This window comes from Squalius cephalus (genome assembly GCF_949319135.1).
Source record: "Squalius cephalus genome assembly, chromosome: 4".
Classification (NCBI taxonomy): Eukaryota; Metazoa; Chordata; class Actinopteri; order Cypriniformes; family Leuciscidae; genus Squalius; species Squalius cephalus.
Window position 1 is genome coordinate 21,843,308 of NC_137125.1, and position 144,179 is coordinate 21,987,486.

The 144,179-nt window shown below is 39.0% G+C and overlaps 2 protein-coding genes and 1 long non-coding RNA gene across 5 annotated transcripts; all 3 read right to left on the reverse strand.

Annotated features, from left to right (window-relative positions):
- Nucleotides 1-16,866: 16,866 nt before the first annotated feature.
- On the reverse strand, nt 16,867-54,853 carry LOC307157326 (stonustoxin subunit beta-like). Of its 3 annotated transcripts, XM_079869197.1 has the most exons (6): nt 54,755-54,853; nt 52,839-52,982; nt 35,394-35,486; nt 33,148-34,869; nt 29,203-29,238; nt 16,867-18,435 (listed from the first exon to the last, which is right to left on the reverse strand). In XM_079869197.1, exons 3-6 carry the CDS (start codon nt 35,482-35,484, stop codon nt 17,918-17,920), a joined length of 2,367 nt encoding a protein of 788 aa, XP_079725323.1. In that variant the 5' UTR covers nt 35,485-35,486; nt 52,839-52,982; nt 54,755-54,853; the 3' UTR covers nt 16,867-17,917. The 3 variants fall into 3 exon arrangements, with proteins under 3 accessions (XP_079725323.1, XP_079725324.1, XP_079725325.1); XM_079869198.1 differs by lacking the exon at nt 52,839-52,982; XM_079869199.1 differs by lacking the exons at nt 52,839-52,982; nt 54,755-54,853 and adding an exon at nt 35,758-35,819.
- Nucleotides 54,854-66,575: 11,722 nt separating this feature from the next.
- Nucleotides 66,576-68,392, reverse strand: LOC307157213 (uncharacterized protein). Its single transcript, XM_079869060.1, has 4 exons — nt 67,786-68,392; nt 67,550-67,600; nt 67,323-67,454; nt 66,576-67,120 (listed from the first exon to the last, which is right to left on the reverse strand). Exons 1-4 carry the CDS (start codon nt 68,354-68,356, stop codon nt 66,840-66,842), a joined length of 1,035 nt encoding a protein of 344 aa, XP_079725186.1. The 5' UTR covers nt 68,357-68,392; the 3' UTR covers nt 66,576-66,839.
- Nucleotides 68,393-103,073: 34,681 nt separating this feature from the next.
- Nucleotides 103,074-103,740, reverse strand: LOC307157496. The gene is made up of 3 exons (XR_013821008.1): nt 103,602-103,740; nt 103,193-103,420; nt 103,074-103,107 (listed from the first exon to the last, which is right to left on the reverse strand). It is a non-coding gene; the product is annotated as an uncharacterized lncRNA (long non-coding RNA).
- Nucleotides 103,741-144,179: the final 40,439 nt, after the last annotated feature.

Here is a 144,179-nt window from a genome sequence, read left to right on the forward strand (position 1 = left end):
TGATGCACTAATCTTATGACATCATAAAACAGATTAATTGTGCTCTTGAGTGAGGATGGTGTGGGTGTGTAATCTTTGTTTTGTGTGGATCTACGACTGAAGCCTTCCATCAAATCTTTCTGTTTCTCGGGGGAAGTAGCGAGGATTTCTGTGTCTGTGCTCCTCTGTCTATAGAGATGTACATATCATGGAATCTCCCTCCATGATTCACAAAGGAAACTCTTATAGTTCTCAGATTAGAGAAGGCACGTGAGGGAAAAATTATAAGTAGAACTCCTTGGCACTGAATAATGATCAGTGAAATTCTCTTGTTGAGGACGATTATCCTCAGTGAGAGCATTATGCTCTTCTTCAAATAAATCACACTCTGCGTGGTCATCGTAATTTGGATCAAAATAAGTTTTACTGGGTCATCTCCCTCTTGATATTTTTCTGGACAGAGGAGGTGACTGTATTTTACAATAGAATCAATGGTCACCTATACCATGTTTGGTCTCTATAAATTGGTACTTTGAAGATCGAAATGATCGTGTACATGATATGCCGATAGCTGCGCAACATATTAGTATTACAAGAATCTTTCATAGTTTCTTAATTAGCAACCAATCCAGCTGCAAATCCAAAGGAGCACGCTTAACCCTCTGGGGTCTGAGGTGTTTTTGGGGTCCTTGAGATGTTCTGACATGCCCTGACATTTGTGCTTTTTTCAGTTGCTTATAACCATATTAATGGCAAAGGTGTAATTACACTCTATTTAGCACAAACATGGCTACCATAATATGTGAGCAACATGTATGTACATGTTTTCATTTTTGAGAGAATAATGTTTATGCATGGTTATTGAAAAAACTAAAAATGAAAGTTTCTGAAATAAGGCCACAAAACACATACTAAATATGTGTCAACAATACTTTTGACTAATGCATTTTGTTGCCTAGTGTTTTTTCTGCAAAATGATGTGAAAATCATACTGCCTAATCATTCACATAAAACAATACATTGATTTAAATTTTGTGAAACACTTTTAGTTTGGAAAGGCAATATGCGGATGGGCGTAAACGATCCACGATCTAATATTTAGTGGTTCACACCTGAGAAGTTAACACCCATAATGAGCCTTTCATTCAGGTTTGTCACTGAGCCACAGGAAAGAATGCAAGGACTATACATATATATATATATATATATATATATATATATATACACACACACACACACACACACACACACACACACACATACATACATACATACATACATATCACAGTTGGAAAGACAGTTGTTGTTGTTTTTTTCACAAATTGTGCTTGCAAATTGTATAATATCCGAGGTAAACATTTCTAGTAATTGTGCAGTTAATTTTCATGCTGTATTTTCAGAAAGTTTTGGAATACATTCTCTACCCAAATGTGTCACTAATAAAACACAATAAAAAAATTATTTCAAGAGAAGGCTTATATTGACCTTTTAAGTTTGTGTTTACATCTATCCTTGTATATATTTTAGCTATTTTATTAATAAGGTTATACAATTACAACAATTACAATTTTAACAATATTTCCAGTGTAATCTTTCTTTGTAAAAATACATTTTATCATACGTATTTCAAAGTTAAGGATTCATTAGTTTGAATATCGCCTACATTGGAACAAACACTATAATAACATCTTAGTTGATTATTTTTGACAAAACATATATATATATCTAACACATGAACAGAAATTGCCAACATTATAAGCTTATTTGATGTGGCAGTATTTTACAGTAAAAACTTTATAATCTATCCGATTCTTGTAGTCGATTTTTACTCATCTTAGCATAGCAATAGAGTTTGCTAAAAGCTGTTCATTCATTCACACACAGAAACGCGATTCATTTTGAAACAGTATTTGTGCCAGCTGTTGTAGCTACACAACAGCGCACATCTGTGCATTCATTCATTCACGCACAGAAACGCAATTCATATTTAAACAGTCTTTTTGCGTGTACAGACACTTGCGATTAGAACAAAGCATAGAACTGACCTATTCCTCAGCCGGATCCGTTGCTCCTCGAAATGAAACTTCCAGCACTTCTGAGGTAAATTTTCCAGGGTTATTATCAAGATAGTATTATTCCTCACAGCGTCGTAAAGTACATGAGTCTGATTACTTGCGGTGTGTGTTATCCAGCTGATGTGGGCGTTTCACAGGATCGCCTCACATTTGCGTTTGAATAGCGTGCGCTCTCCGTGGGCGGAGTCAAATTAAAACATAATGAGCTGAGATGAGAACGACTGACATCTCTCTCTTTTCATACAAATTACATAAACTGAGAATATTTGTTTTTTATAAAAATTACTTCATTCAAAAGAAGAGAATTCAAGCTTGTGCCTGTGTGACTGTTTGACTGAGTATTCGCTGAGTTACAGTTCATTTTCGGATGCGTTTCAGAATGGACTTCACTGACAGAGAGAAGGCAGAACTTGCATCATGTTTATTTTTCTTTATTTGGCAAAAAGCACAACACTTTGTTTTTATTGTGAGTATACACAAAAAAATACACACTTAACAGGATTGATTAATGTAGAACACAAGTATGTCAAAATCAAAATCAAAATAGTATTTTGACTCTCTCTTGCACTGATAAGGAAAAAAGCAAGCAGATCACACCGGCGTGATTGCCGACCTCAGGGGGTTAAAACAGAGTCATAAATCCTCCCCACAGAGGAAACTCCCGCTTAGAAATTCCCCCTTTCTTATTGGTTGAGCCAACCCTGCAAGGTGGGACCTTTGTCAAGCTTTAAAGGGCCTCTTCGCTAGCCCTTCCCTCTCTTGGCGTTCTCGGTACGTTCAGGGTGCTGTGCTGTCAACATCCTTTTCAACCACTTCAAGAATTGTGTCCACTGCTCAGACCATGCAAGTATCAATTTAATGAGGTGCTCAGAAAATGATAAGCTGATGGTTCTTTTCATAGTTAAATGGATCTTTTCCACAGTTCCATTTCCTGCTTCCGGTTCCATTCTGTCACTCACCATTTTTCCTATTCATGTATGTATGTGTTTAGATTAGTTATGTTTGTGATTTAGTTAATAAAACTTGTGCACAATACGTATTTGGTTCTGATTCTCTGCTTGCAACAAAGTTTACTTTACCATTTAGATTTTGACTAAAGGCTCTTAGTACTGTACAGTAAGAAACGACATTTCCGTTCCCCGGAATTGAATATTTCTTGTTGTAAATAAACAATTAACGCTGAGTGTTCACAAGACGAACAGGTGGGTTGATTGTAATATTAATTTTACTACATTAAGTTAATTATATTAACTGATCCAAATATTCATAATCAATTATAACCAGTTATTGATTATTAATATTTCATAGAGCTAATTTGTTACAACCTCTTTGGGACAAGACATAGTAAATAGTTGAAAAATCACTAAAGATGTAACTAGAAACACTGAAAAAGATTAGAGTACAATCATTTCAAAACTAAACACTAGACACACCTCTTTACACACGGGTTGAATGAGATCTGCGATTATTTGCAAATCCCACCCCATTTCTCTGCAGTCACCTTTCTGCCCTGTCTGAATAAAGGCAAAAGCCCCCAGCCCCCAGCCCCCTTAAGTCAGTAACATTACATTGACATCAATAAAATCTTAACAATCACGTCATTTCTGATATTTGGGATTTATAAGTTGAACGATGTAAACATTGCTAACATTGTTTATTAGATGCAAAGCTTATTATATTCAAATAGTGTATGTATGTATGTATGTAAGAACAGTGCAAAACATTCTGACACTTTTTTGAAGTGTAAAATAACAGTCTGAATAAAAACATCAATATTTCCAATGCCCACCAATATCATAACGTGCTATGTGCAACTGGTATAAAAAAGCTTATCTGATTCAGATAGTTTACAAGTTAATATAATATACTCTTTTGTTTTAAATTTCATATGCCTAGCAATTAAAATGATTGCTAGGCATACGAAAATGTAATGCCCTAAATTAAATAGCCTATATAGAATATCCTGCTTTATCTACAGTCAGGATGTTAAAAAGTGATGTAACATTTGAAAGCTTTTATGCCTATAGCCTAGCCTAAAACACTGAACACACCACACTATTTAAGGTAAAAACAAATTCATTTTATTAGCCTCTTATTTAATTATTTGTCCTCTTTAGCCTATTTACAGTTCATGGTCCTCTCTGACGTCTGAATGGTTTGTCCAGTCCCTCCCTGGGCAAATCGTCCAGTCCCTCCCTGGGCAAAAGTAAATTGGGTGACAGCAGCTGTCCCGATCTGCTGTGTAAGAGCATCTAAAACAGAAAATACAAGCACAATGCAAAAAATTTGCATATAAGTTAAACAGAACACCCACATATTTGGAACACTTGGAAACAAATTCAGTAGCTTAGGCCTAGGATTTTTCAATGATCGGATAAGGCAATTTGTCCAGTGTTGTAGGCTAGCCTATCATGTTTTCCCTACATTCAAAGCACTTGTCAAAATTGCCCAATATGTGCATGGGTTTATTCCAATTAAAGGGAGGCAAAATGATTAGCTTGCAATGACACCTTTCATAAGGAAAATTTCCAAGGCCAAGTGACTCAAAAAAACTCATATATTGTTTTTTGTTCTGGCCGAGGGGTGGGGGTATAATGTCACAGTGACGGCAATGTAGACTAACAGCCTGGACTACTGACACTCGTAACAGCAACACACACGTGAGTTGCATGCTGCCTCCGGCTGTCTAACGAGTCACTTTGCCACCCAGTCAGTAGGCTAGGCTAAACTACGAACTTTGTTTCGGACGGCCTAGCAAGATAGCAACACAGAACGCCGTTGCCATGATACTGACAGCTGACGTGACAGTTGATCCCGGTCAACAGCTGACTTCACGGTTGACACACATCTGGCTACCAACCAAAAACCCTGAGGTAAGTTACCGTTAATATATACCGTTAATATTGCTAACGTTACTTAGGCTGTAGGATAGACCAGTTAGCTGTGGTCTAGTTCCCAGAGTTTCTAAAAATTAATAATAATGATAAAAACCCAGATGGTCAGGTAGATCACGATGCCAAGTGGCAGCTGTTAACATAATGCTGACCTAGCGATGGGTGGTATATGGTATTATGAGAACTCATAACTTTGTTATATACATAACTTTATACCGATATATTTTAGAAAGATATGTATTTTGAGACAATCACAGCCATTCACGCCATTCTAAAGTGAATGTGGGCTAGGATAAAGTAGGCTAGCCTTTCGTGTGCATGCGGAGATAGCTTTTCCAGCTAGTGATGTGAGCCAACCAGGAGAGATGTCGGTCACAGGTGGGCTAGTTGAAACTTTCAGAATTCAATATTCAAATTCTTTTAAGAAAAAACATTGAGTAAATTAGCGTAGCAACATGTTTTCTTCGAATGTTGTAAATGTTAACAATTATAGATCGCTGTTACAAGTCAATGAATGCTGAGGTTTCTGTTGGATTATCGTGTTAACTTCGTGCTAAGATTTCTGGTGGTGTGTGGGGTGAGATGAGGTGGGATGTGCATTAAGGCCCTCTGGCTTACACCCTAGAATTGATCATATAATGGTGATTGAAAATGTAGCAGGACTTACCAAACATAGATCGGCAAAGTGCCAACTCTTTAAAGGGCCGTTTTTGTTTGGATGGCTCCCTGTGCTTCTTTCCGGCCCAGTTCAGTCCTGAAGCCAGTTCATTTGATACGATGTGTGCCATCATATGGCGGACCCTCACCTCTAGGGTAGTCCCTCCAATAATGGCAAGACGGGCAGTCTGGCAAAGTATAACACATTTGCAGGGTTAACACACGCAGACTGGAATCACATTTGATCATGCCAACATATTCATAGATTCCAGCGACATTACTTTCAGGAGAGCGCCGCCATATTCCTCACCAATCTCGTATATTTTTAGCAGTGAACACAATGTATTTGAGATTTGACCCTTAATGTCTGCCCCTCCCCTGCCACAGCATACTCTCCCATCATCTACAGGCAGTAGCTAGATGGGTAAAGCACGCAAAAATCTGCTATCTGCACGTGTGACTTTCCCTTTTCTTCATGTCATGTAGTACAGCCATAGGAAATGAATGGTGTGGGCGCCGACAGTGGACAGTGACACTGACATCCACCTCCCCTTCCCCCTCCCAACCAAACCAACTTTTTTTTAAAAGCTCTGGCTTTAAAATTAAAATTAAAATAACATTGAAAATGTTGGGGATGCACTACTGTACCTCATTCAGCCCCAAAAATGCGTTTGAGCTCTTGGTGATGCTAAGATAAATGCGCTTGAAGCATTGTAAATAACATGTATTAAGGTTCTTCAGTTAAGAATAGTGAGTGATTTTTTTCTTTTGTTGTTTTATTAACATTAAAGCTGCAGTCCATAACTTTTTTTGTGTTAAAAATTATCCAAAAAAATAATAATAAAAAAAACATAACCAGCCAGTGTTCAAAACTATCTGCTTGCTTTAGCTCAATTCAAATCGGTTAGCTTTTAATAATGATTTTAATTCCAGTGGTACTGGTGGATTTCCGTGGGAAATTCGAGCATGTCTTTGCGTCATTACGTCACATCTGTACACATAAAGCAGGAGTCCCGGAAAGTAGGCTATATTGCATGTGAGGATGTTCGAGGTGGAGATTTATAGCCTTTTCTCACAGCACTTGAAATAATTAAACTTATAGCGGATCCAGAATGTTTCAAAAGACAATCACCAGTGACAACTGGAGATTCACCAGTTGTAAAACCCAAAGGACTTCGGAGTGGCTAGAGAAAAAAAGAGACTGCAATCGGCCCATGCGAAAACAAGGATAAACATCGGCAGGGTTTTTGAAAGATGGCGTGAACTCTGTGTTTTAAAGGGGTTCAAAACGGATGCAGAGACGGCTTTATTTTGCTAGACAGGTAAGACATTTCAATAGTTTAATTACGTAACAGTAGCGCACTTGTTCAATAATTTATACAGTTATGGAATTTTCGTTTGTTGTGCCTTTCTCATTTTGCTATTATGGTAAATATGAATTATTGTGTGCTAGCTATGAGAGGGAGCAATTGATCTCCAAGAAAATCAAACCCGCCTCCTCCGTTGTCAAGTATTGGACCTGAATCAGATCGGTAAAGTGAAAATTTTCCTGTCGTAAGATGTTTATATTATGTTATATTATAACACGTTTATGCATAACAGGGATTCCGTTCATACACCGTTTATTTCATAGCACTATGATTGTTATTTGTTTACAAAATAACTGCTCTTCTATGATTTGCACGGTTTTACATGATATGATAAGTGATCATTAGATTTAATCAGCGCGATTTACTGCAATGCTTTTCCCCCCTTACTTGATCAGAACAAAAGTGGATGTTACTTGTTCAGATGTCATTTTCCATTGAAAATTCCGATGTACAACCCACGTAAAGTTGATAATTCCGTAAATAACTGCAATTGCAGATTTCGAACAGAGATGGCGACAAAGAGGAAAAGCTACGGACTGCAGCTTTAAAGGGATAGTTCACCTAAATGAAAATTCTGTCATCATTTACTCACTCTCAAGTTGTTTTAAACCGGATGTTTATGTTGAACATAAAAGTAATTTTTTAACCAAAGAGGTGCTGGTCTCCATTGACTTCCATATTATTATTTTTCCTACTATGGAAGTCATTGGGGACCAGCAACTGTTTGGTTACCCACATTCTTCAAAATGTCTTCTTTTGAGTTCAGCAAAATAAAGAAATTAATACAGGTATGGAACAACATGAGAGTGAGTAAATCATGATGCATTTTTTGGAGGGTGAACTATCCATTTAAAGGATTATTTCACTTTCAAATCAATTTCCTGATACTTTACTCATCCCCATGTCATCCAAGATGTCCATGTCTTTCTTTCTTCAGTCAAAAAGAAACTAAGGTTTTTGAGGAAAACATTCCAGGATTTTTCTCCATATAAATTGACTTCGATTTAAGATAAGATATAGAGATATCTTATCCTGTGCGAATTGGCCATTAATATTACAGACGTCCTGTGGTAATTAGTTTAGTTTAGTTTAGTTTAGTTTATTGGTTTATAATAATGTGGACAACCTCTTTTAATGAAAAGAGCAGCTTTAGCCTCTACGGCTAATTTCCAGCTGTAGTCCCCAGCCAGTTGTTAATTGGCATACATCAATAAATACATTACAATTAAAACAGGGCTTAAGCAAGAGCTTAGACAGACAAACAAGGTGGCACAAAATTGAAACAGACAAGCAAGCACAAATTGCAAAGACATAAAAGCAGGTCAAGCAAGAACTAGAGAAAATTGACACAAAAAATAATCATGCAGAGGCCACATTGAAGCACATACAGGACATAGCATTAAAGCAGCCAGCAGAGATCAGGTGGCAGAAGCATGATCATGTCACATCTAGTGCGCACATCACATCTAGCATATTAATGTGTGCAGGTGTAATTGTCGATTAGCCAATTTTTAAGGTGTGCAATAAAAGTCGAATACATATGTATGTTTTTAATTGTAATGGGCAATGAGTTCCAATTATGTATTGCAGTAAATGAAAATGATAATTGACCAAATGTACTTTTTCTGAGTGGGATTACTAGGTCGCCACGTGTGGTGCTTCTGGTATTATGACTGCTATTATTACGTTGGATTATGAATGAATTGAAAGGAGGCGGAGCGGTACTATGTAAAATTTTGTAAACCAGACAAATATTTTTATATTTGATTATATTTTCCCAGCTCAGCAGTTTATAGTTTTTAAGGATTATACAATGGTGTAAACTGTTAGGCTTTTGGACCAAAATTTTAAGAGTTTTTTTATAAATAGTTGCTAGTGGCTTAAGTGATGAGCTGTTAGTTTGTCCCCAGCTTGTCAGACAATATGTTAGATGTGACATAATCATTGCATCCATAAATAATTTAGCAGCATTAAAAGTAAGGGCATTTCTAATATATCTAAAATTAGCTAAACTAAACTTGACCCTATTGCAGACTTTCTTAATATGTGTTTTAAAAGAGAGATTAGAATCAATAATAACGCCCAAATATTTAAATTGTGGCACAATAGTAATGTTTTGACCCGAAATTGATATGTTTGACACACTATTACATTGTCTTTTTGTAAAAAACATTCCCACAGTTTTATCTACATTTAATTGAAGACATGAACGATTTAGCCAATTGGTGATCTGGTCCATGGCTTTGGTCAATTTTGTGGCAGCCAGATTTTTTGTCTTGGCATGCACATAAATTACAGTATCGTCCGCATACATTATTGTATTGATATCAGGGCAAACTGATGGCAAATCATTAATATAAAGACTAAACAAAAGCGGGCCAAGTATTGATCCTTGTGGCACCCCTGTGCATAAATTAAGAGATAGTGAACGATGGGTGTTCACAGAAACAAATTGAGTTCTACCAGTTAAATATGACTCAAACCATTTAATTGCAGAAGGGGAAAAATTAAAAGTAGAGAATTTGGCAATAAGGACCTGATGGTTGACTGTGTCAAATGCTTTACGGAGGTCTAAAAATACAGCGCCAACAACACCTCCCTTGTCCACCATTGCTCTAACAGTCTCTAAAAAGTAACAGTTAGCCGTTTCTGCGGAGTGATGGGCCCGGAAGCCAAACTGCATCGGATGAAGTGTGAAGGGACTATTATTAAGAAAAGAGACAAGCTGCTCTGACACACATTTTTCAGCAACCTTAGAGACCACTGGTAGAATACTAATTGGGCGGTAGTTAGATATGTTCCGTGGGTCATTTGACTTAAATATGGGAGTTACAATTGCAGTCTTCCAGGTGGTTGGAAATATCCCCTCTAGTACTGACTGATTAAAAATTTGTGTGATAGGGTAGGATAGATGTTCTTTCAGGCATTTAAGCATTTTCGAGTCCATTCCATAAATATCTTTTGTTGATGAGACTTTAAGAGAATTAATAATTGCCTGAGTTTTTACTTCACAGATAGGTTGAATGCTAAAAGAAGGCATGCTTTCATCTATTGTGACAACATTTCCAGTTATTAGGGAAAAATTCTGTGCGATTTCATTCACAGAATTAATAAAATATTCATTAAAAGCTACAGCTATTTGAGCTGGGTCTTGAATTAGTTTACCATTCAGGTTCAATTCTAACTGCTTTCTATGCTTATGGCTAATTCCCATCACATTCTTAATCTGTTCCCAGATCAGTTTTGTGTTACCTTTTCCCTCATTAATAATTGTCATAAAAAAATTGGCTTTAGCCTTTCTTATCTCTTTAATCACTTGATTACGTAATGAAGTGAACCTATGCCTATCACTATTTAATTTTGTTTTTAATGATCTTTTTAAAGCGGAGTCTCTTTCTTTCATCAAATTAAATATTTCAGTATTGAGCCAGGGGAGTGCATTTGCTTTTTTCTTTCCTTTTACCTTTCTAGTAAACTCCTTAACTAGATTTTGTAGCTTGGTAGAAAACATTTTGCTAACTTCTTCTATATTGATCCCAGTAAATATATCTATCCAATTAGTCTGCTGTACTGCCTTTTGAAAATTATCCATTTCATTCTTAGGAATTCTAAGTTGCTCCACGGGTTTATTAGAATGATGAAATCGCTTTTTTGTAAGTTTTCTCGACAGTAGAGTCAGATTATGATCAGACAGTCCAGTAATAAAATTAAATGTTTTTACAACTCTTTCAGGCTTGTTACTGAATATTAAATCTATCTGTGTCTGAGACGATGTGGTTATTCTAGTAGGACCTTCCAACAATTGAGTAAAATCCAGACTATCTGTGATCTGTTTAAGGGATTTCCTATTAGTCTTATTAAGCCAGTTACAGTTAAAATCACCAAGCAGTATTACCTCAGTTTTAAAATCACATGTTTGAAGTAACTTTTTAAAAGTGATATAGAAATCATTAATAGAGGAGGGTGGACGATATACAACAATTAACACAAAAGACATTTCAGGTGAGAGCAGTATATTCACCCCAATACACTCCAAATCATGGTCAAAAGGCCAACATATCTGCTGACAGTTAATGTGATCTTTTATGTAAATCATTACCCCTCCCCCTCTTCCCTCACATCTGTCCCGTCTAAAAATATTATACCCTGGTACATGTAATGCAGCAGATGGAGAGTTTTTATGTAACCAAGATTCTGTCAGACCTAAAAAATCTAAGTTGGAGTTAATAAGAAGATGATGTACTTCTTCAGACTTTGGGCTGAGGCTACGGATGTTCATATGCCCTCCAAATAGACCCCTTGGTTTGAGTTGTTGATCCCAGATCAGTCGAGAATGATTGACAGTTTTAAAAAAGTTCAGTTTGCGGTGTTTTTTCAAAGCAGGGTTTATAAAGTTTTTGAAACGACTGTGGGTTGTATCGTGCAGATTTTCACGCTTACCTTGAGCGCAATGACCAGTTACCTTAACATCCGCACGATATGATCGAGTCGGGTCAGAAACGCAGGGCCAGGAATTTGTAGTTGTTTGCTCCTCAACGGCGACAGCCCCGCCGCCGTCGGTCCACGCGCTGAAAGATGGCCAGTCAAGGCCCTCAGCACTCACCAAGCCCGGCGTCACAGCCCGCTTCGTCCGAGATCTTCGCTCCCCGTCATTGATAGATCCACCTGCCGGTCGAAGCCGAATGAGCCCCAGCCCCTCAGTGGCGACTAGTGCGCTCGCTGGTGCCTTACAGCTGGCGTCCCGGAAAATCGGACCTGGACACGGATGCACATCTCCGGACAGCAACAGGTAGAGTATGATAATAATCCCACTGTCACTTTGATGTTTGCCCCGGACTGCATTATTTCGCTTGTGTTGATCCCGGCCGACCGCAGTGTTTACAAACGTCTGCATTAAAATGTGCTTTCCATATCCGAAATGCTTTACTGACGTTGTTTCTCGATATACTGATATATTATGGGAAACTTGCTGTGTGTTTACAAACTGTCCCGATTCTGTGAGGTTTAAAATAATTCCAAAAACTAAAAGTGCCAGGAGAGCTCCTGACGCACCTGTCCCGTTGACTGCCGCCATGTTTGAAGGATGTTTTTTTTTCCGTTTTTTCCGTAAAATTACATTATTACTCCATCTACCCTTGTAAAGTTAATCTCGTCCGAATAGGGCTTTAGATTACAATTGACACAATAATACTATGTAGAAATAAAACAATCATTATTGGTATAACATTGGCCAGTGAATCTTACACAAGTGTCATAGACTGTATTATCAGTGTTGGGCAGTCACTACTTGTAGCTTAGCTAGGAACGTAGTATTTTGTTGTTAGCTTCAGTATTTACTGAATCAAGTAACTTTTCAGTAGCTTAACTCCTTTATTTCAAAATAGGAGTTTTGTTGAAGAAAGGTTCTAAGAAATGTGAAGGAAGAAAATAAGCTTGACCTCCTTTGTGAAATATTTTTGTGTAGACTCTCCCAAATCTTCCATTTTCATTTTGAAGGTTTCCCAAGGACAAAGATGTGAGGAAGAAGTGGGAAGTGGCTTTGAGGAGAGAAGGATTCCATGCAAGTGATTCATCAGTGCTTTGCTCTCAACATTTTAAGCAGGGTGATTTTGATAGGACGGGTCAGATTGTCCGATTCCTAGATGGTGTTATTCCATCCGTCTTCAGCTTCCCGGTTCACCTCCAAAGAGTAGGTGTATCCTCATAAGGCTATTAGCATTCATAAATGTAAATATTATATTATCAATCACAGGGCAGGGTAAGATACTTATCCCTTTATATATATTTCATTATGTATAATGCTTCTTCATTTTAGTTGGTAAAGGGCAGGGCTACGTCTACCTCCAGAAGAGCTGAAGAAAGCCTGTCCGTGGCCTCTCAGGATTCCCAATGCACGGGGCATTAGGGTGGTATGTGTAACAATGGATGGTCATGCCTCTAATGTCAGCATGTGCAACCAACTTGGGTGTGAGCTGAAGGGAGACCCACGAGAGCCGCTTCAAACCAGTTTATCTCATCCGGTGACTGGCGAGAAAGTATTTGTAATGATGGACGCTTGCCACATGTTCAAGTTGGCACGTAATAGGTTGCAGGTAAATAATGATCGTTGTAGACCTATTTGTACAAGTTATGGCTCTGCTGCTAAAAGTTATATCTAAATATTGTTGTCTGTCCATTTGCACAGTTATGGCTGGACGTGATGATCAACATTTTGCTGTTTGTACTTGTTTGAGCAGTGACTGATTCTTAATCTGCAGGCATACAGTCCAATTGCAACGGCCAACGGACAGATCAATTGGAGGTACATCAATCATCTCAATGATGGGCAAAAAAAAGATGGACTGCATGCTGCCAATAAAATTACAGACAAACATGTCTACTTTGAAAACCACAAGATGAGGGTCTCCCTGGCTGCACAGACACTGAGTTGCTCCGTGTCAGTGGCTCTCCGCACAATGAGGCATCTTGGGAACTCTCAGTTTAAGGACTGTGAGGCAACAGCACAATTCATTGAGGTAATAAAATTAGTGATTATAGAACCAAGTACATGTTTTTATTTAATTTTTTTTTTATAATTCATCAGAGTGGTAAAGCTCTGTGAAATTTGCTGTAGTACAAAGCATACCTATGGAAAGGAAGTCAAGTAAATATTAATACTTGCATGTTTACTCATTGAGCATAAAGTTTAGAACAGTGGTCTCAAACTCAATTCCTGGAGGGCCACAGCTCTGCACAGTTTAGCTCCAACTCACACCTGCAAGGAGGTTTCTAGTAATCCTGAAGACCTTGATTAGCTGGATCAGGTGAGTTTGATTAGGGTTGGAGCAAAACTGTGCAGAGCTGTGGCCCTCCAGGAATTGAGTTTGAGATCACTGGTTTAGAAATATGTACTGTGTTCTCTGTATATTTTGAATAGGTAAGTATTGATTTCTGATGAGATATTTTATCTGCTACCTAATGAAGCCCTGTAATGATATTGATTTTAGATACCGATATTTCTGTATAGATTATTGACAGGCTGTTTGATACAATGAATGGACGCAATCCTCATGGCAAAGGATTCAAAGCTCCTTGGGTGCTTTGAATTGGATGGAGAGGAAAGCATTTTTGTCAAGAGCCAGGGAGTACTTGCTCACTTTGGTAACAAGAGATGGAACACCGCTTCACTGATCTAAGAGGTCTATTAAAATGGTGCTTGTTAAGTTCATGACATGAGTTCAATGACACTCTGTTCCCATAAACATCGCGTTCCTAAGATGCTCCGTTGTTCCCTTATACATCGCGTTCCTAAGATGCTCCTAACTGCTTCAGTTTTGTTTGTGCCTGAATTGTCTTGTTTTTTTATTGGTGTGTTTTTCAGGTCCTAGATGCTTCTAAATGGTATGCATTACACAACATCAACTTTATGCAGGTGTCAGAAAGATGGTTTGTATGTTGATATGATGTTCTTTTGTTTAAATGTTTTTTTTTTAATGCAGTTTGTTTCTGTTGGAATTATCTTGTATTCAGTGTGTTTCAGGTACTAGATGTTTCTAAATGCTATGTATTACACAACATCAAGTACATGTAGGGTAGGGCAAAATGGTAGGTATTGGTAGGTATTGCATGTGTTGTTCTTAAGTTCTCCCAGTTCTGCAATTACATTGTTCCAAGATATTGTTCCATTGTCTACAAGTATACTATATAGTTAAACAAGAAACTGATCCCATTCCTAATATATCCGCCCTGTTTCACATAGTGCTTTCTTGGGGTATCTTCTTTCTCCATGATCAGAGTAATACAACTTTTTTCTTTTGCAGGTACTTGTCGATCATTGGATTTGTCATCAGTATCGACACGTTGATGCTGATGATTCCTGAACTGTTCAGCGGTATGTGCTCACCTACAGGTTCAGCCAGGATCACTTGGAGCTCCTATTTAATTCAATCAGAGCGTCAGGTAGGGTTGGTGTTCTTTTAATTACAGTAAATTCTGAAAATATACCTAATGAATATCTTTGTCTTGTGAGTAATGTATGTATTGTGTGCCTGTTTTCCATACAAGGCGGCTGGAATAACAATCCATCAGCATGCCAGTTCCAGGCAATCTTCCACCGTCTGATGGTTCAGTGTGGTGTCTCACCTGGTGTCCCTGTCTGCTGTGGAGATGTCCTCTGCTGAAACTGCTTAAGAGCACCCATCTCCATTCGCCAACATTTCGGCCCTTGTGTGTGACCAGTTATCTCCCCACTCAGTTTGGTGGTCTGGTGGAATGTGCTCTGGTCTACATAGCAGGGTTTGTAGTCCGGCAGATTCTTCGAAAGCTGTCCTGTGATGTGTGCCGTGCAAGCTTGGTCAGAGATGCTAGACCAGCTTCATTTGACAAGAGCTACCACCTTCTAGCCCTGAAAAACAACGGCGGCCTAGTGATTCCATCACAGGGCACGGTGAAGGTTTGATTCTGTTATCTTGTTTTTTTTTTATCTTTTAATCTTTGTATATTAAGGTTACTTTGTTCTTATTTTCTCTGTTCTGTAAAGTGTATTTGAGTACTGTGTAAAGCGCTATATAAATATGTATTATTTTTATTATTATTATAAGGTGCTGAGAGCTGCAGAGAGGGTGATCCGCCAAGCTTCAACAATACAAGCTCCTAAGGTGTCAACAGTCACGCACGTTGTGAGGGAGGAGATTGGAACAGAGGATGTTTTCCTTCTTGGGGAGCACATTGAGGAGACCCAGTTTGGCATCGACAACCATCAGTCTGACATGTTGTCATTGGTCTTGTCTGTGTTTTTAAAGATAAGGCTCCACCATGCTGCCAAACTCGCTTCACTTGAACTACAGAAAGGGGGCACGAGAAAGAAGCTCTGCAAAAATGTCCTCTTTCAGGGGTTTTAGTGTGTTTGTGTGTGTTCGTGTGTGTGTGTGTGTGTGTGTGTGTGTGTGTCTGTGTGTCTGAGGTCTTGCCAGTAGAAGTTCCAGTCGTCGCTGTCCGTCACCATCCTCTCTTCTCAAAGTTATTGATCAGCACCGATTTCTCAATGTCCATCACCCACTTCACCTTCCCAGCCATCGCACACACACTCCTGAGAAACACACGTCACTTCCGTCTCAGAGACACCGAACCACGGCAACTCAAAACACTCATGAAAGATGAGCAGCTCAATCACTGTGAGATTATTAATGGTGTTCGGCTGAAAAAAAATAAATAATAATAATACTTTGCTTTACAATAAGATCCCATTAGATAACATCACTTTTAGTAGCTAAAAAATACAACTGTTAGGTTGTGTCAGCTCAGGTCCAATAATGAATAAATAATATTAACAGATGCAACTGTTGATTTAAAATTTATTAGTAAATGTTAAAGCTACACTGTGTAATATTTTAAGTTGATTTTTAGTAAAAAACACTTAAGTTTATGTTACAAATTACTAACCCTAACATTTGCACTTGTTAAGAAAAGAAGAAAAGCATTCGTTATAAATGTATTTACATATATTTATGTGTTTACTCGTTGCTGAAAGGAAACAGTGTTTGAATTTAGTGTGTGTCTGTCTAAATAATAGCGTTTATATGAAATGAAAGAAATATATATTAAAACAGAGTAATAATTAATAAGAAATCAGAAATAAATACTTATGCCACTATTACTACTAATAACAATAATACATAAAATATTAATAATAGTAGTTGTAATAATAATATCAAAAGTAAACAACGTAAAAGAAAAGCTAATGGTGAATCCTGAATATAAGCACGATAAGACTTTTATTCACAATAATGTTTTCCTCACTGTTGTATTTTCAGATACAGATATTGAACACATATTGTTGAAATGATTACACCTTAAAAATGTGGTTTATGATTGAAGATATGTGAAACTGTATGTGGAAGAAGTAACAGATTTAGAAGATAAAATTCTTTTAATTCAATTCACTTTTATTTGTATAGTGCTTTTCACAATACACATTGTTTCAAAGCAGCTTTACAGAAAATACATCTACAGTGATCTGTTATCAGAGGAAACTGTCTAAGTTATGTATTTCAGAAATGTACATATACAAAACAACACATTTCACAAGATTAAGATCAAGAGGAAACTCAAATATGAACAAAAACACAGCAAAACTAAACACAACCCTGACAACAACTATAATAATAACATGAATAATTCTGTAAATCAAATAATAACTACATACATTACTTAAATACACACACACACACACACACACACACACACACACGCAGGTTTCTATAGAGAATCATGAGATCCTTCATTTACACGGGAATTGATCAACAAACAGATATTGATTCATTCTCTTGAATATGTGTCTTAATTCCCTTGACTTTAACTTTTTGTTCCTGTATTTCTTTCTTTTATTGTTTCTAACTTTAACATCTTTGTCTTCTGACATCATCTTTAAATGTCTCTGTTTTATGATTTATTTATTGAATTTTCACAGCAACAGAGAGACAAACAATCAGAAAAGTAAAATTAATAAACAATCACACATCAAATATAAAACAAAGATAATAATAAAAAGATAAACATCAATCCAGAAACCCCCACTAACAGGTTTAGTACAGTATACAATATATTACAACAGAAGCGTCTTTAATAATACAGACATAACCCAAAGCAAAGGAATCATGTTTTGAACAGATCCGAGAAGTTCAAATAAAACATCTCTGAATATCTTAAACTGAGTTTAGAGTTGAAAGTCTAGTTTTGCTCGTATCATCCAGACATGTTTCAGTGAGTCTCATTGTGTCTCATATTTCCTCTCTCTTCTCTGTGTATCATTGTCTGTTTCTCTTTATTTCACTGACAGAAGTTCAGCTGTAGTATTAATGTAATGAAGAGACAATAAGAGACTCCATAACATCTCACTGTTACTGATTTATCATGCAGCTCAAAGCATTATGGGTAGAATCTATCTACAGTCTATTCTGATTCATCAACACAGTTTCACTGATGATCCATCATAAACCCCAAACCCAGGATAGAGCGGTTGAGTGAATGTGGTCTGGACTGTGTGGATGAGGCTCATTGTGTCAGAGACGCTGTAGAAGGACAGAGTTCCTGCACTGTGATCCACATACACTCCTGTTCTCCTGCTGATGGACTTTACAGGGAGTTCAGTCACTATGCTATTGTGTCTGAATGAGTAACTGGAGGAAGAGCAGGACAAACTCCAGGACTGATCATTACATCCAAACTCATACTCTTTACCCCATTCCTTCCTGCTGATGCTCTTATATGACACTGATATTAACACATCACCACTCCACTCAATCTCCCAGTAACAGCGTCCACACACACTCTCTCTACACGACACCTGAGGATACACATCAAATCTGTCTGGATGATCAGGATACGGGTGAACTGTGTCAGTGACAGTAATCTCTCTGTTCCTCTTAGACAGACGGAGGTGTTTATTCACTGTGTTCAGATCCAGAGTGAGCTGATGGGAATCTGATGGAGAGAAAACACATCAGTGAATTACAGAAACTTTCTATCTTGAGTCTTCATTTCAGATCTGACTAGTTAATTTAGGATTGTAAGCAACCAATGATAAACTGAAATCGCCATGGTTACCAAACAGAAAAGATAGGATTCTTATATTCAAATATTTCGGTAATCAGGAATTATGAAACTGTCTGATCTGTTACAGTTTTTTTTTTTTTTAATTGCTTTGTCACAATTTTCATAAGCAAGGATTACATTTTCAAAACTCATACTTTCATACTAATATCACAACAGATCATCTGGAGTTTCCCCAAATATTCCAGCATGTGTTCAACACACTAGTGATCGACCGATATATCGGTCGGCCGATAAATCGGGCCGATATTTGCGGGTTTGACGTGTATCGGCATTGGCTGCTGCGTTCGCCGATAGTTTTTTCCCGCCATTATTTACAGACAGGCGTCCGCAGGCAGCTCTGTGTTGCTGCAGTTCATGTGCAGCCCATGCACTTCCCCTCCCACACAGTGCTGGAAGCCTCTTCAAGACAATGGCAAGTTTTAAACTTTAAAAGCATCTTTTAACTGTTTGTCTTAGCTGAAATATTGCCATACACTTTGAAAGTGGAAACACGTTGCTCTATATGTGCGTGCAACTAAGCAAGTTTGTGGGTCCAAATGGAAAACGCGAATGCCAAATGCCTCATAAAACTGCTTGTCATTGTATTTAGGGAGCTGCTAATAGCTAAGTTTTGAGGCTATCCATATGCATACGGCAGCTGTTACGAACATTGGTCATAGGATTAAATAATGCTGACATTGTTCCGTGATTCCGTGATATTTGTGGGAGTTTTATTCAGCGACCACCTGGCTGAGGTTTGGACGTGTGCTCATAAAAGAAGCGACGCGGTTGCGACACGCATGCGATGCAGCGCGCTCGTTTGTCCAGGCGCTCCTATGCCGTGGTGAGATGAAAACATCTAAACTTTTCAGAATGCCGCAAGCGCACGCAGGTCATGTGACAAAAAACAACTGACCTTTCCATGACAACATCGAAAGCTTGGTCGCACAGCTGATCATAGCTGGACAGGGCGGGTTTTTATTTCTCATCTCCATAAATACATGTAGTTGTAAAGGGCTAGAAATAAATTAATCCTTACTTTCTTGTCATCATGGAGAGCGCAGTTCATGGTTGCTTAGCAACGACAGATTATGCTGCTTGCTTGTTGCTACTGTGTGCAATAGTGTAATTATTATATTTATGCTTAAAGTCCCTGTAAAGGCAATTCTAAAAAAAAATTCTAAACACATTATAAATGTTAGAAATGTATTGCTAAAACATATTACAAAGACTGTGAACTGTGAAGTACTGAATTGTGGAGTTAGACCGTTAAACAGTTTTTCACCATTGCTGTGTTACGGATTTTTTGGGCGGGGCTAAAACGGGGGCTCGATGACGCACTGGAGCCCCTGAGCTCCTGGACACGCCCCTACTTGACGCACTGGAGCCCCTGAGCTCCTGGACACGCCCCTACTTGATGACGCATTGGAGCCCATTCGCATCAGTTTGCAACTCAATCGCGAGTTACAGTCAGTATTATTTACTACATCCTACAGTTTGCTAGCTAGCTATGCCTTCGTCACGGAAATGCGTATTACCTGGATGCGATCATGTATAAAACAGATCGGTGTCCTTATTTAAATTTCCGAAAAACTATCATATCAACAAGAGGTGGATTAATTTTGTGAAGAGCCACCTTGATGGAGAGCTGAGGATCACCTCCAACACCCGCCTCTGTAGTGATCATTTTACACGGGATAATTTTATAAACTTTCGTCGGAGACAACTGGGATTCATTCACTGATAATCCGCAGTTACTGGTGAATGAATGAATGAATGAATGAATGAGGCATTTATATAGCGCTTTCATATGTAGTACTGTACACCCAAAGCGCTTTACAATCATATCAGGGGTCTCTCCTCAACCACCACAAGTGTGCAGCATCCACTTGGATGATGCGACGGCAGCCACAGTACAACGGCGCCAGTGCGCTCACCACACACCAGCTATAGGTGGAGAGAGGAGAGAGAGTGATAGAGCCAATTCAATGTAAGGGGATTATTAGGAGCCCATGATTGGTAAGGGCCAATGTGTGGAATGTGGCCAGGACACCGGGGTTACACCCCTACTCTTTACGAGAAATGCCATGGGATTTTTAATGACCACAGAGAGTCAGGACCTCGGTTTTACGTCTCATCCGAAGGACGGTGCTCTTTGACAGTATAGTGTCCCCGTCACTACACTGGGGCATTAGGACCCACACAGACCACAGGGTGAGCACCCCCTGCTGGCCTCACTGGTGAATGTGGCCGAACCGACAATCTCCCGCCTCGGCCTTCATCCTCCCGTCTCGCCGACAACTGGTGCCATCATCGGCAGTGCGTGCCCACCAATGAGTGTAAGTTGCCTTGTGTGCTTATGTTATATTTATAGTAGGTAGTCCAGGCTCGAACATGTATGGCTTTGTAAAACAAATTAAGATGCTAGGAGCATCCATTCCGGCTGTAGCTGTGACAGTTGAGTGTGGCGACGGCAGCAAGCTTTCCCGCGAGTGGGCGTGGTTTCAGCGCAGCCAGCGGACACGCCCCCAGCGTTTGAGAGCAGAGACTACTGCTCATTTTTTCAAGATTTTGATCGCTTATTTTATGTACTTGCCGGCTTTTTTTATCATTCAAATTTGGCTGGGTGGCTAATAACACATTTTTCTGTGGTGTGACAAACTCAGAACACATACTTAATTTTGACTTTACAGGGACTTTAAATATTTATTTTCAGAATTTATTTTCAGAATTTGAATTATGCTTAAATATTTATTTTCAGTATTTTCAGCACAGAACTTTTTTTTTACTTGTTCTACCTCACATGTTTTTAATATTTGTCAAATATTGTTTTTTTTTAGTTCAATAAATGTTCCTTTTTTAAATTGAGACTTGTAACATTTGTTATCATCATTGTGTCATTTTTATGATGTAAATTGAGTGAGCAAAAGCAGTATCGGCTCCAAATATCGGCCCAAGAAAATCGGCAGCCCGTATTGGTCATCGGCTAAGGCTGATGAAAAAAAAATCGGTATCGGCATCGGCACTAAAAAATCCATATCGGTCGATCCCTACAACACACACACAATCACACAGTAATCCTGTTCACTAGCTGCGTTTACATGGACACTTATAATCGGATTAACGGCTCAACGCGTCTCAAGCCTAGTGATCCAACGCTGGATACTCTTATAGGTTACGTCCGTGGATCACGGCTGAACGCGTCTTCTCCGCATTCATTTACAAACAAACATCTTTTTTTCGCCTATCGTGCATCTACTCTACACCCGTACCACTAAAAAGACGGATTATTTCCAAGACTTAAGCCATAAATTAGTATTAACCCCCTGAGGTCGGCGGTATCGCCGGCGATACCAGCTCGCTTTTTTTTTTATCAGTGTAAAAGAAACTCATGAATACTCTGTTGACTTTGATTTTCCATAGGAGTTTCATACATCAATCGATTCTGTTAAATGTGTATTATTTTTGTGTATACTCACAATAAAAACAAAGTGTTGTGCTTTTCGCCAAATAAAGAAAAATAAACACGAAGCGAGTTCTGCCTTCTCTCTCTCCGTGTAGTCCATTCTGAAACGCGTCCGAAAATGAATCATAACTCAGCGAATACTTCTCACACAGGCACGTGAGATATGTCTTTATGAAGCTTGAAATCTCTTCTTTTGAATGAAGTAATTTATATAAAAAACAAATGTTTTAAACTCATGTAATCCGTTTGAAAGCAAGGAGAGGTACCGTTTTTCCTTCTGCCTCATTATCTTTATAATCAGCTGCGTCCGCCCCGCCCCCGGCGCGATTCACATGTAAATAGTTTAGGTGATCATCGCATACGCCCCCCGATCAATGCCATAAAAACACAGTTTCTATCAGACTTACTGATAGTTCATCGCGTTTTGAGTATGGCACGCTTCTCCGGTAATAAAGACGTCCTTCAGATGATTCTGGACAGCGAGGAAGAATGCACGATACCAGGTTGTTTCCTCAGAGGAAGATTATAACAGACGACGAACGGCAGCATTTTGAAGAGCAAATTCCGCCGAGGACACAATTTCGGAGTAAGTTTTACTTAAAAGTCTTTTGTCTTTTATTTTTCGTGTTCGCATTTATGAGGAAAAAAACAATATTACGTGACAGTTCTCCATGATGGACGCGAGCGCTCTAAGCACTAAAAGACTTTCAAACATTCACAGAGACCTCAAAACAGAAAGTACAAATCCTTTCTTTAAAACGAATTTCGTTTTGTATCAATTGTATCTTAATTTTAATAATTTTTTCATTAACAAATTTCCTGGATTTTAAATATATATATGCTAGCAATCACAACATAAGGTCTGAACTGGAGATCATCATGAACCCGTAGCCTACTCGCCTCACATGTCTAAAAAAAATTGAAATATATTTACAGAAAGCTGGTTCTAAACAAAACCATCCAAAACAAAAAAACTATGTAGCCTAGTAAATGTGCATTTCTCTGGTGCGTTCACTAGCCTACTGCGAAGATCGCGAGTCAAAAGCCTATCATCAACTTCCTTTTTACCAGAAGTTAAATTTAAATCGCGTGTGTGAATGATGTTTTAGCAAACTGTATTGCTAGACTGAGAGTAAAAATTTGACTGAAATATGAATACATAGATAAAATGTAGGCCTATAATCTTTTTTTTTACAAAGAAAGAGTACACTTGAAATATTGTTAAAATTGTAATTATTGTTGTAATTGTAACCTTTTTAATAAAATAGCAAAACATATTTACAAGATGTAAGGAAAATCTTAAATGGTGAATATAAGTCTTCTTCTAAATATATCTTTTGTCCTTGCATTGTGGCTCAGTCAGTTTCACACCTGAATGAATGGCTAATTATGCAGAGTCATTATGCAGAGTGGGTGGGACAATGTAATCTAAGGTGAAAACCACTCCTCGTTCACGCCCCCCTCGCATATTGGCTTTCCAAGCAAAACCTGTTTTACATCAATTTAAATCAATGTATGGTTTTATGTGAACGATAAAGCAAGACTATTTTCACATAATTTTGAAGAAAAAACTATAGGCGACCACATCCATTAGTCAAAAGTCTTATTGCCACATATTTACTATGTGTTTTGTGGCCTTATTTCTGCAACTTTCATTTTAATTTTTTCCAATAACCACGCATAAACATTATTCTCTTAAAAATTCAAACATATACATGCATGTTGATCAGATATTTTGGTAGCCCTGTTTGTGCTATATAGAGTGAATTTACACCTTTGCCATTAACATGTTTATAAATAACTGAAAAAAGCACAAATGTCAGAGCATGTCAGAACACCTCCAGGGCCCAGAAAACAGCTCAGACTCCAGAGGGTTAATATTGATAGCATCACTGGTAGCGTCGTTGCTAACTTAACGTACTGTCCATCTGTTAAAATGGCAAATATATCAGATGTAAGTAGCCTACCTTTTGGTGCAGGTGAGGACACATTTGAGCTGCACGCTGTGCAGTCTGAGCTGGAAGCTGTTGAGAAACAGATCCACGACCTTTTAGTGAGACAAGCCGAGCTGATAGACCGGCGTTTGGCTCTTGAAACATCACGCGCCGATGCACACAAATCAGAGATTAACGTTACTAACCCGCTGACTCCGACCTCGTCTACTTGTGTTTCTCAACATCGGTCCCGAGCGTCGAGGTCGCGATCAGCCATGGTCTCGTTCACTCCGGCTCCAACATGCCACCACGAAGCCTGGATAGTTCCGCAGCGGAAAACGCGAGTCAGGTCTAGACCAAGAAAACTCTCTCCGACCCTCCCGGTTTTCGAGATATCCACACAAAACCGCTTCTCCCCTCTTCGCGAAACAGAACGCGATGCTGTGATCATCGGCGATTCCATCGTTCGACACGTACACGCTACGTTAAATAAAAGTAAGGTGCATAGTCACTGCTTTCCTGGTGCTCGTGTCTCTGAAATCGCCGCTCGCGTTCCCGAGATTCTGAACGAGCGCGTCGGAACTGTTGTCCTGCACGCGGGGGTGAACGACATCAGGCTGCGCCAGACGGAAGTTCTGAAGAAAGACTTCAGGAATCTGATCGATACGGTACGCAGCACATCGCCTGATATAACGATCATTGTGTCAGGACCGCTTCCCACGTACCGACTAGGTCATGAAAAGTTTAGTAGATTATTCGCGCTAAATGAATGGTTAATGTCATGGTGCACTGAGCAGAAACTGCTCTTTGTAAATAATTGGAATCTGTTTTGGGAGCGTCCTAGGCTTTTCCGTGCTGATGGCTTACACCCAAGCAGATTCGGATCGGATCTTCTGTCAGATAACATCTCCAAAACATTAAATACCTTTTGACTAGTAACCAAAAGTCCAAATCATAGTCTCTGCTGCACCAATTTAACTGATATAAATAGTGTTGAACATTGCATAAAATCTGTGTCTATTCCTCGTTTAGTGAGATCAAATAATAAATCTACTGCAGGATCTAGAAAAAATCGAATTGTTATTAAAACAGAAAATGTTGCTATTAGTAATCAAAAACAATTTCTAAAGCTAGGTCTTCTAAACATTAGATCACTCACACCTAAGGCAGTTATTGTAAATGAAATAGTCACAGATAATAGCTTCGATGTACTTTGCCTTACTGAAACCTGGCTTAAACCAAATGATTATTTCGGTCTAAATGAGTCTACTCCATCAGGATACTCCTATAAGCACGAACCCCGTCTGATTGGTCGTGGCGGCGGTGTTGCAACAATCTATAGAGATATTCTCAATGTTACTCAGAAAACGGGCTATAAGTTTATTTCGTTTGAAGTACTTGTACTAAATCTTACGCTCTTAGATGTTAGAAAAACATCCCTATTATCTCTAGCCTTGGCTACCGTATATAGACCGCCTGGGCCTTACGCTGATTTCCTAAAAGAGTTTGCAGATTTTCTCTCAGACCTATTAGTTAATTTCGATAAAGCATTAATTGTTGGAGACTTTAATATCCACGTAGATAATTCAAATGATGCGCTAGGGACTGCGTTTACAGATTTATTAAATTCCTTTGGTATTAAGCAAAACGTTACCGGACCAACTCATCGTTTTAATCATACACTCGATTTAATTATATCACATGGAACCGATCCAACCGATATAGATATCATTCCACAAAGTGAAGATGTCACTGACCATTACATGGTAACTTGCATATTACGTACCCCTGTAATATATCATGCTGCGCCGCGTTATCGATTAGGCAGAACAATCCTTCCATCCACCATAGATCATTTTTCAAATAGCTTATCTGATTTGTCTCAGCTGCTCAGTGAACCCAAACAAACAGATGAACTTGAGGAATTAACTAGCACTATGAGCACCATTCTCTCTGGTACATTGGATATTGTTGCACCCATTAGACTAAAAAAGGTCAGAGAGAAAAGTAAAGCACCATGGTACAACAATACTAAGCGTGTTCTAAAGAGAGAAACCCGTAATTTAGAGCGTAAATGGAAAAAAACTAACTTAGAGGTCTTTAGAATCGCATGGAAAGACAGTATGTCACGTTATAAAAAGGCCCTAAAAGAGGCCAGGGTTGAGCATCTCCGCAATCTAATAGAAAACAACCATAACAATCCTAGGTTCTTATTTAACACCGTGGCTAGACTAACAAATAAACAGATGTCTCCTGAACAAAATATTCTGTTACAGTTTAGTAGTAATGATTTCATGAAGTTCTTCACTGAGAAAATAGAAAACATCAGAACCACAATTGTAAACGTTCAATCCTCAGTCGCGCCTTATAATTCGGCCTCAATTATCACCCCGCAAGAACAATTACAGTGCTTTACAACTATAGAACAAAAAGAGTTAAATAAACTTATCATTTCATCTAAAACAACAACATGTTTATTAGATCCTATACCAACTAAACTATTGAAAGAAGTGTTACATGTAGTGGAAGAGCCTCTCCTCAATATTATTAACTCATCTTTATCATTAGGTTATGTTCCAAGAACATTTAAACTGGCAGTTATAAAACCTCTCAATAAGAAACCACAATTAGATCCACATAATCTAGCAAATTATAGACCCATTTCAAATCTACCTTTTATGTCTAAAATACTAGAAAAAGTTGTGTCCTCTCAACTGGGCTCTTTCTTGCAAGAAAATTACATCTATGAAAAGTTTCAGTCTGGGTTCAGGCCGCATCATAGCACTGAAACTGCGCTCGTTAAAATCACAAATGATTTACTTTTAGCTTCTGACCAAGGCTGTATCTCAATACTAGTTTTACTTGATCTTAGTGCTGCGTTCGATACTATAGATCATACAATACTCTTAGATCGACTACAAAATTATACTGGTGTTCAAGGACAAGCATTAAGCTGGTTTAGATCATATTTATCTGACCGCTACCATTTTGTTTATTTAAATGGAGAAAAATCGATCATAACTCCAGTAAACTATGGAGTGCCGCAGGGATCTGTCTTAGGCCCTCTATTATTCTCAATATATATGCTGCCACTTGGAAATATTATAAGGAAACATGGAATTAGTTTCCATTGTTATGCTGATGACACTCAAATATATATTTCATCACGGCCGGATGAAAACGCTAAATTATCCAAATTGACAGAGTGTGTTAAAGATATAAAACATTGGATGACGCGCAATTTCCTTTTATTGAATCCAGACAAGACAGAGGTAATACTTATCGGTTCAAAAAACCACCCACAAAACCTCTCACAATACAACTTTAACATAGTAGGATGTCCTGTTACTTCATCCTCTACAGTAAAAGACCTGGGTGTTATACTAGACTGCAACCTGTCTTTTGAAAATCATATTTCATATGTTACAAAAACAGCCTTTTTCCACCTTAGAAACATTGCTAAGCTACGTAATATGCTATCTGTTTCTGATGCAGAAAAGTTAGTTCATGCATTCATGACCTCGAGACTAGATTACTGTAATGCTTTATTAGCTGGCTGTCCTGCATCCTCAATAAACAAGCTACAGTTAGTCCAAAATGCCGCCGCTAGAGTTCTTACTAGATCAAGAAAATATGATCATATAACACCAATTTTATCATCTCTACATTGGTTACCTATAAAGTCACGTATTAATTACAAGGTATTGCTACTGACTTATAAAGCCCTAAACGGCTTAGCTCCAGTCTATTTAACCGATCTTCTATCGCCCTATAATCCATCGCGCTCTTTAAGATCACTAAATTCGAGGCTTTTGGTCATACCTAGGATATCCAGATCCACCAAAGGAGGGAGAGCATTTTCACATTTAGCTCCAAAACTCTGGAATAGTCTTCCGGATACTGTTCGTTGCTCAGACTCGCTCTCCCAGTTTAAAACTAGATTAAAGACGCATCTCTTCAGCCAGGCATTTATATAATACTTTTAATCTTACAGTTAAATCCGGTCTCTAGTTCATAAACGCCAGAGGAGAACTGGCCCCCGACTGAGCCCGGGTTCTCCCAAGGTTTTTTTTTTCTCCATTAGGTCACCTGATGGAGTTTTTCGGTTCCTTGCCACTGTTGCCTTTGGCTTGCTCAGTTGGGGATATTTGGGGATATTTAATTGAATTAATCAATCAACGATACCATTGATCAGCATTACCAAACGTGGACGTTCCACTAGAAACAAACATTGATGTATTGTTTTAATTTATTACTGTGAAGCTGCTTTGATACAACCTATGTTGTGAAAAGCGCTATATAAATAAACTTGACTTGACTTGACTTGACTTAAAAAACCTTAATGTAAACACCTTAATCAATCCGATTGAGCTCGATCCGAATGAAATTTCGATCGGATTGAAACGGGTGGTTTATCCCTTTTGTAATCCGATCGAGAGAACATGTAAACACTTGATCGGATTGAAAACCGAAACTGAAAGGACTGCGCATGTGCAATGACGTTAAATAGCGTAATGACGTGCGGAACGAGCTGTTCTTCCTGTTGAATAAAGTGTCATATTAAGAAGTTTCCCGTCATTCTAAAATTCTCTTTTCACTCGCGCGTCTGTGAAGTAAAGCAGGACATCCCACCAGTCCTTGTTTTGGATTATCATCCACAGACGACTGGTTTTGCCCACGGGGAGGGGCATTTTTACTGCGTGATCAATAAGCAGCACGGCAAAACGCTTAATATGCTCTAAATTATGACCAGAGACGAATTAATATTACGTCTGCTGTTTAAAACAAATAAAGAACCAATAGAGGAGAATATTTATGTGCGAAAAGCGGGAAACTCTGTATATTCGTGCAGTGTGCGCATGTCAGAACATCAGATCCGATTTGAAACTTGTGACATATAAACGCGCACATCAACCCGATTACTTTATTTATCATTCATGTAAACACCTTGTTCGGATTCATCAATCGTATTGATTTCATTCCGATTGTGTCCATGTAAACGTAGCTACTGTTTATATAGAGAGTGTGTGTGTGTGTGTGTGTGTGTGTGTGTGTGTGAGAGAGAGAGAGAGAGAGTGTAATGTAGCTGAACTCTTCATGTTCAATAAATCATCAGTGTCAGTTAAACTTAGTACAGTTTAATCATCAATTAGATGATCAACTCTAGAACTCCTCTGTCATGTTTTCTTTCAGCTTCTACAGGAAGATCATGAAGACACTCAGTGAGTTTCTCTGCTTGTTTTCTTAGTGACTTACATTGTAGGAAGTCGTTCCTGGTCTTGGGAACAGTGACTGTGGAAATCAACAGACATGAAGAGTGTGATTATCATCAGGGTGGGTTCACCATTTTGGGCCCAAGCAAAGTCAGGATCCACACACACACACACCAACATTGCATAACATTTTACTCTGAATTGCACTACAGTAATATTGAATAGAATTAAGTGAGACGTTTAAAAATATATATTTATTTTACTTTAAACTGCATAACAAAAATTGCCTACACTTTGGTAGACCCTACTTGCTTTTTAGCTTGAACAATTGTCTTCTTATTGTGAAATCTGATATTCCAATTCTCAAATATGTCTTAGTGATTGTATTTAGTCTTTTAAACACTTTTATAATGATTATGTTAGATGATAATGGGTAATCGGTAATTGTTTGCTTCATCCACTTCTCCTGAAAGACAGGAAAGTAAGTGGCCGGTGAACTGGGAGAAGAATAAAAACAAGTATTTGATAGACTGCCGATTTTGCAGGTTTTCCTACTTACAAAGCATGTAGAAGTCTGTAATTTTTATCATAGGTACTCTTCAACTGTGAGTGACGGAATCTAAAACAAAAATCCAGAAAATCACATTGTATGATTTTTAAGTAATTTGCATTTTATTGCATGACATAAGTATTTGATCACCTACCAACCAGTAAGAATTCCTGCTCTCATAGACCTGTTAGTTTTTCTTTAAGAAGCCCTCCTGTTCTCCACTCATTACCTGTATTAACTGCACCTGTTTGAACTCGTTACCTGTATAAAAGACACCTGTCCACACACTCAATCAAACAGACTCCAACCTCTCCACAATGGCCAAGACCAGAGAGCTGTGTAAGGACATCAGGGATAAAATTGTAGACCTGCACAAGGCTGGGATGGGCTACAGGACAATAGGCAAGCAGCTTGGTGAGAAGGCAACAACTGTTGGCGCAATTATTAGAAAATGGAAGAAGCTCAAGATGACGGTCAATCTCCCTCGGTCTGGGGCACCATACAAGATCTCACCTCGTGGGGCATCAATGATCATGAGGAAGGTGAGGGATCAGCCCAGAACTACACGGCAGGACCTGGTCAATGACCTGAAGAGAGCTGGGACCACAGTCTCAAAGAAAACCATTAATAACACGACGTCATGGATTAAAATCCTGCAGCGCACGCAAGGTCCCCCTGCTCAAGCCAGCGCATGTCCAGGCCCGTCTGAAGTTTGCCAATGACCATCAGGATGATCCAGAGGAGGAATGGGAGAAGGTCATGTGGTCTAATGAGACAAAAATAGATTTTTTTTTGTCTAAACTCCACTCGCCGTGTTTGGAGGTAGAAGAAGGATGAGTACAACCCCAAGAACACCATCCCAACCATGAAGCATGGAGGTGGAAACATCATTCTTTGGGGATGCTTTTCTGCAAAGGGGACAGAACGACTGCACCGTATTGAGGGGAGGATGGATGGGCCATGTATCGCAAGATCTTGTATGTATGTACTATGTATCAATAGTGTAACAAAAATCTTTGAAAAATTAATCTTTAATCAACTTTCTAAATATCTTAATGACCAAAATGTATTATCTCCACATCAATCTGGTTTTCGTTCAAATTTTTCAACCACCACTGCTCTTTTAAAATTCACAAACGACATACTGTCAGCATCAGACAGTAATATGCTGACAGGTGCTATATTTATTGATCTTACCAAAGCATTTGATATGGTTGATCATTATCTTCTCTTAGACAAATTATATGCTATTGGTCTTTCTTCTGACTCTTTATTATTTTTTAATTCTTTTCTTCATCACAGAAGTCAATGCGTTACTTTTCAAGGCAGCCAGTCTGGCTTCAAAATTATTGATAAAGGAGTTCCACAAGGTTCATCCTTAGGTCCTCTCTTATTTTCCATTTTTATTAATGATCTACCGCAAATCTGTCCAGATAGTTTAATTCACTTATATGCAGATGACACTGTAATATATTCATCCAGTGCTGAAGTCTCACAAATTCAATACTCTCTTCAATCTGATTTTAACTTAGTTCAAAAATGGTTTTCTTCTAATAAACTCCTTTTGAACAAAAACAAATCTTACACAATGTTGTTTTGCTCTCGACCTAATTCCTTGCCTATATCTAAAAGCTGGTCTATTAGTTTTCTCGATGGAACAGCTTTAACAAAAGTTGAAGAGTTTAAATATCTTGGTCTCTGGCTTGATACTCAGCTTTCCTTCAAACCTCATATTAATTCAATCTGCAAGAAAATATATGGTCAATTGAAGTCACTTTATCGCTCTGTTGATTGCTTTTCACAACAGGTTCGAAAAAGAATAATTACGCAATTGATACTTCCAATAATTGATTATGCTGATACTATATACGGGAATACTACTGATTCAAATCTTCGTCCTATCTCTGTACTTTATAATAGTCTTTGTAGATTTGTGCTCAGATGTCCTTATAGAACTCACCATTGCCAAATGTATGAGTCTTTGTGCTGGCTGGCTCCCAAGTCAAGAAGGCAATTTCACTGGTTACTACTTATTTTTAAGTGTATTCACTTGCATTTCCCTCCATATTTGAAATGTTACCTAATTTCTTTTAATACACAGTACAATTTAAGGCATACGGATCAGCTCTTCTTTTATGTACCCAGAATTTGCAAAGAAGTAGGTCGTCGTGCGTTCAAATTTAAAGCTCCATCAGACTGGAACAATCTTCCCTGCTCGCTCAGATCTATAACTACTTTATATGTTTTCAAATCATCTCTTCTTACTTATTTTCAAACACCGTGTTCCTGTTTCTGATCTCTCTTTCTTTTAATTTTATTTATTATTTTTGTTTATATTGTACATGTTTGCATTTATGTACCTGTATGCGTATAGTGAAGTGTGTAAGCATATTTATACCTTGTTTTTGTATTTGCATGTTCGCAGATGGCTCATTGATTTCTTCGATTATGGTATGGGCTAAAAATGGGGGGATTAGGTTTGTGGGAGCATTGTTAGTGTGTGTGTGTGTGTGTGTGTGTGTACGAATGTTACTGTATTTAAATGTTTCTTATAGTCTTGTGTAGTATTTACTTTAATTATGATTTTCCATTTTGTTGCTGGTTTCTTTGTAATGTAAAGGACCCCCTCGAAAATGAGATGGTGCATCTCAAGGGGTTATCCTTGAAAAATAAAGAAATAAAAGAAATCTTGGCCAACAACCTCCTTCCCTCAGTAAGAGCATTGAAGATGGGTCGTGGCTGGATCTTCCAGCATGACAACGACCCGAAACACACAGCCAGGGCAACTAAGGAGTGGCTCTGTAAGAAGCATCTCAAGGTCCTGGAGTGGCTTAGCCAGTCTCCAGACCTGAACCCAATAGAAAATCTTTGGAGGAAGCTGAAAGTCCGTATTGCCCAGCGACAGCCCCGAAACCTGAGGGTTCTGGAGAAGTTCTGTATGGAGGAGTGGGCCAAAATCCCTACTGCAGTGTGTGCAAACTTGATCAACAACTACAGGAAACGTATGATCTCTGTAATTGCAAACAAAGGTTTCTGTACCAAATATTAAGTTCTGCTTTTCTGATGTATCAAATACTTATGTCATGCAATAAAATGCAAATTAATTACTTTAAAATCATACAATGTGATTTTCTGGATTTTTGTTTTAGATTCCATCACTCACAGTTGAAGAGTACCAATGATAAAAGTTGCAGACTTCTACATGCTTTGTAAGTGGGAAAACCTGCAAAATCGGCAGTGTATCAAATACTTGTTCTCCCCACTGTATATACACACACACACACATACATATATATATATATATATATATATATATATATATATATATATATATACACACACACACACACACACACACACACACACACATATATATATATATATATTTTTTTTTTTAAGATAAAGATTAATGCAAAGAAATGTGCATATGACACTTACCTGGAGACTGTATGGGGCCGATAGTGTCACTGGCTTCACTCACTCCCACTTTACCCACTATCCTGTAGCGGATCAAGTACTGCTTTCCAAACTCCAATACAGTCAGATTAAAGACTTCATCAGCTGTGTTTATGATAATCCACTGTTCATCAGCACCAGAATCTGCTTTAACCTGCTGGTACTCCACTCTGAACTGCACAGTTTCTCCAGTTGGGGACTTCTGCAGTTTCAGGGACACACTGTCCTCCAGGACCTGCTTCACTTCTGGTGGGGGAGGCTTCGACACAGGCTGGAACTGTGTGTCTGTCAGATTCCCTGTTTCATACAGATAGACAGAAGAGCCTGGACTGGAGGGATCGGAGATGGCAGAAATAATGAATCGATATCTCTTTTCATCTTTATTAGCCTCTGAAAAACTTATGAAAAGAGTTAAGTTCTCTCTCATCTTTGACATGACACCAGGATTGTTGAGCCACTCTTCTGATACTAATGTGCTAGAATTGTGTTTCATTCCCACATCTAGCTCTTTAAACTCGTCAGATTCCAGAAACTCCTTCAGGGTTGAAAGATACGGGTCTTCATACTTCAGAGATGTGAAGATCAAGCACACCACAACATCAATATTAGGATTAAGGAGGATGGCGTTGAGACAGTTTGAGTCTTCAGTTTTGATTCCCTTCAGTATCTCGGTGTGAGAACTCAAGATTTTAAGTTCAGCCGTTGCATGATCTAACCACTGGTTAAGCATGTCAGCATTAAAGGGGGAGCTGTAGTGGATTTTCAGGATGTCTTCCAATGAATTTTGCTCCATCTCTCCTCCTCGTATAGCAGGCAAGACCTTGGCCACTGCTTTTAGGAATACCATTTTGTAAATGTTAAGAGAGCCCTGAAATAAACAGAGCCTCTCTTTGATGTCTTTGAAAACATTTACCAGAGTTTTTCTGGAAAAGTCGTTGCATGTCCTCTCTACTTCTCCCAGCCCCTCTATTATTTCTTCAGTGTTGGAAACCAGACGTGTGGTGATTTCTCTTTCCAACTGAGCAGCTTTTGTATCCAGTAGAGAAAGAGGATAGAGCCAGACTTTTATTGGAACTGCATTCTGTGGATTCTCCTTCAGTATAGTGGGGAGCTTCTTGTACACATCTAGGGCCTCCATGTAAGTGGTGGGGTTCTGATCAAGGCGGACGTCACCATAAAATGTGCAGGCAATGCTCTCAGCCCTATTCTTCTGACCATCTGTCATTTGTAAAGCTCCTTGCCCCTCAATAGAAAATCTAGGTATGTTCTTGACCATGATGTTCAGTTCTCCTTCAATCTCCTGCTTTTCTTCGTCTTCTGAAAATGTCTGTTCAAACACCATGACGGCCTGAGCTCCGTACAGTACAGCCGTGACCACATGAGTTGCAGTTTTCTGGTCAAAGACCTGAGGGTAAGTGATCTGTCCCAGATGGCTCATAGTGAGCTGGTCGAATCTTGTGGCTTCACTGTAATTCATTGTAACTCTGGACTGTTGGTTTGAGGATTTGGTGTCACGCAGGAACTTGGCAGATCCTCCCACTTCCACCAGCCCTCCCAAGAAGCTGGCCTTCAGGGAAGTACTCACATCCAGGAGACTGGACTTACTAGAGAGAGAGTCGGAGCTACTGAACTTCAAATCTGTCATGGGCTTTGGACGGGTGTCCAAATCTTCATTCAGTGACTTCTTATCCCACAGAGTGACACCTGAAATGAGAAATGGCTTTTACCAGTACCTTTATCACCTTTATTTATATAGCACTTTTTACAATACAGATTGTTTCAAAGCAGCTTTACAGTAATAACAGGAAAATAATGCAACAAAGTTTGTTTCAAGAAGAAAATAGCGCCAACGTCCAGCTTAAGTAAGTTCAGTGATGGTTCATTTTTGTTTTAAAAAAATGGTATTCATTTAATTCATTTATATATATATATATATATATATATATATATATATATATATATATATATATATAGCCGCTCTGAAAAAAACGTGACGTTATCATCCAGCTCAGTTCAGTTCTCATATAATAATGTCAATGCAAGCAGATCAATAATATTGTTGAATATTAACGTGTGATGACGCAATGTCAACATGCTGATTTTGTATCTATAAGACTACTAATTTAATAGTTGTGTCCTTTCTCTTAAATCTCTAAATTACCACATTGTTGCTTCACATTTGGATGAAAAAGAGAGTAAAAAGCATTTTAGTAGGTACTGTACACCACCTGGAATGAAGGTATCCTTGCGGCAGTCATAAAGCATACCAGGATACAGAGGTCTTCCTAGAGCTGCCACTTCAATGGTCTGTGATCCCATGGCTGCAGGAAATATCAATGAACAATGGGGATATTTATACATTTGAAGATTAATAATGACTACTTTATCATTCTAAAATTATTTTTACTTTTACTAATTTCATTAGTTTACTAATTGTTTTAACGTTCCTTAAAATGCAATCTAATTCCGTCTTTCAAAATTTAAAAACACATTAAGGCATAAATCCTTCCGGCTACATTTACATGCAACCAAATAATCCGTTAGTAATGGGATTGACGGCTCAATCTGACTGAAAAGCCTTCATATACACACCTTAATCGATCCGACTGAGCTCGGTCCAAATGAAATTTCGATCGGATTGAAAGGGGAGGTTTATTCCTTTTCTAATCGATCGAGAGAAACAACGCACTTCAACCCGATCGCTTTATTTATTGTTCATAAACAGTAAAACATTAAATAATTTTTAACCAAAACCAATTTTGTGGTGAAATGACATATGCTTCTGACTAGTTTGAAGACATATTTTTCTTCTTAATGCATTTTGAGTCTTCCTGCAATACTGTTGAGATCCAAACACCTCATGATCCGTAGTTGGCTGTTACGTCCCATGTGATAAGTGTGACTTGTGTTTTGGAGTTTGTTCTCTCTCCCTCTGTCTCTCGCTCTTTACTTTCGTTTTCAGCAGGTTGATGCAGGTATATAGAGCTTGTTCATCTGTCAATCTTGGAGACACATACTGACAACATCGCGTGTTTATTATTGGTACACACTAAATCGAGTCAAACTTACACTTTAAGTAGTGTCACTTTTGGGGGGCGTAGCTGAGCAGCGACATGTGAAGACGTGTTTTTTGCGAGCTCTGCTTGAATTGAACATTTATTTAATTTTCCCACTCTCTTCTTCGTTCTTTCTGGCGCGAACCTGTCTCTAGTGTGCCTAATTCTTCGAATCAGTAGTATTTTTTTATTTATTTTTTAGTCCAAAGCTGCTCAAAATGCCTAAATCACACAAGTCGAGGCCAGGGCCTGATGCCCCAGACTTGCCTGATGTTGAACCGCCCGCGGAGGTGGGCTCAGGGTCGGATCTCGGCGCAATTATGGCTGCCATAAAGCAAACGGAGCAGAATGTGCTAGTCAAGATCGACTCGTCTGTGATGGCAGCTGCAGGTGAATTACACAAGAAAATAGACAACTTAGCGAGTGATTTAAGGACAGAAATCCTGAATGTGCGCGCTGAGTTTGCGAAGGTTACTGAAGAAATACGGAAAGAAAGCGCCACATTATCAACCCGCATTGATGATCTTGAGGAGGAAGCTAATGGCCAGGCTAACCGTGTTGTAGCACTTGAAACTCAAGTTGATACGTTATCTACTCAAGTTGCCCGGTTGGTAGATAAGACCGATGATCTGGAGTCACGGCAGCGGCGAGATAACTGCAGACTAATCGGAATTGACGAGGGATTCGGAAATATACGACCGGAGAGAGCCGTGGCTGAATTGTTGAAGGAAGCGCTAACCCTCGACTATACGCCGACGCTTGATCAGGGGCATAGGAGCCTGCAGCCGAGGCCAAAGGATGGGGATGCTCCGAGGCCAATAATCGTCAAGTTCCACTACTTTCAGGAGAAAGTGGATGTTCTTCGGAAGGCCATGGGAGCAGGGCCCATCACCCACAATGGGAAGCGTTTTTACATCTACCCAGATTACTCGGCCGCCGTCAGGAAAAAGAGAGCAGCCTTTACCGAGGTGAGAGGATTGCTTCGCCGGTGTACGGGCGTGAAATATGGTCTCCTGTTTCCTGCTACATTAAAGATCACAGCCCCAGCTGGTGAGCAGATGTCTTTCGAAGACCCGGTCAAGGCAAAGCACTACATTGAGACCAATCTGCGCGCACGGGAGACGGAGGGAGAGTGACAGTTAATTCACGGACCATAACAGGTATCACGCTGCATGTTAGCATTGTTGTTGTCTGTGCAGGCTTCGACTGGTAACGCCGGCGCCGCCACGCTACAGTTGGATGCATTTTATGTTTGGACAATGCATAGCTTACTACAATATGTTGAGGGGTTATGTGGACATCATGTGGCCTGGAGATTATTATATTCAAGAATATCTTTAGTATCTTCATTTTTTTCCCTTTTTCTCTGCCACGTCAGTGTGGATAGCGCTGAGTTTCAACTTGACACTATAACCCCAATTGTACTTTTATTTTGTTTTCTAATGTATTCTGTTTAATTAATCCCATTATTACCACCAGTGTCATTCATTTTATTTGTTTTTACTCTTTTCTTGTGGGATTATTTTCCAACTGTGAGTATTTGAAGCCGTATCAGACTGTAAACAGATGGGTAACTTACAGGCATGCATGTAGCAATAATAGTGTTGAGACAAGGGTCCTATTACATTTTGTTCTACCTTTGCAGAGTTCGTGTAAGAGTTGAAGTTAGTGTAAACGTGTTATATGCTTAGGAGAGAGAGGAGAGTTTTCAGGGCGGTCTCAGGTTTAAGGAAGACCAGCCCAGGGGCCCAGGATGGTAAGAGATTTTTTTGTGTTTATCTGTTCATTTTTGTTAGTTTTGTTTTGGGTTTATTTGTGGTTTATGATTTGACTCAAACAGGCATTGAGGTAATGAGGTATAGTCAACGTGTAAGACCGGTTCATTATCAGCTGTGGCACTATGATTCTGGATAATGTAAATAGTCAGCAAGGAGCGGTTTCATTTATTAGTTGGAACGTCAAAGGGTTGAATAATATGGTTAAAAGGAGCAAAGTATTTAGCCATTTGAAATCATTCAAACCTGATGTAATTTTCCTACAAGAGACGCACTTAAATATTACCTCCCATAAAAGACTAAGCTGTAAGTGGATTGGACAAATATACCATTCTCATTTTAACTATAAAGCCAGGGGAACAGCAATCCTAATTAGGAAGGGGATTCCGTTTGAACACTCTGAAGTAATATCAGATGCTAATGGCAGATATATTGTTGTAGTGGGCAAGCTATTTAACACACCATTAATACTGGCTAATATCTATGGACCTAACTGGGACAATGCACAATTCTTTCTTAAGTTTTTTTCTACTCTCCCAGATCTTAACTCCTACAAACTAATTCTAGGTGGAGACTTTAATTGTGTCCTTCATCCTCAGCTGGACAGGTCAAGTGTAAGGTCGAACAATGCTCTTTCGTCAGCTGCAGTGGCTATCAATTCTCTCCTTCGTTCTTACGGTTTATCAGACCCTTGGCGTATAAAAAATCCAACTACGAAGCAATTTTCTTTTTTCTCCCCTGTTCATCATAGTTACTCCAGGATTGATTACTTCATTGTCGATAACCAACTATTACCCTTAATTTCTAGCACCAAATATCACAGTATAGTGATATCAGATCACAGCCCAGTACAGATAGATTTAGCTTTCCCAGGCAATGTAGCGCCCCAGCGTACATGGCGGCTAGATCCCCAATTACTTTTATGTAAACACTTTAGAATATTTCTTAATAATCAGATCGACTTCTTTTTGGAAATTAATGACACTCAGGATGTGTCAAGGGGAGTTTTGTGGGAATCTATGAAAGCCTATATTAGGGGCCAAGTTATTTCTTATGTGGCACATAGAGATAAGGAGCGTTTTAAACAACTTAAAGGGCTGGCTGACAAAATTGCAGATATTGACAAGCGCTATGCTCTTTTACCTACGCCAGATCTTTTTAAGGAGAAATTACTATTGCAAACAGAATTTAACACGCTTATGTCATGGAAAGCCGAAAAAAATATTTTTAAATCCAGACAGGTATATTATGAGCATGGAGATAAGGCGGGGAGGCTCCTTGCACTGCAGCTCAAACAGCAGTCGTCTGAACAAACGATTTCAGGAATTGAAATAGGTGCTGACTCGATATCCCGCAACCCCCGAGTCATTAATGACCAGTTTAAACAATTTTATTCTACCCTATATCAATCAGAGGTGGGTAGTAACTTGTTTGAGATCCACTCATTTCTTGATTCGCTGGATCTCCCCAAGCTTTCTCCAGATGCTCAGTCATCTCTAGAACAGCCGTTGTCGCTTGAGGAGATAGCGAGTGCCATCAAGTTGTCTCAGACAGGAAGGGCGCCAGGTCCGGACGGTTTCCCCATGGAGTTTTATAAGGAATTCTCTGCTAAACTCACGCCCATCCTGAAATCAGTCTATGATGAAGCTTTGCCTACTGGAAATTTGCCGCAGACGCTTACCCAGGCTACAATTTCAGTTTTACTAAAGAAAGATAAGGATCCTGTACAATGTAGTTCATACAGGCCAATAAGCCTTCTGTGCTGTGATTATAAGATTTTAACCAAAACTCTTGCACAAAGGTTAAACCCTATTATTTCCACTATCATTGATGAGGACCAAACAGGTTTCATTCCTGGGCGGCAATCATTTTTTAATGTGAGAAGATTATTTAATTTGATATTTTCCCCCCATTCAACGATACATCCAGAAGCTATTCTGAGCCTTGACGCTGAAAAGGCGTTTGACAGAATTGAATGGACCTATCTTTTCGCAGTGCTAGAAAAATTCGGCATGGGGCCTACTTTTTGTAGGTGGATCAAAGTTTTATATTCAACACCAATGGCGGCAGTCAGGACAAATGGTCTGATCTCAGAATATTTTCCGCTCTACAGAGGAACAAGGCAGGGTTGCTGCCTGTCGCCCTTCCTGTTTGACATTGCGATCGAACCATTGGCAACTGCTATCAGATCTGATGGGAGGATTAAGAGTATATCCAGGGGTGAAACTAAACATAAAATTTTGCTTTATGCTGATGATCTCCTTTTGCAGATATCAGACCCAATTGAGAGTATGCCCCATCTTCTTTACTGGCTACAAAAGTTTAGTAACATATCGGGGTATAAAGTTAATATGTCAAAATCTTTATTGTTTCCATTAAATAATCTGGCAAAACAGATCACTTATGAAAATTTGCCTTTTAAAATTGAAAATGAAAAATTTACTTATTTGGGAATAGAAATAGCTGGCTCAATTAAGGCTATTTTCCAGTATAATTACAGGTCTCTTTTAGATCGTACCAAAAATGATCTGGGTAGGTGGTCAAAAACTCCACTATCCCTGGCAGGACGGATAAATGCGGTGAAGATGACTGTAATGCCAAGGTTTCTTTATTTATTTCAAATGATTCCCATTTTTCTCCCCAAATCTTATTTTGCTCAGCTAGACCGCTGTATCTCTTTGTTCATATGGAACAAAAAACCTGCACGTATAAAGAAAGCAAGCCTGGAGAGAGCTAAATCTGATGGGGGTTTGGGTTTACCTAATTTCTTGTTTTATTATTGGGCAGCCAATATTGTTAAGCTGACATACTGGATAACCATGTTCGCAGATAAGGAGGGTCCAGTCTGGACTGACATGGAACTGAGATCTACACTCCCAGTTTCTCCGATTTCGATCTTAACTGCCCGTCTCCCACTAATTATTAAATTAACGGAGCTGAACTCAAACTTGGTGGTTCAGAATTCGATTAAGATCTGGGGTCAATTCAGGAAACATTTTAATTTGACAAATGCTTGTAGCTTCTCTCCAATAATGTTTAATCATCTCTTTGTACCATCTCAAATAGACCATTCATTTGCAGCTTGGCACAGAAGTGGCTTGGTCTTCTTTCGAGATCTCTTCACTGAGGATGGCTTTGTTTCATTTAAATCTTTATGTGAAAACCATAATTTACCTAAGTCTCACTACTTTAGATACCTTCAGGTTCGGAGTTTTGCCTCTAAATTTTTCTCAGGGTACCCATCTCCACCTTCTAAAGACCTACTGTATTTAGTTCTCAATGTGAGTCAACCAACTAAAAGAGCAATATCAAAGATTTATACATTAATTCTTGATGGCTGCCCTCATACATGGGACAAAATCAGGGCAGCGTGGGAAGGAGAGTTCGGAGAAATGATACCGGAAGACATATGGAAAAATACCATACAGCGTATACACACATCTTCTCTCTGTATTAGACATGGCTTGATTCAATTTAAGGTTGTCCACAGGTTGCATTACTCAAATGACAGACTGTCTAAATTATACCCCAATGTTGCACCAAATTGTCCTAGATGTCATTATTCTCCTGTTTCTTTGGGGCACATGTTTTGGTCTTGTCCATCTTTGTATGATTTTTGGTCATCAATTTTTCAATCACTATCAGCTATATCTGGTGAAACACTGCAGCCTGACCCTATGATAGCTATCTTCGGTGTAGCACGTGATGAGCTAAAGCTCTCCCACCTCCATAAAAATGCAATAGCCTATGCTTCATTGCATGCCCGCCGTCTGATACTGTTGAACTGGAAGGCGAAAAACCCTCCTTCCTATGTCCATTGGATTAGAGAGGTGATGTTGGGATTAGCTCTGGAAAAGATTAGATATACAGTGCACGGCTCGGAGGGTAAATATGACAGAACCTGGTCACAGTTCATAATGCATATCAAGAGCTTGCCTTTTGCTTGACTCATCATTTTTCTTATTTGTTGGTAGTTTAGTTTCTTGCTCTGTTTTCTGTCTCTAGTCTCCTCAATGGCCGTATTCTGAATGTTAAGATTTTTTTTTTTTTTTTTTTTTTTTTTTTTTAATAGTTATTTATTTTTTGTATGCTTGTTTTCCTTTCTGTGGGGATACCACCTGGATGGGGATGGGGGATGGGGGGTGGGGGGTGGAGTTCACACAACTTTTGTAATAAATGCTGAACTTATGTCAATGTTTTGTTGAAAATCATAAATAAAGTTGTAAAAAAAAAAAAAAAAAAAAAAAAATTAATAATAAATCTCATAATGATGGCAAAAAAAAAAAAAAAAAAAAAAAAAAAAAAGTAGTGTCACTTTTTTTTACACTTGATAAAGATAAAAAAAAACACTTTTAGGCCCTGATCACACCTTACGCGTATTTTGCAGTGATAGGTGCCATTTTTGAATTGTTTTCCTATGGCAGTGAGTGTTCTGCGTGCTGTTTATGCGACCCAGGCATCTCGCGTTTTACCGCCAACTGCGCCTTGTGTTTTTGCAGTTGAAGAAAAAGCAGCTCCGAGCGTAAAAAGCGCCCGACGTCATCGCGTTTTTTTTCCACTGTCCAATCGAATGAATGGAGAGGTGGGCCTTCCGTTCTAGTGATGAAAGCTACAGTTGCTTTGAACGCCCGGAGAGTGCGATGATGGAGGATAAAGCTTACCGACTTCACGAACAGTAACTACCACAATGTTAACAGAAAGTAAATAACGATAATAAAAGGCTGATTTGATGTTTACTTGACTGACAGGACAGCTGTTTCGGTGGTTGCCAAGCAACACACTGCTTTGTGCTGTGCGCCTTGGGTTTTGGACCATTAACAGCAAAAGTGTGTTTTTTCCCCCTCACAAGCTCCATTTACACCAGGTGTGTTGAAACTACACTAGGTGTGTCAATAGATTAACCCCCTGAGGTCGGCTATCGCGCCGGCGCGATAGGCTCGTTTTTTTCCTTATCAGTGAAAAAAAAAAAAAATAAAAAAAAAATAAATAAATACTTTTTATCTTATATGCTTGTGTTGTACATCAATCGATCCTGTTAAGTGTGTATTATTTTTGTGTATACTCACAATAAAAACAAAGTGTTGTGCTTTTCGCCAAATAAAGAAAAATAAACATGATGCGAGTTCTGCTTTCTCTCTGTCAGTGTAGTCAATTCTGAAACGCGTCCGAAAATGAACCATAACTCAGCGAATACTCAGTCAAACAGGCATACAGACACACAGGCATGAAGCTTGAATTCTCCTCTTTTAAATGAAGTAATTTATATAAAAAACAAATATTCTCAGCTTGTGAAATCTGTATTAAAAGAGAGCGATTCCAGTCGAGCTAATTAGAGCTCATTCAGATGTAATGTGACCCCGCCCACGGAGAGCGCGCGCTATTCAAACGCAAATGTCTGAGGCAATCCACGCAAACTGTGATATCAGCTCGAGAAAACACATCAGATCATTGTACTTGTTTACACAGTCTCGCAGCGCTGTGAGGAATAATACTATAATGGAAAATTTACCTCAGAAGTACGAGGAGCAACAGATCCGAGGCTATGGAATAATGTAGTAAGTTTTTTTTTCATTCTCAAGTGCGGCGCGTTTCTGTGCATGAATGAATGAATGAACGGCAGAGATGCCGCTGTTTACCACAACTGGCAAAAGACGGTTTAAATTTGAATTGTTTCTGTCTGTGAATGTTTCGCTTTTAGCAAACTGTATTGCTATAGGCTACTGAGTAAAAATCGAGTGAAATATTTTGAAATAAAATTTATTTGTATAAGCAACGTATTAAACTGCAAATTAACATTTATATTTCTTATAATAAAAACGAAAGTTACTATGTTACAGACATATGAAAGACAACATTTCATTGATTAGTTTTGGATAGATTATACATTTTTACTGTAAAATATCTGCCACCTCAAATAAGCTTTTGTTTGCCAATTTTTGCTCATATGTTAAATATAGTATGTTTTGTCAAAAATAATCAAATAATAAGTTATAGTGTTTATTCCAATGTAGCCTAGGCTATATTCAAGTAATGAATCCTTAACTTTTAAATATGTATGATAAAATGTATACTTTAGTTTTTACAAAGAAAGATTACACTTGAATTGTTGTTGTAATTGTAACCTTTTTAATAAAAAAAAAAAATACAAGGTAGATGTAAACAAACTAATAAAAGGCAAATATAAGCCTTTTCTTTAAAATAATTTTTTATTGTGTTTTATTAGTGACAAATTTGGGGAGAGGATAAATATTCCAAAACTGAAAATACAGTATGAGAATTAACTGCACAATTACTAGACATGTTTTCCTTTTGATATTATAGGCCAATTTGCAAGCACAATTTGTGGAAAAAAATATATATATATTGAGATGCTTCCAACTGTTGCTCTTGCATTCTTTCTTGTGACACACCTGAATGAATGGCTCATTAAGTATGCGGGCCCCATTGTCTCCAGGTGCGAACCAAATATGCATGATCGTTGACGCCCACTCCGCATATTGCCTTTCCAGACAGAAAGTGTTTTGCAAAATTTAAATCAATGCATTGTGTTATGTGAATGATTAGGCAGGATAATATTCACATCATTTTGAAGAAAAAACACTAGGCGATGACATCCATTAGTCACAAGTCTTATTGACATATATTTAGAATGTGTTTTATGGCCTTATTTCAGAAACTTTAGTTTTTAGTTTTTTCAATAACCATGCATAAACATTATTCTCTCAAAAATGAAAACATGTACATGCATGGTGCTCACATATGATGGTAGTCCTGTTTGTGCTATATAGAGTGAATTTACACCTTTGCCATTAATATGTTTATAAGCAACAGAAAAAAGCAAAAATGTCAGGGCATGTCAGAACATCTCAAGGACCCCAAAAACACCTTAGACCCCAGAGGGTTAACACCAAGAGAGTTATTTTCAACACTAAGATAGTGTTCATACAAACCCTGATTGAGGTAAATAAATGTAATATGCATTCGGTTGCATTCTGACTAAAAATACAATGTGTCCAATTAGTTAAACAAGCCATTTAAAAGGGCATTCCACCCATTTGAACATTGTTTTTTATTTAAAGTGGGTCATATATGTAGTCGAAATGTAAAATAAATTTTGAATTTGGTGCCTTCGTGACCGAGGAAAGACAAAAAATAACTTCAGGAAGCATTTGTATGAAAGACAACAACTCCCACAATGCACCACATTGCACAGCTCCGCAAGCCACTCCCACTAATCCAGAAAGCGCATATCTGCCTATAAGAGAAATCACTCTTCCGTCTACAAGGCTAGCTACCACCAGAGCTTGAAATTCATTTCACATTCACACAAAATGTCTAGTTAGTTGGCGAACTCATTAGTGCATTACTCCTCGTTTGTATTTCTTTCGAAAAGGTGAATTATTGCATGGTACCTGGATGTTCAGTCAGAACATATGCGGTGCGAAACTAGGATAGTTCTCAACACAAACGTCCGTGTCCTCGTCTGATTCAGAGATTTCGTCCAGGAGAAATTGTCATCGTTGAAATTCTTTGCCGCAGACGGACTCTATCTCCGTGTTCGTAGTTGCATCTTACAGTCTATGAGTTGCATAGTGAGATCATCGGCGCCACCAGTCCGCCCTAACTCGAGCCAGTCCGGGCTCCTCGTCCGCGGCAGGCAGGTCTTCTGCCTCGGCTGCTCTTCGCTATAATGCGGCTTGTAAAGGTAGCCACAAACACCTGATTCAAGCATCAGACTTCCGAAATCCTCTTCTTCTATATCATATTGAGCACTCTCCTCCGCTATTGTCATTACTTTACATCTGTCTCCACAGCGCCTGTTAGCTTAGCTTCAAACAAGATGGAGGATATTGCTTTCAGTTTCAGAGAGTAAAGTCCCACCCACTGATCTGTAATAGGTCTGTAGCGTGAGCGGGTCGCTCCCCCTGGGAAAGATGAGGAACTAGTGCTTGTAGTCTCAACAGAAATCCCCCCCTCTTACACTTCCTCCTACAATGACGCAAAATGACGATTTTTGCGTCATTGTAGGAGGAAGTGTAAAAGGTAAATAACGGATTTCTCCCGTCTCAGGGGAAAATGAGAGAGTGTTGCACGACCATTCAATAGTATGACTGGGTTTCTAACAATGCAAAGCTTAATGCAAATGGGTGGAGTGTCCCTTTAAATTTAGTTGTTTCCAGTACTGACCTTAGGACTTGAGTAGTACAGTGGCGAGAAGCTATGTGTTTTGTCACTACTATTGTGTTTCATTGTGAATATTATGTCTCTTTGAATTTTGTTTGTTTTTCAAAGTTGTTTTTGTGTGTTTTGAATGTTCTTTTGTAATCTAATCTGGGGCTAAACTTTATAGGATGGCTCTGGGCTGACAACAGTTAACGAGTATCAGCCAGTGAGCGGTTGCCATCATTGTGCGACAAACTGATTCCTTCTGGCAGCATGTGATAAGTGTTTAATCGACAGACCATTACGTGGAATGTGTGTGTTTGCTTGTGTCTCATATTGTTTTCCTTTCCATTCAGAATTGGGGTCACAGTACTAGCCAGAGTCCTCTGTGTGTGGTGGTGGTTCGGCTATCGGTCTGGAGTGTTCTCAGCGGGTGGTTTGGTGGTTTATGTGGTGAGAGAGCATGAGTAGTTGCAGTGTTTATTGGATAGGCAAGACAAATCCCCCAATTCTGAAATGGTGAAACTGTGTGTGAAACATGTTCTATGGTTGATGTATTCATTTTAATGTTTATATATTAAAAGATACTAGTTTTGTATTTTATTGTATGTGGTTAGGAATAAAATTGTGAAACGTTTTATCATTGTCTGATATCTGTCTCTGCCACTGCGTATCTGTGTGCTTTGCACTTGATGTACCTGTGCGTCCCCGGCCAATTTCCGGGGTGGCGTAGCCGGTTTAGTGCCATAATTGACATTGTATTAAGCTTTTGGTGTCATACTGCCTGTAGACTGAATACTCTTTGTTTATGTTTGTGGAATATATGCATGTATACATTAATACGTTTATTTCTGTTGTATAATTTGTTACAGAACCAAGTTCTTCAGTAAATAAGTAATATACTATATTACTACTATAATTATGTCACGGGGTGACGAAAATTCTAGGACGAGTCAAGGTGGAACTAATGTCCGCCGGGTTTTGCTTCCCGCCGGACCCAAAATAAGAGAGCACCGGCTTAGTTCCGGGCGGGTGCGGGATCCCTGTGAACGGGATGGTTAGCCGAGATTGCCGCCAGCTGTGCACTGTGAAGCGCGTTGCCATTGGGGGAGGATAAAAGGCAGGGAGCACGAGGCACGAGGGGGGAGCACAGTTCGAGATGTGAGGCACGCAGCACGTGAGCGGCCGCGGATGCGGAGGGAGGCCGCGAGAGAGAGAGAACGAGAGAGACAGACGAGAGAGACAGATGAGAGAGACAGAGAAAACTTCGGCTGGATTGCGGGCGGAAGCCTTGGTTACACTGTGAGTCTGTTGAATTGCAGTTTTATTGTGGAAATGAGCACGAGTGAAACCTTACAGTGTGTGGTGGAAATGTGAGTGTGGGAATTATTTCTGCTGTTCACTCGCAATCACAGCTGTTCATTCCTCTCTCTGCTCTAAGTCCAGCGAAGAACCTGCTAACGCTGTGAGTTACACGTATCCATTCCTCTCTCTGCCTGGGTCCAGCGAAGAACCTGCTAACGCTGTGAGTTACACGTATCCATTCCTCTCTCTGCCTGGGTCCAGCGAAGAACCTGCTAACGCTGTGAGTTACACGTATCCATTCCTCTCTCTGCTCTAAGTCCAGCGAAGAACCTGCTAACGCTGTGAGTTACACGTATCCATTCCTCTCTCTGCCTGGGTCCAGCGAAGAACCTGCTAACGCTGTGAGTTACACGTATCCATTCCTCTCTCTGCCTGAGTCCAGTGAAGAGCCGGCTAATGCTGTGAGTTATACATATTCTCCTCTCTCTGCCTGAGTCCAGTGAAGAACCTGTTAATGCTGTGAGTTACCCTTATCCATTCCTCTCTCTGCCTGAGTCCAAGGAAGAGCCTGCTAATGCTGGAAGGGCCTGCTAATGCTAGTGAAGAGCCTGCTAATGCTGGAAGAGCCTGTTAATGCTAGTGAAGAGCCTGCTAATGCTGGAAGAGCCTGTTAATGCTAGTGAAGAGCCTGCTAATGCTGGAAGAGCCTGTTAATGCTGGAAGGGCCTGCTAATGCTAGTGAAGAGCCTGCTAATGCTGTGAGTTATACGTATTCTCCACTTTCTGCCTGAGGCTAGTGAAGAGCCTGCTAATGCTGTGAGTTATACGTATTCTCCACTTTCTGCCTGAGGCTAGTGAAGAGCCTGCTAATGCTGTGAGTTATACGTATTCTCCACTTTCTGCCTGAGGCTAGTGAAGAGCCTGCTAATGCTGGAAGAGCCTGTTAATGCTGGAAGAGCCTGCTAATGCTGGAAGGGCCTGCTAATGCTAGTGAAGAGCCTGCTAATGCTGTGAGTGATACGTTTCCTCCACTCTCTGAGTCCAGTGAAGAACCTGCTCTCCAAAAGAAGAGAATGCTGAAGAGACTTTTAAGAAACTTATTTATTTAATAAAGAACATTTATTTTTAATTCTGTGTCCGTCTCCTTCGTGTCCACGGCCAGCTTCTCAGGGGCGGCACGCAAGCGAAGGGGTGGGCAGCCCGCTGGCGCTCCACCCCGACCTGTGACAATTACTATAGTGTTATATATATAATACTACTATAATTACTATAGTAATCTACATCCTGGTTGATGACCCAGATCTATGGCCAGACAAATGAACGGACATTGAAAGGGAGATGATTGTCAGAAAGTTAGCAACAAAGGTTACACACATGTTGAAGGAGATGTAGACTCCCAAGGGAAACACTTTCCAGAATATTTGGTTTGGGTTCCCAGAGTGCTCAAGGCCATAGAGATGATACAAGATGTCTAAGGTATCATGGCTCAGGATCTATGATAAGCAACAGAGTCCACAGAACTTGCTATGTTAAATAGAGAAACCCACAGCACTCAGTGATTACAGGACGCGGTATCAGAAAAGCAGAGATCTTCTGGAACTAATTCTAGAAACTAATTCCAAAATAGGACCAAATTAACAGCCACAGTTCCAAGAAAAAATAAGGAATGAAAAAAATCCCTTAAATGATCAAATAAATTGTTTTGATTGTATGAAATGCATTAATTTTGAAATTATATTAAATGGAATATAAGGCATCCCATATGGAAAAGGTTTGCTAAAAACACCTGTGATTCTTATATGTTCCAACAAAATATTGTAAGGGACATATATGCTGCAAAAACCACATATATAAATTGCATAATATTCATGTATTTTTAATCATATTATGTCATATATGTCCTACATACAACTAAAGCCATATAGATTTTCATGATGTAAAAACGTAGGAAAATAATGCTAATTTAATATGAATGTCCTGCATAGACGTGTATAAAATACAGTGCAGTTTACCAATCAGTATAAGGCTGTACTTCACTCATGCTTGTTCTTATCTTGTCCTAAGTCGAGCCCTATGCCTGTAGTCAATCATGGTTACATACTGTATAATCAGCCTTAGATGAAACACATTTAAACTATACACAAAAGCACACATTTTAATTACAAAATTATTTATTAGAATGTATTCTACAAGATACAGTTGCATATTTCACATATCAATAGTTTTCATTTTAAATCCTGCATCACCAGATTTCATTTTCATGTGTGACAATTTCTCTAAACTTTATCACAGTACTACTATGGTATACAACAGTTCTATTCTTAACCTACAAACATAAAACTTTACTAAATGTCAAAGTGATTCTTATCCTTATCACTCTAAAAAATAATTAAGTGGCTTAGTAAATATCACAGTAATAATGAACTTTATTAACTTAATAAAATCTCTGAATATCATTTACTTGATTGAGTTGAACATACCGGAATAATTGACTAAAACTCCAACAATTAATTTTGTCTGAAATTTACAGTTGTATCTAAGTTTTAAGTTTTTCACTAAAATAATTTAGTATTTGACTAACCAATTATTTATTTCAAATACACTTAGCTAATATATTTGTGAAATTTCCATCACAATATTTGAGAATGGATAATTAAACTAATCTCTTTCAAGAACCACAATTATAACTTAAATAAAATCATTATTATTAATATTTAACACTCATAAGAAATTGATTAAGTTTACTCAATTAAAACAATGCACCCCTCCCCCACCCTCTGACACTCAGCAGTTGAGTGAGTTCTTGTTTGAATTCTCTTCAGGCTCCAGAACAGTTCTCTTCTCAGCGTCGCAGAATTGGTGCATTTCCTCTGTGAAATTCAGGTGTGTGTATGTTTGATTTTATTTGTATAATCATTAATGTGCTTTAAATCATTTTATTTAATGCGAAAGAACATACAGAGACGTAATGTTACTCACCTTAAAGGATAATTCCGGTATTTAACACTTTGAGTCTATTTTGTAGTTTATTTTGGATGAACTAGAGTGGTGGACACAGAAATTTTGACAATGGTTCCTGTCTCGACTTTTTGACTATTTTAGAATCGCCTTTGACCGCTTCAAAATGGAAGTCTATGGGCATGCACAAACATGTCCTTAAAACAACCCTTAACGTTCGTTTTCAAAACTGTACAACTCACCGAGTGGTTAGTGGTGTTCGTTGATGATTAAAAACAAATATATCGGCGCAATGTATGATTCCAATCCGTTTATTTTGCTATAGTGGAACTATTTTTTCAGATACCTCACAACCGCATATAAACTTCCGCTCGATATTTGAGTCTGAAGCGTTAGCACACTCCCGACCACTTGATGGCGACAACCACTTTGCCGTACAAGAACGCTGTACGGAACTCGGTGTCTAGCGCATAGACAGTAAAAAAAGACGGAGAACCTAGCAAAAAGACTACAACCAAATGTAAACAGCCCCCTTTCCGTTTCCGGTAGCACAGTAATATCAACGAGCAATAAGTCCTCCAACAGAAAACAATGGAATTTTACAAAAAATAAAATAAAAATAAAACACGACAGAAACTGTATTTCGCTACGCTACTTGTTTTGGAACATCAACGAACACCACTAACCACTCGGTGAGTTGTACAGTTTTGAAAACGAATGTTTAGGGTTGTTTAAAGGACATATTTGTGCATGCCCATAGACTTCCATTCTGAAGCGGTCAAAGGCGATTCTAAAATAGTCAAAAAGTCGAGACAGGAACCATTGTCAAAATTTCTGTGTTCACCACTCTAGTTTATCCAAAACAAACTACAAAATAGACTCAAAGTGTTAAATACCGGAATTATCCTTTAAACGAGTTAAAAGAGTGTCGACTCGCGCCTGTCTTTTCGCATGATTGTAACGCCTTGCATAAAAAACACATGACTATGTTCCTAAAGATAATGAATATAACTAATTTGGATGATAAAATGTCCTCAGAACTGTGCACTGTTTGTTTATTGGCAGGTTATGGAGTCAGTCGCGTCGCAGCATCCAGGGCGGCGGTGTAAAGTTAGAGGTTCACCCGCAGAGGCGAGTCCATCTCCGACACGGGAACCAGTGCTGATCCGGTGGATATTGGATAACAGACCATTACATTTGAATTACTTGAATGTTTAGGCCTAAATGTTTAATTTTTACTTCGAAAATGTTTGTTACATGAGTTTAAATGTAGGCAATATTGTATACGTGTTAAAAATAGTATAAAATATGCTGTATTGCTGTAGGCTACTCATCGACAATAAAGGCCAATGTCAGGTAGTTATACTGGTGGTTGTATGGAATATTTTTACAAAGGTTTAGAGGAAATAAAATAGTTAATATTACTCGCATATAAACACAGTTAATATTACTCATAAATATTTGTTTTTAAATGTCCCCCACCCCCACCCCCACTCCCACTCCCACTCAAGTTTATTTGTTAATGTACCAAATGCAGTTACTCAGATCTATTTAATTAGTTTTACTAACATTTACTCAGTTAATACAGTGTATGTAATTGATTTCACTGCTTAAAAATGTAATCAATATTCTAAGTGTAAAAATGTTTCACCAAAAAAAACTGAGTAAATCATATTAAAAGTGTTTAGAGTGCATCACCACCAGAGTTCATGTCACATATACAAAAATATATTCCAGCCAATTTTCAACATTTTAATCACTGTTCTAGAAACATATTTGACTCAACTTTGTTCATTTGCAATATGTTATGATTTGTTCATAAACAACAGGCCCAGACAGTTCACAATTAATGTAAATACACAGTCTTACAATGTCATTGCTTTTCAACTGCTCTTTCAAATCCTGTAGGAAAATGAACAGTCCTCATAAAGGTCAGTGATATTCTGACAGTAATCCTTGAACCGGCTTCTGCACTGTACAATTTAAAAATTTGCCAACTGCATATAAGTGAATCAGATGTTGGTCATCAAAATATGAAATCTGTATGAAACACAAACAAATGACACAAAATGTGTATAAATTCTATATGACTTTAATTTGACTAGCATATGATTCAATATAAGAACTTGTATATGAATATCAGTTATTTTCTACTAATACCATACACATTTGCATACTTTTGTCATGTAAAACTTTTTACAGTATTCATATATATAACGCAAAAATCCCCTACAAGTTGTATGTGTGCTATTTAGTATGAAATGGGCCATAATCGGTCTGATTTTGTATAGGACATGTATTGGCCTTACATGAAACACAGAAGGTAATTCTGGCCGATTTAAGGAAGATATATGGTTGCTGTATATGAAGCATGCAGGTTTTTTTCATATGGGATACTACAGAAAAAAAAACGTACCCAATGGAAATGATGAAATCGCACTGTAGAGGTAGATATACCAATTAGGTTGATTCAGTGAGGGGAACTCCACCCACAAGTTAGACTGAGAAGACGGAGACGATTTGGTTGAACTTGAAAAATGATTTGTTCTGCAGAGAAACCCTGAAAAGAGAAGAATATTAGAGAAGTTATTAGTTAACCTAGATCTGAATTGTTTAGGAATATACAATGAGATTTGCTGATTTGAGTGAGTTTTGTAACGAGTTATAGACTGAGATCGACTCAATCAACTTTATATCAGCTGCGTCACATGGAGGAAACAACATTAACTGAGTTGTTTACAAGGGAATTGGTGAGTTCAATATTCATATAATAATGAATAATGTTTGTTTGTTTGAAGATAGACTAATAAATGTATTTTGTTTTGTGCATGATATATGTTCGTTATATCACATGTATGACGTTAACAACTGATTTTGTGATCTGTTGAGTTGTTAAGTGAACGATATTGAATCAAAAATAATTTCAAGGTTGTCATGATTTAATGTGAGTGAATTAAGTGTGTTGTCTGGTTATGTGCAGGCCGGGTTTTTTTGTGCTTTTCGGACTGTGTTCGAGTCATTAGCTGTGTCCCAATGTGAAGGCAGCATCCTTCAAAGGACGCACCATGTAGCCTTCGTAGGATTTCCTAATTGCGCAACCAGATGTTTTTGATCACTGCTCCTGGCGCCAAGCAACAGTGAGAGAGGACAGCTGCCATCCTGATAATTAATTTGATATAATTGAGTAAACAGCTATGGAGCCAGAATTGGCAATTGGCATTTTTATGTTTTATATTTTACTGGAGGACATGGAGAGGATGTTTCAGCCCCTGCCAGGCGCTGCCAGGTCATGTATTTTCGGTTTAGCCCTGTTTGAGAAATAAAACCCAATTGAATATAAAAAAGTCCCGTATTTCTCCCGCTCATCATCGGCAGCAGTCACAGTTGCCAGGCGACAAGAACAATCCTCAGTCCATAGGCTAGACCGGTCCGAGCGCTTCAGATGCGCCCTTTGATATGGGACGCAGTTCTAGTTAGCAACAATTTGTTAATATAATGACAATAGATCTACATTTTGTTACTTTAATTTTCGGAACTGCATATTTTGTTAAGTATTCACGTACAAATGTGAAGTAACCTACTGAAGTACTTTTTTTCCCCTCACATATGATTTTACATTTAACTACACAAAAGTATATAGTTTAAATGTAACAACCTTGAAAATATTCAGAAGTAAAATGCAACATACGCACTTACACAGTAATGCAGTAGTAGCATAATATAAATGCAAAACTATCATAAAAAACCCTGACAAGGAGTTTTTTTCTCCTGCAGAATACATACCTCTAGTTTTACTCTTGATACTTTAAGTACATTAGAGTATGCAAGATAATTTTGCTTAACTAAGGTTTTAGTAGTTTTTCCCCAATGCAGTAGTAGTTATTAAAAGTTCTTCAAACTTTCTGGTTCAAACTTTCTCAAGCCAACTTAAAGTTTGTCTCCAAGAACTTTTTAATCTAGTGTATTAGTATTAGTATTATTATTGAGCATTTTCACATAGGTGAAATAAAAACATTAAATAATTTATCAGATTATTTACTCTGGCTTCTTCCTGTAAATATCACAATCCAGACACTTTAATTGTAGAGTATAGATTTTCTGTAGCCATCAAAAATACATCTGTTTGTCGTAATCGATCTTCTCACTAAAGCTGATCGTCTGTGAATTAACGCCTGGCCTACAGAAGAGCGAAAGTGTTGAACATTTACATGTTTACTTTCCACCTCTGTATATTTCAGATTGTAAAGAGTCTGTAAATTAATCTAAACTAAAAGCAGAATCCCTAGAGCTCGATATCATTATAATCCTGAAGATTAATTCCTGAAGACTTACCGTGATGTGATATTTGTGCCAGTGTAAAATATGTTTTGGCTTTCTGTCACCCTGTTTGAGTTTGCATTCTGTGCGCTGTCTACGCTTCCTGTCTGTGGTTTTCCTGCCTGCAACTTTGAGGCAAGCAGAAAACAGGCTAAAGTGTGTATTGACACATGTATCCTCTGTCCAACTGTATTAAACTGAGAATCAACTGAGCAGCAATCTATTCTCTGTGTCTGTTATTTGGTTCTCCAAGTGCACTGTCAGGCTTCACGAGATTTGGAGGGCATTGCAGAAGACTTTAGATAATTGAAGAAAAAAAGTTATCTAACAGGCTGTCACACTGGTTTAGGAAACTCAGAAGCGAAGACCAGGAAACTTGGTTGTTTCTTCATTAGGATTCTTTATTGAGAACACAAGCTGTCCGTAGCTGTAGTCATCAAGTCTGACTAAGGGAACTTTACATGGTATCTTATAGATATTCAGTGGGCAGTCCTTAACCCTCTGGGGTCTGGGGTGTTTTTGGGGTCCTTGAGATGTTCTGACATGCCCTGACATTTGTGCTTTTTTCAGTTGCTTATAAACATATTAATGGCAAAGGTGTAAATTCACTCTATATAGCACAAACAGGACTTCCATAATATGTGAGCCACATGTATGTACATGTTTTCATTTTTGAGAGAATAATGTTTATGCATGGTTATCGAAAAAAACTAAAAATTAAAGTTTCTGAAATAAGGCCACAAAACACATACTAAATATGTGGCAATAAGACTTTTGACTAATGGATTTCATCGCCTAGTGTTTTTTCTTCAAAATGATATGAAAATCATCCTGCCTAATCATTCACAAAAAAACGATACATTGATTTTAGTTTTGTGAAACACTTTTAGTTTGGAAAGCCAATATGCGGATGGGGCGTAAACGCTCCAACAGCATCATGCATATTTAGTAGTTCACACCTGGTGAGACTACGTCCCTGCATACTTAATGAGCCATTCATTCAGGTGTGTCACCTATAGCTAACTTAAATATACAAGCTTCATAAAAATGATCATTCTAGGAGAAAATTTCAGATGGCATTTAGAGGCTTTTGCATCTGAACTCTTCATATATACACACACACATATATATAGGCCTATGCATGCACATACATACTTTATAATCTTTTCAAAACTAGTCAACGTCTTTCAAAACTAAAGTATACATTTTATCATACGTATTTCAAAGTAAAGGATTTATTAGTTAGTTGATGACTTTATTTTTGACAAAACACATACAGTATATATTCCTCATCTCAGTATAGCAATAGAGTTTGCTAAAAGCTGTTCATTCAATACAGCAGTATTTGAAAATCGATCATATTTTGTAAAATTACATTTATATTTGCATTTATGTCAAAACCTAGACACTTTTAAACATCAAAAGGACATTTATTAATATGTATTCGTGTCAAAATGACAAATAAACAGATTTTCCTATTCAATTTTGCATGGAAACGCTTCCAAGACGCTTGCGTGTCGCGTGAAAATAGGCGTCGGTTCTATTTCTAGAATGCACGCGTTTTCCACGCGGCTCGTGCCGCGCCTGAGACGCGCGTCTCACACAGGCAGTATGCAAACTCTAAACTGTTAACATGGATGGGAGCCGAAATAAAAACGGACACGCCACGCAGCTGAGACGCTTACGCCACGCATCCAGTGTTTCACCGGCCTTATCCAGCTGATGTGGGCGTTTCACAGGTTTGTATGGATCGCCTCACATTTGCGTTTGAATAGCGCGGTCTCCGTAGGCGGAGTCACATTAAAACTTAATTAGCTGAGATGAGAACGACTGACATCTCTCTCTTTACATACATATTATATAAACTGTGAATTTTTGTTTTTTATAAAAATTACTTCATTTGAAAGAAGAGAATTCAAGCTTCATGCCTGTGTGACTGTATGCCTGTTTGACTGAGTATTCGCTGAGTTACAGTTCATTTTCGGACGCGTTTCAGAATTGACTTCACTGACGGAGAGTAGGCAGAACTTGCATCATGTTTATTTTTCTTGCACAACACTTTGTTTTTATTATGAGCATACACAAAAAAAATACACACTAAACAGGATCGATTGATGTATAACACAAGCATATAAGATAAAAAATATTTTTTATTTTTTTTGCACTCATACGGAAAAAAACGAGCCTATCGCGCCGGCGCGATAGCCGACCTCAGGGGGTTAAAGGTACTGACAGTCCTTAAACAGGCAGTTACCCCTGACTATTACAATATTTAGACAGCTGACTTACAGCTGACTTGTATAGAAGAGGAGAGAACTTGATTAGAAGAGAAAAAACACAAATGGTTAATTGTTAATACAGTGTCTTACAAGGGGGCCCACAATTCCCCCTTTGAGAGTTCAAGTAACTCTCACAAAATACTAAATAATAATAATAATAAAAAATAAATAGAATAGAATAGAATAGAATAAGGTAAACTAATAATCTATGGGTGATAATTTTTTGTTACTGAAGCCGCAATTACTTCTTTTCAAGAGAGGTCAGTCACTCGTTGAATGAAACACTTTATAAAACCGAAAAATATGTAGCAAAATAGTACAAGTGATTGTATCAATACTACTATTTCTCTAACCCATAATCCTGACTTGCCCAAGAGGTTTTCAAACCATGAGGAATTTTCCACAGTCATATTATGCAACTTCATTGATAAATCCTTTTGCAATTTATCTAAGTCATCAATGGGGTCAACCAGGCCTGTACAACATTCAGGACCAATAACAGTGCATGCTCCCCCTTTTGTAACAAGAACATAATCTAGTCCCACTCTGTTCTGCAGTATCATGATTTTGTTTGAGGCTAATGCATAAGAGATGTTGCCAATTGCAAAAGCCGTATCATTAGCTAGCTTCTGCACTGCATTAGATAAACTTCTCACTTGATTTAGGGCCTGCATAACACCATAACTCGGAATTAATGCTCTAAGTGTTCTTGACCACCAAGTTTGGTGTATATCACCTAGGGCTGGGCGATATATCGCATGACATTGTTAGGCGCATCTCGTCAGTAAAGCCGGTTCCTTGATTAGTAGTAAATCGCCATCACCTGCTTGCAGTTTACCTAATACATATTTCTATATTCTGCCCTGTTGGTGATGAAATTTCTGTCTTTAGTGGTGTTTCCATCTTAATTACAAAGCCACAAGCAGCACAGGGAATTTTTCCCAAAGTGGTTGAGGTTGGGGAATGGTTTTCCACACACCAGCGAAAAGTTGTTGGTAAGAGTAGATCAGTCATTACAGGTGTGGCTGATGTCAAGTTACATGACCCTGAACCTGGGATACAACATGGTGTGACAAGTGCTCTGGTTAAAAATACAATTAGTGTGAATGCCAAATAATGTACAGGTGCCGCAATCAGAAATGGGGTGTGCTACCCATGGAATCCCTGCTCCTACAGAAGGTGGATGTGGCATACAAACATCTCTCCCAGAAATCAAGGCATTTCTAGACATATTCATTAATGCCACGAAGATGTTGCTTTTGGAGACCAACGCTTCCGCGATACTTATAATAGTCACTGGTGTGATTAACTTGCACATGGTAAAGGATCCCAGGTGCAGATTTCAGCCGTGAAGAAGGAACGTCTGTGCAGTCTTTCGTCAGGTGTATTCTTGTGATGATCTTTCAAGGATGTCTGTGAAAAAACTTCATATCCAGATGATGGAGAGGAGGTTGTAGTGAAAGGAATGGGACCTTCAAGCATTCAGGTCTGCAAAACAAAAGAGAGACAAAAACAAAACAGCAGGGCAGATCATATAGTATTTATAGTCTCTTTAATATTATTGTGATCATATAGTAGTTTCTTTCCCTAATCTTTTTTTTTTGTGATAAATATTTTTATTTTAAGTTATCATACCAGAAACATATCAAAGCTCACTGAACAATATACAGACAGATGCCATGAAAACTGTCCATATATAAACAGAAAAATGAAAAAATAAAAATAATAATAATACAATTACAGAGAGAGGGAGATGTAAGATGTCAAAATCTCAGTTTATCTAACAGAATGTCAGCGGAGGGAGAGGGAGAGGGGGAGAGGGAGAGAGGGAGAGGGAGAGAGGGAGGGAGGGAGAGAGGGAGAGAGGGAGGGAGAGAGGGAGGGAGGGAGGGAGGGAGGGAGGGAGGGAGGGAGGGAGAGGGAGGGAGGGAGGGAGAGGGAGAGGGAGGGAGGGAGAGGGAGAGGGAGGGAGGGAGGGAGGGGGAGAGAGGGAGGGAGGGGGAGAGAGAGAGGGAGAGAGGGGGAGGGGGAGAGAGAGAGGGAGAGGGGGAGAGAGAGGGAGAGAGGGGGAGAGAGAGGGAGAGAGAGGGAGAGAGGGGGAGAGAGAGAGGGAGAGAGGGAGAGAGGGAGGGAGAGAGGGAGGGAGAGAGGGAGGGAGAGAGGGAGGGAGGGAGGGAGAGAGGGAGGGAGGGAGGGAGAGGGAGGGAGGGGGAGGGAGGGAGAGAGGGGGAGGGGGAGAGATGGGAGGGGCTAGACAATCAACAGGAGAACACATGGCACAAGGAAACATACATGACAAGCCATGTGCTCACACCAAACATGACAAAAACACAAGCACATGGCCAGTAAAACAAATCACCAGCCATGTGCTCACACTTAACAAGACATGAACACGCAGCCAATGAGAACTCACAAGCCACGTGTTCACACAAAACATTACAACATGAAAGCACACAGCAAGTGAAAAACAAGCTGTGTGCTACACAACACAAGAAAAAACACGCAGACAGAAGACAAACACACGGAGCATGGATGTCCGAATCCCGACACAGAACCGAAACCAAACTAGACCGATGTGCCGGGATCCAAACACCACGCCCCGCACATGTAACAAGGCACGTAGACAAGCGAGTGCACGGCTCGAGAACGCTCGAAATCGCGCACTCAGACAAAGACAAGACAAAAACCGGGAGTGTCAGAGCTCTGTCACAAAATCAGGAATTTAACTAGACAGGAGTGACAGAACCCTGACAGCTAGTCTCATATAGATAGTGTAGACCAAGTGAAACAGCACTGCGTTACCTCACAAGCACTTGTTAATACGTTTAATACGTCAAATAAACTGACCTGTGTGAGTAGTGATTCAGCACTTGCGGGTAGTTCGGTAGAATTACAGTAAATGTGAAATTCCTTTATATCAGCGGGACTCGCATGTGGCGCTGATATCTGTCTCTCATTAGCAATCTCGCCCTGCTTCATACCACAGTCATGTTAAAAAAACATTAATGTATTCACTCATAACCTTTATTAGATCCATCGGCATTGTAGCAAATTAGCTTTTATATATATATATATATATATATATATATATATATATATATATATATATATATATATATATATATATATATATATATATATATATATTAGTATAACGGATTATAATTAATTATAAATATTTTATTTATTTTTAGAATTGACTGTAGCAGAATCAATAGTACAATTATTTAAACAGTTCATCCAATGAACAGAAAGCATAATCAATTATTAATTCTAGGAAATATATTATCTTCCTGGCCAAGAAATAATAACCATTTCCAACTAAAGTAAATAAAGTTATAGCAGGGTAATAACATAGGTATCGCTAGATCAAGATGTTTAAGTGACTTCGATATGTGGCAAACACAGACACAATAAAGCGTGGATTTACTGGTTTAATAAACAAAACTACGGTAGGCTACACACACAACTAAACTAAGCAAAGATTGTATACAGAATCAAGAAAGTGAAGAAAGCGAGAGAGAAGAAAAGAGAATGGCAAGGTTACAATCAGTTAACCACAACCTACGAGAAACATCAAAGAATCAGGGTCACCTTAAAGGGGCACAATAACTTACAAACGCATCTAAAGGCTGCGAACGGGTACTTGCATTGACTTTGGTTGCTGAAAAAGTCCAGATGCAGGAGATTCTTGATGATTTTGCCAGGAGTGCGCTGAAGCATTCGTTTGAGTTCTTGGGGTGGTCCCCGTTGAATCCAAAGAAGTTAACTTGACAATGAAGTTCATCTTTGGATATCAACATTGGAAGTTACTCTAACATAGCTAAAGAATCATAACTAGTCATAAATAATAAAACATAAGAACATGCATAAAAACAGGAGAAATACTATAAACATTTGGGAAAGTTTGTGGGTAAGAATGGAGTAAATGACCTTTGTGTATTGGAGTTTGTCTCTATAGTGGTTAGTGGCTAGTGTCTGTTGTGCTGTCTTTAAGGCTTGTAAACACAGTCTCTTGCTCAGATCATTAAGGAGAGCAGAGGTGATAGCAGCCTTTGAAGAGAACTGGTTGAGGGCCGATGACAACAGGGGAGAGGGGGAAGATTTTATGAGGCCTAGAGCATTTTGGATTCGGCATTTTGGAGTTCATTCGTTACAGCATGATGACAAGTTCCATTATTCCGCTCATTCATTACGCCTTTGTTATTGTTTTGAAGAGGTTAGCGACCCCTAGCAGTAAAAAAAAAAATCCATATTTTACCTTTAAATGACATGTGAAAATCATCCATTTAGCCAAGTAAATAGGAAATGTTTACAATAGCTGTATCACTCTGTATGCAACTGTAACTGTGTGTTACTATGGTTACCTATGTTTATAGGTAGTGTGTTAAAGGGGTGGTTGATTGCGATTTCACTTTTTTCATTTTAAATAGTGTGTACTGTTGCTGCTGGTGTATGAACAGTATCTGCAAAGTTGCTGCGCTGAAAGCTCAACGTAAGCAGAGATATCGTCTTTTAAAAATCAGGAAGTTTAATGCCTACAAAAACGACTCGAATGGGACTACAACGAGATACTTCCCGGGTTTTATACGTAACTAACCCACATCAACCCTCCCTCCGGAATATGCAAAAAAAGGGGGCATGGTCATATTTCTGCGGCTTTGTCGAAGAGGAAGAGTTATAGTGGAGAGCTGTAGCTATGCCGTCGAAAGTGTTATTTTCACCCAGCTGTCAGGTATTCTGTGTTCAGGCTTCCTACGGACGCTGTAGTTCATCAACAATGGCTAAAATTTATGTTTGATTATGTTCCTGAAAATTACAATCGTAATTTAGCTCTCTGTGCTGCGCATTTTACGGAAGACAGCTTCCAGAATCTCCACGAATTCAATGCCGGATTCAACAAGAAACTGTTACTAAAACATGAAGCAGTTCCAACTTTAAAACCAGAGGCAGCAGTTGTTGGGCCACAACCTGTAAGTAAGACTTAATAATTTTAAATGTATTTAATTTCAGACGTAATGTTTTAGTTTTATCAAGGACGTAAACAAATGCCAGCGCTGGCTTTAGTAGCCACTTAGTTCGTGTGTCTATGACAAACGCGTACAAACATTTTGGACCTGAATTTGTAATTATGTACTAATTTTGTAAATGTATTTTCCATGTATACTTTATGACGTAATTTTTCGATTTGATCAAGAACGTAAACCAACGCTGTTTGTTTATAGTAGCCAGTTAGTTCGATGCTATTTTGTGTGTATAAGACAAATGTGTATAAAGTTCAAAAAATTATATGTAATCGATAAAACAATAACTTTAAAAAAACGGTATTACTCAGTCATGTATATTAAATGTTTAATCAGGAGAAAATCGTATCTCAAAAGCTAACAAGCAGCAGTAGCATTTTGAAGTAACAGAGTATCGAAATTCTTATATAATTGTCACGGGGTGACAAATAAGCCTGGGCGAGTGCCTGTCGCTATGGTAACCTAGTGGCGGATTGACAGCAGGTGTGGGTAATTTGCGCTGAGCGTTTGAATGGGGCCACACTAGCTCATGAGAGGATAAAAAGTCAGAGGAGGAGAAAGTGACGTTGGTTCTTCCCCGCGGGGGTTGTGAGAGAGACGCGCAGCACGTGAGCGGCCGTGGCCGCGGTCGCGGTCGCGGCGGGAGGCCGCGGGAGAGAGACGCACGAGCAGAGGGGGACACGACGAGAATGAGAGGTGAGCGCGCAGCACGTGAGCGGCCGTGGCTGCGGTCGCGGCGGGAGAGAGAGGACGAGAGAGAGACAGATGAGAGAGAGACAGGACGAGAGAGACAGACGAGAGAGACAGATGAGAGAGCCAGAGAGAACTTCGGCTGGATGGCGGGCGGAGGCCTTGGTGCACTGTGGGTCTGTTGAGTTGCAGTTTTATTGTGGAATTGAGCACGAGTGAAACCTTACAGTGTGTGGTGGAAATGTGAGTGTGGGAATTATTTCTGCTGTTCACTCGCGATCACAGCTGTCCATTCCTCTCTCTGCCTGAGCTCAATGAAGAACCTGCTAATGCTGTGAGTTACACGTGTCTATTCCTCCCTCTGTCTGAGTCCAGTGAAGAACCTGTTAATGCTGTGAGTTACCCGTATTCATTTCTCTCTCTGCCTGAGCTCAATGAAGAACCTGCTAATGCTGGACGAGTCTGCTAATGCTGTGCCGAGAAACGCGAAGAGAACGCTGAAGAAGAGAACGCGGAAGCTGTGAATTATGTTCATTCCTCTCTCTGTCTGAAGGTGCTGAGAAACGCGAAGAGAACGCTGAAGAAGAGAATGCGGAAGCTGTGAATTATGTTCATTCCTCTCTCTGTCTGAAGGTGCTGAGAAACGCGAAGAGAACGCTGAAGAAGAGAATGCGGAAGCTGTGAATTATGTTCATTCCTCTCTCTGTCTGAAGGTGCTGAGAAACGCGAAGAGAACGCTGAAGAAGAGAATGCGGAAGCTGTGAATTATGTTCATTCCTCTCTCTGTCTGAAGGTGCTGAGAAACGCGAAGAGAACGCTGAAGAAGAGAATGCGGAAGCTGTGAATTATGTTCATTCCTCTCTCTGTCTGAAGGTGCTGAGAAACGCGAAGAGAACGCTGAAGAAGAGAATGCGGAAGCTGTGAATTGTTCATTCCTCTCTCTGTCTGAAGGTGCTGAGATACATGAAGAGAACTTGAACTGAAGAGACTTTTAATATTGCTTTTATTATTTAATAAAGAGTATATTTATTTTGAATGCTGTGTCTGCCATTTCCTTTGCGTCCACGGCCGGCTCCTCAGGGGCGGCACGCAAGCGAAGGGGTGGGCGGCCCGCTGGCGCTCCACCCCGACCTGTGACATAATAATAGTAGAATATAATAATAATAGAAAAATGTACCATTCAGAAACGTTTTGTAAGAGCCGTGTTTGCGGAGGTTCTGCTTGACTCTCTTTATTGCTGCTTTCTGGGTCTGATTCTGGCTCAAACTGATACGGCAGTATTGACACCATTATTTACATTTGACCGGTGCACATGCAACTTTCGCCCGTAAAGGTAATGGGCGTGAAGTTTCCGCACAACGTGCACAGTTTAGCCAATTACAACACACCGGCCCAACTAACCAATCTGAGCCCATTGCCTGTTTCTGAGGGAGTGGTTTCATAGAATCAGGAAGTCAACTGGTCGTTCAAATGACAGAGGAGAAAACGGCTTACAATAAAGGTGAAATTTATGAAAAATAAGGCTTTAAAAAAAACAACCCCGAAGACATGTTATATTGCACCCCATAAACACAATCATGCAACGAAAAAAAGCAGTAAACCACCCCTTTAATATAGAACAGTGATTAAACTGACTTGGAACTACCTCTGCATTAAACTGTTTTATTGCACACCTTCCAGCCAATCAGAATAGAGTATTTAGACAGGTCATGGTATAAATTAATATAATCCAATAAGTATAAATTATTTTTTATATATTTTCTAAAAGTTATCTATAATAGCCGTACAAGTTTGAAAAATAAATGAATAAATAATATGATTTCAGATTTGTAAAGATTGTGTAATAAGAAGGACAGGGTAAAAAATATTGATTTCTCGATTTTATTCGATTCTTAGTTGTAGCACACATCCCATCCAATAAACCATTGCGGTTTAAATCTTTGTGCTTTGTTACTATTGATATGAAACAATCTCAGATTTCAAATGACGTCCATTTTCTTACGAAATTCAAAAACATAATTACCATTTTGGCATTGTGGCGAGATCGCTCTGGCGCAGCTCAGCTCAAGAGAAGCAGCAGCATGATCTACTCTTCCGCCTTAATAATACCAGTTACAGCGCGAAATAAACATGAATGAGCATCTGAAAGTGTACTAAAAGATAGAGTACAACTTATCGAAATCCGTATCATGTCACATGGAATCGCTCAATCAGTGTTTCAACCGTGGAAAGACGTCAGTAAATCAGCTTGTAAACAATGCCATGTAATGTCACATTTACCTCAGAAAAACCATATCCAGTGAGAGTAGCCTTAGAGTACATCTTAGTGTGAAAGGCCCCAGGTGGCGTAGTCGAGCACCCTAGAGTCAATACCTTTGTCATATGACACCCGTAGGTCACATATATTTTCTAAAAGTTATCTATAATAGTCCTACAAGTTTGAAAAATAAATGAATAAGTAATATGATTTCAGATTTGTAAAGACTTCAGAAAGTGTAATAAGTAGGACTGGGTAAAAAATATAGATTTCTCGATTTTACTCGATTCTCATTTTTACGAACCGATATCGACTCTTAAATCCCAAGAATCGATTAGTCATCCTGTTTCCAGTTGATGAATGACTGGAACGTTGTAGCGCACATCCCATCCAATAAATTGCAATAATCTTTGTGCTTTGTTACTATTGATATGAAACAAAGTCTCAGATTTCAAATTACGTCCATTTTCTTATGGAATTCAAAAACATAGTTTTGGCGCTGTGGCGTGAGATTGCTCTGGCGCAGCTCAGCTCAAGAGAAGCAGCAGCATGAAACATGAGTGAGCATCTGAAAGTGTGTTAAAAGATAGAGTACAACTTATCGAAATCCGTATCATGTCACATGGAATCGCTCAATAACTGTTTCAACCGTGGAAAGACGTCAGTAAATCAGCTTGTAAAAAATGCCATGTAACGTCACATTTATCTCAGAAAAACCATATCCAGTGACCATAAACTTGTTAGTCAGCTAGAAAAATTAACTCTAGAGAGAAGTATTTAGCTAAATATATGCACCATATTACATATTCATTATAATTTTTTATCATTTTTAATGTTCTTCAATATTTAATGCATGTTTGAATAAATCTGGCAGGTTTTTATGACGGCCACCATTTAAATGTTTATTTTTCATATAACTTTATTATTATAAAAATAAATAAGTGTAATTTAAGTGTTTTACAAATCAGTTAACCTTCAATATTATAGTAGGTTAATGAAGCCTATAGGCTACAACTGACCATAGTTTACAGCATTATTTGAGAGATTTGTTTTCCTTGAGAAAATTTGCCATGTACCTGATATCCAAAATAATCAATATTGAATCGAATCGAATCGAAATCGAATCGAATTACAAGCTTGTGAATCGAAGTTGAATCGAATTGTGAAATTTGTGTCAATACCCAGCCCTAATAATAAGGCTCTGCACTGCACTGAACATCCCCCTTTACACAGTGGAAGAATATGTACTTAGATTGTTTTAAAAGCTAAAAATGTATCACATAATAGACAGGATTTATGCATTTTGTTTGTTCTTTGTGTCATGTATGACTATTGTGCATCTAACACAATACTTTATCTTGTAAATGTGCTGTCCTAATTATAAATAAAAAATTATGCCACCACATAATCAGTTATTTTGATTGATAAGCATGATATTATGAGTGTTGCAAAGCATTCTTGGGGAAATATTCTTGACAATATAAGGAAAATAAAATGCCACAATGTCTCTTGCAAGATGAAGAGGTACAGATCAAGGATCAGTAAAAATAAAACTATACTTAAAAAAAATATTATTTAACATTATTGGATTTACTGCTTTAATAAAACACTTTTGAGTCACATGTGATATACAAACAGTAGGTCCCATCTGTCTCATTGCTGAAACTATTTATACAAAGTTACATGTATAGACATCTCAGACTTTTATACATTTAATCTATTGCAAACTTAAAACACACATTAGTCCTCATTAATATTGCTTAATCATGTTAATGATTCTAAATAATTTCCATCTTAAATCATACGCTGAATGTTCAGTTTTATTGGACTCACATTCTGCAACGCTCCTGTTATCTTAAGGGAAACAGTAAGAAACCACTGAAAGTGTTGTGGTTATTGTAGCTATCATATATCCTCGTGCCAGACCAAAGTCTCACATAGACAACATCTCCAACCTCCAGGAACAACACAACTCCATTTGAAGAGTTTAACCAATGCTGAGGCTGATAAGCGTATGCAATAACCACACGCTCTCCATTCTTAACAATGGATGCAGTTGCTGTAGTTCCACCGCTACCAAATAAAGAGATTCTGAACATGTACACTCCTTTCAGTGGGGCTGTGAAAACACCTAAATCAAATAACAAGAGAAACAGAATCAGATGTTTCCTGTATGATCACTTAATTACCAAACACATTGTGTAATAGTTTGAAAGACAGCAGATAATTTAATTCTCTTATATACATTACACAACTGCAGAGAGGTCTGAATGGAGCAGAAGAGTTTTCATTACTATAAACTGAGTTTTATGACTCATTTAATTTATCATTACCTGTAATTGGGTTGTAGGCGTTCCCTATGTTTGTGAAGACGTTCCTGTAGGTTAGTGTGATTTCAGTGGTAAAAGGACCAATATCTCCTCTGCCAGATTGCATCAGTGAAGCTGAAAAGGCTATTTCTCTGTCTGTTGTTGAAAAACATAAGAAATATTGTGATATATTACTCTATTACACTGAGAATGTTTACACTGGATTTAACATCATTAAAGCAAACTTTCACCTCTATTTTCCTTTCTCAACTCCACTTGACCCAGAGTAAGATTTGATATTTCTGTGAAGGAATAATGATTATGTTAAATTACATTTATACTGTTTATTGTAATAGATAACACAATTTACACAGTATAAATTCAATTTTATACTAACATTTAAACATATGCAACACTATGCAGTGTATTTAATTGATGTTTTACTTGGAGGATCATTGATAAAAGAGTGAATGTTTTGTTGAGGTACCATCATTTTTCTTGTTCAGCTCTTCCAGGATAAACGTCTGTTGCGTCTCTAAAGCTCTTATGTTCGCTTTCTGCTCTGTAACTGTGGCGGTCAGTTCTCTGTTGATGGTTTTCTGCTCTGTAACTGTGGCGGTCAGTTCTCTGTTGATGGTTTTCTGCTCTGTAACTGTGGCAGTCAGTTCTCTAATGTTCACTTTCTGCTCTGTAACGGTGGCGGTCAGTTCTCTAATGTTCACTTTCTGCTCTGTAACTGTGGTGGTCAGTTCTCTGATGTTCACTTTCTGCTCTGTAACGGTGGCGGTCAGTTCTCTGATGTTCACTTTCTGCTCTGTAACGGTGGCGGTCAGTTCTCTCAGCGCTGCATGGATGTCAGTGAAGAACAGATGGTAGTTTTGTTTGCTGTCAGTTGAAGCTTCATCTCTCAAAGTGTCTGTTTGAGGTGGATTCTGTCTTCCGTCCTCAGATCTGAGCTGTTGACTGATCTCATTCTCATTGAGTCCTCCATCTACCTGATGCTGTACGACACACACAAAGGTTTCCAACAGCAGCAGTAAACATACTAAACCCTTCATTCTTCACTGATGTTTGTTTCCAGCTCTTGCTCTGTCATCCTCACAGTCTCTCATGTTCCTTTTATAGTGTCCTGATTTACTGTCTTTTGTACATGATTTACATTGCTTCAGATAAAAAAGTAGTTCAAGTTAATGTTAAAGGAATGTTCCGGGTTCAGTAGATGTTTATCTCTATTCACAACATTTGTGACACTGATCACAACAGAAAATAACTTTGACTCAAAAATGTCTTTGTTCTTTTAGTATTTTGTAGATAGATAGATTAACATCTCACACTTTAATTGTATTTATTAGCACCTAACATAAAAAAGGCTGTGTGACTATGGAATAATTACCTCAAAATAAATGTCCATATGCAAGTTTGAGTGACTTTATTTGAATCAGCTATTGTCACGTGCCAGTGATTATCTCGACCTCTGAAATATTTCTGACCTTTGATATAGATGATCACGTGACTCTCTGGTATCCATGTGCATACCTTACAACAGTTACCAGGTTTACCAGCTTTATGTTATGACAAAAAGAGGAAACATTGGATATAAATGTACACAGACAAAATTAGGAAGTGATGTTCACATAGATAATGTTTAAGCCTTGTGGCTATACTATTGAAACAGTGTTTAATTTAATCTTGGCCCATTTACATCGATTGTATGTGCCTAAAACATTTTTTAACTAAAGGACGAGTTGACAGTTATTTCTGTTGTGATTGATATCATGCCACAAATGTTGCTGATGGAGTTCACAAAATTCATTTAAATGTTTTAAAACCATTAAATGTAATTATTAACCTGATTTACAACTGTAAATCATGTAAAAGAATGCCCTAGATTTTAGGATAGTGGGTTATGCACTAATGAGAACATTGACATTGACTTGTTTTATAGTACCATAATGTGAGCTGTTTTTATCTTTGTTAATTATTACTTACTCATAGGTTCTGTCAGAGTGCAACCAATTTCACTTTTACACATTTTGCTGATGCTTTAATCCAAATTCATTTATATGCACATTGTTGCACAGCTTTACAGAACACAGAGAAGAAAATCTAAAGAAGAGAAAATACATTTTCTCTACATAAGTTTAAAACATGAACAGCCAAATGGAAAAGTGCCAAGGGAACTCCTTAAGATAGTTACGAAATTAATCATTTTGCAATTTTCCATCTTGAGTTGTTTTTGTCAGCATTAGCTATGTAAATAAATGTGTGCACGTATCTGTCACGGTTGTTGAATGCATTGTTTCCTTCTTGCCTCGTGTCGTTGTTGTTTATGTGTGAGTGGGCGTTGTCCCGCTCACGTGTCTGTCAGCGCTCCAGCTGATCATCATCATCATCAATCACTGTTCACAGCTGCTATTCATTCCATTCCCTATATATACTCACACCATTCTCTGTTCCAGTGTCGGATTGTTTGTTGAGGTCCTGTGTTTGCCGTGTCTGTGTTTCCCGTGGAGTTGCCGTGTCTTTGTTCGCCTGCCGTGTCTTCCTGCCGTTTCTGTTCTTTGTCATTGGACTCACCGCACTCCAGCACCGGGATCGGGATTCATCACCGTCACAGCACCAGCGCACCCCAGACCATCAAGTCCCTGCACGAGCCTGAGTCGCCGCCCTCCGTTGTTCTGAACTGTTTGTCTGACCCTTTTGAGCTTAATAAACACTTTTGAGAACCTGCAACTGTTTCCAGTTTTGTCCGATCATGACAGTATCATTTGGTGAAAGTGCATTGGTGCAGTAATTTTTGTAAAGTTTTCTGTTTTGGTTCATATTCAGAGTAATCTATCTAAAAGTACACTGTATGTGATACTACTGTTTGTATGTGCACATCGATTTCCTATTCGTATTATACCCTTTGTTTGCCATTACTGTGTATTTAGATTCTAGTCATTTGGTGCAAAATCACTAAGTGGTTTATTGTGTTTTTCTTACAAATGGATTTACCAGTATTGACAGTAACATAATTTCACTGATCCATTTTAGTCTGAAGGAGATAACTGATAACATGTAAAACAGAAATGCACAGAAAAAAAATAAATCTATAGTCTTTTTTGCCTTCAATGACATCTAAGGGTACTTTCACACTGGGCTCGTTTGCTGCGTTTCGAGCCCGAGTGTGATTGTTCCCGGCGCCCCTTGCAACGTTGGTCTGGTTTCACACTCAACTTAATTCTATCAAACCCTGGTGCGTTTGTGTGCATCTTACGTTGTGTTAATAGATTTCACGACATACGTCCTCCCCTAATGTGTCTGCCTACTTAGCAAATGGTACAGACATGTATTTCGAGCTAGCTATCACAAAAATAGACTGGTCTCGGAGGTTTTGCTAACTTTGTAACCTGTTGGAAGCGAACCACGATAACCATCAGCACGAAGTTATATTACCTTTGGCAGATTTTGACATTGGTTTAACAAAATCTATTTCAATGACTGCAGCACTGCGTTGGTTACTACACTAACCATCATGTTAACGAGTAACAGTATTTGATTTGGCACAATTTATTCATATAGAACATTATGCAAGCTTACCTGATCGTATGGTCCAGTGCAGTACGTTGATCTACCACCCGCTGATCTCCCGGACAACCAAAAATCGATGGATTTTCAATCATATTTCCCGGTCAACTATATGTCGATGACTTTTCAACAACAGGTCGTTTCCTGGTCAACTCTAAATTAATGACTTTTCTACACATTGGCAATCGTCCGGTAAACCAAAAGGGTTCTCAAGTTTTATCAAAAGCTTGGAGTGAGATCACATGCGGTTAGGGGAGGAGCCCTAATGGAGCCTAATGGAATAAGTGTTTGTTGCACATTTTGATGCCTTGATAACTGGGGTAGGGGGACATCTTTGAAAAATACAAATGCAATGGCAATTATTAATGTATGCTTTGACAGGATATAAAATATCTTCGGATCTTCGGGTGAATTGGTGCAATTTGTTTCTCCCACCTCCGCTCACGGACAAATTGTTTCACCGCGCCCCGCCTCTGCTCCCCTCGCCTCATTGGCCGGCCGACGAATTGTTTCAGAGGCGCTCGTTGCTACCATTGGCCGAGGCCTGGGCACCCGCGCAGCCGTAGCCTCGGACGTCATTCACTCTTGTCAGAATCACAAATTACCCCGAAATAACACTCCCTTGCTGTTTTACTTGATTTAACACAACATTAAACACAAAAGTTTTTTTAAAAACGCCACAATTTTCTGTACACTGATTTTTTTTTGCCTCTTTGCATTTTTTTGTTGAGCACGTAAGTTAGCATATTTTCCCTATCTCATGTTTTGTCTGTATTGTCTGTATTTAAAATAAGCATATAATACGCATTTTATCAATGTGTACTGCATGCAGAAGAGGCGGGAGGGAAAAAAGTGCAGTTCATAAACTTGCGATGACGTTTGGCCGCCTAAAACTAAAAAAAATTATTCGGTATAAAATGTAGTTTCATTCATGATTTTTATCGACACCCAGTAAATCCACTTCTTTTTTTAAAAATATAATGCATGCAGAATTCTTCTGATGAGCATTCGTTTGACTCTTTACTCACTTTATGTCAGTTTTATGATCCGAATAATTAACAACTATGAAAAAAGAAAACGAAATTCGTTAAAAATAATAAAAAATATATAACTAAAAAGAAAAAAATTTGCACTAATAATACCGATTGATGTAGATAATGTACATTTTTCCATGAATATTTATTTTGTGCATGGGGTTTTCAGTGAATTGTTTGTCATAAGATCATTGCTTTACTGTTGGAAATGAAAAGCACACCCAATCTGCGTGTGGAGGCTGGAGAGCTGATGTTTAGGCCTTCTAAGCGGGCAGCCACTGTGGAGAAAGTTCACCTTTCTCAAGTGGCTAAAGGGGTGCCCTTTGTCCCAAAGTACCTTGAGGCTGTGCCGGGGGAGGCCAAGGTCAGGGTCATCCAAGGTGGAGGGAATCCATTTGATGACCTGCTGGTGGCAAGTCAAAGTGCCATCCAGTTTGGTCAATACAGAGGGAAACCCTTCAAATGGATGCTAGTGAATGACCTTGGCTACTCCCTCATGGTCCTGTCTGGGCATCAGCGGGAGCGCGAGGCTGGCAGATTGGACAGAAGTGCCCTCATGGCTAACAAGGATGCCTTTCTCCAATATGCCTGCACATTTGAGATGGTTTCAGAAGCCATCAAGGTGCGCAGGCAGAGAGAGGGCATGTTACCTGGGTGTGAGGGTGACTGTCTGGTGGGCTTTGGGGTCCACAAGAAGAGCACCTACAAGGAGCTCTATGAGGCTAAGGACAGGGAGAAGAAAAGGTAATATGTGCTTCTGCTTGCTTGTTAATTGTATTGCTGTTTTGTATTTATTTTACTCTTATCATGTAAACTATTGTGTTTCTGATGTAGCTATGTGGAGTTCATCCGGCACCAGTACAGGCAGCAAGATGGATACCTTGAGAAAATACATTTTGCTGAGGGACCAGCAGAGGAAAAAAAAGTCATCTTCTACATCCCAGCCTGCTGTCCCAAATCCTTTGCGTTTGGCTTCTCCTCCTCTCACCCAAAGCTCCCATTCCCAGCCAGCCACAGCACACGGTGAGTTTTTAGATCTATAAGTGGTGTAATTCTATGCACGTTCAAATGGAATTATGAATAACATTGCAATTTTTCTGCCCTCCGAGCCAACGGATGAAGAACTGCTGTCTTCAGCCATGGAGGTGGAGCCACAGGGTGATTGTTTTGTTTTCTTTTGTGTGTAAAAAAAAAAAACATACTCACCTGATCATATGTGATCACTTATACATTTACTAACATCATATAGCATTGTTATGTAACCACAAATGTATTCAAATTATTAAATCATTAGTACTAATTGCAAAATTAAAATAATGTGTTCTTCGCAGTACTCATAATCATAAAAAAATAAAGTCAAATGTCAAAATATATTTGCCATTTAATGAGTGCAAAGTACAACAAAAGCTACTGCACTAACTGTAGCAGGATATACAGTGATAAGAGTAATATCAGAACCATGAATACATTTTAAAAGATACAATCACACAGTTATGACAAATGGATGACATAACAAGAACAGTCATATCATAAAACACAGATGCATGAATACATGTCATAAGAAACATTTGTTTAAAGTATAGTTAATCTGTATGAAAACCATACTTGCATATAACAATCAATCACACAGTTATGACTAATGGATGATCAGAAAAAAACACAGATGCATGAATTAATTTGATAAGAAACATGTTTAGATCACTGAGATAATAATAATATAACTTTTGTCAATGATAATTAGTCTTGAACTTGACTTGAAATCGTTTAGAGTAAAACTCTAACAGTAGGCTATGAGATTACATCACCCAGTTTGAATATATTAGCTGATTGGGTAACACTTTTTTTTACGGTGTCCTTGTTACATATGTTACATGTACTTACCGTAGTAATAACAGTAAATTATGCATAATTACATGCAACTAACCCTCAACCAAATCCTAATCCTACCCTAACCCTATAGTAAGTACAGGTAGTTGCTTAATATTACTCAGTACTGAAATATATAATTACACTGTAACAATGACACCTTAAAGGGAACATATCATGCTAAATCCACTTTTTTAGCCCTTAAATGCATTTTGTTGTATATTTGTTTAGAAGTACAGAAAAGTTGAAATTATTCTCTTCAGGTGCTTCGTTGATATCTTTATATTCTGTTTTGGTCATATTTTTCAACCTGTTCCGATTTTTCTGTTCTCTATGACGTTTTTTGAACTATTACGTCACAGTATTTGCAGCGGAACTGCCAAATAAGGACATCGACTTCCGGCCCAACACTTCGAGCAATCCGCCATTTTTATTTCTCACTGCAATTTTGTAGTCCAAGCTAAAGGATGCAGAAGTTACGAGAGGGTAAATTAAAATGTTCGGTTGTTGGATGTAGTAACCCACACGCTTCATTACACTGTCTAATGTAGATGAACTGCTGCGCTTGTGACAGGGCGCATGTTTAACTGAAAGAACGAGCAGAGAGAGAGACCCGGTCGTGCGCACTCTCTCTCTTCGGAGTGTAAACAAGACTTCACTGTCTCCAAACTAGACGCTGTCTTGCTCTCTCTCCCTCGCACATATTAATCAAAATAAATCGACACGGTGGTAAAAGGTCGGAAGACCAAAGTTTCATGTGTAAATACAGTAACACACCATTGCGATACATTCATATGAAGACGTTGTTCTGCAGGTTCGTCGTCTTCATTTTCATCTCACTCCGGCTCCGACTCTGGCTCGAACATGCAAGGCTGGCTGGACAAGTCTTCCGTTGTTGACATTTTGTTAATAAGGTGTGAATAAAAAGTTTCTGTGCCGCTAGATAATCGTATCTCTGCTATCAAACTACAAAAATGGCCGAACGGGGTGGAGTTGAACCGAGTGTCACCTCTGCAACCTGGAGAGGGGGCGGGGTATGAAGTGTCTCAATTGTATTTAAAGAGACCGCACCAAAACGAGTTGCTCTCAGACGCACATCAGAAAAGGGGTAGAAAAGGGGCCTGTGGAGCTATAATAATGAGGAATTCAGACCCAAGCATTGCAGTTCTGCTTTATATAGACTACAAATGTATGATTTATATGTAAAAAGGAACGATTTAAAAGCATGATATGTCTCCTTTAAAATAAAGTGTAACCGCTGATTGTTATTAATCACAACTTCAAAGATGACAATGACAGTCTGCAGTCTGACCATTTACATTCTTGAGAAGGATTAGCTAAACAATCTTGTATCTTTGGTTTAAGTATAGCTCATCTGTATCAAAACCCTGCATTATGTCCAAAGGCCTGAAATCTGCAGTATCGGCCAGACTGATCATTTCATACTCTTTAGTTTGATGTACAACATAGGCATAGAAATGTTCATCAAAGTACTTCACTGTAAGAATTCTTACAAACATCAGGATAGACATGTCATCAGTCTGAGGTATGATGTGAATAATTTCTCCCAAATAAAGGCTCTCCTTTGTTATCTGCTTTAAAGGCACACTATGTAGCTAACCTCTGAAGATGTCTACTAGTCCATCAACAAGAACGATACTTACTCGAGTCTGACTCCTTGCTCGGTCAGTCTGCCGTTTCCTCTTTCTTTCGTCCTCCGACAAAGCTTTCCTAGCTTTGTGTGCAGTGCCGTAAAGCAATTCGTTACATCGCGAGACCTGATATCACGCGATACTTCCTGACGCTGAGGCCCGCCGGCCCAAAGTTGCAAGTGTGGTTTTTCGTCTCACAGGCGCTTGGGGGGATGCGAGACGACCACCATTCAACCCGAAAAAAGTCATATAACTATTCCAATGACTCCGAAGCTGTTCGGTTAAGGTAAAAAAGTTACTTAGTGCACCTTTAAGAGGCATTACAGAGCCAGTTCTGTAAGTTTGGCTGAACACACTAACAGCATGGGTGACATAGACAGTGCTGTTCAAAGTATATTCAAAGTCTTTGGCTTATTTCAGATTTTCGAGCACAACATCTGCTTTCTTCAAAGAGCCAATAGTAACAGGATATGAGTCTGTAACAATAATTTTCTCAGAAAAAGGGTCACCTAACTTGAAGCTATACATTTGCTGAACCTGATGTTTATAACTCAGTGTTTTAGAAACATTTTTAAAGTTTCCAACGATATTAGCATGTCTTTTTAATGGTTTATGCTTCGCTTCGAATCTCATACACCACAATTGAGATATAGGTCCGAACATAACCATCATTCGCGGATAGTATGTCATAAAATTATGTTTGGGTATCAAGTTTTGGTCATAGAGCTTCTTGAATAGTGTGTGATGCTCAATAATGAGCTGTTTAAGAAAAACAGCAAGTCCATATGTAACAACAGGTGCAAATACAATGCTACATATCTCTCTTAACAAAATGAATAAGTGCCAATGTTCACTTCCTACACTAGCAAGATCACCAACCAAAAAGGGTAATACCTGTAAAAGGCACCACATTTGCGATGCCGTCTGTTTTATTGCATTGTCAGAGGTTCTTAGATTAAGTATAACACTGGGCTCATTTTTTTCATTCCCATACCCATAGTCAAAACTGGAAATTCTATGATTCAACAGTTCTGAAGAAAATAACCTTTCTTCATAAATGAAGTGGCGTAACATTAGTCTGATTTCCAAAGGCGCTACACCCTCAAGGATATCATGCATAATGTCAACGCATGTGTTCTCAGTGACATGGAAATAGTGCAGCTTGTTTAAACATGAGTCCTCTTTAAGTTGCAGATGGATCATTACGTAGCACATGCTGCTCATAGTTTTCTCTTGTGTGCTTTTCTACTTTATCTTCGTCGAAAACAGTCTGCGCAGTCGTTTTGTCAATCAGGCAGAAGTGACAAAACTTGTTGGCTGAAAAGCTTTCCAAATAACCACAGAGGGAATGGATAGCTAAATTGTCAGAAGTCAAAACACAGATTGTTCCATATAGTTGATGTCTTTGTCCTTGCATGTCTACTTCTACACCCGACCTTTCAAGCAGTCTAACTTCCTCTAGCAGTGGTTCCAAAATTTTACCAAATCCATATACCTCTCTGTCCATAGAATTAAACAAAAGACATTAGTGAATATTTGAAAGTGAAGAACTATATTGCGGTGGCAGATTTTTAAAACTAAAATACACAGCTCCCATTTTATGGATTTTAGTTTTGGAGACTAAAGGGTTAGTTGTTTCCAGGTCATCAAAATACAACTGTATTTGGAGTGCTTGAGGACATGTTCCAAACAATGGGTGAGATGTAAAATGAGTCCCATCACAATAATTGTGCATTCGGTTTGCTTCTTACCCTGAAGGTAAACTTTTTGCATCTGGTCATTACTGAACGGAAATTTAATAGTCTCAATTACTGACACATATTTACACGTATCTGCTGCCAAATCTTGTTTTAATTGTCCCTGTTTTCTTGCTGTGTCTGTCCTATGACCAATAAAGATTTCCTTCGGCTTCACAAGATCAAATTTCTCTTCAAAGTATTTATTCATTTTGTAAGGTGTGTCTACATCTTTAAACATTAGTTTAGCAGCTTCAAACTTGCCCATTAATGAAGGGACAGACTCACTGCCAAGTGGTACCTGCAGATTATTCAACAATGTAGTTGTTGACTGTTATTAAGATTATCAACAGTCCTCTCTAGCACCTCTTGCGTACAAGAGATAGTTTTTGCTACATCCATTGAAGTTGTATTTGATGAACAGTATATCTTTGCCACAAAAGAGGCAACAGTTTCACTAGGAATGGCAGTATGAACTGGAACACAGTCTGATGTTTCCACAGTACTAGATGTCTCATATGCATCTGATAAACTGTGGTCATTAGGTTGAAATGTCACATTGTCCATGAATGTTGTTGTGGACTGGTGGTCTCTATGAAGATGTTTGGCGAATTAATTGAAGTTATGATACGTTCTTGGGCAACCATCTTGGCTGCAGATAATGATCATGTCCTGTCCATCTGATAAGGCATGAATTTCACGGAGATGCCAAATGACTCTCCTTACTTCTGTAGATATCAATTGTCTGCACTCTGGACACGTATACATTGTGTTGTTATTTCATGCGCAGCCTGAAGCTTTGAAAGGACTTCAAGTACCTTGGCTTTCTTGGTTGAGATGGTCACATCATAGATGTATTCAAAGAAGGTGACGACCTGCAATTTGTGACAACGCATAACGCACGGATGGCAGAAGTTACGTTCATTTATATTTAAATTTCTTAGTTGATACTTTTGCCCAATACAACAAATTTTATATTATATTTTGCATATAGGGACCTAACAAATCACCTGAAGAAGGAAGTTTAACCATACCCTCCATACTGGAGAAAACAAAATGCCCATGTTTACAAAAAACCTATATGTGAAAAGAGCAGCACTTTGTGACCAAGCTGGTCAATCAAATTTAACCTTTTAACTGTCACTGTCCCATATTTAGAACAATAATATCTTAGTAAAAACCTAAAGTAATATTGACAAACTATATATATCATTTGAAAGCTTACAATCTCTAGTTTTCATATTTTGGTGAATGTTTTTAAAATAAATGACAGAGGAGCAGTAATTTGATCAATTTGCAACAAGAATATTTCATATTCATTAGGTGTGTTTAGGCCTTTATTTTGAAATAGCAATAAACATGAAAAATCATGAAAGATTGGTAGAAAGCTCAGTTTGTTTTCATACCAAGAGTTAAAAAAATAACACCAATTAAATTTTATTAAAAAAAAAAAGTCTGATTTTTTTTTTATATATATATAAACAAAAGGGACAGATAAAGGGTTAAAGTAACAACATGTAACTTTTCAACCTTCATAATATATTTCCAAGACCCTTGTGATAGTACATCGACTTACAATAGGTTGAATGAGACGTCTGCCAGAGCCTGACGGGGTCTGTATCGCTTTTACTGGCACTATGTAACTTCGGGGTGCGGGTAGTAACCAGCGCTCAAAAAGAACTACAAAATTCGACTGCTTTACGGCATACGTCACTTTGCCCACCACTTCCTCAAATGTGGCCAACCAGCGCGTTTGTTTTCGTACGTCTGTTTTCGTCATGGCTGAAGCAGCAGCGAAACGTAAGAAGTCCAAGGTTTTGTCGGAGTAGATTCGGAAGAGGAAAAGGGAGAGTGATAAACTGAAAGGCAGGACGAGGATCAATATTGGTCGAGCGTTTGCTCGCTGGCGTTAGTTTATGGAGGAGGAGAGTTACCAGACCGATGCTGACTTGGCCGTCATGCTGTTGAACTAGTAAGTAACTGTAAATTGCTTGCATACTATCTTTAGTTTTTCTAATCTGTTGTCTGCCTGGCTACGTTACGGAAACTATCTGGTCCTCCATTTATTTATCTTCATGAATCAGCTAGTAGATGAACGAATTATCAATCTGGTAGCTAGTAAACACTAACATGGTAGTTTTAGATGGTTAGGATGCTATCGCTATCATTCTCGTTCAGATTTGAGCATTGCAATCGACATGCAAATCGCAAATGTTTGAGTTAAAATGTTTAGTCTACTAAACATGTATAAATTATGAAAGGGGGAAGATTAATAATATTATCATTGCCCATATGAAAAAAACCTGCATGCTTCATATACAGTAACCGTAAATCATTTTACGACAGCGGTAATGGACAATTCCGCTTCCAACCTGTAGGGCGACCGCAGAGGAAAAGTTCCATGTTGTTGCTTTAAGGGCCACCAAACTGCTCAAGATGCACAGTCAGCGAACTCGACTTGGATTACTGCTTTTTAATTCTGAGATAATATAGACAAGAGTCAACCGAAAAAAAGTTGGAATTACTTTTACCATTTAGGTTAGCCTACTTTGTACGGACGTTAGCGATAACTAGCTTAGTGCTATATGGATTTGTGTAAGATCTGACATGAACACCTGCAAGAAGGAAATATGTCTCAAACACATGGATTGTTGTGGATACAGCAGATGATGTGCATTGCTATGGATCATGGATTATATGAGATTGCATGGAAAGGTAGGATGCCTGTGTATTTAATAATTGTTTTTTGGTGTCTGATGTGAGGTGAGTGTCAGCATCAACGTTAGCGCTAACTTACGTGACAAATTAAATTTAGCTAGCTCCGGGCTGTCACTGAACCATCACCCTGAACGAAAATAACATTTATGACAACCTATTAGCCTGCATACCATCTAAGTATGGCTTGTTCACCTTGCTTTGTTTCTGATTGCATACTTGGAGCAGTTTGTCTGGCCAGCAAAGTGGTGGTAGTTGTTCTCCAAGCTAGCTGAATTAAGCAGAAAATGTATCATGTTTCTAATCAAATTTTTGATGCGCCTCGCGGGCCTTCTGTTTTAGTGATGAAAGCTAGTTGCTTGAACGCCCGGAGAGTGCGATGATGGAGGATAAACTTGTGATGCTCTCGCGGGTTACCAGGAGCTTAACGACTTCACAAACCGTAACTACCACAATGTTAACAGAAAGTAAATAAAGTTAATAAAAGGCTGATTTGACGTTTACTTGACTGACAGGACAGCTGTTTCAGTGGTTGCCGAGCAACATAACAAACACAGCGCAGAGCGTTTTCGAACCTGAAAAACACGTTAGTGTGATCGGCACCTGAAAGACCGACACCGGGATCTATATAAATAATTTCGAGAGGTTGGTAACTCTTCTCATTTTAACATTTCTGAAACATTAACCAAGATGGCCTAGTATTGTTGTTGATATGAGTGTGTGTTGTCTCGTTTTTTCACCGTAATTCTTAAAAGTTAATTGTAACGGTCACCAGCTGGAGTGCCCTTGAGAGCCACCAGAGGGCACTCCACATCAGACACTCACGTTCACTCTCAGACTACAATTCCCATACTCACTGACCGGACTCATTATCTCTGAACACTCATCACATTCACCTGTACCTCATTATCACTGATTGCATTCACCTGTGTCCCATCACCCTGTTAGTCTCAGTCTATTTATACCTTGTTCATTCATTCACTCACCGCAAAGTCTTGTTAAGTGTTACACTGCATTTCTGAGCGTTTCCCTGGTTTTCTTGTTTCTTGGTTTTTGATATCTTGCCCTGTTCCCTTGATTACTCTCTTGCCTCTGGTCCTTGGATTACTCTCTTGCCTCTGGTCCCTGCCTGTTTTGTTTGTTTTGTTTGTTTCTTTGTTTTGACTACCTGCCTGTGTATGACCCTAGCCTGTACTTTGGATTACGCCTCTGGATTGCCCCAGCCAATAAAGCTGCATTTGGATCTCCTACTTTGTGTCTCTGAGCAGTTCGTAACAGAAGACTTCGCCACACAAAGATCCAGCAGCCATGCCAACCATGGACACAGGTGCACAAATCCTGCGTCTCCGTCAGGGGAATCGTTCGATTGAGAGGTATGTGGAGGAGTTTATTGAACTGGCACATCTTACCTCAATGACCACAGAGTGCCTAAAGATATTTTTTCGTGGAGGACTATCTGAACCGCTCAGTTCATTCATGCCCTGGCATGATCCTCATGGGACTTTAGAGCAGTATATCAACCTGGCCCTTTTGTTGAGTGGCTCATCGTTTACTGTGGGCGGGGTAGAGGAAGAGCTCCGTGAACCCACAGTATCTCCTGAGCCAAAGCTTCACGTCACGTCTGCCGAGCCAGAGCTTCACGTCACGTCTGCCGAGCCAGAGCTTCACGTCACGTCTGCCGAGCCAGAGCTTCACGTCACGTCTGCCGAGACAGAGCTTCACGCCAGTCCAGCCGAGCCCGCACTTCACACCAGATCTGCCGAAGCCAAGGCAGTATGCGTCATGCCCGCCGCCCCTGAGACAGCAAGCGACATGCCCGCCAAGCTAGAGTCTTCACCGCTGGTTCCGTCCAGCTCAGAGCCCTCTTCGCCGCTGGTCCTGCCCAGCTCAGAGCCCTCTTCACCGCTGGTCCCGTCCAGCTCAGAGCCCTCTTCACCGCTGGTCCCGTCCAGCTCAGAGCCCTCTTCACCGCTGGTCCCGTCCAGCTCAGAGCCCTCTTCACCGCTGGTCCCGTCCAGCTCAGAGCCCTCTTCACCGCTGGTTCCGTCCAGCACAGAGCCCTCTTCACCGCTGGTTCCGTCCAGCACAGAGTCCTCTTCATCGCTGGTCCTGTCCAGCTCAAAGTCCTCTTCGCCGCTGGTCCTATCCAGCTCAAAGCCCTCGCTCACGCTGGTCCCGTCAAGCTCAGAGCGCGCTGATCCTGATCCAGAGACTGAGCTTCACGTCACTTCTGCCGATCCAGAGACTGAGCTTCACGTCACTTCTGCCGATCCAGAGACTGAGCTTCACGTCACGTCAGCCGATCCAGAGACTGAGCTTCACGTCACGTCCGCCCGTCAAGAGTCTCGTCCCGCCGAGACTGAATCTGATCCGGATACTGAGCCTGAATCTGTTCCTCTTCCTCTTTCTACGCCTGTGTCTTCGGACAAGATGGCCGAATCCTCGCCTGTGTCTTCGGACAAGATGGCCGACTCTACGCCTGTGTCTTCGGACAAGATGGTCGACTCCACGCCGGTGTCTTCGGACAAGATGGCCGACTCCACGCCTGTGTCTTCGGACAAGATGGCCGACTCCACGCCTGTGTCTTCGGACAAGATGGCCGACTCCACGCCTGTGTCTTCGGACAAGATGGCCGACTCCACGCCTGTGTCTTCGGACAAGATGGCCGACTCCACGCCTGTGTCTTCGGACAAGATGGCCGACTCCACGCCTGTGTCTTCGGACAAGATGGCCGACTCCACGCCTGTGTCTTCGGACAAGATGGCCGACTCCACGCCTGTGTCTTCGGACAAGATGGCCGACTCCACGCCTGTGTCTTCGGACAAAATGGCTGAAACCACGCCTGTGTCTTCGGACAAGATGGCCACCGCCGAGCCAGTGTCTCGGGACAAGATGGTCTCCACCGAGCCAGTGTCTTCGAAAAAGATGGCCGCCGCTGAGCCGGTGTCTGTTCCTGAGCCGGTGTCTGTTCCTGTCCCTGAGCCGGTGTCTGTTCCTGTCCCTGAGCCGGTGTCTGTTCCTGTCCCTGAGCCGGTGTCTGTTCCTGTCCCTGAGCCGGTGTCTGTTCCTGTCCCTGAGCCGGTGTCTGTTCCTGTCCCTGAGCCGGTGTCTGTTCCTGTCCCTGAGCCGGTGTCTGTTCCTGTCCCTGAGCCGGTGTCTGTTCCTGTTCCTGAGCCGGTGTCTGTTCCTGTTCTAGAGCCCGTTCATGTTCCTGAACCGTTGGATCCGCCTGAAGGGTCGTCTCCGCCCCGGCCGCCTGAAGGGTCGTCTCCTCCCTGGCCGCCTGAAGGGTCATCTCCGCCCTGGCCACCTGAAGGGTCGTCTCCTCCCTGGCCGTCTGAAGGGTCGTCTCCTCCCTGGTCGCCTGCACAGCCTGCTCCGCCCTGGCCGCCTGCACAGCCTGCTCCGCCCTGGTCGCCTGCACAGCCTGCTCCGCCCTGGTCGCCTGCACAGCCTGCTCCGCCCTGGTCGCCTGCACAGCCTGCTCCGCCCTGGTCGCCTGCACAGCCTGATCCGCCCTGGTCGCCTGCACAGCCTGATCCGCCCTGGTCGCCTGCACAGCCTGATCCGCCCTGGTCGCCTGCACAGCCTGCTCCGGCCTGGTTGCCTGCACAGCCTGCTCCGCCCTGGCCTGCCGCCCTGCCGGAGTCTTCAGGTCCTCTTCCGCTGCACGGGCCTGGCCCTCCATCCCGCCCCCGGGTCCGCCTCCGCTCCACCACCCTCCTGGACAATTTAGGAGCGTCTGGAATCCGCTCCTTAAAGGGGGGGCTATGTAACGGTCACCAGCTGGAGTGCCCTTGAGAGCCACCAGAGGGCACTCCACATCAGACACTCACGTTCACTCTCAGACTACAATTCCCATACTCACTGACCGGACTCATTATCTCTGAACACTCATCACATTCACCTGTACCTCATTATCACTGATTGCATTCACCTGTGTCCCATCACCCTGTTAGTCTCAGTCTATTTATACCTTGTTCATTCATTCACTCACCGCAAAGTCTTGTTAAGTGTTACACTGCATTTCTGAGCGTTTCCCTGGTTTTCTTGTTTCTTGGTTTTTGATATCTTGCCCTGTTCCCTTGATTACTCTCTTGCCTCTGGTCCTTGGATTACTCTCTTGCCTCTGGTCCCTGCCTGTTTTGTTTGTTTTGTTTGTTTCTTTGTTTTGACTACCTGCCTGTGTATGACCCTAGCCTGTACTTTGGATTACGCCTCTGGATTGCCCCAGCCAATAAAGCTGCATTTGGATCTCCTACTTTGTGTCTCTGAGCAGTTCGTAACATTAATATAATCTGACTGAGAAATCTTAGACAAGTAACGTTAAATATTTTAACTGTGGTCAAATGTAAATTAACTTGTGCTTATTTAACTTTATTCAAAAATTAGTATTTAATTCGGCAATTTGCCTTCATATCTTATCATAAATTTGATTACACAGATACTAATTAAATTAAACTGAGCTATTGAATGACATCTTTGAATTCAATAATGAAATGCCTTTAACTGAAAATTTTATGTTTAATCTTATTATTATACATTACTGACACTCTATCCTCCAAAAGGCTATATGCACACTCTCTTCCGCATTCGAATTCAGCCAGGTAGGCCACTTCCGGCGCGCGTAGCGTCAATAGCAACTATAGAGAATGAATGAATGTATGTGAACATATGTTGTCTGTGAATTTTTTATATAATTTTTCGTGTAAAGAATGCTACAATTTAGCTGGTAGAAGTTTGATACTGTTAGACTTTGTGTGAGAGCACTTTGTGGACTACAACTCTTCGCTGCTTTCGACGCGAATCTGAAGAAAGAACAGCCCATTTGGTTTGAATGTTGACATTTGGGTACAAAACACACAAGCATCTCGATCTGTCTCCATATATTATCGCAGCATTAGCACCGTGATTTGACAAGAGGAGGGAAATGTGTTATGGGGTGACGTCACATAGGCGACATGTAGTCTTTCTCGTTATGTCTTTTCCACAACTGCTAGCCAAAGAATCATACAATATACTGTCAAACTCGTAACATGAAAAATTATATAAAAAATTCACAGACAACATATGTTATCATTCATGGCACAATTCAAACGGGATCATAAAATAATTATTTTCTCCCATTCACTTGCATTGACGATTTTTCAACCTAGAGGTCCACTTGCGGTTTTACGGATGGGCGGGACTTACCAGCTCTATGGCGTTTTTCACTCGGTCGCTTCAAGATGTCCCTCGTGTTACTGTGCGTTCACACCGCCGCCGACTTGAGCTTCCAAAGCTACCGGAAGTCATTCATTTTCAATGGAAGCTGGCTTCTCTCAGCTGCAAGGAGCGTCAGATTCCTCGGCGTTGCGTTTTGGGCGTTTTGAGCGTTTTGAGCGTCAATCTGAAAGTTGAGAGAAGCTCAACTTTATGGTAATCAGCTATGACGCGGTTCAGCGGCAAGCAGCGGCAAAACGCCAGCAACCAATCGGAATATACGTCCTTCGCGCTGGCTGATTCCGGAGAAACATACGATGTAAACTTTCGTTCCTACCAAAACATTAGTTCCGAGAAAAAATTATTAATTGCAGAGTTTAACCATCATAGAGTGAAAGTGTATCATTTGCATGTGTTTTAAAGTCCTGTCAGCTTGACAGGGCATAACGAGCAGAGAGAGAGAGAGAGAGAGTCCCGGCCGCGCGCGCGCTTACTCACCCGAGCGCTGTCTTGAATGCAAGACTCTTGCTCTCTCTCTCCCTCGCGCATATTAATCAAAATCAGTTGATACGATGGTGTCGAAAAAAAACTCTCCAGTGATGAAATGTTTTCTGTGTTGATAAATCTTGCGCGATATCCTAAATTGCCGAATGCATTGCTTGTTTTTTCTGTTTACATTTCATGGTGTGACACTTCTCTTCTCCCATGATCGAACACAGAATGCTGCTACGTCAGAGCGGCCAAAGCGTCAACAAGCTTCCCCGTACTTTTTGACAAGCGTCTTTGACTGGGCGGCCAGAGCTTCTTTGCAGCTCAAGTCGGCGGCGGTGTGAACGCACAGTTACGGTGAACGACGTGAGTCGAATTATCCAAGCACTAACCCATACATCGACAACCAAGAAGGAGGAGGGCTTCAAGCTTTACATTTCAAGCTACATCCACAATTATGAAGGTAAGATCTGGACGTGTAGTGTTTTACTGTGTTTACACATCCTTAGTAGCATGCATGCTATCTAAAGCTAGCGCAGCAGGTGTAACGTCTGTGTCGGTCTGTCTACTATTATGTGTCAATCACATCCAATTTTCCTAACGCCTTTGTCAATGTCAGTTTCAAACAAGGATTCAAGTACAGGAGAGGTAACCATAAGGGCTGAGTGCTACAGATCAATGAGGAAAAGCCAAAAGCCTCACAGCTTGAGCATAAGGGAAAGTTATCCTGCAGGTTCAGTGCAGGCTGGTTCATGAGACAGGTTCTGTTCGTCAGATCAAGTTTCTGTGAATCATCGCATGTACCGTAATCTATTTTAAAGACATATTTCATTTACTACACCATAAATAATACTGGTGTGTTGGAATATTTATCGATATTTAAATATGTATGCTAAGCACTGGGATTCACAGAAACTGAGTTCTGTTTTGTCACTGCATTGACACACGTTCTGTGTCCACTGTTGATGATGAGTAGAGTGAGATAAATAATAATAATATTAAAGGAGAAGTTCACTTTTAAAATGAAAATTCTGTCATCATATACTCACCCTCATGTTGTTTCAAAGCTGTATGAATTTCTTTCTTCTGCTGAACAGAAAGGAAGATATTTAGAAGAATATCAGTAACCAGACAGTTTTTGGGTCCCAATGACTTCCATGGTATTTTTTTTCCTACTATGGAAGTCATTGGGACCCAAAAACTGTCTGGTTACTGATAATCTTCTAATTATCTTCCTTTCTGTTCAGCAGAAGAAAGAAATTCATACAGGTTTGAAACAACATGAGGGTGAGTATATGATGACAGAACTTTCATTTTAAAAGTGAACTTCTCCTTTAATAAGAAATAATAATTTGGCTACAATCTTAGCTCCTACAAATTGTTTAGCTGTTATTTTTTTCCATGTCATCTTTATATGTTGACATATAAACATATTTGTTTGTTTTGTCAAACATTCTCACTGTACTCATGCATTCTCCTTTTTAAAAACTGAAAGTACACCTTTGTCTCCTATTGTAACAGATTTGTGTATTTTCAGATTGTGCTTAGGGATGCCCGTCCTGTGCAGCTGCAAAGCTGCCAGTGTACCTGTGTGGCAGGTACAGCTTTGTGTAATCATGTGGCAGCACTGATGTATCAGACTGCACATTTTTGCCAGCTAAGAATCAACTCTGTTCCCCCAACACACAGCTGCACAGATACTGAACAGAAGTGGCATAAGCCAAGAACCATGGTAACTAATGTTTCTAACAGGGTACTTTGATTCTATTTATGGCTATGTGTGTTTATTGATAACCTTTTTGTTTAAATGCAGGGTGTTAAACCTGGTCTGGTTAAAGGGGGGGTACAATGGTGTTTCATGTATTCAGAGTTGTTTACAGTGTTAAAGAGATGGATTCTCATGCTAAACATGGGCAAAGTTTAAAAAAAATATTTTGGATGGATAACGGAGAATTTCTGTGCTGAAAATCTTACTTCCGGGTTGGTACAAGTTTCGGCTGTTTTTTTTCGATCGTGGATCTAATGACGTAGACCAGAGTGGAACTCCTTATATGAGCATTTCTCTCGGAAAAGCTCGCCCGCGCACACGTCGACCAGAGGAGAGCAAGACTGCGCACATCAACGCGCTTCAACAGGAAATCATCGGCAGCGCTGCATAGGATTTGTTCAAGAATGTCTCCAAAAAAGTGTGTTTTTGGATGTGAGGGAAAGCTCACCGTGTTCAGCTTTCCAAAGAACCCAGCGTTACAGGAACAGTGGATGCCGTTTGTTTTTCCGGGGCAGCAACGGAGTGTAGGAAGTGCGGTTGTGTGTTCTGGTCGTTTCAGTGACGAATGTTTTATTAACAAGGCCCAGGTCGACGCTGGATTTGCAAATCGTTTGCTATTAAAACGTGGAGCGGTCCCAGTGATAAAAGACCCCATTCATGTAAGTACAACTGGATCCGATTTCTGTCTTTTGCTGGAAAGCTACCGCTTGACTCTATAGCTCCGCCTCCAGGAGCTCAGCTTTTTCCGGAGAGAATCGGAAAGCTGTATTTTTCTTTTATAAATATAATAAAAAAAAACACTTTTTGGAGATATTAAAGATGCACTACTACTCTAGAGGTACTCAAGGTTAACATGAGATTAGGTGAAACTGTGTATGTTATGTACCCTTTAATGACATGGTGATTCTTTCAGCCAGACCCAAGGAACGAAAACTGATGGAAGGAATCAGGTTAGTGTTGTTGTTATCATTAAATACATTTTCTGTAGTAATCAGTGGGACCTCAGATAAAGTAGTCATCTGATCATATAATACAGTGTATGTTAATATTCATTGTTAGTATTTATACTGTCAGTTGTTCAAGCAAGAAAGTCCAAACATTTTCATTTATTTATTTTGTTTGTTCAAAATATATATATTTTGTCTTTTCCATAGGAGCAACTTGTATAAGGGTGTCAGTTCAGCTCTGCCTGAACTTTCCACACTCAGGGTGGATGAAGTCTACCTTGATCTTCCAAGTGATGCGGCTCCAATGATAACAACTATGGCTATGAACATTAATGTTCCTCTGGTTGACTCTGTATTTGGAAAAGTGCAAGAAGGAAGTGTGTTGTCCTATCACATGCCAGCAAAGAGAGTTCCAAACACCTGTCCACACACAGATGCTCCTTCTCCCCCACAACTGCCACTTCAGGGTTACAGGCTGGGACCCTCTACCTGCTCTTTTGTCTGCACTGAACATCAGCAGCACCACATGATGTCCCTGGAAACAACATTAAAAACCGCACACAAAATTGCCAACAGCACAAAAGAACAGAGTTCCTGCATTGAGTGGCACCAACTAAGGCGGCCCCGCATCACCTCCTCCAAATTTAGAGAGGTCTGTCACACCAGGGCACAGAGCTCTGCTGAAAATCTTGCCAAAAGACTTCTGAGACCTAGCCATCAGACTGCAGACATGAGGAGGGGGCTTGACATGGAACCTGCAGCAGTAGAGGAGTACTGCAGAGTAAGGGAGGTTAACCACTATCCCTGTGGCTTCCTTATCCACCCTGACGCACCCTGGATGGGGTCATCACCTGATGGCATCGTGTATGATCCAAAGGGGCAGACAGTGTTTGGCCTTGTTGAAATTAAATGCCCCAATGTAGCAAGCTGTGTTGACTGCCCATATATTAAGATCAGTGAGGGCACACACACATTAAGGAAATTTCATCCATACTTTTGGCAGATCCAGGGCCAGATGTTGGTTTCTGGTTTGGACTGGTGTGACTTTGTTGTCTACACACAGGAAGACATGTTTATTCAGAGGATTCCCAGAGACAGTGAAGTCACCAAAAGAATGAAAGAAAAAATTGACACTTTCTTTTTTTATTGTTATCTCAATGCTTGCCTAGATAATTAGATGCTGATAGCCTGTCACGCTTCTTTTACAGAATGCTGTTAATTTCTCTTTTCTCTATTTCTCTTACTGGCAGTTCTAATCTAGCAGCTCTTATCAGTTCAGTCCATTGCAAAATATTTGTACATATTTATTACTATGTTTCCTGTTGTATTTGTATACTAATGTGCACATATTTATTACTATGTTTCTTGTTGTATTTGTATACTAATGTGCACATATTTATTACTATGTTTCTTGTTGTATTTGTATACTAATGTAATGAGATGTAACATGGAATTTAATAAATAGATTATTGCAAATGTACATGTTCTTCCTAAGATTTTTTTTTTTTAGGTAATTCATTACCTAAAAATAGTATTTTATAACTGTTGTTTGTAATTTGGTAGCCCTAAACAAAGGTTATTACTCAGTAAATATAATTCACTGTGCATTAAAGGAGAACTTGGTAACTTTTTTAACTTAATAAAACTGTCTAGAAATCATTTGGATGGTTAAACAACCTGTTCTGGTGATATTGGTGACTTTCCCCGCTCCCCCCAGCGTTCCCAGGCGGAAAACCAACCTTGCAACTTGGGGACTACCGTCCCGGCAAAATATAAATTGGAAGTCTCGTGAGAAGCGAGAACGAGAACGAGCGCGAAACACAAATCGCTTTACGGCAATTCAACATAAACACACACGCATGCATGATGTATTACCAGATTACCCACCTCGGTAGACATAGCTCCACACGATACAGTTGGCTTGCTCCGATCAAAACAAACGCACATGAGCAGCGGTAGAGAGGGGGAGGAGGCCGCCGCAAGTGAGTTTTTTACGACCGTGTTGTGACATATACGCCCCCCCACAGCTGTAGGGGGAGCTCGTGGGGAAAACATGCGACAACAAAAGGGAAAATAAGCGAAGAAGTGACTAGAGTTCGCTAGAGTTGCCGAGTTCTCCTTTAAAGTATTATTCTTTTATAACAGATGGCTTAAAAACACTGAGCTAAAGTACATATGCAAATAATTCAATAGTTCTTTATTCAAAGAGTATGTACAATGTACAGCAGTTCATAAATAACATGAGGTATTATAAAATGACTACGTATGACTATTTGTATAGGTAAACAAACAAATACATTCTCTGGCCATTTGTAAAAGTTAACAAAATAAACATCTCAGTACTGGTGTCAATTCTGATTAGATTTCTATAGACATACTCTGGTCAATTTTAAACATTGCTAAAAGTGAACAATTATAACAAAGTGGCTTTAAAAATGATTGTAACGTTGCAACTTTTGTAACATATTGACAATTTTTTTTTATTTGAATTAAAATAAATAGCTATTTACAGACAAGTGGCTCTCTACTCTGGCTTCTTTTTCATAGTTCGTCAGAAGACATGCAACAGTATACAGCTGATTAATGTTGCCAAAAAGCCGAAGTGGAATCTCGGTGTCAAAGAACTTGTGTTCCTTGACACGCCGTATGAGGCGCTCAACATGCACCCTGAGGCGTGCAATTGCTTGGGTCTCCCTGACCTCACAGGCAGACATCTGGGATCTTCCAGAGAGAAATGCTGGCCTATTTCTTTCACATCTACTGCAGTCAGATTCACCGTGTTCACTCTAAATAAACTCACTCACATGGCTGTGCACTTGTAATGACAAATCAAGGATGTGAAAGCAGGCTAAACGCAGGTTTAAAACCTGCCCCATTGAAGTCAACAGGGTGCAAATTTTAAAAAGAGGATAACACGGTGTAGGCAACACCGATTTTTGTCGTTGTTCTCTGTACTGACAGCACTCCAAATTTACAAAAAAATTAGCTCAATGTTAAAATTGACCGGAGTTCTCCTTTAAAATGCCGGCTACATACTCGGGTATGGGGACTAACTGTGAAATTGTCCCTCCGGATAGCGACAAGCCATTTTCGTCTGATTTCCGCGTCAGATGGAAATGTGTGAAAACTAAGTACTGTGTTAGACTTGCTTGAGGCTTGACACAGAGGCACACAACAATGCTCAGCTGTACTGTTGTTAGTTCGCTGAAATTTAAACGATTTCTTACTAGACATTACGCTATCTCTATCGTTATCGCTTTGTAAACAATCACCTCAGCCGTAGCGGAAATGGCTTAGCTGGCTGAGAATTTAGCGGAAGTACGTCATCACCGCCTATTTAGGTCCAAGCAAGTGCGGAAGGGGCGGGACTTAAGCTCTATTGACAAGCCGTTACTGGTTGCCATAGTGATCTCGGGAAAGGAAATCGTTAAAATAATTGCCATCACATACGCAACAAACATGCAAGTAAAATTACACCATGTATAGTATATGTTATTTTACATGTGAAATGTGTTTACACATTTGTGTTTTACATGTGAGTCATGAGGCATTGTCAGGTATTTATAAAAGAAAAATCATTTCAAATGTTAACTGTCAATTTCGTAACCACCCTTTTTAGGGGAAAACAAACCAGACTTTCCGGCAGATGTGTATAGGCGAGCGAGGCCTGCCCAGCTAGCAAAAATTGTGCGGGCCGAAAGCGGCCCGAAGGCTAAAACTTTGTAGAGTCTTTATGTTATTTATGAGAGGCAGTATTGTCATTTCTTTTACACAACGGTCTAAAGTTTCACACACTTTCACGTGTTTCTTCCATCTGCCGACGGTGTCGCCATTTCTCATTTCACCCGTTTTTGTGCGTATGCCTGGGTCAGAGCTTGCGTGAAGGACCGCACATTTTCCCATCAAGTTTGCTTTTTATAAATACCAATTATTGCGTAGAGAGCGGCGTACGCAACGTTTATAAATGAGGCCCCAGATCTGATCAAGCTCTGTTCTGGATCTGGTCCAGAATCATGCCAGATCAGGGCAAGCTCATTTTGTTGACAGTACACAAACACACTCGCTCGCTCTACATATCTAGAATTTCATGAATCTTCTCATTTACATGATCTTATATCTTATGGTCTTATGCCACTGATATTTTTTCTGTTTTTAACACAAAATGCTTAGGCAATAAAAAGTTGAATTACTGTACTTTTTTACACTAAAATACCACCTGATAATCTATTGTTAGCACTAACTCACAGCCACTACTTCACAGTAAACATGCATTCAAAGAAAAAATATTTGGACAGTAAATTTGACATATTCAAGGGCTTTACTTTTGATCCATTTTTTTCTTTTTTATTAAGCATATTAAAACAAATTCACAAAAGAAACAATGCAAAACAGTGCCACTGTGCATCTTTTCTTTTTATTTTGATAATTTTTGCACAAGTACTCAAAGTTTATATAAAACTTGCCGTTAACGGGATAGTTCACACAAAAATGTAAATTCTGTCATTAATTATTCACTTTCATGTCGTTCCAAACCAGTAAGACTTTTATTCATCTTCTGAACACAAATTAATTGAGATCTTTTTAATGAAATCTGAGATTTCTTTCCCTCCATTGACAGCTACGCAACTACAAGTTAAACAGTAAAGATTTTTAGCTGAAAATGTGGTCCTTGATGATTCATATAATGCAAGTCAATAGCTACAGTCAGTTTGAGTAAAAAAAAAACATATTACAGGCAAAACAAAATTAATACCTGTGGCTCCTGACGATTCATTGAGGTCGTATGAAGCAAAACAATTGGTCTGTCAAAGAAACTGAACATTATTTACAACATTATTACCTGTAATCCACAGCCTCTGCAAACAGTCCTGTGTCACGGCGGTCTTGTTTTGCATATGTTTTTATTTTTTTTTACCATTGTTTAGTGTTAAATATTCTACCTTTCTTTCATTTTGTGGTAAAACTATTCTTATTTTTTCATCATTTATCAGGATTTATCAGAAACCATGGCTTCCAAGCTAAAAGATTCGTTTCATTTGCATGCTTCAATTGATATCATCAATGAAAGGTCAGTATGTTCAAGCTTTTTGTCCTTCTTTTGCTCAAACACAATGTTGTCGATGTGTCCTAGAAGTTCCTCAACATGTGCTGACAAGGCTGGATGAAAGCTCTTAGGTTTTGTCATTTTCCCAGTCTTTATTTGCCACCATTTGTTCCACATGGGTTTCAGTGAGCCTTTCACAATTCCTTGAAACAACTCCTGAAAAAAATATTTAGTATAGCAAACAATATCTAGCCATTTTAAATTTTGTAAAGTCTTATATGTACCAGAATTTCAGTATCACTGACAAGAGAACAAATTCCTTTTTTTCCCACACACGACACACGAAAAGATACCTTTCAAAAAGATGAAATTAATGTCCTTTTAGAGGAGACAGAGCGAAACAAAGATGTAATTTTTAACAGATTTAAAGGATTTCTTTTATTTATTTATTTATTCATTTAATTTTGATTAAAATTATTAGATTAAATTATTTCTATTTCTTTGTTTTGTTTTCTGACCTTTTTAAATATTTAATTTATACATTAATTTAACCAACAACAAAAAAAGAGTAATAAAGTGTACAATAAAGTACAATCAAAACCTTATATTATAATCACATACATTTGAATAAAGTTAAAGGTGTAATCTGCCGGTTGTCCTGCAGGTGTCCTCGTAAATCTGTCTTCTTACGATGCACTTGGGGATGTACGATTATTCCAGAGCACTCATAGATCTACGAAGATTTTCAAGTGCTACTTAAGCTACGATGCTTTTGGGAAACAGACCGTAATATTAAGATCAGTCGTACGATAGTTTTTACGATCAACTTAGGCTTACGATGCTTTTGGGAAACGCAGCCCTGCACTAGCCAGAGAATACTCCCGTTGTATGAACACTTTAGTAGGCCAAGAGGAAGCAAATATATTAGGTTTGGTTCCTTCAACTGTCCATCCTATTAAAATGGCTATAGGCTATATAAGATAACTGTAAAAAATAAAAATAAAAAATTGTAGTGATTTGTAGTAAAGATTTTGTAGTGTTGAACATATTCAAGCGCAAATGAGAACTGTGCTAGCGGTCTCTTGGTTCTTGGTGGACTTGACGGCGTGTCATCCTTGTAAATACTCCCTGGATCAATATATTTTAACAACGAACACCTCTGTTGTTAGTGTGCTTTCTCCTTCAAAAGTCTCGATTCATGAACGTATGTCAGGTTCATTGCGTATGTCAGGTGACAAATGGAAAGACTCGGAAGGTTAAGTAATTATTATGTTCCCTGTAAATTATTTTTGACTGCATCATAATGATTTCTTAATTCAGAATATGATCAACATTGCGTAGGTGGATGTGATCGGGGAATTTGGCTGTTAAAAGTATAACATTTAAAGCCACTTAAATTAACGAAATTACTCAAATAAAATTCGTTCATTTTGATGAACGAGATCGTACAAGAGAGTCAGTAAAATGATCCGAACTTTCCAACACTCAGTCATGACTCGTGAAAGCAGGGGCAGCTCAGCGAATCATATAGCCTATTTTGTGAATTGTTCATCCCGGTTGGCACACATTTTGCCGCCCTTACAAAAGTGCCGCTCTAGGCAATTGCCTAGTTCGCCTATATGGACGCGCCGGCCCTGCCTGTATCACTTTGTTTTTCATAGAGGTCAATTTGTCCCTCACCTCCATTTCTGCCATCTAATGCAATAAACATATTACATAAGCAATAAAAGTTGTTAAAGTAATGTAGATAAAAATAAAATAAAATAAATAAATAATAGCATTTATTTAACTTACTGTACAAACCAAAACCCCACAGTCAGCAAGCACCATCCAAGACTTTTACAAAATAAACAGAAACTGCTTTAACCAGAGTAACAACTGTTGAGTAAAAATGTATTTTTTTTTTTATCCACACATACCCACAAAATGAAGTGGTTTCCCTTTTCAGGGCTCTGTGCACCAACAATTCTTGGAATAAGGACCGTGTCACTTTGTCTAGACGTTGTTTAATGTTAAACTTAAATCTTATACTTTTCTTTCATTTTGTGGTAAAATTATTTTTTTTTTTTCATCATTTATCAGGAGCGCACCTTCTGTAGAAGCACCACCTGTAGCAGCACCACCAGGAGCACTGGCAGCCATGAGGCAAAAATGGAAGAAAATAAAGGTAAAACAAGGGAGTTCAGCACTCATACCATGCACTCATTTATTTTAAATGCGTTTTATAATAGATATTAAGGCTTTAGAGATGATTGGAAGTTTTGTTCTTCATGCAGCTGTAATGTACCCTGGAAATCCAGAGTTCTTTTTTATTTTTTTTATTATAGGCTACATAAGGTGAACACAGAACACAACAACAGAACACAAAAACAACAATTAAACAGCAGTAATAATAACAGTAATGAAAAACACAACAACGACAAAAAAAACAGCAATGACAAATAATAATAGTAATAAGTAGAAGTATTTTAATAATTAATAATGATAATAATATTTTGTGGTGACGGTAACAGTAATATCAGTGATAACAATAACAGTAATAATACAATAATGATACTAAGGATGGTGATAAGTTGATTGGTCGTAGTGTTATCCAATTGCGTGCAGTGAGATTTTCAAATGCATGCTTGGTGTATGCTGCTGTAATGGATAAATATCAGTAATAATTAATCATTTAAAAAGTATAATTATTAACAAATACATATATTTAAAATATAATACATAATTATTCAAAATAATATAGTCAGAGAATTACTTTTCCTGTTTTCCATAAGCTCAAAATACTCATACTCAAAAACAGAGAAACTAATATGCAGCCGATGGTTAAAATACAGTGAGATTTATTTTTGTTATTCCAAAACGTCATTACATTCAAAGTTAAAAATATAGGAAACATACAGTATTTTTTTTAAACAAACAAACAAAAAATAAAACATAAATAATGTATAAGTGATCTGAAAGCGCCATCATAGGCACCAAATGACAATGTATACTTGTTTGTTGATTTTGCAGAAGTGGGCTATCTGCATTATATTCATTTTGATTGTCTTTGGAATCATCCTCATCTTTTTTAGTGAGTATCACACTATTTACATGCTCTTTCACTCCAGAGGGTTGTTCCATAAAACAAGATTAGAATACAAGCTTATTTTGGTTAGTCAGACTTATTGTCGGTTGATTCTGTTTCATAAAGCAAACTTAAAATAGTTCAAACTCAGTTACCCTGGCAACTTATGCTGGGAAACTAGCCTGGTCCAGGGCAGGCTAACTGTCAGGCTAAGCCTCAGCTGTTACACAGATCCTCTAACACTGACCGACAAGAACACAATATTACCACTGACACTCTCTCATACCATTATTGGACTTTATTAACCATTATGAGTCCAAAAATAAATACACATGTAACAGGTGTCTAAAAATTTAACAGTTAATTAATTAAATGAATAGCTGTTGATGCAAATAGATTTAGCAGAAGATTTAAAAAATTCGTAAAGGAGGTAGCGGGTTGTGGTGAGAAACAACAGACAACACAAGTTAGATACGAACTGGTATGTAATTCTAAAATGTTCAGTGAAAGAAGTTCCTCAATAGTGTCTTGTAAACCGACCTTGACATGGTCATAAACTTATGACCCCAAAGCTGCATCTCATCCAGTTCCTCTTGCAAGCCAACATTCCAACACCTTAACACACATGGAACTTTTCATGGAACATTTCAGAGAAAACTTTTCAAATGTTTGATACGTATTCCTGTGTTTCGCAAGTGTTGTCACTGGCCATAATGGAAACACTGACAATTTTATTGTATGTTTAATCCAAAGTTATTTGTGTATAATGATGCATATGAATGTATCTCTATGTTGCTATCTTTGTCACTATTCGTTTTTGGTGTTGTTTTAATCCCCTTCGCAAGACGGGACTGTGATAAACGTTATGGTTCCATGCGTTTTTAATTCCCCGAGCATAATACCATATTTTGCCCCCTCGTGATTCCACACGTGGGTCGGGCTGCATTAACACACAAAGAGAATACTTCCCGCCTTCGATAAGAAGATCTGATTCGCTGTGGCCTTGGGAAGAGGGCGTAAACAGATGTCTGATAAAAGGAAGAAACCACCTCATCTTCGCTCTCTTCTTCTCTCATCTCCTGCTGTCGCCCTTCCTCCTCTCCTCCCCGGCGCAGCGCTTCTCCAAGGAACATCTGAAGAAGGCCCTAGCCTTCTCTATCGAACGAACACATGTTCGAGTCGTAGCTGCCGTCCTTTGCAACCAAGATTTGCAACCTCTCCCTTCCCGGGAGATGAATCTGAACTTTCTCGGTAACGTTACATTCAGTGAGCCTTTTTAAGCTTCCCACGACACCGGAAGACGCAGCAGAAACAGGACACCATCCTCGCTTCCTGCCTCAGCCTCACCCGAAAGAGCACAGAATCTTGCAAGTAGGCTATATTGATTCCTATAAAAGCTGTTCCAGGGGTCTCGTGAACTTAGGTTTCTGTATGTAACAATTACTAGCTTTTCCCTTCTCTCTATTTCTTTCTTTCTTTCTTTCTTTCATGTATTCTGACCACGTTATTGTTTTCTGTTCTTGTTCGGTTAAATGTTTGTTTGTGTTTATTGTTTGCATTTTTACGTACGTTTATATTCGTAGCCCATATAATCTCTAGTCTTACATTTATTAAAATTCATTAATACTTTTCACTGTCTCTGTGTTTGAAAAACCACCTTATAAGTCAATGAAATCAAAGATCTAAGCTACACGCTCTATATAGACTACTTTGAGTAGGCCTAGTTTTAATTTATAAACCCAAAAGGTTTTATGTTCGTGGCCAGAAGATAAACTTTCTTGGAGTTTGTAAACAGGGATACTCCTTCTTAACTGTGATAGTCTTACATTTATTCGCGGGACGAATAACTGATGACGAGACCAGTTACAGAACGAGGTATTTCCGATAATTGATAAAGTAAATACATATGCGATTTATGAATTATGACCCTGAGTTATGATTATTAATATTTCTAAAATTCCCTATATCCTTGAGCTAATTCGCATTTACCCCGAGTCGTTATTGTTACAATATATATATATATATATATATATATATATATATATATATTATGTACTTTATTGTGGCTTTCAATTCAAACACATTTAACACAATTATACAAATGGACAGTTCCTTTAAAGACATCATATTTTCCCCCAATAAATATTCATTTATTATTTATTTTTCCTTCTACTTTTTTTTTCTTTTGTGATAATACCCACCAACACATAGCCTAAAAAACACATGATTAGAGCAATAAACAAAAAGTACATAGTTAGACACTTTTAGATATGATTTAAGGGGGAAAAGACAAAAAACAATAAATAAATATTAATAAAAATTTAACATTCACATATTTATATCAAACTCTTATAATGACACACAATTCCTAATAGTTATTCAAGTAATATTTAATATTGAATATTTGATATTCAAATAATAAGTAAATAAATAAAATAACTAGAAATAAAAGGGAGGGAGGGTTGTATAAAAATGTAGTTAATGTAGGCTAATATATATTCCTTTATTTTATGGAATATTCTTTGATTTTAGAGTTGCACATATCTTTTCAAAATTTGCTCTTAATTTCATGTTATCCTCTCCATAATGTACTTTAGAAACTAAATTCTACATATCACAAACGCATAAAACAGCACAAAATATAGGATGTTTGATGGTGGATCGATTTGATCCACGATCGACCTCTAGGGCTGCTTCAAAAACACGTCCACACGCAATTATCTAGACTTGATAAACTTCAATTACCTTTTATGGAACCACTTTAGCCCCAACTTATATGTTAGGCTCATTCAAATCCGGTTTTGGAGTTTAATCCCCGCTTTTCTAAGCGTCTTTTATGGAACAACCCTCAGGGGCAGCAATTGTACAAAACGATAGACGTCCCTGTGATTTAAGTGTTCTTTAAGCAATTTATGTGCTAATTAAATGTGTCGTAAACAAAGTATACTACATCCATTTTAATCTCTGCTCTTTCCCCCCCCCCTTCTTTAGTCTGCCTAAAGTCACTATACAGATGATGAAGCGGCTAATTTATGTGGGTGGGCCTGGATGGATTGAGATGAATAAAAATAATTTACATTTTTAATTTTGTGACCAATACTTTATTGATTTTCTTGCAAACAAAGTTATCAGCATTCAAACTGACAAATTTTCACTAAATTACTTCAATATGGAAAACATAACTGATAACAAATATAAAACAGATATACAGAAGAGAAACATATAGACATACAGAAGGACTAATAAAATAATAATAATGCAAAACAAAAATTGAACTATATGCATAGTCAGAGATAAATGATTTACAGGAAGAAAATGTCTATTGAAATAAAGATAATTGAGGCCTCAATAAAATTAAAAGAAAAACAAACTTAGATCATTTAGGTTTTGAGAATAGAAATCAAGCGGTCATGAGCTTGGCTCCAGTGCATAATAGTTTTAATCTTTGCCCTATTAATTAAGGCAGTGGATCGCTCCAGACGGACAATGTCTATAACATAAGACAACCACTGCTGTTTTGATAAAGAATGAGGAGGAAACCAAGAACTAATTATGGTTTTCTTGGCAGCTATTAATCCTGAGAAGAGAGTCCGTTTTTGAATTAACGTAAGGGCAGCAGAGGATACATCGTTAAGAAAGAAAAGACATGGTTCAGGATTAATTGTCAGTTCCAAAAGTTGTGATAATACAGAAGAGACATCAACCCAGAAGTTGAGGATTGAAGGACATTCCCAGAATACATGGAGAAAGCTGCCGATTGCCCCAGTGCTACATTTGTCACACACAGGGGAGGGAATCAGTTTCATTCTAAAACGTTTCAGAGGTGTATAATATATTCTGTGGATTACATTTACATGTTTAATTTTAACCCTTTTTTTAATGAATAAATTTAATGGAAAAATGATTCATTGCTATTTTTGTATGTATCTAGGCTAAAATGACAGTTCATGCATTTTTTCCAAAATATGACCATTATTTTCTAAGTTGCACTCTGTATCTCCCGAGATACATTGCTCATTTAGGATAATATTTTGCCATGTATTCTTTTTTATTATAGTTTATATGACAACTTTTAAAACATTTTTCTCCCAAGATGCATTGCCTATGTAGGATATAAATTTAACATTTCATAACTTTTTAAACAGTTCATGTGCCGATTTTTAAAACAACCTTTTTCCTGTTTTTTTTTTTTTTTAATTCTACCATCTTCCCTGTGGTGCCCCACACCAGATATATTCTATGGGCAATGGAAGCTGAGAAAACAGTTGCGAGCATTTTGTCCAGTGAACAGGCAAAGCCTCACTTTGCACTTCTGACACATGATGGATGTCTGCCCATGATGGAAGTGTGTGTGTAAAATAGAGAAAGTATTGGGAAGGGGGGTTCCTTCCCTCTTCCCTCCACTCATTTACTAACACATCACCATAACACACATCATGTGGACACACACAAATTCAAATTTATTTATAAAGCACTTAATAAAACAACAAGGTTGGCCATAGTGCTGTACAAGCAGTAAAATAATAAGTAGAGAAAAGCAAAAAAAAAAAAAAAAAAAAAAAATGCATATCCAATATATCTAAATAAAAAGTACAAACATCATAAAACAGTCAAAAAACAGCTACGCTATCATAAAAAAAAAATGTTTTCAGATGGCTTTTAAACTGACCGAGTGTAGGAAGGTCCCTGATATATAAATTGTAAACTGTTCCATAATTTCGGGGCGGCTACCGCAAATAGACTAGACGGATTTCAGAAAAATGGCCTTCTATAAGAAGTGAGGAGCATTTATGGGTACAAGTTGGGAACTGGCCTACCTTACATATTTCAAGGGTGCTGAGTTAAAAAAAACTGGTTCCCAAGCGAAATTGAGTTTTTTACCTTCTAATTTGCATATCAAAATGGCCGCCAAAATTGCCAAAAAATTTTAAGGCCGACATACATATTCAATCAATATCACTCTTAAATGTTCCCAGTGTATATATGATATGTGATGTATTCCATATTACATAATAACTAAGAAAAACACCATTGCAAGTTGTCTGAGATTTAATTTTTTTTATGCAAATTAAGGCGAGACACTACAGGTGAATAGGGTAAAAAAAATTAACTAGCAGATATCACCATGAAACTTTCACAGTTGATTACCTACATTAAGATGAGAAACAAAATGTATTACAAGTTTTCTGTAATTTAATGTTTAAATATGCAAATTAGGCAATATCTAATCAAATATGCACTAATTTGCATAGATTTAAAACAACGAAATCTGAGTATTGGATAAAGCCAGGTTAAAAATGATTTTTTCATTGTGTTCACATATTAGATGGGGAAAAAAAATTACAGAGGGATTTATGGATATCTACTTTTGTTATCCTGTAAATCAGAAAATACTGTCAATAGCCTTAAAAAAATGATTTTCGCCATGTTTTTTGGAATAAAATGTTATATAAATCAGGCTAGGAATAATATATTTACAAATCCCTCTGTAAATGTCTTGATAATATAACATAATATAACTATAACTAGGTACAAGTACAAAAGTTTGGTGTATAGGTGCTACTGAAGTGGAGCGTCATCCATGTGGTTTCCTTAAATCTGCTTCCGAAGCATTCACCGCAGGGATGGAAATTAACTTTTTTGTCCACCGGCCACTGTGGCTGGTGGATTTCAAAATCTACCAGCCACTCAATGTTTTTACCAGCCACTTTCTTGTTTTTAACTGACAATGTGTAACTGCATGTGAAAATTAATACTACAATATCTACAATACTTAAGCAGTTTATTTAATCTCAAGTCTCAATGAAATACTGACATTTTCTCTTTCTCTCTTATACACACACAAACCATGAACTGATATACATTTCATTAAATGAGTAGGGCAGATTAAACAAAAAACTAACATTCCTCCACCCATCCTCCCCACTCCCAGTCCAATTTACTCCTGCTCATCAGAATCAGATTCTGAAGTTTCAGAGGTGCTTTCCTGAGCTTTCTTCTTCCCCTCCATGAACTCTGGCCTTCTAGGCCGGATGCCAGAGCTGGATAGCAGGGGTGGGGTCATAATTCTCAATAGAGGGACTGGATAGCTGGACAGTCAGTAGGTCACAGAGGCTTCTTGATGTAAGACGGGACCTCCAGTCACTTTTCACTAACTTCATTTGATTGAAGCCTCTTTCACAGTCTGCAGTAGAGGCTGGTACGGTGAGAATGAGGTCAACCAGGCTGAGGATGTCGGGGCACTGCTGTCGCAAAAACCTGTTGATTTCTGGCCAGGTCTTCATGTGGAGACTCTCTCCTGTCTCATACAGTCTGGTCTTCAGAATGGTCCACTGATCTGGGATGAGCTCAACAGCAACCCCCGAGGATGTCAGGATGCTCTGGAAGTGTGTAGTTAATTCCTCCACTTCTGATTCACCAAATTCTGAATAGAGACGCACATAATGAAACAACATTGAGTTATATGCTTTCATGACTTTGTAGATGAAATGTTATGTATGAACCTAAACCACATACCTTTAGAGCGATCTGCGTCAGGCCAGCTGTTAAGATTCACTAACTTTGTAGCTTGGAGAATCCCTATGGTCATGTCGGTGAAGCGACTTTGCAGACTCTGGCAGAGTTTGTCGAGCAGCTCAGACTTGGCCTTCATGACACGGTTTAGGGCGCTGTCATCATTATCGTGCTGCTTCATACAGGCTTTTAGCTTTGGCCCAGGTCTGTGTTACATTTACATTAGTAAGTTATGATATTCAGCTAAGCAGCAAACACATTAACACAACTTTTCAGTTCTCTGACACTCACCTGGTTTTGTATTTTGAGCACTGTTTGGGTGGCTGTCAGACAGCTGTGTACTTCAGCCACTGTGATAGTTGAGGTTTGAAGAGTCAGAGAAAGGCTGCTGAGGTGAGTCAAGCAATCATGCATGAAGTTGCAAAACATGAAAAATGCTGGATCCCGGCAGGTTTGGAAGTAGTGGCGTGCTTTGCACTTCTGCACTGCATTCACCCCTTCAGCATCCCGTGACTGAATCTTTATACAAAATCCATCAAATCAATAAAGAAAAGTCATTAGTCAATTTATAATTTTGATATAAGTGTTTTATAAGTGTAAGTTAGTTTGATTTATTAAATTACACTGAACAAATTCCTGACAGTAAACTGACCTAACCTTCTAACTTAACATTCAAGTTCTCTACACTGTTATAGCCTACCTGGTCTAGGTGCTGGGTAAGTCCCTGGTAACCCCTCAAAAAATGGTCAATGGCCCTGAAGAGGTGAGAAACCCACCTGGTGCCTCCAACCCTAGTTGGTACAAGGGGATTCTGGCCCAGACTCTTGAAGCTGTGCTTTAGGTTTGCCCTGTTGAGAGCACTTTTACAATAGAATGTATGCAGCCCTGACAGCACATCTTCAGTCTGTTTTGCCATAGAGCAGCTCTTAATGGCATCCTTGAAAGCTAGTTCCAGGCGGTGTGCCATACAGTGAATACCCAGGACGTGCATGTTACTTCCTCTCAGCCTGCTTACTACTCCTTTACGTGTCCCTGTCATCACCGACGCACCATCAGTTGCACATGCCACCAACTTGGCCTGCCACTCTTCTCCACAGACCTCCCTCATCATGTTATCTATTGCCTGAGCAATGTTCTCACCATCTGCTTTCTCCACATCCTGTATCCCTACAAAGTGGACCTCCACCTTGCCTTGGTTACAAAAGCGTGTATACAGCATTTCCTGTTCCATCACGGCAGTGTCAGTAGACCCGTCAGACATAATGGAGAGGAATTTCGCTGCCGCTATCTTTGACTGAAGGGTCTTCCTCTCAGCTTCAGCTATGTGCTTAATAAACACCCTGGCTTGCTTCCGATTCACGTATGTGCTACCTGTGCTAATTCCCTTTTTCTCATCTAATCTATAAAATGAAAATGGAAAAATAAACAATGAAAAGTAAAGTTAGAAGTATATATCGTACCATAGCACTAACGTTAGGCTACTTTATGCATATAAACTAGCCTAGCTACTGACATTAGTTACATGGGTGCTATTCTTCTGACCTTATTCAGCATTTAACCTAAAATCTACTTTTCAACATTTCATAGAAAAAAAAGAAAAAAAAAAAGACTTACTTGCATTGCCATTCGTAATCTTGAAATGGCCTTCCTTTTTTCGCGATTGCATGGGTATTCCTAAACAGTATTGTCATCTTATCCAACTGGGCCGTCTTCAGGCTGGTAAGTGCCTTCATGGCAACCGTATTCTCCGGGGCTGCTTTTCCCTGTGCTCTCTTTTTTACCTGGATGTGGCATTTGGATGATTCGTGATCTTTTATGGCTTCCAGTTTTAGGTTTTTAGTCCCAACAATGAAACTATTAGTTTTGGCATCTTCTGAAGCGTGTTGACGACATACCGAGCAGAACATTGTCAGACTTGTTTCGTTGTAAACTAACCAATCGCGGGACTCCCCATTGTCTGCTTTTCTCCATCGTTCTTTAAAAAATCGTTTTTTGACCTTCGCCTCTGGCTCCTCCTGGGATGTTTTCTCTGCAGAGGCAGACCTCTTAACGCCTGCGATGTGACGCCACATTTTTTTTGAAGGTGTGCTTCCTCTAAAAGTGTCCGCCGTGCGTGTGAAACAGTATGCTATTTTTATTTACCCGCCACGGTGGCCGGTAGGTGAAGCGCGTTTACCCGCCACAACACAAAATCACCCGCATTTGGCTGGTGGCGGGTGCTAATTTCCATCCCTGATTCACCGGCCCCAAGCAGGAGGACGGCACTGCCCGTTCCTCGAGGGAGCTGTCTCCCTGCTCAAGGCAAAGCAGCATGACAGCAGGGAAGTCCATGATGAACCAAAAAAAAATAATTAAACAAAAACACAAACAAGACGGAAAACAAAAACACCAAAGAATCAACGACGAAAGTTAGGCTTTAATGCTCCAACAGAGTAATCCAAAGAGGTACATCCAAACACAACTACACATAGACGAGACCCAACACGAAACACAAACTGATCTGAACTTAAGTAGTTAGAGGATAATGAGACATGAACACCTGAACACAACACACACCTGAACTGAGTAATGAATCAAATTAACAACCATGAAGACAAGCTAACCAAGGTGAAAACACAAGCAGAGTCCATGTGGAGAAAACTAAAAATAAACAAAACCAGATAACCCTGAAAGGAATACAGCTTTCATGTATTATGTGCTCTATTTATTGTGCTTAAATTTATAAGTAAAAATAATAAAATTATACCATTGTGTTAATTCTTTTTTTGTAGTTTTTGTATTATTATTCTATTAAAATGAATTTTGTGAAGGATGCATGAACATTTTTGGGACTTGAAGGAGGTGGACCCCATAACTTGACATTATAACCACTGAAAGATCTAAGACATTTTCTAAAATAACTGAAAATGTGTTCGTCTGAAAAATGATTGACATATGCATCTCGAAAATGCTTGAGGGTGAGTAAATCATGGGTTTAATATAATTTTTGGCCGAACTATCCCTTTAAGGGATAATATTTACCATCTTAAATTGATTTCCAGGGGCATTTTCACCTTATATGGGCATTTGTAGATGCATGCATCACCTTTTATATCAAATTCTAACATTCAAATTAAATTCTATTGGAATAATACACAATACCACTGTTACCAGCCAAATTAAATCATTAAATCAAAATCCATCTTTGCAGTGCAGAGGTGACACAGAAGTTGTCATCAGATCTGGCATTAATATATTTACACTACATTTACAATTGCATAAAAAAGCTATGAGATTGTTAAATATGAACTGATTTCTAATTTTAATGTTCTAATTAAAAGGTACTCTAAATGTTAAACTAAAACTGCCAGTAGGTGGCAGCAAGTCAATAAGTGAGTTGAGGGAGTCATTCATTCAACCGATTTGCTCAAACGGCTGATTCATTCGGGAAAGAAGCAATTTATTGTTCATTGAATCATTAAATTGATTCGTTCAAAACGCAGATAAAAATCATCGCTGTCTGTTGCATTGAGATTCTGCTATGGCTTCATTTTGAAATTCTCGTCAGCAAAATAAAGGGAAAACAAACAATATTGACAATATTGTTTATAAACCTGAACTCACAATGGTAAATTATTGTTCATTTAACTGTTATATAAAATAATCATATTTGCAATTGTGCACGGGAAAACGGAAGTCTTGCTGGTGTGATATTGTAGGCCTATGAACAACATATGATATAAATATGAGACAAAAACTAATTTGGGAAACATAGCCTACCTATAATTCAGGGGTTTTCAAAGTGGGGGCCGCCAGGGGGCGCCAGGGGGGCCGCAGCAAGTTGGGAAAAAAAGTTAAAAAAAATTATATAAAATGTTTTTGTATTATTATTCTATTAAAATGAATTTTGTTAAGGATGCATGAACATTTTTGGGACTTGAAGGAGGTGGACCCCATAACTTGACATTATAACCACTGAAAGATCTAAGACATTTTCTAAAATAACTGAAAATGTGTTCGTCTGAAAAATGATTGACATATGCATCTCGAAAATGCTTGAGGGTGAGTAAATCATGGGTTTAATATAATTTTTGGCCGAACTATCCCTTTAAGGGATAATATTTACCATCTTAAATTGATTTCCAGGGGCATTTTCACCTTATATGGGCATTTGTAGATGCATGCATCACCTTTTATATCAAATTCTAACATTCAAATTAAATTCTATTGGAATAATACACAATACCACTGTTACCAGCCAAATTAAATCATTAAATCAAAATCCATCTTTGCAGTGCAGAGGTGACACAGAAGTTGTCATCAGATCTGGCATTAATATATTTACACTACATTTACAATTGCATAAAAAAGCTATGAGATTGTTAAATATGAACTGATTTCTAATTTTAATGTTCTAATTAAAAGGTACTCTAAATGTTAAACTAAAACTGCCAGTAGGTGGCAGCAAGTCAATAAGTGAGTTGAGGGAGTCATTCATTCAACCGATTTGCTCAAACGGCTGATTCATTCGGGAAAGAAGCAATTTATTGTTCATTGAATCATTAAATTGATTCGTTCAAAACGCAGATAAAAATCATCGCTGTCTGTTGCATTGAGATTCTGCTATGGCTTCATTTTGAAATTCTCGTCAGCAAAATAAAGGGAAAACAAACAATATTGACAATATTGTTTATAAACCTGAACTCACAATGGTAAATTATTGTTCATTTAACTGTTATATAAAATAATCATATTTGCAATTGTGCACGGGAAAACGGAAGTCTTGCTGGTGTGATATTGTAGGCCTATGAACAACATATGATATAAATATGAGACAAAAACTAATTTGGGAAACATAGCCTACCTATAATTCAGGGGTTTTCAAAGTGGGGGCCGCCAGGGGGCGCCAGGGGGGCCGCAGCAAGTTGGGAAAAAAAGTTAAAAAAAATTATATAAAATATTAAATATTTGTTAATATGTAGTATTGTTATGAAATAACATTATAATAATTTGTTGCATAGCCTATCTGAACATTATACTTTTAATGCTGATATTTTAGAGATGAACTGATTGATCGGCTAGTGACAAGAATTGGCCGATTTTCACGTGATTTTCAGTCTGACATATGCCGATTCAAATGCACTCGGGCGCCGCATGAATAACATCGCGCAACATCACACATGCACACAGAACGCACATGTAGGAAACCTTGTGAATTACGGCCGTTTCAGACCGCGAGCGGCGCGTGAGCAGCGCGAATTTTTTTCGGCGTGCATGTTCAGTGAGTGTATTCACACCGCGAGCAGGAGCAGCGCGTGAGCGTCAAGCAGGAGCGTCGCATGAGCAGCAGTGAAGCGGAGGGTTTCGGCGCCGAGTCTATTTTTGCTGCGCTGCTCACGCTCAATTAAAGTGAAGGCACACTTTTGATGGACAAAATAAATATGATTTCACACAAAAAGTACCTAAAATGCACATAATTTGCATGTATAGTGTGTTTGAACAAGAACTGGAGTAGGATTTTTGTCTTGAAAATGAAGACAAAAATATTTATAGAAAATGTATCCATTTAAACTTGTTTTTATTAATCAGTTTGGGTAAAAGTGGTGTTTTATTATATATATATATATATATATATATATATATATATATATATATATATATATATATATATATATATATATATATAAATTGTGTGTGCTGTAAAGTGGTTAGAAAAAATGAAATGTTAAAAAATGTTTTATTTATTTATTTCTACACGTGCCATAGTATTGTCGATGGGTTCAATAACACATCCTGCAAAAGGGGGGCCTTGGCCAGAACCTAGTGGTATTTGGGGGGCCTTGGCATGGAAAAGTTTGGGAACCCCTGCTATAATTGCACACATCAAGCAGTGAAAGCACGAGAGGCTAATGCGATGTCAGCTCGCAGTGCCTCCTACATGTTAAAACAATGATCACACTACCATAATAGACCATTGGGGGGGGGTGTAAAAAAAAATTAAAAATCTTGCAAAACAAAAAGTGTATTGTGATTGTCAAAACGTTTTAGTTAACGTTACATCAAAACATGTTACAATGTTTATATGGTACAATTTCTGGTAAGCTACATTTTTTTTTATTATTGCCTGAAACAAATTTCATGATTTCAATTCAATTCTTGTGATTTAATTTAATATTGACTCATTTGGATAAATATTAGGTACACAAGATAGGTGTAACCCTTCACTCAATTTGGTACAGACACAATGTCTGAGTATGGACCAGTCAGATCAGAAGACTAAATTCGCCTGCAGAGAATAAGGATGTCACAACAATGAGTCACTCACACAAGGTAGAATATTTAACTGATTGTATTATGTTTGTGATGGGGGAAAAAATACTCAATAACTGGAATGTATAAGAGAGAGAGAAAAAAAATACAGGAAAGAAAAAAAAAAAACATATATATATACAATTTGCACTTCTTCAAACAAAAAATAAAAATTCTTTAAGCAAATCTTTTTACCCTATACCCTAAATGACTCAAAAGTTAAGTATAATCACGTCTTTTAAACACTGTTTATGTAAATTAATACATTAACCTTTTGTTTGTTCCCTTTTAGGTTTCACTCGAATTTGATTGTTTCTATTAAGAAAAAATAAATAAATAAATAAATTCAAATTTAGTTACCACCAATAATGCTGAATTCACCTTATGGCTGAAAATCTTAAGTTAGAATATAATCAATTAGAGTTAAATTCCTCGTTTGATACCTTGCTTCTAATTTTCAAAACAAAATATAGAAAAGTAAAATAAAATAAATAGCCTAAAAGCAATCACATTCGATCAATCAACACAGTTAATACAAAAAGAGAAAAAAATAAAAATAAAATAACCCAAAAATTCACATTAAATTCTCTTCACAGGGATTTAACCTCTGTTTTCAAAACAAGTTTGGTCTCACAGTCTCTCAAGTTAAATTCACGACCTTGTGAATATGGCTGAAAACGTTAAACGGTTACTCAGTCTCTCCTTGACTGAAATCCTTGCGAATGAACAGTGAAAAGACTAAGTGCTGTTAGTTCAATTTCCTACCATCCAAATCGGCAACGATACTCAGTTTCACAAAATCACGACTTGCTGTTAGGTCCGTGTGGCACATTTACCATCGTTGCACAACAACAACAAAATGTCAATCACGTTTACATGCAACGTGCAAGCATTCGTTCACCAATTGTGGTCGTAAAGAAAAATACATCACTAATAAAAGAACTTCAACAGTTTTTTTTTTTTTTTTTATTAATACTTCATCACTTGTATGAGCATTTCAACAACATTTCACATTTTATTTCATGAAATAAAGTGTAGGGTAACTCACTAAGACCCGATGAACTTGAACATATAATCCTTTTAGGTCTTAAGAACTCTTTTACAATTCATTCCTTTGCTCAACTCCCTTGTAAAAATAAATTCTAATTACAGATCTTTTTGATCGTTATTGAGTTTTCTCAAACAACTCTTTGATATGTGAACGCGCAAAGCTGCTTCTCCGCAACTGCGTCACACATTATAAATCGACACGACAGTCCTTCTTAGTCTTTCACATCAAACTTCACTTCTCCTCTTGCTACATCGTCTCCGGATACATATAACTTCAATCTTAATCAATTTTTTTCGAATTATATCAAACAAATACTCAATTCTCTCTGGAGAGGTCCAAATCACGTCTGCTCTCGTCTGCGCTGCTGATCAGAGTGAGCGCAATCTCCAACCGCGTGCGAAATCCGGAAACTGAAAAAAATGCGCTTTTCAACATTCTCAATCCTCATTGGTCAGTCTTCCAAACAAAAATTATTTTATTCGGCTATTTTGATACTCATGAAAATAAGTGTACCACTATAAGTGAAAACGTATTAAGTGAAAATATTTCATATAATAAATACTAAATACTTAACATAATAAATGTTCACTTCATTTAATCACGTGTTAATGCTGTTGATAACCTGGGTTACATAGGCGTACATTTTTCTCAAGAAAAAAAAAAAAAAAACAGATAGACAGCCCTATCAGCTGGTAGTATTATTTATGGTTAAAAATAACTCAAATTAAATAAAATGCGGTTTTTTTTATATATATATAATAACAACTTTATTTAATGATATAAGTAAACATATAATAAATATACTATAGTACACATATTTAGCAAAATACTCTCTATAGCTCTTTTTTTCTAGCCAACTAACTTACCTGCTATAGCCTATATTATGGTCATTAAATGGCTTTCCTGAGGTAAATGTTATGTTACATAATTGTTCTCCAGCATTTTTATTGACCCTTTCCGCAGTAGAAAAACACTGATTGATCGATATTATGTATGATGAATATACATTTCGGTAAGTTGTACTGTTTCTTTCAACATTGTTCATTCGTGTTTATTTACTATTAGTTAGAGATGATCGGTTCACTGTCATATCACATTTACAAACGCCAAAACGGTATTTATTGTTTGAATTTCGTAATAAAATCTCGTAATAAAAGTAATAAAAGAAAGACAATAAATTCGTAATAAAAGACAGAATCTGAGAGCTGAGATTTTTTTTATATCATAACTAACCTGCTCTGTCTACTCTGGTCTCCATGTCCTCTTTGCTCCGCGATTTTTCTGTGCATGAGAAAATGGATGTGTGGCGTGAGAGCATGTGAAAAGTGTCAATTGTGTGAGTCTCACGCTGGCTAAATGCGTGAGAGTTGGCAGCTCTGTTTGAAATACTAGCCGTTTCTCAATACCAAGTACGCAAACTTTGGACTTGCGTCCTTGGTAGTTCGGACTTGCTAAGTTCGACTCAGGAGAACGAACTCCCGAGGACGAGAGGACGTAAGTCCGGTTATTCTGCAAATGGAACAGTGCGTTCTTGATCGCTCTGATTCACTCAGCTCGCTCTGGCTACTCCGGTCATCTCTCTTTATGTATATTTTAGGCAACAATAAAACGAAATATGGTATAAAATACAACTCTGCCTCTTTTCGTCAACAATAAAACGAAATATGTTATAAAACACCACTCTGCCTCTTTTCATTTAAAAAAATCTTTAACATATTAATGGCCACATAAATGTGGTTTAGGCAAACGCATTGATTATGGTGTCAATAACATAAATAATATTCCAACACCTTAAAACACCTAGCCTGACAGCTGAGGTTCTATTCAAGATGTGTTAACGGCCCCCCCATTGAGCCTTGCTTGACCTTCGATAGATTTAAAACAATAGCAAAATCTGTACAGTTTTTTTTTATCTTTTTCTATGGGAAACAACGCACCTTTCCTCTGTTCTGGAAAAAAAAAAAACACTTTAAAGAAACTTTAATAAACGTTGCCCTTGTCTATGTGTTTTAACAGGTTCTCTTGTGATATGCATGTGGCAAAGTTGATGAGGGAGTGCTCTCTCGGCAACAGCGTCTCTATGCTATATCACAAGCTATGTGAACAGCATATCGAGGAATAGATGGGAGAGGTCCCTGCAATACCTCTCTGTGTGTGACCGGTTCCAGGGCACCACCACACAGCCCATCTCACCTCCACCACCCAAACCGCCAAGTGGCTCCTCTCTGTCCATGCAGAGGATATATTTGGTCCCGGTATGGTGAGCTCAAAGCCAGGGTAACCTCGTCTTTGGGTCCATCCTGAAGATGGACTCCACAAAAAGGGTAACTTATTAATAAAATATTAGATATACCCAAATGTGTAAGTACAGGTGTATATAAATATTTTTTAGGTTATCTGTACTGAATTTTCTGTTTTTCAACAATAGGTGGCCAAAAAACTGGCGGGAGCTGCAGCTGGAAACGCAGCCTGGGTCACCAATGTGGGCAATGAGCACGGACAGGTCCTCATGTCTGTGCTCACCTCAGATGAGGGTCAGGGACTGCTGCCCATGAGCACAGGCCTGGTGAAAAGGTACGAGGCGGCTGGAGTCGCTCCCCCCACACTCCTTTATGTGGACAGAGACTGCTGCTCTTCTGTGGGCACCTCCAGGGCAGGTGCCATGTTCAGCATCTGGAGCGATGTGGTGGTACGTCTCGATGTGTGGCACTTCATGCGGCGCTTTGCCGCAGGTCTGCACACTGACAGCCACCCGCTCTACGGTCTGTTCATGGCGAAGCTCTCCGCCTGCATTTTTGTCTGAGACGAGGGAGATGGGGCTCTGCTGAGGGAGGCGAAAATGAGGGAGCTGGAGCAACAACAGGGCATCAGAGGCCTCACTGATGACCAGCTAACCAGCAGGCTCACCTCCAGACAGTTGTCGACGCTGCACACGTGGCATGGAGGAGACAGAGCAGCTGATCGGTGAGTTGCTGGAGGCCTTCAAGGACGCTAGGGAAACCATGGGCATCCCCTTGGTGGACCAGGAGAGGATGGACGTCATCTGGGACACTCAAAGACGCCATCTTCCCTGCATCCAGGACCCCCCTGGTGTGCAGCTGTACACCCAGACTGGAAGTATGACAAAGGCAGGGCTCATACTTCCTGTCTACCGCTGCGCTCGGTGTTCCACTTCCCTGGAGTCCTTCCACAACCACCTCAACCGCTTCATACCCGGTAAGATTACAAACAATCACCTCAGTGTGTTTTTTTGTTGTTGTGATGGTCTCTTTAATCTCTTTTGTAATTATAAATTAGTGTTAATATTATTATTTTTTAATTAGGAACAAGCGCTAACCTGGAAAATTTCCAGGCTTATCTGCCTGAGGGTTTGGAGCGGTGGAACGAGGACCGTGCTGCTGCTGCTACCGTCATGGACGAGGCCCCGTCGTCACTGCGCTGCTACAGTGCCTCGCTCCAGCACAGCCTCAATGAGCTCAGTCAGCGTCTTCTTGGCTGTAGTCTTGTACAAGACTATTCAAAACCAGGACAGTACACGGACGGGTATGTGTCTATAATGCCATGCTTTGTTGTTTTCTTTGTAATGCACAGGTGTCTGTTTTGAAACCTTGTTTTCTATTTACTTTTGTTTTGTCAGGCGAGCTCAGCGGGGTGGAGTACTTGTGCTAGCAGCGGTCCTGGGAGTTCAGGGAGAACTTTGGGCGGGACCCAGATGCCCCAGACAGAATCCCAGACGACTTGGGGGATGCAGAAGATGAGGGATTTGGGGATGAGGCAGAGGAGCAGGACCACACCATCTCCCCTCTTTCTTTAGTGTCCACCAAGGAAGAGGACCAGACGGGACACCAAGTTTTGATAGAGTGGTGGATCTGGCCAGGTACCTTGTCGAGCTCAGAGAAAAGCCTTGTGTCTCAGATAAGGAAGCCACTGACATTGTTCGGCTGTGGGACAGACTGCCGGACAGTGACAAAAAGGGTGTTTCCTATCCGCCGAGACACAAGGAGAGACTCTTACAAGGCAGGTTCAAGGCCACCCACTCCAAAACCTCCACCTGCCATGGAAAGGAGAGCCTGAAGCGGTAAGTTAAATATTTTGCACAAAGAACTTTAATTATATAATTGAATATAAGCTTTTATAATTCCCTATTTTATTTTACAGGTGTGTGCTGGGGCAGGGGTCGGGTCCTGCGCAATGGCCCAATATTAGTCGAATTGTAGAGGCAGTATGTCTGGAGCTTTGCTCCATTCATCCAGCGGGGAAGGTGAAGTGGGGCGTTTCATTGAACCGCTGGGCTGCCGTTCTACATGACTACCAGGCCATACGGAGGCTGATGGGGAACTGCTCAACACTGAGGGGACGGGCAAGGATTACAAAAGGCTTTTCCGCCATACCTCGAGTGCCCAAACTCCTTCGTTTTAGGTTGCTGGCACAAACTGCTAGTAATCGGCGTGCACTTTTTTTGGCCTTTTCTGGGGCAGGCCTAGGGAAATGGCCTCTTCTTTTTTCTTCCTCCTCCAGGCCATTGTCCTGGGCACATCGGCCACATTGTCCGCAGCTGCAATTCTTTTCTGCTCAGACAGCCATTGCGAGACTGTCTTGCCAGCAGAAGTGGAACAAAAGCCTTTTCCGCGAAAGAAGCTGTGCCCAAACTCCAGTCACTTGGGATTCCCACACAGACTGCAGGGAATACCCTCTTGGATCCCTTCTCCGAGCGGTGGCTTTGCCCTGCTTTAAGGCCTTTAAATCTTCTCTTGCCCTCTTCTTCCTTCTCCAGGCTGTGGCCCTTGGCACCCGCTTAAGGGCCGCCTCAGCAACAGCCGATGGAGGAGGGAGCACAGCCAGCGACGTGCATGGAGGAACTGTAAAAGACAAAAAAGTCTCTTTCCAACCTCTGGCGAAGCTTCTCCCTCTGTTCCTGGTCTCGTTTGGGGAGGACTGGAGGCCATGCAGTTTTTTTTAGACATTTTTCAATGCTTTCCCAGGGATACTGTATCAAACTGGTCAACATATCACACAGTGGGGCACAGTTATTTTTACTCAGGTGAATGGGTGGGGCCCAGGTGCGCAGGGGGCAAACAGAGAACATTGGCATGGATCTTTTACCCAGAGCACTCTGCTTTAATACATGTAGCCTTAATGTAACTAGAAAGACTATTAATACAGTATAATATATAATTTAAAATAAAATGAAGAAATACATCTTCATTCCTTCCCATACCCACTGACATTTCCCTTAGTTTCAGATAACGCAAGCTAGCCAAATTGAGCCAAAGCTTCTGGCCTGGTTGCAAAGTAGTTGTAGAGTTTTTGACTGCATCAATAATAATGTATACGATGGGCTATACAGGTGCTGGTCATACAATTAGAATATCATCAAAAAGTTGATTTATTTCAAGAATTCAACTTAACAGGTGAAACTAATATATTATATAGACTCATTACATGCAAAGTGAGATATTTCAAGCCTTTATTTTTTATAATTTTGATGATTATGGCTTACAGCTTATGAAACCCACAAAATCAAAATTCCAAAAAATTAGAATATTACATGAAATCACACAGTAATTACACAGTGATACCATGGTCATTGAACCAGGTTTTGGTTCTTTTGGCAGTGTGGGCAGGTGAAAATCCTGCTGGAAAATGAAGGAAGCATGAAGTGCTCTGAAAATGTCCTGGTAGACGGCTGCGTTGACTCTGGATTTAATAAAGCACAGTGGACCAAAGTCCTCTTATCTGATGAGAGCAAATTTTGCATCTCATTTGGAAACCAAGGTCCCAGAGTCTGGAGGAAGAATGGAGAGGCACACAATCCAAGACGCTTGAAGTCCAGTGTGAAGTTTCCACAGTCTGTGTTGGTTTGGGGAGCCATGTCATCGGCTGGTGTTGGTCCACTGTGCTGTCCACTCAACACAGCCGTCTACCAGGACATTTCCAGAGCACTTCATGCTTCCTTCAGCAGACAAGCTTTATGGAGATGCTGACTTCATTTTCCAGCAGGATTTGCACCTGCCCACACTGCCAAAATAACCAAAACCTGGTTCAATGACCATGGTATCACTGTGTAATTACTGTATGATTTCATGTAATATTCTAATTTTCTGAGATTTTGATTTTGTGGGTTTCATAAGCTGTAAGCCATAATCATCAAAATTATAACAAATAAAGGCTTGAGATATCTCACTTTGCATGTAATGAGTCTATATAATATATTAGTTTCACCTGTTAAGTTGAATTCTTGAAATAAATCAACTTTTTGATGATATTCTAATTTTATGACCAGCACCTGTATATTAAATGTTCTAGCCTAAAAATGTTAGACGAGCTTTCTTCCAACTTATGCCTGGTTCAGATTACACGATTTTAGCCCGATTTTGCCACGATCCGTTTGACGTAGGGTGTCGTGGGGATTCGCAAACGACAACAGGCGTCGGGACGCAAGATTCGATCGTGTCATCTCGTATAGTGTGTCATAGTGGGCGACAACCTACGTCGCGTCTGCGATGCTTCACGACATCACGACAGAAAGACTAGCATGTTTAATTTTTTAACGGTCCTCCACGACGACGGCGCGTGAGTGAGTGAGCGAGTGTGTGTGACTGTGTGTGTGCGCGAGAGTGTGTGTGTGTGTGTGTGTGTGTGTGTGAGAGAGAGAGAGTGCGTGTATGTGAGTGTGTATGTATGTGCGAGTGAGTGTGTGTGTGTGTGTGCGAGTGTGTATGTGCGAGTGAGTGAGCGTGTGTGTGTGAGTGAGTGAGTGAGTGAGTGTGTATATATGCGAGTGAATGAGTGAGACGGCTCGCGATGACTGGTCGGAAAACAACGTGTAGTCTGACATGTTTCTTGTCCACGACATGACAAGATTTTTAGGAGTCAAAATCTTGTAATCTGACACAGTGACTATCGTAACAGACAAAAAAATCGTGTAATCTGAACCAGGCATAAGCTTCTCCATCACGACGTGTGTTCGCACGATTTTGTTGGTTACCTAGTAACGAACCTACGGTGGTAAAGAATGTTCTGTCAACTTGCGTATGTTCGCGCATCTATGTTGCCTAGTAACGAACGCAATCTGGCCGAGATACGTGCTGGCGGCAGGAAACTTCACTTTGTGTGCATTTACACGAGGAGCACCCGAGGCAATGGCGGAAGGCGCTAAACTTGAAGTGCTCACCCAAGCGCTGTGTGTTCGTACCATGTGTGTTAAGAAGAAGAACACGTGTGTTATGTGTGTTCGTACCATTTTATGGACGGGGAGCAGACTGACGAACGAACACCCTTACCCCGAGTAAAGGCTCGGCTACGATGTTCTGGTAAAAAAGTCCCGACGGGTGCTGAACAGGTTGTCAGATTCAGGTAAGCTAACTTACCTAACTGTTGTTTCCTAACTTACCTATCTATGTGCTTGTTAGCCTAACGTTAGATGAAGATATTCACGATAGTACAATATATTATGGTACACTACAGTCTTACAATAGCTCACATTATTCCTGTAAGGAGGCCAGCTAGCTACATCTCTCATTCAGATATTGATATTGACCTACATAGAGTTAGGAGATTGTGTGTATACTGTCTCGTTTTTAATGCATCTTTCTTTTTCACACTGTTCTAAGTATGAGTGCCATCATAAATTAATTAATTCTCATTTTAAGTAGCCTACTAATTTAAATCTACATTTTAAGTACTAATTTAAATCTAATTTAAAAAGTACTATTTAAATCTATTTTAAGTACTAATGTAAAAATGTTTATGGTTCTATTATATCCATAGAACATCGATGAGCGTCAGTGTTGCAGTGGACAACTGAGGATGATCACAGCCACATGCCCCAGACCTGTGATGCAGACACACAATGGGAGACACACAATGGGAGGATCCATCTGTCTCTGACCACAACTACGCTCCAAAATCTCAACTCTGCTGGGAAACGACCACCTTTGTCAGCTCTACACAGGGTCGACATTAATGCATTCCACTCAGTTGCTGAGCACCTTACCAGTTCATACACCAACAGCTTTCAGCTACACACTTGGTATCAGCTCCTGATGACTCTGATGAAGCTGCGTCTTAAAGGGTTAGTTCACCCAAAAATGAAAACTCTGTCAGTAATTACTCTCCCTCATGTTGTTCCAACCCCGTAAGACCTTCGTTCATCTTCGGAAACACAAATTAAGATATTTTTGATTAAACTGAGAGCTGTCCTCCATTCTCACTCCTCCATTTATTTATTTTTTTTCTTAATTTGTGTTCCGAAGATGAACGAAGGTCTTACGGGGTTGGAACAACATGAGGGTGAGTAATTACTGACATCATTTTCATTTTTGGGTGAACTAACCCTTTAATTTATTGCAGGGTGATCTTGCTGAAAGGTTTGGTGTTTCTCAGTCCATTGTAAGCAAGGTGATTTCGCGTTGGCTTGACATCATGGAGAAGTGTTTCAGAGAGCAGTTTCCAAACACAACATGTAGAGCACAATATATCAAAATATCGCAAATGTATATATTGCAATATGCATAATTATTTATTTTTTTGCTTTAATAAGCTTTAATCAGTTTATATAATTCATACAGTGAAAAACTAAGCAGTGTTTTACTTTTACATTTGATTATTCAGTTTCTGTTGTTAAATAGACCTAATGTAGGATAACCTGAACCCTGTGGTTTACACTGATGTTAAAATAACACATCTTATATACAGTAAAACACTGATGTTCACTTTCACAAGTTGAAGGGATGTTTTCTTGTTACAAAAAGAATGTGAAACACATAATTAGGTTATATAATTTTAAATCTAATTTAAGTTAATTTTATATACTTTAAGCATTATTGTATCGAATATCGCATTGTTTAATGAGTTATCGCATTTTTCTTCAATATCGTGCACTTAATAACCTTGTCCAGGTGATGAATAATGGCAGACAGAGGCTTCACCATTACCGATCTCCTCTATGAAAGGAAGGTCAAACTTGTCCTCCTTGTGAATCTTGTAAAACAGATGTTACCTGTTATGAATAGTTATTTTTATAAACCTTTACAATGACCAGATGTTCCCTGTTATGAATAGTTATTTTTATAAACCTTTAAAATTGGGCCCAGATGTTACCTGTTATGAATAGTTATTTTTATAAACCTTTACAATGTGCCCAGATGTTCCCTGTTATGAATAGTTATTTTTATAAACCTTTAAAATTGGGCCCAGATGTTACCTGTTATGAATAGTTATTTTTATAAACCTTTACAATGTGCCCAGATGTTACCTGTTATGAATAGTTATTTTTATAAACCTTTAAAATTGGGCCCAGATGTTACCTGTTATGAATAGTTAGGCTATTTTTATAAACCTTTACAATGACCAGATGTTACCTGTTATGAAGTTTTTTTTAATAAACATTTACAATGTGCCCAGATGCTCCCTGTTATGAATAGTTATTTTTATAAACTTTTACAATGTGCCCAGATGTTCCCTGTTATGAATAGTTATTTTTATAAACCTTTACAATGTGCCCAGATGTTACCTGTTATGAATAGTTATTTTTATAAACCTTTACAATGTGCCCAGATGTTACCTGTTATGAATAGTTAGGCTATTTTTATAAACCTTTACAATGACCAGATGTTACCTGTTATGAAGTTTTTTTTAATAAACCTTTACAATGTGCCCAGATGTTACCTGTTATGAATAGTTATTTGTATAAACCTTTACAGTGTGAGCAGATATGAAGTTATTTTTATAAACCTTTACAGTGTGAGCAGATTTTACCTGTCAGTCATTTATTATAAAACAATATAATGTGAGCTCTGTAGATTCCCCTTAAAACTTAAATGAATTAAGTCTTCTAGTTAGAAGGAATAAGTCACGTCAAGTTTGCAAATGAATACCATCTTGGTTTATTACTTATGAAATTTAAATGGTGAAATGTATCTACATGAAGGTCAGTAGAAGGTGTCTCTAGCTTCCTGAAAACATCAAACACTTCTTACAACTGATTTTATACAACTTATTTAATCGTTCATATTTAACCAATTACCTAATCTCCTATCCTTAACTCTAAATATTCTCATTCCCTATTATTTACAAATAATTTTTTATTGCTGCTCCATCAGCTCCTTTTGACAGGACGTAGTTAAATATTCCCATAGGTTAACGTTACCTCTGGCCACGTTAACAATGACGATGGATGAGACGGACTGATAGTCGTACGAAGTTTTCTCCGTGCTCCCAATTTAAAACATTTACGGTATTAACATTATTTGTCATTTTGATAAAGTTTTGGCTAACTATAAACAATCTTCTAACTACTGAAATAGCTACCGGATGTGCCGTGTCAGTTTAGCGGAAGTCGGATGACAAAATGCGGAAGCGCGAAGTATTAAAAGTGGGCGGGGCAGAATAAGGTGAATACAACGTTATATATAAAGCTTGCAGGGCAACTTGTTTGGCATTGCTTTTTCAGCGTGAGAAATACAAAGTGTGAGCGTGTGAACTGGTTGAATTGCGTGTGTCTCACGGCCAATGCGTGAGACTTGCGAACCCTGCAAATATCAATGCTTAATCAATCATAAATATAACTACCCAGATAGCATGTATAATAACTGGGCCGATTTATGTTCACCGTAACTGGTAACTCGGCTCTGCTGTATAATCTGGACCACTTCTGGAAATGACTCGGCTTAGGTTAAATCAAGGATGGTTTTAATGTAGCAATAATTAACATAAAAATTATTTTAAAATTGACGTAAATTCCTGACTGTATCTTAGGATGTTTACTCGTCGAATGTCGTTGTCCAAAACAAAATATCTGCGGTAAATAATAATAATAATAGTGTCATTTTGCACAGAGCATTCTTTAATATTTATAACCATAGCAAAAATATTTAGTTGTCATGAAGATTCTTTACGTGTATTTTAAACATGCATGGGCGCTTGACATCACTCGCACAGTCACGGTGATTGCAGTCGCGCATCGGCTGAGTAGTGGCAACCGCAATAAAGTCAAGTCACTTTGCCACCTGTAGGCAGGCATCTAACGTATACAACTTTGTTAACTTTTGGCTCGTTTACCAATGGTGGGTAACAGAAACAAAATGCTGGCCAAAATATTTTTCTACCGGCCAACATAATTTTTAAGATAGACTATCCTGTGTTTACTTGGGTTGATGGGATGTGTAGCTTACATGCAGCTATGCAGTAGTCTTAGCAACACTGAGTCTAAAATTCATTTTACTGGCTATTTCAAATGTTTACCAGCAGTGACGGTTAAACTCTAGGCGCTCGGCTCTGATGCGTTTAGCAGCTACCAGTATGAAGCCGATTTCAACAGTTGCTGCAGCAAGCGTCTGCACTGAGTGACGTGTGCACAACTTTCGGTGCTAAAACTCAACGCCTGACTTAAAATCATCCCTTTTCGATCCTGCGTCATTACAGTGAACTTGAGGTAAGTCTTGTGTTCAATTTCCTTAAAAAGCATTGACATTTCACGCCGAGCATAGTTTCAATCGAGTTCCCTTAACATCCTACATATTTCAAACTGATGCTGATTAAATGTTGATTATTATCGATCCGTTTAAACTTTGTTCATGTTCATTTGACAGTGCTTCCCTAGATGAAACGAAAAGAAAGAATTCAGAACTCGAATTCAATTAAGAATTATTAATTAGGACAACAATATCAAATTTTTGTCTGAGTAAAGTAGTGCAAATGGGGGTAATATGAAAGCTACTTTTATGGCGCGAATGAAGCTAACTTTGACTAGCTGCGCTGTTTTTGCGCTAGCAGCTCATATTTCCGTTCTGCTAGTTGGCAAAGAATTAATCGCTAGGCTAGACACCATTTTTATTGAATGCAATTTTTATGTGAATAATATTTACGAGCAGTCTTTGATCTGTGGAAGAAAATAAAGTGGAACAAATGTTAGCTGGTTTAAGGCCAATTCATACCGCACAGACAAACGCCAACAGACACGTTTTGTCCTAATGTATGTGCACAGTTTGATCATGTAAGAATTTTTTTATTTTACTTATGTAAATAGAGGAATAATGTGGGACTTTGGTCTGCTGAAAGCTGGGTCATGTCTGTTGCTGAGTGAGATCGGGACTCTTATTATGAAAATGAACTGAGGACTCTTATAACGTTATTGGAGCAGCTGCGCCGGCGACCTCACAGTTGCTGGGGATTATGATTACGCTGACACGTTTGCTCCTGTTTTTACAGGTATACAACAACTTAATATGCACACGAGTCCTGTAATTCCGATGTATATGTTCATGCTGCAAATATTTTGTGTATTAATGTTCTGTGTTGTGACGATCATGTGCAGACCGTCCGCCATTTTGTGAACGCTGTGACATGGCGTCGTGAAGTGCATTTGCACAGGGGCCTGTAACAGATGCACTCTCGACATTTAACAATATAAAACGAGGAGAAAGTTGTGTCTGAAAGCTGCAATCTTTTACTTGTATTGGTTAAAATGAATGGATACCTCGTGTTTTTCCGTGGGTGCTCGAGTTTGTCGGTGTCTGCTGGGGCAGTGTGAACATGACACTTATTTTTCATAACATTCTAAATACAGCGGCCAACTTTTGTTGGTGACTTTTTTTGTTGGTGTTTGTTGGCTTTGTCTGCGGTGTGAATTGGCCTCTAGTTGTACTTTTATGGCGCAAACTGAAATCGCACTTTATAGCTAACATCAACATTACCTTTGGCTAAATGTGGTCTGTACAGGCAGGTTTGAAAAGTTTATTAGCTACCTTCATTAGGGCTGGGCAATCTGGCTGAAAACTGTATCATGATGTAAGCGTTTCATATCGGTCATATCGATAATATTGATTTTTTTTATGACCTATTTAAAATAAGGACCAGGAGAAAAATATATTACATTCAACATTTTTATTTTAAATTTAACCTTCCTCTTATTATAATCCCCTCAACACAACCATGGAAAACAACACCATGGAAGACACAAAAAACAGGTCTTCTCAGAAGGCTGTGCCTACAGGTAGGAATTCTACAAAGTGATCTCTCTTGGTTTACTCTGACATATCTACGTACAATGTTTTGCTACTAATCTGTTATGCCTGCTTTTTCTTGTGTCTTACAGTAATTGCCAAGAAGATCCTCATCCAGCTTGATTCTTTCAGAGAGCAGCAGTTGCTCATCCTGGTGCAGCTCCAACAAATCTCCAGCAGTTCCAGACTTCACGCCAGACCCAACACATTTTGGGCTCCCACTTTCAACTATTGAGGAGCTACAATGTTTGGAGGAGACCAGAGCATGTGAGCGGAGTGGAGCGGGAGCGAGCGGGGAGCGCGAGCGGGCGGATCTTGGACAGAGCGCAGAGCGGCAATTTCAAAAGGACGGAGCGTCGCATTTCCCGCTCCAATATCGCTCCGCTCCGCTCACACCACGAGTCTGAAGCATGCTCAGTCAAGCCTGACCCTGAATCCATTTGTCTTGCACAGTCATCAACAGTAGACTATTTTCAGGCAAAACTCGGCTCAATAATGGAGTTCAAAAAGTAAAATGAGAATTGATACAGGTGTAGCCTATCAATAGGCTATACGTCGCTCCGGAGTAAGGCGCATCAGTCAAAAAATGCGCCATGAAGAAGAAAAAACATAGGCCTAGCCTCGCACTGGACTATAAGTCGCATTTATTTAGAAATTTATTAAAAAAAAAATAAAAAAAAATGTTATGGACGGGACAGTTCTCCGTTACGGACGTGAGCGCTCTGAAAGCGGCACTAAGACTGCTTTAAAACTTTCACTCAGACCTCAAACAGAAAGCACAAAGCCTGTCTTTAAATTTAATTTCGTTTTGTATTAATTGTATCTTAATTTTAATCAAGGTTTCATCAACCAATTGTCTGGATTTAATAAGAAGTAAATATATTAGAAAATAGATAACCATGATACGAAGGCGCCGGCGTGAACCTGGAGTTTGTCTTATGAATGAACCGAAACTCAGCGTATAGCCTACTTGCCTCACACACCTGAGACATATATATATAAAGCTTGAAATGTCTACTTTTAAACAGAACAATTCAAAACGAAAGAAAACAGACTGCTCTCCCGTATGAAATGTGCATTTCTCTCAGGCGCGTTCACTACTGCGAAGATCACGAGTCAGCATCTTTCCAGCCGACAGACATAAAAAAAAATTAAAATGTCTTCTGCTATATTTTACATATTCATAATCATTTTGCCGGTTCGTTGTGACAGCTTTTAGGTGCCCTTACATGTTACGTGAACGCATCAGCACTGAAAACATAGAGATTTTTTTTCTTTTGGGGGCATTTTGTTTGTGTTCAGACTTTCTCATTTGCCTGCGCGATGTTAGAGGACGCTGTTAATAAAGTTGCGAGTAGGCCTACACATTGCATTCACGTTTATTATTATAGGCCATTTAAAAAAATACCCCAGTTTTTATGCCAGTCGTATCATTTTATTTTTGTTGTATTTTCCGCCACACACCTTGAAGGCCGGTCCGTGTCTGATATTGTCTGATATTAAACCGGTCCGTGGCGCAAAAAAGGTTGGGGACCGCTACAAGTGATACATGTAAATTTTTTCCTTTTTTGGAGCGAGCGGGGGGGGGGGGTGATTTGAGTGGAGCGCGAAGCAAACTGCGTTGAGCGCTGAGCGAAAATGAGCGGAGCGGCCTGATGTAGCTTTGAGCGGGGAAGCGGAGGGGTGAACAGTTCAGTGAGCGATGAGCGGAGATTCTCACCGCTCCACTCCGCTCATATGCTCTGGAGGAGACATTAAAGAATCCAGAGGAGAAGAAGAATTTGGTGAGTTAAATTATGCATTAATCAGATCATTCCTAAAAGTCAGTCCCCACTCTCACTCATGCTATATTCCTTAAATAACTAACGAGTTACATGTCTTTGTTTCAGACTGTTCTCCTTGGAATGGTCGGAGGCATGACTCTTAAAGACACTGTGGGGCAGGTCCTGAAAAGAGCAATGAACACTTTGCTGGCGAGACACATTAAAAGTGTGGTTCTGGGTGAGTGTCAGTGCTGGATAACTGCACTGTGGTGACATCCCAGGGCTCTACAGTGCGACCTATTTATTTATTTATTTTTTTACTAGCTGTGACAGTGACAAAGTATTTAGGAGCACCAGTGCGACTGACCTGAGCAGGTTCTATGGGTGCACCCTCCATTGAAACTAGGGCTGTAACGATTCCTCGGTTAAAATCGAGTACTCGATTTAAAAAAATCCTAAATTGCAATTTACCCGTGTTGAGTAACCGGCAAAATACTGGAAGTGGCGCATTCCACAGACGAGAATCCATGAATAACATTATTACACCGTTTCTAAGGCTACGCGATCTATTTAAAATCATTTACAATCATAATATAGCATAGTGCTATCATGAAATCACAAAGGCTGTGATTTAGTTAAGAATGCCCCGGCAAGTAATTTTTATCAAATATCACCTTTAATGAGAAGGTTAATTTGTCATTGATGAGAAGGTGCTCCTAAATTTTTGACTGCTCCTAAACTTTTTAAATTAAAAAGGAATGTAAGTGTAGAGCCCTGCATCCAAATTAAGTTTTGGTGGTTGCTGAGTAACGTCACGTGGTCATGCTGCCCTCTTCTATCTTGTGTTTTTCTCAGATGCAGTCAGCCGCAATGCCCTGACCAAAGATTCTACAGAAGAGGAAACAGAGCTGCTCATCACCAGGTGGCTGCAGTTAGCCTCGGATAGGGATGGTGGCCGAAGCCAGAGGGCGAACAGGCAGACAACTTAGACAACTCAAAAACGCGGTGGGCCAGAATTAAATGTTTCAAAGTTAAAAAATTTTATATTGGAAAATGGTATTTGAACTCCTTGATTCTACATTAATGCTGTGATATTATTTCTATTCTTTTCAATTCAAATCTGTTATTAAAAAGTGTGTGCGTAGACAACTCAAAAACGCGGTGGGCCAGAATGAAATGTTTCAAAGTGAAAATGTTGATATTGGAAAATGGTATTTCAACTCCTTGATTCTACATTAATGCTGTGATATTATTTCTATTCTATTCTATTCTTTTCAATTCAAATCTGTTATTAAAAAGTGTGTGCGTAGACAACTCAAACACAGTGGGCCAGAATTAAATGTTTCAAAGTTAAAAATGTTGATATTGGAAAATGGTATTTGAACTCCTTGATTCTACATTAATGCTGTGATATTATTTTAATTCCTTTCAATTCAAATCTGTTATTAAAAAGTGTGTGTGCGTAGACAACTCAAACGCAGTGGGCCAGAATTAAATGGTTCAAAGTTAAAAATGTTGATATTGGAAAATGGTATTTTAACTCCTTGATTCTACATTAATGCTGTGATATTATTTCTATTCTATTCAAATCTGTTATTAAAAAGTGTGTTTATCCTATTTTTGTAGTGTGGTCCAATAAAAAAAAAATGCATTAAACATGAAACCTGTCTTCTTTGTGCTGTTTTACTTACTGTTTATCTTGCATAAATAACGGCTGCTAAGCAATTTTAGTATTAACCTGACATGAATGGAAATCAATAAAGTTAAAATAAGCCCAAATAAGGAACGGGATTGGAGGCGAGCTTACGTCCTCTCACTCGGGGTTCCGCAATCGGGCCGCGTCAAAACCGAGCACTCGCAGAGCAATCGGACCTATATGGGAAGCCAAACAAACCAAAAGTGGGACGAGACAGCGGGGGTTTACAGAGCTCGCGCCGTGCTGACATGTCATCTGCGCGGTTCAATGGTACGAGCCGCGCGGCCGATTCGTCAGCCATTCAAACCATTCATGCAAATAAATGTACAATAAAGAAACTCCATCCTTACAAAAAATTGGTTCTCTGCTGAAGTTTAGGAGTTTTTCCCTACAGAAGACGAAGAAGAAAGACAATATGAAATGCATAAATTTCTTATCTTTAATAGTGTTAGTGTTGTGCGTTGATACTTTGAAGAACTGCACATATGTAGGCGTATAGAGGCTACGGAAAGAGCTGTATAAAGCAGAAACTTCAATGACTTTCAATATCGTAGTTGTCTTGAGGAGCACGCCAACCTTCTGGTAATTATATCGGACAGTTTAGGCTACATGTTCAGGTAATGTAGGCTATTTTATTATTGTAGTAAGTTTTGCATTCAGCCATCATTTGTAGACTTTAAGCTTTTTATGTCTGAATTCCATAATCAAAACAATAATTTGTTAATTTTGAATAAAATGTTAAAACTAAAGATCGATTTTATGTTATTGATATTTTGTGATATTGATTTATAGTGAATTCAGTGTGATTTGAACACTTTTTGCCATTGAGATTAATTGGAAAAAGTGTCCCTCAATCAACTAGAACACACACACACACACTATAAATATATTATATATATATATATATATATATATATATATATATATATATATATATATATATATATATGTTTTAGAATGACCTTGACCTCATCAACACCACAATGAACTTCAAGAGGCTATACTTAAGACTTGTTTTCTGGTGGACTATATTTTCAACCCTCCTGTGAACGCCCCATTTTCACTACCAATTTTAGGTAAAAGGCCAAGGTAATGTTAATTTTAAGTTTGACACAGCAGTTTTGCAATTATTTTTCTTTAGGTTCATGTAAACCAAAATCTGCTGTACTCATTTACATTAATAATAGCAGAGGTTTATGGGTAAAATGTAATTGAGTGGCGCCAAATGAACTTGTATCTGTTTAAATTGGTCAGCGCAGCGCTGGTGAGGATTGTTCGCGCCGCGCTGCCCATTGGGTGTCGCTAGGAAACACGTCCGCGCTGCGCTGACGAATCGGCCGCGCGGCTCGGACCATTGGCGCGAGCTCTGTAAACCCCCGCTGTCTCGTCCCACTTTTGGTTTGTTTGTCTTCCCATAGACCTAGATTCATGCCGAGGATCGGCCGAGTGTTTTAGCCTTAATCGGGCCGCTTTCGGCCCGCACAATTTTTGCTAGCTGGGTATAGATCAATGTTGTTCCAATGTTGTTGCCATCAACATTAATTCAACATTTGTGATTCAACATTTATTTTGCATTGAAATTTCAATATCAACCATGACGATTCAGAGGGAAAATCAATATTTATTCAGTGTTGGCTTAACCTGGGTTAGCATCTCTCTCACATACACGCGCATGCACACACACACACACACACACAGCCCCTCCCCTCCGTGCACACCGCGTTTCCATGAAAACGAGTGTTCGTTGAAAGCAAGTTCGCAAAAGGTTGGTATCTCGTGAACACCTTTACACATTAAAAAGTGGTGTAAAAAATATTTTAAATTCTGAAAACAATTTTGTCAGTGTGTTAATGTCGACCCGAGAAGCGATTGCGCCTTCTTTAGAAAGTTAACTAGTCGCAAGTTTGAGGTAAAATGCAGTTGGGTTGTTGATGTCAAGCTGTGATTCAAATATTAAATAATGTTATGTCATTTTTTAACTCTTACACTGAATGTTTGCTGCTTCAATCCAGATGAGTATTGTATAGGGTAAATTTAGTATAGGGTGTGAAAATTGTACAGCTGTGGGATATGTATAGGGTCCCACGCGGCTGGTGAAAAATATCTTAGGTGGGGCTGTCATATTCAGCCGGTTTCAATAGTCTGGTAACCATGGGAGTATTAGGCCTACTTTCTGCCCTTGGTATGTGTATTGTGCTTTGATGTTTATTTTGTTCTATTCCTTAACCCAGTCCCAGTGGTTCTCAACCTTTTTAGAGTTGTACCCCAAGAGGCTTTAATATCCTTCTGCGTACCCCCACTCTTCAGTCACACCTTTTTCAGTAAGGGACAATATTTGCCCCCTTAAATCGTTTTTTTCAAGTGCATTTTTACCTTTACAAATACCTTTATAAAATAAATAATGCTTTGAATAAAAAAAATGTTAAATAGATAAATATGCAATGATGGTAAAAACGAAGTGATGCTTTTAAATATTAAATTAAAACCGGCAGAAGGTGATGAGTCATCGAGTCATTCATTCAGTAACGAATCAAGTGGCTGTATTTATGAATTAATCATTGAATCATTGACTCTAAAGATTTGTTCACAATCATTGCTGTGTTCTGCAGTTCTGCTGTGGCTTTCATTGGAGCTATTAATTTATTGTCAAAAATACTGATAACTGTGTTGAAAATGAACATCACTTAATATTAATATTTCGTTTGTTGAACTGTTGTATAAAATCAATGTCACATTCGCAATCGTGTGGATCTTCATATAATGTGATCAACATTAAACACAGGAACCCCACATAGCAAAATTTGTCTGGCCCACCTCTGGGCCTAATCCTTGCTTCAATTCTGGCCCAGTTCTGGCTGGGTCCCTGGCCCAAAACTGGCGCAATACACTGAAAACGGACTCAAACAACTTCCTCTGGCCCAGATGTGGCCCAGGCACTGTAAAATGACTCTCATTTATTGATATGGCCCAGGTCTGGCCCAGGCACTGTAAAACAGAACTGGCTGAGAGTCGGCTGGGTCCCCGGGAAACTGGCAGTGAAACACAAATTCAACCATTTAAAAAGATTAAGGGTTTTTATTATAAAATTAACAAATACACTTTAATATAAGCATGTATTAACAATGAACAAATACACTATTAACATTTATTTACAACACAATTTTTAAACTACAAAATAATAAGTAAATTATATTTACTGTATATGATTAAAAGAAAAACATCACTCTTTCACACACAAACTATCTTTCACTCTCTTTAACACTAAATAAATTCCTTTTGCAAATGTCAAGTCACCATTAAATATATAGCGCTATATTGTCACATGTCTGTCCTGTCTTGTGCTGCACATGGGTGTTTTGTTATTTTGGGCCATGTGCTCGTGTCTGTTGTCTATCTCCTCCCATCTTGTTATCTGATTATTGGTTAATTTGTCCCACCTGTTTGTCTCGTTACCCTCCTTTGTTTGTTCCCCTATTTAGCCTCCTTGTGTTTGTAGTCTTGTGCTGGTTCGTTGTCCGAGTTTCCCGTTTCTGGAGTCCTGAGTTTTTTGAGTTTTTGTACTTTGTCTTCATGTTACTAATAAATTTCCTCTGCATTTGTATCCTCGTCTAACGTTCATCCATTCCGTGACATATATACAGTAATGACTGTTTCAAAGCAGCTTTAGGGGCCGCTCACATATCGCGTCTTTTGCGCGCGCAAGTTCGTTATTTCAAATGTAGCCGCGCGGTATGCGCGCTCATAATGGAAGCGACGCGGTCGCGGTGCGACGCGCTCGTTTTTTCCAAGCGCGTCCGCGCCGCATCGAGATAAAAACATCTCAACTTTTCAGAATGCCGCAAGCGCACCGCAGGTCACGTGACAAGAACCAAGCTTAGCAACGACAGACGCCTCCGGAGCGCAACCACCCGAGCGCTTTGGAAAAAAGGACAACGCGGCGCGCCTAGCGTTTTCGACGCGTTTTTAGGCGCGATATGTGAGCGGCCCCTTAGGCGGCGCTCACATATCGCGCATAAAAACGCGTCGAAAACGCTAGGCGCGCCGCGTTCTCCTTTTTCCAAAGCGCTTCGGAGGCGTCTGTCGTTGCTAAGCTTGGTTCTTGTCACGTGACCTGCGGTGCGCTTGCGGCATTCTGAAAAGTTGAGATGTTTTTATCTCGATGCGGCGCGGACGCGCTTGGAAAAAACGAGCGCGTCGCACCGCGACCGCGTCGCTTCCATTATGAGCGCGCATACCGCGCAGCTACATTTGAAATAACGAACTTGCGCGCGCAAAAGACGCGATATGTGAGCAGGCCCTTACAGGGTTAAACAGGACAATGATCAATGATGCAAACAGTTCAATTTGGCTGTAAAGCTGCTCTAAAAAGAAAATAGTGTTATTGTTCAGCTGAATTCAGTTCAGTGTTGATTCAGTTCTGTTCAATAACTGTATAAAGTATATCAATTATGAAAAGAGTTCATTTTCATTATCAAGCAGCTCTGCGGAAAACAGTGATGTCATCGTCCAGCTCAGTTCAGTTCTCATATAATGGTGTCAATGCAGGCAGATCAATATTATTAAGAATAAGTGTCCCCAACTAAGCAAGCCAGAGTCCATCAGTGACAGAATGGAGAAAGAAAAACAGGCTCAGTCGAAGGGCCAGTTCTCCTCTGATCAAACAACAAACATGGTGTATGTGTTAGGAGTCCAGGCCGCTTCACAAGTCAGATTGTGGATTGATATCATTCAGAGTATTTTATTCAGCTCCTTTTGCTTGAAGGTTGGAAAAGATTACATCAAGGTAAAATAGCAGCAAAACTCGAGAGCATGTAGATGTGAATTTGAGAACTTGTACAATAGATATTTGTACTTGTACAATAAAATTTACACTCACAGCTCCAATGTGAAAACCTCCAATGTGAAAACCTCAATTAGGCATTTGCAACTTCTCAAATCTGCCATTGCATTTTTTTTTTATTGCCCCGCCTTTCTCTCTCACCACTACTAAGTTTGCAAGTGCACAAGTTATACAGTAGTTAGGCATCTAAATATATCGCGAAAATAGTTGCAAAGTCAGTGTGTGAAGATTTGAAATAGCAATGGCAGATTTGAGAAGTTGCAAATGCCTAATTGAGGTTGTATTGCGAATGTGAATGAAAGAATACAGGTTTCTGACTCTTGTCTTTGAGTGAAAATCTCAACATTCAATAGGTTTTCAAGTACAAATATTTATTGTACAATTCACAAACTCACATTTACATGCTCTGGAGTGTTGCTACTCTTTTACCTTCATAAGCTCACGCCGGCATTTGGTGGTGGTGGTGGGGGGGGAGGGGGGGAGTCCTCTGTGCGGAGGACTGGTCTGGTTCTCGTGGATCTGATCCGATGACTGTGTCGAGGACTGTTGTGTCAACGAGGTCTTCACGGCGTTTGTTTCTAGGTCTCATCTAGCTGTGATGTTCTCGTCTGGCATTCAGGGCTGTTGTGGTCATCTGAGGGTGCAGGTCCATCATCTGGTCTGGATATGGACTAGATCTGGCTGAATTCAGTAACCTTGGGATAAGACTGAGACAGAGAGACTAACATTAGCGTAGATGCCATTCTTCTTATGAAGTAACAAGTACAAATAGCGCTGGCCGAATTAACATAATTTTTATTAATATCTTTCACATCTACTGCAGTCAGATTCACCCGTGTTAACTCTGAAGGAAACACTCACATTGGCTGTGCACTTATAATGACACATCAAGGATGTTAAGAGGCTAAAAGCAGGTTTAAAACTAGCCCCATTGAAGTCAACAGGGTGCAAATTTTAAAAAGAGGATAACACGGTGTAGGCAACACCGATTTTTGTCATTGTTCTCTGTACTGACAGCACTCCAAATTTACAAAAAAATGAGCTCAATGTTAAAATTGAGCGGAGTTCTCCTTTAACAAATACAACTTTTGATTTTAATAATGCATTAGCAAATGTCAAAATGAAAATGAACTAAGATTAATAAATGCTTAAGTATTGTGCATTCTTAGTCCATCTTAACTAATGTAATAGTTAAACCTACATTAACGAATGAAACCTTATTGTAGTGTTACCAAAATATCTGTAAAAAGCGTTGGTGTCAGATTCCAAACAGTGCGTTCAGATGTTCGTTCATAGCCTAATCATTGTAAGTTAACATCCCCTCTTGCAGTAAAATGTTAAGAACTACCATTTTAATAACATTACACAGTGGTATACGCTTTAAATTTTTCTTTAACTCTAAAATGCACCTGCTCTAAAGCAGATTACGCAATAAATAAATAAATAAATAAAATAAAGCAGATTATACGCTACATTCAAGAACACAAGATGTGCCAAAGACAATGAATTAAGAAGCTGCACTTATTTTGCAGCTTCTCTTATGTATCTAACGCTTTTCCGTTTCGGAGTTCCCCAGGAGTGTTAAAACCAAATAAATCTTATTTTTTATTTCAGATTGTAGCTGTTACACGTTGTCTCCGCGGGTGTAGTACACTGTGGTCAATGTAGTTCGATTCACAAATAAATGACTCTTTTGAGAGTTTGTGAATCAAATCAGAATCGCCTGTATAGAGAACTATGGCGCCGAAAGTGTAATCCGACTCCTATGATTCGACTCCTATGAACTAATCACTCGTTGAAAAAGACGAATTGACTGACTAAGTTTGAGCACAGGAATATAACTCAATATCGTTTCATTAGCCAAAATACAGTGCACTGGATACAGCACAGCAGTTTTTCTAATAAAAAAAACCCTCAAATTTATCCTAAAAAGAGACCGTAGCTCATCAACACTCTCTCCGGGACCGAATGGATATTCTGAAGTAACGTATTATCATCGTAAACATCTGATCTAACGTTAGCTATATATAAAAACACTATTTATCTTGACAATTAATACATCAAACAGCACTATAACAACAAATTAATTAAATTACTTACCGTTTTTTCAGATGAATGATTCCTCTCGAAAACGTTGGTCTGCGTCTGCAGCCTGCAGGATCTTCCTCAGGATTTAAATTAACCGCCAAAACCTTTTTTCAAGTGGCCCGGTTGTGACAAAACGAACTCGGGCCGATGATAAATACACACAGCTATACCGAGTAAGTTATAGCGCGAGTACAACTGCTTTTAGCCAACACTGGCCCTTCATAAAACGCCGTATATGAGCCAGCGCGAGTACAACTGCTTTTAGCCGACACTGGCCCTTCATAACACGCCGTATATGAGCCAGTGCGAGTAAAACTGCTTTTAGCCGACACTGGCCCGTTCATAAAACGGCGTATATGAGCCAGTGCGAGTAAAACTGCTTTTAGCCGACACTGGCCCGTTCATAAAACGCCGTATATGAGCCAGCGCGAGTAAAACTGCTTTTAGCCGACACTGGCCCTTCATAAAAAGTCGTATATGAGCCAGCGTGAGTAAAACTGCTTTAAGCCGACACTGGCCCGTTCATAAAAAGCCGTATGTCAGCCAGAAGTGTTGTGTACACAGTCGGCAAGACTCTGGCCCATTATCTTTTCACCGATGCCGATACTGAGCCGACAGTAACGCATTTATCGGCCCAAATGTGCTTGCTATCTGGGACTCACACAGGGTATGTGTTTGTATCGAAGAGAGTTTGAATTATATCGATCTCCATGCACAGCCTGTGTCTATATTTGTTCTTCATGCTAGTAAGTGCTAACTTAAATCCCTATTTTTACAAAGGTAACGTACATTGTCGAGAACGGCAGTATAATGCGATTTGCAGAGGCAGCAATCTGTACGAGACCTGTCATAGCCTATACACGCTGCTTAAATGCAGAAAGTTTTGACCACAAAAGATGAGGTAATTTGATCGTATGTCATGTATTTACAGCATTTAACCTGAGAGAAATGCATGCTCAGTTTAAATCTTATTTTAAGATGAGGTAGTACTAACGTTAAAGGAACGGCAAAATTCAGCATTTTGTTCCCGCACCACCTTCTGTCACCTCACGGTTTGAGAACCACTGCCTTTACATATCTTTGTAAAACGAATAATAATAATAATATTACAAATAAAATAATTATTAGTATTAACCACCCAAACACAATTTAACACAAACTGCATGATACCAGTGCTCTGTGAAAAAGTCAGTAATTATTTAATGCCATATTACAAGGCTGAGGCATTTACACAAAAACAAATTGCACAAACTTTCCATTTGCATTTGAAATTTAACTCAAAAAGTTTAGTTACTTTATCAGACAGGTCCCTCACTTCGGTAACTGTCCATGCTGGATCTGTCCCTGTTGTTTTAAAAAGTAATCACGGAAAGCAAAACAAGGCATTAGCATAACCGCATCCAGCTAGTCAGGCCGATAGACCGCAGTCTGATGGAGATAGGCGCGCATGAGCACGGGCGCGGGCGCGGGCGGGCACGCGCAGCTTGGGGCGCTAACAGAAGCGCCCATAGCTGACTAGATTTGAGCTCGCTGATTGGCTACAGTTTATGTCAAACATGTATATCTTAAATCAGCAATTGGCTAAGCTGGTCCACAGACCCGCCTCTCTGGGGCGATTTCTCCAGCGCCCCAGAGCTGATGAGATGTGCGCAGGTGGAGGAGACGTGTTGAAATAGCAGACATTTTTAATTTCTATCATATTTTTCACATACTGGGTGTATTTAATATCTTAAACACACAAATACTGACAATTTGTATGTATGATTTATGTATGTATTTACTTATTTATTTAATGAGAGTGTGGCTCATAAACTGTGGTCTGGCTCATGGGGGGGCGGCGCCCTCTATTGGACAGTCGCCCATGGTCCCAGATAGCAAGGTGACATTGATTAAATGTTGAAATTCCATCAGAATCATCATTTTGGTTGAGGTTGAGGAAATTTCGATGCTAAGATAATATTGGAACAATGTTGAAAATTCAATGTTAAAATAATATTAAATCAATGTTGATAATTCAATGTTTTTCAGTGTTGAAAAGACAAACATTGAATCAATGTTGATTTTTGGTCAGCTTAAATTTCTCCACTGGTTGCCTAGACAATCCTAACATTGGTTGCCAACCGCCAATCAGATCAAAGCGCGGCATAACAGTCAACAGATTTCAAGGGCGGCATATAATAACAGATTTCAAGCGTGAAACAGACAGACAGACGAAGCATTTGGGCAACGACAGAGTGATTTTTAGAGGTAAGTTAATCTTAAATCTCTAATCTTTCATTTCTCATTTTTATTTTTCTATATTTCTTACAACTTGTTTGCTTTTCATGGATGAGTCGGAACTGCTATGTTAAATTTATTAGTAACATGAACACAAACCAACGGCCGGGATTTTCCCTAATAATATATTGAATTTCATTTTGTCTTTTACCAAACATCATCGTGGGTAAAACCAACAGTGGGTAAATTGTTCATTTGAATTCTAGGGTGAACTAACCCTTAAGTCAAAAAAGGCGCAAAGAAGCGGGAGTTAATGTCACGCAAATGGGAGACGACGGGCACGACGGCTAATATAATTTTTTTATTCCAATAATAGCTAGCTATTTATTTATTTTTATCCATGATGATATAGCGTTTCCACGACTTCCAAAAAGGGGTAAATATATAGAGAAATAACAGCTGTAATAGGGTCAAAGACGAGACGTCTTTCTTTAAAAGTGAATTTCGTTTTGTATAAATTGTATTTTAATTTTAAGAAATTTTTCCATCAACCAATTGCCTGGATTTAATAAATAAGAAGCAGACAATATAAATCATGACATGGAGGAGCCGGCGCGCCGCGGTCACTTGCATTGCACGTGAACAAGAGCGCATCTCATCATAAATTAACCGAAACTCAGACATGAGAAATATAGCCTATCTAAAGAAAGCTTTAAATGTCTTTAAACGAAACGATTCAAAATGAAAAGAAATAGGCTACTCTTTGATTATGTAATCCAAGATGGGGATTTCTCTCTAGGCTATAGGCGCGTTCACTACGGAGATGGCGATCGTCAACTTCATCTTTGCAGCAAAGTGTTTACACTGACAGAAAAGACTAGTTTGTTAATAAAAATCAATGCACGCGTGTCACCGGATTTACAAATGCACATCTTGCTTGTTGCACGCACACTCGGCACACATATTATGTCGAAATAACGAGATATTGTGTTGAAATAACATTATTAATAATAATAAATCTTTAATAATATTTGATTGAATGCCGAATGTTGTGCTTGTTCAGTTTAATAAAATTAATACTTTAATTGTGATCATTAAAATAATTGAATATTAAATATTAAGTGGCCAATTTTTGCTCATTTATTAAAAGTATTTATATATAATATATCTAGCACCCCCTCAGCACATGTAAAAAAATAATCTGGCTCCGCCCCTGGTTATAACGGCCCACGTGTTAAAAATGGTTGGGTCTAAATCGGGCTCAGGCTCATAATTACAGTTAATGTGTCGGGCCGGGCTCGGACACAACAGGCTCAGGTAGGGTCGGGCTTGATTTTTTTGGCCCGATCTAAGCTCTACTCGTCGTTACCCAAGCAAGTTGTTTGGGCTTGTTGAGGCTCACTGATAGCAGTATCTTCAGGCTAACGTAACCGGAAGTTCGTTACCGGCTTGTTCTCCGTTGCCGTAGCGATCAAGCTTTGGCTTCACGTGTGAATTTTGTATAGAAGATGTGGAGATTTTTGGTACGCCGTGTTAATTTTGGGTTGGGCGTGTGGATTTTGTGAAGGTGTGAATTATTTTTAATATTTAATATAATAAAGTTCTGTGTAACGAATTATTAACGAAGGAATTATTTTGATCACCCCTAAGATGGATACGGCAAAGCAGAAATTAAAGAAGATCATTAAGGATGCGAGGAAGCTGATGGTTGGAGCAAGAGAGGATTAACATCATCTTTTATGGATGTGTCAGCTTGTTTTTACCATTCGTCCGGAGGCCAGGTTTACCAATGCCCTGCTTAACCTGCACCAATTGGAGCACCCTCACACAGGGGAGCCAATTGGAGCAGCATTGATCAGACATTAGATGCATGGGGTATAGGAGAAGACAAGGTGCTGCTCATTGTGACAGATAACGGCTCCAACATCGTCAAGGCTGTGCGGCTTCTCAGGGATAAAAAGCGAGAGCAGAGGGTCAGATGGTGCTGTCTCTCTGGCGTAGCCAAGAGGTGTAGGAGATGAGTAGAATTAACTGTGGATGGAGTCAGAGGGGTCAGACGAGGAGGATGAGGATGAGGAGACTGAGATTGGAGACGTTGGTGAGTGTGATTATAGTGACAAATATATTTTTGAATGTTAAAAATGCAGTGTGTTTAGGGCGGTAAATTGGCAGTTTTTCTCAGTCACTTTGGTGCATTTCTCAGATCAGAACTGAAAATCTCAAAACTACTTGTTCAACTTCCACACCATGTAGTCACTTGAGCACATAATAAAAGCAATGTTTTTATTCTTTTGAACACATCAAATGCTTTGACACATTCATGCAAATGATTATGTACAATTGTCTGCTGTTTCTAATTCCTGCATTATCAGTTGGTTATCATGTTGATCATAATGCATTCTACTGGTTCTCTGTTGAATAATCTTACTAAATCACTACATGCAAAATGGTTGAACGTCATTTTCTATACATGTCTGAAATGGATTAAGATATCCATTGTGTTTTTCTTTTCTTCATCACAATGGCATGCTCTGTCAACAAATTACAGTACAAACAGTAAAAAGTGTAACTGTGACGTGTCTAATCTCATGCAATATATAACTTTGTACTGTTGAAATTGATATAATGCATACAGAAAAAAGTGCAACATTGTGCATTTTTAATCATTGTCATTAAAATCTTAGCCATAGTTTATGTTAGAAAATACTTACAGAATACACTGTTACAACATGCTGAACATATTGACTGTGTAAATAATGACACAAGGACTTGTGACACAATGCACTGACATGTTCACTGACATTCAGATTTATATTTGAGAGATGCACTTACTGCTTTGCAAATGTTAACGATTCAAGAAATGTACTTAAGTGATTGAGAAAATCCGTTGTTTAACTGCTTAAGTTGGGATATTACAGAAATGTTTACAGACTATTTTTTGTTTTTGTTTTTGCATATTAAATGCGTAAATTATCTAATTGTTTTCTCATTTTGCTTTGCTAAGAACTTGACCTGCCAGAAGATGGGGAGAACAAGAAGTTCCAGAGAATGCCATGCTTGGCCCACAGCCTTCAGCTCACACTTAAAGATGCCATGAAGCACACAAGTGTTCATTCAGTCATAACAAAAGAAAACGAGTACACACTGTGAAGAAATCGTCAGCGGCTAATGAAGAATTTACACATATATAAACATATATATACAGTGAGGAGAACAAGTATTTGATACACTGCCGATTTTGCAGGTTTTCCCACTTACAAAGCATGTAGAAGTCTGTAATTTTTATCATAGGTACTCTTCAACTGTGAGTGACGGAATCTAAAACAAAATCCAGAAAATCTAATTGTATGATTAAGTAATTAATTTGCATTTTATTGCATGACATAAGTATCTGATACATCAGAAAAGCAGAACTTAAAATTTGGTACAGAAACCTTTGTTTGCAATTACAGAGATCATACATTTCCTGTAGTTCTTGACCAGGTTTGCACACACTGCAGTAGGGATTTTGGCCCACTCCTCCATACAGACCTTCTCCAGATCCTTCAGGTTTTGGGGCTGTCGCTGGGCAATACGGACTTTCAGCTCCCTCCAAAGATTTTCTATTGGGTTCAGGACTGGAGACTGGCTAAGCCACTCCAGTACCTTGAGATGCTTCTTACGGAGCCACTCCTTAGTTGCCCTGGCTGTGTGTTTCGGGTCGTTGTCATGCTGGAAGACCCAGCCACGACCCATCTTCAATGCTCTTACTGAGGGAAGGAGGTTGATGGCCAAGATCTCGCGATTCATGGCCCCATCCATCCTCCCCTCAATACGGTGCAGTCGTCCTGTCCCCTTTGCAGAAAAGCATCCCCAAAGAATGATGTTTCCACCTCCACCTCCTCTTCACGGTTAAGATGGTGTTCTTGGGGTTGTACTCATCCTTCTTCTTCCTCCAAACACGACGAGTGGAGTTTAGACAAAAAAGCTCTATTTTTGTCTCATCAGACCACATGACCTTCTCCCATTCCTCCTCTGGATCATCCAGATGGTCATTGACAAACTTCAGACGGGCCTGGACATGCGCTGGCTTGAGCAGGGGGACCTTGCGTGCACTGCAGGATTTTAATCCATGACGGCGTAGTGTGTTACTAATGGTTTTCTTTGAGACTGTGGTCCCAGCTCTCTTCAGGTCATTGACCAGGTCCTGCCATGTAGTTCTGGGCTGATTCCTCACCTTCCTCATGATCATTGATGCCCCACGAGGTGAGATCTTGCATGGTGCCCCAGACCGAGGGAGATTGACCGTCATCTTGAACTTCTTCCATTTTCTAATAATTGCGCCAACAGTTGTTGCCTTCTCACCAAGCTGCTTGCCTATTGTCTTGTAGCCCATCCCAGCCTTGTGCAGGTCTACAATTTTATCCCTGATGTCCTTACACAGCTCTCTGGTCTTGGCCATTGTGGAGAGGTTGGAGTCTGTTTGATTGAGTGTGTGGACACAGTTGTCTTTTACAGGTAACGAGTTCAAACAGGTGCAGTTAATACAGGTAATGAGTGGAGAACAGGAGGGCTTCTTAAAGAAAAACTAACAGGTCTGTGAGAGACGGAATTCTTACTGATTGGTAGGTGATCAAATACATATGTCATGCAATAAAATGCTAATTAATTATTTAAAAATCATACAATGTGATTTTCTGGATTTTTGTTTTAGATTTCGTCTCTCACAGTTGAAGAGTACCTATGATAAAAATTACAAACTCTACATGCTTTGTAAGTAGGAAAACCTGCAAAATCGGGTGTATCAAATACTTGTTCTCCCCACTGTATATACACATACGTATACATATACACACATACACACACACACATATACATTATATGTATATATATATATATATATATATTAGGGCTGGGAATCGATTAAAAAAAGTAACTAATTAATTGCACAATTTGCTGTAATTAATTAATATTTAAAAATACCCAAGCTTGTAATCATCAATATTTAAACTTAGAATAACCTAATTAAATGAAACATCACCGGTAAAAAAAAAAGGAACAGAAAATAGCCCTATATTAAAATAATATTAAACATCAATATATCAATATATTAATCTTTTTCAATAATCAATCAACATAATCAATTTAACTTTTTTTTTTCTTTTTTTTTTTTTTTTACTAATTATCAAAACAAAATATAGTCCTACAAAGCTATTATTACCAGAGCATGTGATCAGAGCAGGTAATTTTACCATTGTTGCCCAGCATGCTCAGTATAGTACTATACCAGCTCAGTAGGGCTATTGCAAACAGAAGTCTACTACTGAGAAATTTCACGTTATTTGAGCGGACTTAGATTTTCCAGTGCGTGATCGGTACATGATTGGAGCGTTTGGGCCGTTAACGACAGCGCAGCGCGCCGACACACACACACACACACACACACACACACACACACAGAACAGAGAGCTAGTAGTGGGAAGTTCGGATCATTTGACTGAATCTTTGAGTCTCGTTCAGCAAAATGAACGAATCTTTTTTCGAGTCATTTCGTTCATTTCAGCATAATATAAATAAAATGGCATGTTAAATATCCCAACACATCTAGTACTTACGAAAATGTTGATTACATTTGTAAAAAGAATAAAAATAAACTATAGGGTAGGCTAATGCAGCCAAAGCCAAATAATAAGAAACCGAAATGTTTTATTAATTGATTAGTTGTTGGGTCTTAAGTTCAGGCTATTGCAGTCTGACTCTGTTAGTTCACCTCACCTCCTGATCCGAGACGTTCTTTCCTTTGCAACTTCATATTTATCAAGTTTGTTCTCCTCCTCTCGTGTCTCGAGACGTTAGTTGCATCAACTCGTCAGTGTCTGACTCTGATCTGTCTGCTGGGCCGTGCAGTGTGATACAGCAGGGCCGGAAACAGAAACGATTAGTTCATCTTTCGAGTCTCGAGTTCGGGTTCGGGTCCGAGTCTTTCGTTCTTCCTGTCAGTCCCATATAGACTATGCTGTCAGTAACGGAAAGAGAAATGATTAGTTCATCTTTCGAGTCTCGAGGTCGGGTTCGAGTCTTTCGTTCTTCCTGTCAGTCCCATAGAGGCTATGCTGTCAGTACCGGAAAGAGAAAAGATTAGTTCATCTCTCGAGTCTTCGGGTTCGAGTCGTTCGTTCTTCAAGCCACAAACCCATAGCACTATGCAGAAACAGAAATGATTAGTTCATTTTTTTCGAGTCTTCGGGTTTGAGTCCTTCATTCTTTTGTTACGTGACCGCTGGTATCTCGCATCAAATACAACATTAGATTCGTATTATTGACTGCGTCTGAATGTATATTTTTTTATATTTAGGAATTAAATTACAAAATATGTGCAATAAACATTATCTGAAAAATAAAAGTTCCATCTTATTGCCCCTGTTCGTCTCTTTTCTAAATGTTTCTTGTGCATCTGTGGTGTGTTTTATTATTATTATTATTATTGTTGTTGCTGTTGCTGTTATTATAATATATTATAATAATAACACACATTGTTATATATATATATATATATATATATATATATATATATATATATATATATATATATATATATATTAATATTTAAAGGCTATAGGCCTATAAGCTATGTTACAAAGGTGTAGGTTTCAAACTTTAGGTGACTAAAAAATCACCAAAATAACACTAAAATACATAGTGAATGACTCAAAAATAGGCATGAATCCAAAATACATAACACTTCATTTCAATTTTTTAAACTGATTTTTATTCATTAATAACAAGAACAAAAGAATCATATAACTCAATAGAGAAAAATAAATTATAGTTGATTCAAAATTAGTAATAGTCTAATTGACTTGAATTTGTGAAGTTAGAAATATTTCCCATATTTGTATATGTCTATGATATTAACTGAAAATTATAATCCACTGTAAACAAGTCTCATCAAAGTGGTTTCCCCTATCATACGGATAAAGCTTTGCATTAACCAACTCTTAAATATTCAATGTTATAGAAAATAATCTTCATGACAGAAATTCACAAATATAGCCTATACATTTGAGAACAAACACATTCACGTAACTGTAAAAGTAAAAATAAAATGAAAAAAATAACTATGCGCTTGTTTGTAAAAAGGTTGTGAATTAGTATTTAATACGGTGACAAGTCACGTGACAAAAGAACGAAGGACTCAAACCCGAAGACTCGAGAGATGAACTAATCATGTTTTAACTAATCATGAACTAATCAGCGGAAAGATGAACTAATCATTTCTCTTTCCGCTACTGACAGCATAGTCTATATGGGACTGACAGGAAGAACTCGAGACTCAGACCCGGACCCGAACTCGAGACTCGAAAGATTAACTAATCGTTTCTGTTTCCGGCCCAGCAGACAGATCAGAGTCAGACACAGACGAGTCACTGACCCATATGTTGCGTAATGCGCATGCGCGGTCAACACAAAATGAATGAATCACTCTCTGAGACAACTCGGTAGTCCCGAGTCATATTAAAGATTCGTTCAAAATGAACAAATCGTTCATGAACGACACATCACAACAGAGAGCGCGACGCACACACGGAGCGGAAAAGACCCGCTCATGAAAGCTGCGCGAGAATGAAACCTGATCGCCGAACACGAAGGGGCGGGACGGTATCATTTTCAGCCTTTTCAATAGCAGCTGCAACAGGAAGCCATTAAAACGAGACAAAAAAAAAAAAAGTGCTGCGTCAATTACGTTTTTTTTTTTTACGCGTTAAACATCTCAAATTAATCGCAAAGATCAACGCGTTAATTCCCCCAGCCCTAATATATACCTGATACAGACCTTGCCACCTTTCCTGTGATGTCTTTAAGTGCAATGAGAAAAAAATGGATGGAACAAAATCTGGACTATCACAATCCATGGACTGTTCTCCTGATAAGCGAAAGAGAAAAGAGATTAACGTTAGCTCAGCAGATTGTTTAACCAACATCAGTTTGCTATTTTGCAAAAAAAAGTGTCTATCCATAATGAGCACCAACAGCACAAAAATGTTAATTCAGAGGTTAAGAAATATGTACATGTAACATTATTAATTTGCTTTTACATGTGATTTTCAGCCTGAACTAAGTACGTAGTGTTTTCCAAACTTTCCAAACTCTGTAGTTAATGTTAACAAACAGAAACATGACATTGCCAAACGTAACATTGCCAAACCTACCAGAAACGAAGTGGGCACTGCACAGACTCTTGCTGCCTTTAGGACCACCGGGACCCCAATCTACCCTATTAATGACTCCATAAACTCCTTTTGGTTTTAGCAAAGCCACGTGATCCCCTCGGAATATTGAACATTTTTATTT

Coding starts and splice junctions, on each gene's coding strand:
- LOC307157213 (XM_079869060.1), bottom strand. CDS start 68,356: ATGAAGGGTTTAGTATGTTTACTGCTGCTGTTGGAAACCTTTGTGTGT. Junction 67,601..67,785: donor GCTGAACAAGAAAAATGATG/GTACCTCAACAA, acceptor ATTCCTTCACAG/AAATATCAAATCTTACTCTG. Junction 67,121..67,322: donor CGCCTACAACCCAATTACAG/GTAATGATAAAT, acceptor TATTTGATTTAG/GTGTTTTCACAGCCCCACTG.
- LOC307157326 (XM_079869198.1), bottom strand. CDS start 35,484: ATGGGATCACAGACCATTGAAGTGGCAGCTCTAGGAAGACCTCTGTAT. Junction 34,870..35,393: donor CAAGGATACCTTCATTCCAG/GTGGTGTACAGT, acceptor TTCTCATTTCAG/GTGTCACTCTGTGGGATAAG. Junction 18,436..29,202: donor CAGGAACGACTTCCTACAAT/GTAAGTCACTAA, acceptor TCTCTCCATCAG/ATTCCCATCAGCTCACTCTG.